Source organism: Crassostrea angulata, chromosome 6 (assembly GCF_025612915.1).
Source record: "Crassostrea angulata isolate pt1a10 chromosome 6, ASM2561291v2, whole genome shotgun sequence".
Classification (NCBI taxonomy): Eukaryota; Metazoa; Mollusca; class Bivalvia; order Ostreida; family Ostreidae; genus Magallana; species Magallana angulata.
The window spans coordinates 60,010,091-60,143,166 of NC_069116.1; the positions used below are offsets into that span (position 1 = coordinate 60,010,091).

At 33.4% G+C, this 133,076-nt stretch overlaps 5 protein-coding genes across 9 annotated transcripts; 3 read left to right on the forward strand and 2 right to left on the reverse strand.

The window, feature by feature from the left end:
- Window positions 1–828: 828 nt before the first annotated feature.
- On the forward strand, window positions 829–20,679 carry LOC128189010 (uncharacterized). Of its 2 annotated transcripts, none has more exons than XM_052860380.1 (8): window positions 829–1,028; window positions 6,280–6,628; window positions 10,721–12,926; window positions 13,511–13,640; window positions 14,957–15,304; window positions 17,878–17,957; window positions 19,868–19,997; window positions 20,434–20,679. In XM_052860380.1, the coding sequence occupies exons 3-8, from the start codon at window positions 12,873–12,875 to the stop codon at window positions 20,583–20,585; spliced, it is 894 nt and encodes a 297-aa protein (XP_052716340.1). In that variant the 5' UTR covers window positions 829–1,028; window positions 6,280–6,628; window positions 10,721–12,872; the 3' UTR covers window positions 20,586–20,679. The 2 variants fall into 2 exon arrangements, with proteins under 2 accessions (XP_052716340.1, XP_052716339.1); XM_052860379.1 differs by having other exon boundaries at window positions 12,847–12,926.
- A 5,128-nt stretch (window positions 20,680–25,807) lies between these two features.
- On the forward strand, window positions 25,808–73,694 carry LOC128189011 (uncharacterized). Of its 2 annotated transcripts, none has more exons than XM_052860382.1 (7): window positions 25,808–25,964; window positions 35,959–36,315; window positions 39,076–39,155; window positions 52,691–52,823; window positions 65,594–65,716; window positions 67,601–67,699; window positions 69,715–73,694. In XM_052860382.1, exons 1-6 carry the CDS (start codon window positions 25,913–25,915, stop codon window positions 67,651–67,653), a joined length of 798 nt encoding a protein of 265 aa, XP_052716342.1. In that variant the 5' UTR covers window positions 25,808–25,912; the 3' UTR covers window positions 67,654–67,699; window positions 69,715–73,694. The 2 variants fall into 2 exon arrangements, with proteins under 2 accessions (XP_052716342.1, XP_052716341.1); XM_052860381.1 differs by having other exon boundaries at window positions 25,809–25,964; window positions 67,601–67,660.
- Window positions 73,695–74,663: 969 nt separating this feature from the next.
- On the reverse strand, window positions 74,664–81,172 carry LOC128189013 (PRKR-interacting protein 1 homolog). The gene is made up of 6 exons (XM_052860385.1): window positions 81,014–81,172; window positions 80,359–80,437; window positions 80,029–80,129; window positions 77,231–77,316; window positions 76,459–76,508; window positions 74,664–75,504 (listed from the first exon to the last, which is right to left on the reverse strand). The coding sequence occupies exons 1-6, from the start codon at window positions 81,122–81,124 to the stop codon at window positions 75,368–75,370; spliced, it is 564 nt and encodes a 187-aa protein (XP_052716345.1). The 5' UTR covers window positions 81,125–81,172; the 3' UTR covers window positions 74,664–75,367.
- A 1,387-nt stretch (window positions 81,173–82,559) lies between these two features.
- Window positions 82,560–95,797, reverse strand: LOC128188962 (uncharacterized). Its single transcript, XM_052860304.1, has 6 exons — window positions 95,586–95,797; window positions 90,317–90,460; window positions 89,482–89,585; window positions 87,674–87,727; window positions 87,000–87,213; window positions 82,560–84,569 (listed from the first exon to the last, which is right to left on the reverse strand). The coding sequence occupies exons 1-6, from the start codon at window positions 95,657–95,659 to the stop codon at window positions 84,407–84,409; spliced, it is 753 nt and encodes a 250-aa protein (XP_052716264.1). The 5' UTR covers window positions 95,660–95,797; the 3' UTR covers window positions 82,560–84,406.
- Window positions 95,798–98,797: 3,000 nt separating this feature from the next.
- Window positions 98,798–114,095, forward strand: LOC128189909 (G-protein coupled receptor 161-like). 3 transcript variants are annotated; one of them, XM_052861710.1, is made up of 2 exons: window positions 98,798–98,983; window positions 111,185–114,095. In XM_052861710.1, exon 2 carries the CDS (start codon window positions 111,545–111,547, stop codon window positions 112,811–112,813), a length of 1,269 nt encoding a protein of 422 aa, XP_052717670.1. In that variant the 5' UTR covers window positions 98,798–98,983; window positions 111,185–111,544; the 3' UTR covers window positions 112,814–114,095. The 3 variants fall into 3 exon arrangements, with proteins under 3 accessions (XP_052717670.1, XP_052717671.1, XP_052717672.1); XM_052861711.1 differs by lacking the exon at window positions 98,798–98,983 and adding an exon at window positions 106,896–107,006; XM_052861712.1 differs by lacking the exon at window positions 98,798–98,983 and adding an exon at window positions 108,701–108,857.
- Window positions 114,096–133,076: the final 18,981 nt, after the last annotated feature.

Here is a 133,076-nt window from a genome sequence, read left to right on the forward strand (position 1 = left end):
AAATATAAGTACTGACTGAACATGGTGCACTTGCCAATGTGACGTCATACTGTAAATTTTGACGCATATTTTGTGTAGAGGGAGGCGGAACAATCATTTTTACATGAAAAAATGCATCTAATAAATGAACAGAAGATAATCTTAAAACAATTATCCAACCATTAAATCCTATCTTTTATGCTGATTTTGATTCGGCATGTTATTATTTTTATGAGCGTGTTTTATTTTTTTTATAGAGACTTTATTTTACAAGTTCGATGTGTTTGACATCGGGAAGCCTATCTAAATCCGCTTTTTACAAAGGCATATTCTAAACAGATCAATATGACGAATGTATGCATTTTGTTTTAACTTAATTGTTCTGGTGATTGATTATTAAATATTTATAATTGTGCTGTAGTACAATAACATCTGTGCTTTTAATCAAATTGCCATTTTTACCAAAAGTATACATTTATTTATGTGTATGTTTATCAACATAGTGCGACAAATCATTTATGAATAAACTCAGAATTCTCATTTAATTTTAACATCGATTTGCACAGTAATAATCAAACGTATCTCAATGTTAATTGCATTTCAGATTAAAATTTATCGTTGTATTAAATATATTGGTTTTGAGTTAATAACTGAGAATAAAACGACCTTTATTTTACCTTGCCCTGTAAACTTGTCGACATTTTTAAAACCCACACCCATGATAGAATTAATGCAAAAGGCAACAGTGGAAAAAAAGTCTTATGGAATATTTTCCCTGTTTACTTCAAAAAAGGAATTGATTGGGGTTTTTTTTCAAACGTTTAACACATTTTCAATGCTTGACTGGGTATTATGTACAGCTATTGCGTTCTAAATTTGAGAGACGGGTACAATTGTAAAACTCTGGAACTACACATTATGATCGGGAGATCCGATTTTCTTGTGTTTCCATTGAAACCGAAACTTCGTTGTTGGTAGCATAATCAGAAATTGAAGCATGCTTCAAAGAGAGATTGACGTTTTTCTATGGCTGTGTTTTGTGACTGCAGGTTTGTATTTTTACAGTACTAAATAATATTCTTAGATTGTAGCTATTCGTAATGCAACATTGTTCGTTACGTTGGACCAAAATCTAAATACATGTAGTATGGCTGCTTCTTTTATTTCTATAGCAAAGCAAAATTTCTCTAAAATATGGGATAATAAATGCAGATTGAAAACCTGTTACTGAGCATAAAATATTCTTAATAAACATTTTCTTTAAAAATTATTTCTAATTTGTTATTCGTCAGAACCCATTTTCTTTATTGACCATGTAAGTAAAGGGAAAAGAATTCTATAATTACGTCAATAGTATTGAGATATAGCATGTCATTGATTAAAGTTACTAGTGGCTGAACAAGGCTTCTGTGGTATTTTCCGGGGGGGGGGGGGGGGATTAAGGCAAATTAAGTTGGATGAAGGATCATGGTAATTTTTAAACAGTGGGAATCTTCGTTTGACACTTACCAAGAACTCTGTTAAAAGATAAAAGAAAATACTCAATTTTATTGTTAAGATGCATTGTATATAGGATTATGTTTACCCTATGTAATTTTCTCCGTGTCTTGAATTTGCCTAGACACATGTACAGTTCTGTTGAAAGAGAAATAATTTGAGCCATAGACATTTGCCTAGTCTTAAATTCGCGTGCTACGAATATGCTTAAAAAGCCATTGTTTCGACCATAGAACTTGCATAAAGTTGATTTTAGTCGAGGTTCTTGATATTCTTGTTCCAAAAACTTGAATTATTCAAGGATATTAATCTTTAACATACTGATTCACGGATTCATATCTTTGAAATATATCAATCACGAATTATGTATCTGTTCTAAATGGAGACTATAAACTTGGATGGAAAAGCAAGCGCCCAATTGACATTTGACAATTTCTGCATAAAAGTAAGGTCATGTAATGTTTTAATTGATAATAAAAGCAATGATCTTTTCTACATTACAATTAAATATTCATTTAATGTAGTGACCATGTTGTTGTTTTTTATCTATTAGTCCAATTCTTTAACTTATGAATGGGAAAAACGACTCGTGTCAATTCATCTCTGATATTATTTTTTACATGTGAGCAGTCATTTGTTTTGTTCCTTTCACTATATAGAAGAAGAACCGGTTAACAATTGATTACCGGGTGTCTTTTCAATGCGTTTCTGTTCGAGCAGCCAAGGAGTTCCAAATGTTCATTCATTCATGGCAGATAGGTGATATAAACACCGAAATAGAAACTTGTGTTTGCAACAAAATTTTAAAAATAATCTTTAAATGGATTAATGTTCTTTGCACTTTGGTATGCAATTTTAGCTTTGTGATTTTAAAACATTCAATACTTTCTTGAGTTTCTGTTTCAGAAAACATAAATTACCGTAATTATATAATGTAAGTTGATGGACTAACAGGTAGATTTATGGTCACTCCCTTTTCATACCATAGCAACCAATATCTTATTCAGGAAATACTTACACATACTTTCAATGATATACCGGTGTCTTGCATCTCAAGGGATTTGTCCCTTTGCCTGACTAATGAACTTTAGAGCAAACAAGAGTAAAATGTTTCCTTGTTTAGTCCCACGGATATGATTATAGTTTTTTTATCGCTGTCTGTCGATCATTTTGTCCCTCTCCGCTGTGAAGACCTTTTTTGTTATAGTTTGTTGAATTGATCGTATAGCTTCATCATGATGAACCACAAATCAATTTTAAGTTTTAAGTAAAATGTTTGATCAACAGATGAAGCTTATTTCAAACGACTCCTTTTTTGAAAATCATTTTCATCGAGTTTATTCCTGTAATTCATATAGCATATTAAACGACTATCCATGAAAGTTTTGGGTATGCAGTACTATCAGAGTGCTTGTCATATTTGTATTTAGTTCTTTTAATGTTTATAAATAATTAGCTCGTTGCCATGTTTCCGAGTGATATAAAGATAAGCACATTCTAGACCACTCAAATATTATTTCATTTTTTTTATTTAAAACTATGGAAACGTATTGCTGTCAGTAAATCAATAGTTAGAGTCGTATGTTCGAGATACTTAGTCGCTTGAACGAGACGATATGTCGTAGGTTCGAGAATAAGTAATATAAACTAGGTCGTCCATACGAGATAATAATAAGTCGTTTTAAGGAGATAATATGCCGTACGTACTAGATAATATATTGCATATGCGACATACTAAGTTGTAATAACGAGATTCTAAATTGTAGTAACGAGATAATATGTCGTAATACAAGATAATACGTAAAAATAACAAAATAAGTCGTAATAACGAAATAAAATGTCGTACGTACAAGATAGTTAGTCTTCATAATAAGATACTAAGTCGTAATAATGGAAACTAAGTCGTTAATATTAGCTAATGTAGTGTATGTACGAGATAACGTATCGTACGTACGAAATACTATTTCGTACATATTAGATATTAATTAGTAAAAAGGGAACGGGATGTATAATATATCGTATTGACGAGATAATATGTCGTATGTACGTATACAAGATATGTCGTTTGTACGATATAATATTTCTTAAGTGCGAGGTGATATGTAGTACGTATGAGATAATATGGCGTGTGTATTTTTATTTGTAAAATAAAACGTACATATTATCTCATACATACGATTCAGTATTTTGTCAGTATTCCGCACATACGACTTATTTAATGTTTTTCTAAATGCACTGTTGCAGCAATACACTTCCGTAAACTTCAATTTTCACCAATCTACTAAATATTTTACAAGGAAAAGGGGCTTATCCCCACGCAAAAACACAAGTCCTTTATCAAGGAACTGCTGACCGAAACCTTAAAGTGGCCCCAGGTGATGAAAATAATGAAGATTTTCAAGATTTACAGAATTTACGTAAGTTTTTTCTATGTTCGACTAATTTATCTCGTTCAGAGGACTTATTTTCTCGTACGTATGACTTACAAGCTCGTATGTTTGACATATCATCTCGCACGTACCAAATATTATCTCTTTATAAGCGTTACGACTTTGTATCTTAGACGGACAACTTAGTATCTTGTACGACTTATTTATAACTGTACCGCTTTGTCTACTCCTCCTTCCAAACTCTTACCTATTACACTAGGTCTAACTGTAACTCTGTCCCTACTTCTCCCTACTTTCTCCTATCTATTACACAAGGTCTAACCGTACCTCTTTAGCTACTCCTCCCTACAATCCCCTGACTATTACAATAGGTCTAACCTACCCTCTGTCTCTATTTCTCCTTACAATCCCCTACCTATTACACTTGGTCTAACCTACCCTCTGTCTCTATTCCTCCCTACAATCCCCTACCTATAACACTAGGTCTAACCATACGTCCGTCTCTATTTCTCCCTACAATCCCCTTTCTATTATATGGACCTCAAAAAAGATAGAGATCAGGTCCCTAGGAGAGGTGAGCATCCTTTGCTGACCGGTCACACCCGCCTCGTGCTCGTTGTCACAATTGGGCATGTTATAATCAAGGTAAAAGTCAAAATCAAGAAAATGTTACAATAGGGAAAAAACGAAACGTTGATAATTTGGTCTGTTTGTGATAGTCAAAAACCTCGAGCATACACGGACCTCCATTACATTGGAGGAAGGATCAGGTGCCTAGGAGGAGTGAGCATCCTCTGCTGACCTGTCACACCCGCCGTGTGCCCTTTGTCGTAATCGGGAAAAAAATCAGAAATGTCCGTAGACAATTAGGTGATTTAATATGGTCTAACAATTAGTATAAAAAACGTCAGTCAGTATGAGACCCAATGGAAGATTGTAAATGCTGACAAGGTCGTAGTATCGACCATAGAACTTTAAAAAAGATGACTTCAAACGAGACTGTGGATAGTCTTGTTTTATCAACGTCTTTGTCAGTACAAGCCTCGCCTTGGAAACTGTTCATATGAACAGCATCGAGTATCGAATTAACTGAGAGACAAAAAACACTATATGCAGGTGATGAAGGTATATTGCTACATAAGTAAGGAAAGTTATCTATAGAAAATTTGAAGTCATTGCGATAATCATAAACTTTTGTTGTTAGGTTACCATCAATGTCCATTTTCCAGTAAGATATCCAAATAGGAAACAGATGACGCAGACTATGTTGTATCTTTTATTGCAAGTTCACTGGGATATATCAAGTCGACGTAAAAATGGAAATAATAATTGTTATTGATAATACGTCGTCGATAAACCTGAATGTTGAGTTGAAGACCACAGCGATTAATTTTTTTTCACGTACAAGTTTTGAATAAATTCTGCTTCATAAGAATACAAAAATCGGTACCCATGGGAATTCCACAGATTATACTAATAAGGATAATAATCAAATTTTGATTAAGTAATTAGGTTTGAATGAAGTTGACAATCAAGGAATTTATCCACGCTATATGTTTGCGTCAATTATAATGGCTGTAAAAGCGCTTTTTTTGTTTGCTCATAAAAGTTACATTTATGATGTAAATAACAATGCTGAAATTGATCGACTACAAAGATGTAAAGTTATCATTAAGGAAAAATGGATCATATCTTGCTAGGAGTGTAATGCTTTCTTTTGAAAATAAATATGTCAAGTGACATCGACGGCTAAGTAAAAAGGGCATGGTCACGATTTTGGTCAAAAATTATTTTTTCAATTTTAATGTTTATAATGCTTCAGTAAGGCATTTTTAATAGGCAACCAAAATTTGAGTGTCATTTGTTGAATTATAAGCGAGTTACAGAGCTGACAATTCCTCGCTTTGTAAACAAAGCTTTTGTTTACATTTTGAATGTTGAAGTGAAAATTCCAGTTTTAGACCTAAAATGAATGTGTTAATAGTTCGGAACTGTTTATTTATGCTTAAAATGAATAAGAATATAGACAAATCACCTGGAAAAAGATTTTAACTGGTATATTGAACCAATGTAAACAAAAACAAAGCACGAGCCTTGTTTACATGACGAAGAATTGTGAGCCCTGTATCTTGCTTAAAACTCATCGACGGGCACCCAAATTTCATTTGATCATTATAAATGCATTCATAAAGCATTGTAAATAATAAAAACAGAAAAATAGAATTTGACCAAAATCGTGACCATGCCCCTTTAAGAGCAATATTCCCACACGAATGAAAGGTAAACACCTTCAAAATTGCTATACTGTATAAAGAGGGAAAGGTACTGCATTTAATAGTGATTGTAATGATTATATTTCAACAACTGTTAAGCATATACACAATTGCCTGTATATCTGTTCAATGTTTTCTAGCATTGGCTCAAAACCAAGGATGCATTGCTGGCAACACAACAATGAAATTTAAACAGGAGATGCTCAAAGGCAAAGAGGTGATAAGCTATATGTAGTCCATTCACAAGGGTATGGACCTGTTTATCAGATATGTTTGAACCCAACGTATCAACGGACCTTATCATATATAATGATGATATCTTCCACCAGAAAGATCGAATATTCCATAGTGCCGACGAGCCTGCGACCCTATACCTTACAAATCTTAGAAAAACCGATGAAGGCCCATATGTCTTACAAGTACAAACATGTATTTCATACGATGGTAGCAAATGCCATTATGATGTGCATGAATATCTAACAATCAAAGGTAGGTGTAAACTGAACAGTTCAATACTATGCCGTCATATGTTGTTGATAGTCATATTTTCCGATAGCTATATGTTGTTGATAGTCATATGTTTCCGAAAGTCATTTGTTGTTGATAGTCATATGTTTCCGAAAGTCATATGTCGCCAAGCGGCAATTGTTGTCGATGGTCTTATGTTGTCGATAGTCATATGTTGTTGATAGTCATATGTTTCCGATAGTCATATGTTGCCGATAGTCATATGTTATATCGATAATCATATGTTATCGATAATCATATGTTGTTGATAGTAACATTGTCACGACAGCCGTCGTGGCTGATCAGTCAAACACAATAATATTCGATTTCTATTTACTATTTTTATATAAAATAAAAATCAATCAAATATACATAATATAAACACATCATGAACCGTAAAATTTTAAGTTCTCTGTTGTCCCGCGTATCCATCACAGGCATGTTGAACATTAAAAGCCATCCTGGGAGGAAACGGACGAGATGAGAAGAAACAAGTTGCTGTCCTTTAAAAAAGGACTACAATACGTGGACCATTTGTATTTGTTTCCAACGAAAAAGTGATTATTAAAAAATTCATATTCATATGATGCATTTTTCTTGAGATTTAAACTTTTATACAGTGACATAATTATTCAATCATACTTAAGGCCAGCATTTTTTGAAATTTCGATTTACAAACCCGCCGACCCTATTTTTTTTTAAATTCAAATAAAAATAAAAGGACCAGAACTAGCTATTAATTTTATTTTTTCCTCCGACCCGAAATTTTCTTTCTGGTAAAAATAAAAATAATGTTGATGCAATCACGTACGTGTAGTCTGAATTATTGTTTTTCATGCATTGATTAAAAAGACCAAGTTCTTTCCGATCAAGTCACAGGCACTAGAAGTCACACAAAAAAAAACACCATTGGGCCTACTCCTGTTTGCTTTCGTCCAACCCTACAATTTACGACCCTATTAAGTTTTGTGATCGGCAACTTAGCCAGAATTTCCTCAAGAAAGAGAAGTTGAAGTCTTTTTCTATCACAATTCCGTAAATTAAAAAAAAAACCTCATTGGCGCAAGAAAATGATAAGTTACTTATTTAAAAAAACTTTTTTTGCAAAATAAATTATAAAATAATCATAATTTAACCGTTTGGAAATAGATCCTCTACATAACGGTCGTAAGTGGGTCATAGGGTTGGACTAATAACCCTAAACAGACTGAACACAGGAGCCTTATGACTGAAGGAAAGAGAATGATTTTATTTGTCATTATGCTAACAAAATAACGAAACATTTCCTTTATTAAAGGTATAATTACATAAATAAAAAAAACTTGTTTGATTTTTTACTGACATTTATGGACATGCTTCTAATCCAATTTATTTTCAGTAACAATATTTTATATTTTGAATTTGTGAATAGCATTGTTAACTTAATCAGATGAATGATTTCTCAAACTTCTTCCTATTTTTCTGCAAGGAAGAAGTGAAAACTCCCTTAATTTTTTTGGTCTTAATGTATAGGTACAGTATGTACTTGTATATATATACATGTAATTATATATATAAAAAAAAAACCTTCGTTTTTATACATGCATATACAATATATTAACACAAATTTTTAGTGCCCATGGATAAAATATGTTATGATAAGAACATCATCAACAACCAAAATTACTTATATATTTAAAAAATGGCAGCTCCTGGACATGTGTTCTTATTTTAAAAATAAAAAAAAATATTGTTGAAAAATTGTTTTATTTTTATTTTTTTTCTCGAGGGACAAATTTTTCAATTTTATTTTTATTTTTTCCCTCCTCCTACCCAAATAATTAGAAAAATATTTCGTAAATCTAAAAATTAAAAAATGCTGGCCTAAATGCTTAAAAAATTTAATCGGGAAGTTCTTTAGCCTCGCCTACTATAAAAGTAAAGTTAGGTTACTTGTGTATTCGGGAAACAACAAAACATTGCAAATTATGCTATTTGATGCATGTTGTAGTTTCGGCATAACATTAACTTATTTCATAAAACTGACAGTACATATCACATGCCGATCATTTTTTAAAAGGAATCCTTTGTTTCCGAACTGTTTACCGACAACTTTACAATTACAGCGCCTTTGAACTTCATTTGTGCATATGGCACGGAATCCCGATCCCGATAAATGTGTGCTTGCCTGGTTCCCTGAGCTACCCATTACGCACAGGAACCAGGCTAGCTCATGCGCAGGCTGAATTTTCCCCATAGCATCCGGTTTAACCTCGCTTATATATTTTCTGCGTGGACCTCAGGGTCCACGCAATGACATGGCGTGAGACGGTGGCGGACAGACATTACCATGGCGATGGACTGCCAGAAATAGGATAAGGACCTTATTAAATAAAACAAATAAACATATTTTGAGTTACATGATTAATATACATTGCATAAACATAAGCTAAGTCACACGGACTTAAATATAACACTATGGTAACAACAGCACGCCATACAACAGCACGAAACCACAGCGAATACGATCACTGCATAACGTTAAGAGTATCATACTACTTAACAAAGAAAAACCACGGCAAAACGATAGACAAAATTTTCCGTACTAAACGAAAAATATACCAGTACACCGTACTACACGGCAAATATACAAGTATATCATGTATTTATATCCCAGTAAAAAGCACACATTCTCGACACGTGACCACACAGGACAACGCGCGAGCAAGCACCTATGTTTAACAGCTCTACTTCGTATTACCAGTATATCAAAAAGTATCAAAAAATAGTTAATATAAACTCCACAGCAATGTAAAAAGACTGAGCCGTAGTTAAATTAAAAAAGTTTAAAATAGTTTAACTTACATCTAGTAGGAAAAAGGGTTACTCAAAACCTTAGCTGCTCATACCTGTCAGGAAGAAATCGTGGCCACTGTCTGCCAGGTCTGCAATACGGCAGTTTAAATGAGGTCATCAAACAATAGAAAAGAACTGACCAATACATACTGTAGCTGACACCGTGTCCAGAGATGTTCACAACTGCTAAGAACACTAGATACACAGGAACGTTTCAGAGGGTCCCTATAGGATACTTATATGTAAAAAAATATATAATACCGGTAGATACTGATTTAAGACAAATGTGTTTCCGATAGTCGTTTGTTGCTGATATATAATCATATGTTTCCGAAAGTCAGATGTTGTTGATAGTCATATGTTTCCAATAGTCATATGTTACTATAATCATATGTTTCCGATAGTCATAAGTTGCCTATAGTCGAATGTTTTCGCTAGTCATATGTTTCCGATAGTCATATGTTGCTGATAATCATATGTTTCCCAGAGTCAATTTCGCCGATTATCATATGTTTCCGATAGTCATATTTTGCCAATAGTAATACATTTCTGATAGTCATGTGTTTCCCAAAGTCATATGTTGATGATAGTCATATGTTGTTGATAGTCATATATTGCTGATATTCATATGTTTTTAATAACTATATGTTGTTGATAGTCATATATTTCCGAGAGTAATATATTGCCGATAGTCATATGTTGCTGATAATCAGGTGTTGTTGATAGTCATATGTTGTTGATAATCATATTTTAGCGATAGTAATATTTTGTCGATAGTAATATGGTGCTGATAGGCATATATTTCTGACAGTCATGTTTCCAATAGTCAAATGTTGTCGTTCTGCAATTTGAACATTAATTCTTTTTTAAATAAAAGCATTTAAAGCCGAGTTTAAGTCATGTAGTATGCTATGCAATGATATGATATGACAATTGAGCTAAATCTATGAAACTGAATGCAATGGAATGAGATTCTAATGCTATGGTATTAGATTCCAATGTTATGCTATGACATTTCAATGCTATGCTATGAGATTCCAATGCTATGGTATGAGATTCCAACGCTAAGCTATAATATTTCAATGCTTTGCTATGCTATGGTGTATGTTGTTAAAGATATATTTGATCTTTATCTGACTGTTCTACAATGTATATAAATATTAACGGATTTAAACGTTTATAAAGCAATGCATCTATTATTACAGAACATTTATGTAACGTTTTTTTTTTCTATTATAGATTGATATTGAAGGAAACAGCACAGTAAATGCCATTTTGTATGATACTTAATGATGCCACTGAATTGACAGTCCAAGATGTGTTTTATAAATTCTCACTAATGAAAGTCATAAACAAATTATAATATCGCAAGAACATACATTTATTTGAATTAAAAAAAAAACGAATTATAATTAAATTCTATATATCTAGTAGTTTCAGAAAAGTGCTGCTGATTTGTATCAAGTTTCTTTTCATTAAAAGAAGATCGAAGAAATGAACTGCATTTGAAATGTATATGACCTTCGCTGAATAGTTTACGTATTTATTATTAATTTTATGGTTTTCATCGAAGCAGCAGTACTTATTATTACGTTAAACACATCCTTAATAAATTCTCAACAGATTTGTCAAGAGTAAACCCTGATAAAATCGAATTTAGACAAGTTTTCCGATATCAAACTTGTACATGAAACACTAGAGAAAAAATAAAGCTTCAAAAAGAAATTAAATGCTGGGTTAAAAACAAAATCTAAATCTAGCAAGTGAAAGTTGCCTACAGGTTTATGATATTCAAGATATAAATTGTTTTCAAATCATAACAACAGATTTATTTAATATGTGTACCACGGCTTAAATTTGTGTTAAACACATCGAAAGTAATGTTTTTCACTCTCGTTTTTTATATTATGGAAATAAGGACTGATAGAATATCTCAAGAATGCCTACAGTCTCTCCAAAAAGGCATTAAAGAAGCTTTGGACCTCCTTTTTGACCTCCTTTTTAAAATGAAGTCAAATTGAATATAAATTTTGGAATTTTTCCATAAATAGACATAGAATGTCACAAAATTTGTTTCATTTTCCATAAAATTCCTTTAAACCGTAAATAACGGGGAAAAATTCATTAAATTAATCATGACGTCATAATAATCCTAGCACTTAAGAGACACTCTAAAATCATTACTAAATCTCTTAGCGTAGAAACACTTTTAAACAAGCATGATTAATGGTTTGTAGATAATGCTCAGATTAATAATGAAATGTACTTTCCCATGTTATAAGATTGAGTAAGCTGCCTCTCTCTACACATATAAATATGCCTCTAAATGTACAGAACATCGACAGATGCATAGCAATCAATCAGTTGTTAGTATACAATGTTGCATTTTGATCTCATTTGAATACAAAATTGCACGCAGAGATAACTTTAAATGTAGTTTAATGTGTTTTACAGATAAAAACCACTTTTTAAGGTCAAATCTGGCATTAAGTTTATTCATAGCAAGAACTGCATAATGATAACAATTAATCTTTGATTAAGTATCGGTGATTTCCGATACTATGTCCGTGGTTAAAAATGATATTGTTTCAAAGTCGATGATTAAAGAGACAATTATTACGGGTAATGTTTAGTGTTAGACTATCAGAAATGCATGACGCCCGGATAATGCAAGAAAATATTCTATTTTGTTAGAGAATCATTTCAAATTCTCAATGCAATAGAACAAAAATAAAAAATAAAATGAAAATTTTATATATATTATAAATTTTTGAATTTAAACAACGCACAGATTTTAAAAACTTAATATGTTGATATATATTACACAATATTGTTACGCAATTTCTATAAAACAGTAATAAGTTTAGATATAAGGATAATTGTAGACAATTGAGAAACCATTGCTTAAGACAGATTATCGCAACAGTTGATTAGTTATTGGATGATAAATATTTTCCTTTGCTGATTTCTTATGTTGTAAAGCTTTTTAAGCTAAATCTAATGCTGAAAACTGAAAATCGAAGGATGCATTGCAGAGATATCGGGGTTTAAAAACTGATTTTTCCGGAAGTTTTGATTCTGTGTTCTTGGTTTAAAAAATTCTCTTTTTCTCTCTATCGTTCACTCTTTTTTCTCTTGTTTATTATATAAAGAAGGCAATCAATTTGTCATACACATATAGTAAATCTGGAAAAAATTGGTCATCTGGTATTTTTGCTTGATTCAAGTTGTTGTACTGTATATGACTTAATCTTTCAATATTATGAGGGTCAAGACATCATTTGTTAAATGAAAACGTTAATGTTCTAAACGGACACCCATTATTAATACTCTCCATTTTTTGGTAATAAACAGATTTATTGTAGATATATGTTTTGACAAAGCAAATGAAATGGGTCCATGTGCATTATCAACATGTTACACAGGGGAAAATGGAATGTTAAAGGTACCTTTTTTCTTTAACTTTATCTGATTTCATAAACTGTATACAATTAGTACCCGTATTAATCTCAATTTAATATTTTTCTTTCAAAATAAGAATAATATTAGTATAATTATGTGAATGACTTTTGACATTTTTAAACTATGACATTAACTTAAATATGAAAAAATGTGTTTGACCGTTTTTTAAACATGTATCCCTGCAAAATGAAAGGCAAGAAGGGTCATCTATGACATAAGTTCACGGCACCTAATCAATAAAGCGTTTGTTATATATGAATAAATAAATTTTGAAAAAAGTTTTAAAAAGTTCAAAAGTTTGTTTTAGAAAGTCTGAAAAGGAAATAAAATTACAAATGTTAAGAAATACAATTTTGAGATTAAAAAATATACCATGTTCACCTTCTATAACTATTTTTCATATTATTGTCTCGACTTTAAGAATTGCATTATGCCCTAATTATTGTTTAACAGCATTTATATTACAAACAATATTCATTTTCAAGTTTAATATACAAGTCGGTGAATTAATTTATTAATAAATATGTACTAATTCAGCACTAACAAATTAGATGGGTTTTTTTCTAGACCCCTGATAATCAAACCAGAACAGTGAATGGTTCTGAACTGGTAAGGGTTTGTAATGAGAGTGCTTCAGGCAACTATTCTTGCTGTAATGCTGAAGGAAAATGTCTAGAACAATTCTTTGAAGCCAAAGGTAAGTGATTGAGAGCTTCTTTACTTTTTTCTGATTCTGGCTGTTTTGATTCCACAGCAATTAAAGTTTCATATCTGTCCAGGCGAAGTAAATCGCGAGGTATGTAATTTTACACTGTTCAACCTATGAATGTTACTTCATATAATAGTATGGAAAAGAAAACATGTTTTTGTATCAATGCTTTATTTCTATTATGTTACTCAATGATGTGTAATGTTCTTTTATTTATCTTCAGACTATCTTGAAACTATTTTTTTCAGTTTGATGCTCACCTTATTTGTACATCTATGTAGTGTTTTTATATAATGGGCATAGATAAAGATTTCTTGCAAACAAGAAATACATGCAAATTTTAAAACAATCACGCTATCATCAAATCATGCTATCTATTCTGGTATGTCCGTAATTTCCTGCCCAAAATGTAATTGCACAAACTCACCTAAACCGGACACTCAAGTGAGCTTTTCTGATCACCTATTGTCTGTCGTCCTTCCGTCTGACTGTTTGTAAACTTTTGACATTTTCTTACTTCTTCTCTAGAACCAATTGACCAACATAAATCAAACTTAGACAAAGAATCTTAATAGAAAGGGAATTATTGAAATAAACGTCGAAACTTTTTTTTTAAGGGAGAAAACTGCAATACAATGAAAAAGATGTGTGTATAAAAGAATCTTTTTCTCAAGAACCACTATATATATAAATTAAAAATTCTAAATTTTAAAACCATGATCCCCGGATTATTCATTAAGTCCAAAGAGAAGCTCAAAGTTTAACATAAAAATACATGTACATGGGGACAATGTTTTAAAATCGTCTTCTTAAGAACTACAATGCCACAATTTGTGAGATCCTTCTGCAAGAATCCTCAAATAGTGAAGATTATTAATTGTTAAAAGTGTGACCACCGGATTAAAACTTGGGCCCCAGGAGGAGTTCAAAATTTCATATAGACAGTTTTTTTTTAATCTTCTCAAGAATGACAATGCTAGGATTTGTAAAATTACTGATATAACCCTTGAATACTGTAGATTCTAAATTGTTAAAACCGTGACCCTTCAAACTAATAGTTGGGTGCCCAAGAAAGGGTTCACTATTAAACATAAAAATATCTATGAAAAACCTAAAGTCAAAGAATGCTACACTTTCTGAGAATATAATATTAGCATATCCAAGAATGTGTTTATTCTAAATGATTAAAATTATGACTCTTAGACTAATATTGGGGCCCCATGCTTCAAAGTTAAATATAATTATGATAAGCTTTCTTATTTAAAAATATATTGTCTTTAATTTTGTGTTTATTTTTTCTTCAGCATTTGCTGAGGATCAAGTTAGTGAATGTGTTGCTGGCAATGTGACTATGGAGTTTAAACCTGACATTTTGAAAGACGAAGAAGTTAAAAGTTACACCTGGATTTGGGACCAGGGACATGAAAGTTTTCACATGTTTGCCAAGTTTGAACCAAACGTGTCAACGGACCTTATCACATATTTTGAAGATTTCCACCGACTTATGGGGCGAATATTCCATAATCCCAAAGAGCCTACCACTATAAACATTACAGATCTAAGAGAAAGCGATGAAGCCAAGTATTACTTAGAAATCCGATACGCAAATTTTGAAAATTATACAGGATATAATATTTACCTTATAGTAAAAGGTAACAAAAACCAGAAAAATTTTTTTTAAAGTGTCTCGGTTTTTTATGTGTCATTCGTACAGCATTTCAAGAAATAATATATGCACTTGTATATTGAATTTATACACTGGTATAATCAATTGATACACAAAAATGAGAGGATGATTTGTAGTGTTATTTTGGTTGTATCTGTATTTGACAACTTAAAAACCATCGTTAGAAAATCAACACCGCACACTTTTACTTGGCGGTTTATAAAGCATAAACGGCCAAAAATTATTTCACATCATATGAAACAAGTAGATATTGAATCCACCCCCTAAATTAATCAACGGGAGATCAAACTACCAGTACACTGGTCTTTCTGAAAATCGGAGGATAAGAGTCACACAATGGATGATTGACTAGTGCATCAGACTGTGTTTTGTTTATAAACATGTAACTAGTATGTTGGAAAAAATCATAATTATCAGTCAGATAGAAATTTAAATTCATTCACCTTAATGTGCAAAAAATACTTTAATAAATTATTATCAGTGGATAAAGTACATCTCGGGTAGACTGATTATGATAATGACATTTTTGAAAATCTGGCTTCGATTTCACCCAAAAAAAAAAATTAAGTAAAATCTCAGAGTCAGAGTTTTTTCTCAAATATTTGAGTTTGGATCCTGCGATCAAAACTCTGTAAGTTTTTTCCTAAAGTATTTTTAAACATCTACACACATAGCTAAACCAAAATTCAAAACTAAATTTTGGGGTCAATTTGCTCTTTTCGGTGCTACAGTGTATTAAATATGACCTTTCTTCACTGAAAGTGCAAATTTCACATAAATCGCTATTCCCTCTATGATTTTTTATCGAAATGAACCATGGTATCAAATACAAATTTACATTGTTTAGAATTAATAAAATTAAAATTATCATAAAGAAAAAGTTGGCATTTTTTCTCAAAACAAATATTTTGACCTCTTTGCACTGAAAAAAACACTATTTCTATTCATAAATAATTCAACATGCAATGAAATTATTTTAAAGTCTCAAACTTTTTATCAAATTATGACAGACTTGTCCAAAGAAACTTACAAATTCAGAAAATAAGACAAAAAGTATGGGTCTATATTGTTAATTTTGAGATGTGGCATGAAATAAGCTAATTTTAGGGGGAAATTGGATTTCATTTTTTCTTGACTTTTATGAAATATCAGTTAGATATCCCAATATATATCAATAGAAATATTGAAATATTGTTGAAATATTGAAATATTGTTAAAATATGTTTTTGAAACAACACGAAGATCTCCCAATGCATAAACTATCTAGAAATTTGGTCTGCACTGAAAATAAGATAGCTAAAATTACAGTACTCTAAAACAACTAAGATATGAAAATGATCATTTTCTTCTTAAAAACCTTCTGCCACAAAATATAGTCCCTTACTAAACTCTGTAAATATGTAATTATTCCTTAACAATTTCATTCAATATAGTTCATTTAGCATTGTAAAAAAATAATTTACAAAAAGAGTTTATATATGACACAAAATTTCCAGACTAGAGGTGACCCAAAATGGCTACCAAAATCAGAGGAAAAAACCTCTTTAAGTCAAATCTCAAATATAAATATGTCATAAACATCATTAAAACAGTATACATTGTCTAATATGTTCATTTCTTATATCTATTCCACTCAATAATCAGCGTATATGCAATATTTCATGCAGGTTTGATAAAAAAAAAAATTCAATAAAAAATAATAATTTTGGCGGAGTTATCTACCTTGAACAAATGGAACTAATTTAATTGTTTGTGTTGAATAGAATAACTGTGCAGATTCTACTTTCTAATGATTTAAAGGTAACCATAATGTAATGAATGTGGTTTTTTGTTTGTTATATATTATATAAGATCATGTCGATATGTAATCTATATTTAGCATAAGAAAGTGTCAATTTCATGTCTGTAACATTTTATGGCACTTGTTGATTTGATTTAATTTTTCCTCTGTTAAAAAATTAAGCATACGATTTGTTTTATTGAGAATGAATTTAAAATAAAAACACATATGGACGTTATAAGGGGCCACTTGTGACAAATTCTTACTCAGCTAAGTAAAAAATTCAGCTCAGCTGAGAATTGAGCAATTTTGTTTTCAAAAATGCAATTTAAGAAAAAATCTCAGCTGAGTAAATTCTCAGGATTTGAGTTTTTAATTAGGTAAAAACTTTAGTTCTTTTCTGAAATCGGAGCCTGATTTTGCAGTACTAGTGAGGGTTTTTTTGTCATATGACATGCATATTATATGTAGAATGCATAACTTAATTGCGAAAACATTAAACTTCACGGGTATTGTCACAAAAAGGGGAGAAATAACAATTAAAATTACCTTATCATTTTTTATTATACATACCATGAATAGTGCATTCCATTGATCAAATTGGTCTTTCATACTTTGATGGTGAAAATCGTGTATTACTTCACATAACTGTATACACACAGACATCATGTTAGAAATACATAACGACATTAGTATGCTAGATATTTTTATTAAAGAATAATCATTGATACATTTACTTTGATTTGTATTTCCTTTAGGTGTTTGTTTCGATGACCCTGTAGAAATAAAGGGGTGCTATGTAACAACATGCTATACAGGAGAAAATGGAATACTAAAGGTAACCTACTTTAATTTTATTCAAATTTCAAAAAAGGGCTTATACTATAAAAATGCAAACATAAAGTTGTACATAATAAATATCATACTGCGTAGTGTAAGAATGAATACAGAATTTTAAATTTTATAGATTCAATGACCAAATATTTTAGCTGGCCTAGTAGATCCTTGGAGTATGTTTGTTACTCATGTGTATCTTGTCATTAATTATTAATAAAGAAGCCATAAAAATTGATAATGAGTTAGTCCTGACTCCGATGTGTTCTTATTGATTTTTAGCAATCAAATCGCCTTTTCTAGGGGCAGAGGTATAATTTACTTATTTTTTCCTAAGAGGTTTAGCCAAGAAGAGAGTTTCATAAAATTTCTTAATCTAATCACTTACTTAATATCACAATGAATGGCTTTGTTGAAATTAGTGAATTAAAATGTTTGATTTGTGTAAACCAAAAAACATACTCAGTCAACAGAAAAAGGCTTACAAATGTTGTGAAGCAAATATTATTGATCCAATTTATTTTTACAAATGACATGTGGTGAAACAAACAGGATTCAAAATCAAAAGTCCAAAGGTAAAATACAAAACAAGAGCACAACAAACAAAGACCTCATAAAAAAATTAGAGGTAGAATCAGGTGCCGTGGAGGAGCAAGCATCCTCTGCTGACCGGTCACATCCCCGTGTGCTCTTTGTCGTAATCGGGGAAAAGGAAAAATCAGTAGACAATTAGAAAAACGTCAGTCAGCATGCGACCCAGTGGAAGATTGTATTTGCTGACAAGGTCGTGGTATCGACCATTGAACTTTAAAAAAAATACTTTAATCGAGACTGTTGGTAGTCGTGTTTTATCAACTTGTTTCAGTAGCTTTCCTCACCTTAGAAATTGTTCATACTTAGAAGCATGTCCTTGCTTAACAAATTAACTGGGAGACAAAAACTCTTTATAAAGGTGATGAAAGTATATTGCTACAAAATTGAAAGCATCGTGTTTGTCATAAACTTTTGTTGTTCGGTTACTATCAATGTGCCTTTCCAGTAAAATATCCAAATATGAAACAGATGACGCAGAAAATGTGGTATCTTTTATTTCAAGTTCACTTTGATATATCGAGTCGATTAATTTTTTCCAAAAATGTACTAGATATTTAAAACAAATATGTGCTGTAGAAAAATACTTGCATTTTTTTTTAAATTGAGAAGAAAAAAATAGGTTTATAACTGCATGTAGTCGATACCATTTCATTTTGACTTAAGATATAGTGCACTATCAGAAATAAGACAAAAAACGCTTCAAGTGCATGATGAATAATGTCATACATATATATTTCTTAAAAATTAGGAAATAATGCCATTATTAGATTTTTCTTTTTTAAAAAGCGACAACAATAATAAAAAACAAAACAAAACAAACGCACATCATCCAAAAACCCCATTACAAATTAAATCTCATTAAATCCATTATTGAAGATTTTATTTACTCTTTGTTTTAATCAATCATTTTTTTCATATTGATTAGACAATAATTATATGCGCCTCTATAAATGGTCTGAGTGCAAACATTCAAATGTGTCCCAAAACTCATATATTTCTTGTACTTAATCCCATTTGATGCGTGTATATATACATTTTACTGTGACCCTTCATTGTCAAATTAGTGGTATCTAATTATTTTCTGTAATAATGGATTAACGCATGGATGCAAAGTATTCTAAATATTAATGGTATTGAATGTAGATTTTAGCGTGCTATTCTGTGTTTTATAATCGTCGTATTTGACTAGATTTGTCTTTTTATAACATGGAATTATTATTCTGATTCTCTCTTGTTTGCATTTTTTTTTAAATTTCTATGAACTCAAATATTTCAAAATCAGTATTCATCTTATAAAAAATATGCATTTTTTCATTCTAGATTCCTAGCAATTTAACCGAAGTAGTAAATGGTTCGAAATTGGTTAAGGTCTGTAATGAAAGTGCTTCAGGAAAATATTCTTGCTGCAATGCTGCAGGAATCTGTCAAGAGCAAGTCTTAAAGGTCATAGGTATATAAAAGCCCGACACAAGCTGTTTTAGATTAAGTCTACAGTCATTTAAAAATTGTGGATTTCCAGCCTGTACAAATAGCTGTACTGATTGTTATCTAATCGTGAATACAATACCGATCAACCGTATCAATGCTCACTGAACACTACGCAAAATTGTTCTATTTCTGTTGTAATATTGCAGAGTTTACTAAAGTATGTACAGGGCACTTACATAAATGGAGTCTCCGAGCTTTTCTTTTGTCTCTGGTGTATTTCTTCGAAAGATAACATGTACATTGTTTTTATCATAATGGATATTTGGATATTCTGTAATATTCCGTTGTTTCTCTTGTTTTGTTATGTCTTGTTTTGTTTCTTGTTTTTTCTTCTTCACATATCTTTCAATAACACTGGATATCCCATGCTCTTGGTGTTTTGTGTTTTACATCTGTAGACGATACCACGCCCCTTGATGATGAACCAGGTTCCACCGTCATCATCACGACCTTCATCATTGTCCTTGTGATAGCTGTAGGGGTAGGGGGGACAACTGGAGTGCTTGTGTTCTTGAGAAGACAACGAGGAATACCTGGAAATAAGCAATGAATCAACTATGTGCGATGATTTGCTATCAACATACCTGTAGTTTAGATTAAATGCTTTCAGTTAAGATTAAAATCAAAGGATGTCAATGCTATGTTTGATTTTCTTATGACAATTGTCAAAAAACAACGATCCAGCTAGACTTGCGATTGAAGATTAAACTTTACTTCCCAAAACATGACTGTATTTTTCATCAGTGTTACCCTAAACACACATTTTTTTTATAGGCCTTACTGGCGTGCGACCAGTTTTCGCCGAGTACCATTTCTCGCCAGTACATTGTGACGTCATTTTTTGTATATGATTTTATGTATTGATAAAATATGACGTCACAATGTACTGGCGAGAAATGGTACTCAGCGAAAACTGGTCGCACGCCAGTAAGGCCTATAAAAAAAATGTGTGTTTAGGGTAACACTGATGAAAAATTAGGTTAGTGAGCCTTATTACATGTACCATCGGCAAACTCCTTGAACTTTTATCAATTTGATGAATTATGATTGCTATTCCATTGGATTTTTCTAAATTTTGTGAAAGAACGCGCGTTATTCAATTTGTATGCACACACCGCTGCAGTTATGAGAGTGTATACTTATATATATACACTACACATGCTATAATGAGCTGTATCTTTTTTTAGAATTTAATTTTGCTGCAAAAACCTGCTAGTTTGATGAGTCTGCATGTAACATAAACTTTTATGATAAATAAGATTTGAATAAATCATTAATTTTTGTCAGTAGAATGATTTTTCTTCTTATGAATATACAGCAGATAAATTATATTTGGAACCAGAAGAAGGGTATTTTAACGATAAAGCATCTATAAATATTATATATTTATAAATGTAAATTTACATATATGTAAATGAATTTATAAATTAATAATTGGATTAACTTGATATGTTATTTGATATATCATTAATAGGTATTTTTTTTTATAAAACAGGTCCTTGCAAGAAGATATGGACGACACCATCCTAGACGAGAAGGCCCGTTCAATTTGAGGTGTTAGAGAAGGGAAGCAGAAGTCATCAAACGTGAAGCGTCAATCGACACAAAGCTGGCTTCAGACCGACAGAGCCATCGAATCTGGATTTTGAGGTAAACTGGTAAACACTGTACTTCTTTTTTATCCTCTACATGAATATGAGTATTTGAGTAAATATAATGAGTAAATATTAATAGCGAGCGCAGAGAAGCGGCGCGAAGCGCCGCTCGCGTAGCGAGCTCCATAGACAACGTGTACGAACGGAGGAAATTCGAGTTGAAATCTGCACATTGTTCAAAGAAAATTTTATGAGGCCACGTGAAAACGTTCTACTATCCCAGTGATCCTTTGCGGTGCATAGCAACTTGGCGGAACAGGAAGCGTTTCTAAGGAAAATTCTTACCTGTAAATCGCATACATCATTTTCATTTAACAATAAAAAATCCTTTTGAAAACATTTAAAGTAAATAACACATATGCTTACGTAAAAACTGCACCTATGACGTCATTTCCTTCCCCGAATTTGTCCGACAATTTACGAAAACTGTCGAGCGCAAAAAGTTAAGTATGACGTCACAGTGATCTCGCGTTTTATATTCCCGCGATACATTTCTAGAGGTGGATCAAGCATCTGTACTGAATGTAACGTGTAGGAAGTACACAGTAGGGAGTCGCCGTTAATACTGATACTGCGCTCACTATTAACGTGGACTCTTTGGCTGATTAGTTTTGTTTTGATGATTTTTTTTGCTCAGTAAATACACATGCAAGTTCCATGCTAAATTTATTGTCACATTGATCCAATCATTGTATACGTTAGGTAGGTGACAAAAAATTATATATAAAAAAAAAAAGTCTAATCATTATTAGATCTACGTGTAGCCACGTCATTTTGTAATGAATAAATAAAAGAAAAAAATTAAACTGTTAAAATATCTACATGTATTTGTTATACACTGTAGTTGCATATGTGGTCAAACCTTTCAATGATATTGGATATCACACACTAAAAAAAGGGGGAGGGCACATGTCTACAACGCTTATATAGCGTACAAAAATAAAAAGATTAAAAACAAAATTGATGTCACAGAGGAAAATTAAAACACCGGTAACAACAAGGAACAAAATGAGAAATAACACAGACACACAATTTATTGATTTTAATGATCATTATTAAAAGGTAAAGAAGAGATAAAAAATAAATAAATAAGTGTATAAACCTAGTAAGGGACCATTGGAATAAAAGTTTGATATCTTCCGGTTCCTTGCGGTGGTAAAAGTTTTCGAGACAAAGCCAAAGTTTTTTGGTTTGGTTAAGTCCACGGGTTGCATTTAACAATGATGACAGATCTATGTGTGACTTCTTCTGCGCTCGCCCCAACGGTCACACCGTAAAACATATTATGAAATACATCATAATTCATCATATAAAAATGTATATGTAACTATATATATAATCCGATGTTAAAATATATATATATATAATTATAGCGAGCGCAGCTCGCCGGCGCGCAGCGCCGGCGAGCGAAGCGAGCTCTAAGAACCAGTGTGCGCGGGAAAAAGAACGAGCTAAACCTACAGTTCATCAAACAAAATTTTTTGTCTACGTCCCATAATGCTCTCTAATGTTTTCACCCGTGGTGCTATGCCAAAAATGGCCGACTTTTAACTCGTAATTTACAGTGACTTAAAGTTTGAAGACACGTTTTGAGTACCGCATATGCTTTGGTGAGACTCAAAAGATTTGTTACATGCTTCCATACCTCCGTAATGAGTCGAGAAACGTAAACAAAGACGAACAAAGTCATGGATGACGTCACAGTGCACTCGCGCTATATTTCCCGCGATAAATTTAGAGGTGGATCAAACATCTGTAATGCGTGTACTAGCTATTTCAGTACAGACTGCGATACCTGCCTCATTGACGTATAATTTGTTTTTAATTTTTTTTAATATAGAGATTTTATGTATATATATTAGCAAGAGCCATACTTTACTGTCATATCGATCCATTTTAAGCTAATTGTGCATGAATGAGTAGGGAGGAAATAAACAATAGGACATTTTGAAATAAATCAAAAAGGAATAAAATAAAAAAAATAAACAGTTAAAAAAATTATGTAGATATGGGATATAGTCAGACCATTAAATTTAAAAGTGGGAAATTACACACCTACAAACAGGTACCGGGCTCTCTCTCTCTCTCTCTCTCTCTCTCTCTCTCTCTCTCTCTCTCTCTCTCTCTCTCTCTCTCTGGGAAGTGGGTTGCGCAGTATGTATCATAACCATTAAAATTAGTACCTTTGGCATACTTATTGTAGAGCAATATTATCTCTCAAAAATTCTTTGACGTTCGTTGATACCTAAATAAAACTATAAGTTGACAATGATGGAAGGTATGTGTATAATTCTTGCTGCGCTCGCCAGAACGGTAGCACCGTAAAACATATTATATTAGAATAATTTAATTAGCCAAAGGTGTTAAAACTTATTTGGAGGCTCCATGTTAATATCAATTTACTGTTAGGCTACCACATAATTAAAAGCCGCAAAACATCTAAATCAAGCAATCATAATTAAGTGTCTCATCAAATTTCTAATTACCCTAAGGTGTTATAACTCATTTGGAGGCTCTCCATGATGATTACAATTTACTGTTACCATATAATTAATAGCGAGCGCAGCTCGCCGGCGCGCAGCGCCGGCGCGAAGGAGCTCTACCGGCAAGGCGTGTGTGAATAGAAAATTCGGACTAGTTGCACATTCATTCAACGGATTTTTTTGGCGTCAGTAAATCGGACCAGTAATGCATCGTTTTAATCGTCCCAGTAGTTCCCTGTAATCATGGCAATTTTTATCACTTCACACTCTCACGAGAATCAGCAAGACAGTAAAAACAATAACGATGTAAGCGACATAAAGTCAATGTTACCTCTAAAGTTCACCTCAGTACACTTTCAATCAAAAATAATCGTGTGACGTCACAAACGTTTACACATTGCTCCGATATATTTTTTCGGAGTCAGTAAATTTTGACCCACAATTCATAGTACCAATGGTTTCCAACCTCACGTTCCAACATCACGTTCTCCCGAGAATCAAAGTAAAACCTTTGAAAAGCTTATAAGATGTGTAATTTTAAGAACATCATGCTTTTTAAGTAAATAAAACAGTATACTTCGCATACTTTTATTTCTCAGGGGAGTTTTAAAGAGTAAGACGACACTTAACCAACGTCAGCTTTGACGTCACAATAAGCACTGATAAGGGGAAATTACTCTAATTGAAGTTATTGTAAATCTGCTGAAATGACCAAAATCCTCTCAAAATCTTGCAAAGGCTAAGATAAAGAACAGCTGACGAATAAGGACATTTCTTCAGATACAGGAAACAGTTGTAAATTGCACTAATTTGGATGAATGCTCACAAATATTTTATTCACTGTAATTACGGTAATTTCCTGAAACGTAACGTTATACGTAGCAGCGCCTTTTTTTTTAAAGGGGGTGGGTGGGTGGATGGCAGCCTCATCCAAAAAATCTTTGCAAGCAAAAAGAAAAATAAATCATGAAAATTCTAATCATTCAGCCCTTTAGCAGTTCAATGGTTTCTTTATTTTCACTTCCATTTATTACATGGGGGGGGGGGGGGGGGGGGGGCAACACCATGTTCTTTTAACATGATAAGCAAATATTTTTAAGCGTAAATTAAAAATAAAATTAAACATTAATTATTTTTTTTTAAGTGGAGGGGCAAATCCATGGTAAGTCGATTTTCTATGTATAAATTGACAAAAATGAAAAAAATTTTAGCATGGGGGGAGCTCTATGATGAGTCAAGTTTTATATTTAAGTATAAGAAAAAATGTCTACTGCAGTGCAATGAATATTTATATATTAAAATCTTAATTACTCAACAACATTGTATCTGAGATTAAACTATTGTTCTACATATAAATAAATAAATTATAACAAATCTTATAAACTATGAATAATGAAAATTTACTGAAAAATAGGTATGTTTTATTTTTTGGCATTCAAATTTCACATTGTTAATTTTATTTTATTAATTTATTATAATTCATTGTTTGATCACATGCTGTGCTCGCCCCAACGGTCGCACCGTAAAACATATTAGGCGCGAAACATCTCGGGGCGAAACGTCTCAGCGCGAAACGTCTTTAGGGGCGAACCGTCCCGAACCGTCCCGCATTCGGTCACATCGACAACCGTCTAGGTGACTTAGATTAAAAGGGATTTTCGATAGGTGGATGCGAAACCGAAACAGGGAATAATTGGTACTCCATCTGCAAAAGAATATTTACAGACATTATTGGCATCATGCTCTTAAGGAATATCTGTGTTTTTCTAATGCCCGTATTTGCAACTTTAGGTTTGTATTTTTAAAGCATTGAACTGTTCAATCAATCAATGATTCATTTAGTTGAAACAAAAGATAATCTATAAAGTTATTTAAGGACATGTTTTCTACTTTCGGTTCCTTAATCGTTTAGCCGCTTAGTACATGTTTTTAATGTGGGCGTAGCAACTTACAATATGGTGACTGACAATGAATGCATATCAACCAGGCCTGCCCCCTCGGGGAAACCCAATGTATTGTTATAGTCTGTCCCAAAATATATATGCAGCACATTTGGACGATTTTTAATAAAAAATACACATACCTGTGAGAGGTGCAATTGAAATAGTTGAAAGCCTTGGGATAATTTCCAAGATACATGTTATTTCATTGACACATCATCTTTCAGAAAAATTCACAGGAACGAAAAAAGATTCCTCACGGAGATTTATAATGGGGAATGTGTACATCTTTTTTTCATTCGGAATAAACTCAGAATACATCGCGCAATTTTAAACATTATCATCCAGGCTTACTGCAATACAAAATCGCCGTAGACATCATATTTTTTAGCATTGTATTGAAACCTGATAAGCTAACGGGCGTTTTAAATGAGAAATCTTTTTCATAATTTTGAATGAACATCGTTTGAACCCTGAGGTATTTATAAATATCCTGCAATTCTGCAAAATGTAAATCCAGGATATCTTGGGACAGAGTATAGAACTTTTTAACTCTAATTTCTTCAACTTCCTGAATTTTTTGGTGAGAGAGAGTGAGTGAGAGAGAAGTGGAGAAAATCCTCAGATCACACCCCCCCCCCCCCCCTTAAAATACTATTTCACAGAGTATAAAATTGTGTCTATGAAAATCAATGAATACCCAGTAATTCCTTCATGTTGAATGTATCAGTGTATGTTGTGATGGTTTTTCCTTGTGATGATTTTGAGTTACTTCCCTTTGACTCGACGGGGCGTGGTATGCGCGTGCCGGGACTGTAGAGCTCGACCGGTCAGGGTGTACTTTGTTATTCTTAAACTTAGATAGATTAGATAAATTAAAGATGTACTCTCAGGGATTGGGGGCTAAATTTCATTTCAACTTTTAATTTTATTAACGATAAACATCACACTTTCTTGATATAAAGTGTACCTCTGAATTTTCACTATATGAGTAATCTATATATTTCGCTGATTCCCTGAAAATCGCCATAAACAGATTATTATTATATTATTATATAAAATTTATAAAGCGGCATATATAATTTATATTAAATTACTCTATAGCACTGGCTGCGCTGTACATATAAAAGTTATTGGCATAAAAAGCTGAGAACATAGAAGATATACCTAAATACACTAAATTTTAAAAACTACATACTTATGTAACACTAAATTTTGTTTACATGCAAAAATCAATGCTGTGCTGTCTATATGCTCAATAAAATAAAGTTTAAAATGTGTAAATACTGAGAATAGTCTGGATAAGCCTTGCTGAAAAGATAAGTTTTCAATAATTTTTTAAAACGAATAAAATTTCCCTCTAATCTAAGATTTTGGGGAAGGTTGTTCCACAGTGTAGAACTGGCCACGTCAAACCACCTGTCACCATACGACCTAGTGTGCGACCTTGTCTGCGCACACGACTGAACAAGGAGCACAGAGATCTCTGAGCGCAGAGACTTATTTGGCTTGTAGACCTGGACAAATGTTCTGTGTAAGGCTTTGAAAGCCTGTAGGATCAGCTTGTATTGAATTCGCTGCTCGATTGGAAGCCACACCTATTTGGAACACTTGTTAATTCTGTTAACAAGGGAAAAATCTAAAATATTCCGAATGAAATCATGAATATTCATAATCATATGAATTAAATTAATAACTAGTTGCAACATCCTTTTTGATTGGCTATACTTATTCATCTTTATTGTATAATATAACTTGCCTACATCACAATACCATGTGCGTACAATTTAATAGTTGTTGGATCCATGAAGAATTATATATATTAACTTGAACTTTTTCTGATTAATTGTATCGGTACGGGTATAATAAAAAAGTTAAAGTATACCACTGAGGGAGTCGGCAAGATTCCAGATCACAAATATTTGTAAGGGACTTAACCCCTAGATGATCCTGTTACAATGTGAGCAATATATAGAGGATATCTATATTGTGTGATTTTATATTAAGTTTGCTTTATCCAACGAGTTGAAATGGTGTATATATTCACCAGGCTTGCCGAGGGAATATAACCATTTCAACGAGTTGGATAGCAAATATAAAATCACACAATTTTAGATGTTCTGTTTATCTCATACAATTTAATTTATATTATGAAGCTTTTGAGACAGTCCCCAATATGACCCGAATTGATTTTTTCAAAGATTAAGGGTGTTGTTTACTCAGGGTTTGAGTTTTCAAATTCGGATCATTATATTAAGATCAATGAAATGAGTAAAATATGTTCTAAACACTAAAAGTATTTATGAAATGAATTATTATTGACAAAACATTCAATATTTTTACTTTATTATGGAATTTAATAGGCTAAAACAAAAATTGACTTTTACCCCAGTCTTCGAAATAACCCGGGAGTCCGATGCCCGGGGCCTGGTAAATTTGCAGGCGGGCATGTAAAAATTGCCAAATTACATGCCCGGACGGTATGTGTAAATTTTCTGTCAACATACAATATGTTTACTTGCCATTTCTTCCATTGTACCAAAGTTATTTGTGCAACTTGCTTTGTGCAGTCTACATTCTCGGTACTACTTTTCAAATAAGCGTCAATCGTAATCATTGAAGTGTTTAGTTGAACCTATTGTATACATGTTTGCTAAATTACGAGACGTACATGTACCGGTAAATATAAGAATTTCGAGTTGGGCATGAAAAAATTTGAATAGGCTGGGTTAAAATGATGGGTTTACATGCCCGAAGGGCATGTGCTGAAAAAAAATTGTTGTGAAGACTGTTACCCAAACAGAGGAAATTTGGACTAAATTTGGCAGATTTTGTATTTTAGTCTATGTAATTTTGCATATTTTCTGTTATTTTACCTCACTTATTTATTAAAATAATATTATGGCACAAATTGCAAAAATATAGAAAAATGCTGAAAAACGATAAAAGACACCATATCTCAAAATTTTGATCATTGACCTCATATAAATTTTATGCCAACAGAATAAGGTCAAAACAAGTAGTTCAATACCATAAATTTTTTTTGTATTATCATCATTCAATTTTTCGTAAAATTGGATCAAAAATATGTAGGGATTTGAAAACTGATAGAGGAAATTCGAACTGAAATATTTTTATGGCGTCGAGCGAAGCTCGAAAGCCATCTAGGGATCGTACGTCCGGAAGTTACATTTTTAGGAGCCAAACAACTCAAATGAGTGCAAAGTTTTCGTATGTGTTTGAAGAAAAAAAGATGACATATACTTCAATTTCGAGCAGAACTGTACGTCAACAAAACAAGTTTGCAGATTCGAAATGGTTGCCGTCTTTAAAAATGTTCACATTTTATTGAAAACAACATGTCTCGGTTTCAGCGGATGAATACATTAGCACCGAGACACATGCGATAGCTGGGCTAACATACTCAATTTGGTTATGAAATGTACTAGCCTGCAAAATAGATTATTTTGTATCCATATTGAAAATTGACAATGCACAAATGTTTGATCTTGTAGGAACAAAACTTCCTAATCGAGCGATAAGTACATCTACAACCAAAAGTTATTTTAAACCAACTAGTGAACTACTTTCACTTTGTAAACAATGTGAATGGGTGCTTTCTTTTATCTACCCCTGATCTTTTCGGACCTTGTCATTTGGACCCTTGTGAATTTTAGATGAAATTGATAATAAGAGACAGAGTGGTTATCAGCAGTATACAATATATAGAATTAAACACAATAATAATTTTAATATTTATTTCCATATAAATAGAGAAAAAAAAATCTAAACGTTTTTTAACTCCTAAGAAATTTCTATATTAAACTTAAATTTTCAATTGAAATTCAAAACTTTTTTAAGAATTAGGTGAGCAAATTTGTAATGAATTGTAATTTTATTAGTTATGTGATAAATAACATTTTTTATTTTTTTTTAAAGTTGACTAATGTATTTTATTTTTATTTTCTATAATTTATGAAAAAAAATACCAGCTTTTGAAATTGGTCATTTTTTGGCAAAATATTGCATATAGGGTACCCTCATTGTACGGATAAGTCCTCCTACAGTTTTCAAAATAGGAAGTTGGTCTTTTGCAGATCAATTATACATATATCAGAGGTATGCATATTGCTAGGATTTTGATTTTCGATAATTTATGAAAAAAATACCAGCTTTTGAACTTGGTCATTTTTTGGCAAAATATTGCATATAGCGTACCCTCATTGTACGGATAAGTCATCTTACAGTTTTCAAGATAAGAAGTTGTTCTTTTGCAGATCAATTATACATATATCAGAGGTGTGCATATTGCTAGGATTTTGATTACTGATAATTTGTGAAAAAAATACCAGCTTTGAAGTTAGTCAATTTTTAGCAAAATATTGCATATAGGGTAACCTCATTGTACGGATAACTTTTCCTACAGTTTTATAGATAAAAAGTTGTTCTTTTGCAGATTAATTGTACATGTATCAGAGGTGTGCATATATCTAGGATTTTTATTTCTGATTATTTATGAAAAAAATACCAGCTTTTGAACTAAGTCTTTTTTTTTAGCAAAATAGGATATGGGTTGACATGGATTATGGATACAGTTCACATATAAAAAGAAAACCCGGTTAGCTGTCACATTGACAGCTTTTCATTTGTTTAAAAAATTATTTAGGTTTTTACTCTTCAAATTAACTTTAACTCGACGCCATTGTGGCCCTTCAGGCCTTTGATTTAAAATTGATGCTGAAATTTTAATGCTTTGTACTTATTTAGTGCCACTACCATTCATAAACTTTATCGTATTTTTCAAAGTGTTTTATTATTTGTAATATTTTTATAATTAAGAAAAATCTCAATGGTAGTGTAAAATATTATGGGATTTTTCCTGATTACTCAAAAAGTAGGTCATTGACCTACTTTTCTGAAAGTGAAAAATAACAATACAAGCAAAGGTTTATGACAAACAATAGATGGTTTGTCATTATCATCAGTGGATTTTTTTTCATTCTTGGTAAACGTCATCCTTAAAAGTGATGATGCAATGTCGTGTTATGCGATTATTGTGACCTTGTGCAATACAATTTAGTGTACGTATGTCATTTCTGAGATAAAATCTAACTGTTTTAATGTAAAGTTTCACTGAAATGAGCCATAATTTTTTAGCTCTAAATAATTTTTCTTAGAGCTTATTCACTTTATTAAATGAAATACTGATCAGCAGACTTAAATAATCAAGTTTGTTGACATACACAAAGATGCGAATGCTCTTTTGTATCAACTGACTCGAACGAGGAACAGTTGTTGAGGTTTTATAAAACAAACACTAGCCTAATGATTCAAAATTGAAAATAGTGAATGGGGATGCATACTGGTGGTGGAACAAAAGTCTTAAGAAACATTATTTCGATAAGAGCTTGTATATTGATTAACACAACCTGTACGCTCTGTTTTCATTGTGTCGTCAAGATGAACTCTTTGATAGTTAACGTGATCTCCAGGGGCTCGTTTCACAAAGATTTCCTAAGATGTTTCCTAAGATATAACTTAAGATATGCCTAAGTTTTAACTTAGGAAGTTCCTGAGATTTGTCATAGCTGTAAGTTTCACAAAACTTTCTTAGCGTAACGCAGTTGACTAAATCTTATCTTAAGATACATTGTAAGCTACTTTTTAAATCATTTCATTAATTCCTTACTTACTTGTATATCGATCATGTAAATTCTTTTCAATATGTCACGGGTGTAAACTTTCTAAGTAAACGTAAAAACTCATTCCCTTATTCACCTAGAAAAACAAATTAGAAAAAAATATTTAAAACGTGTAAATAGAGTGTAAATAGTGTATAGTGCCTATGTCCATGTACTGAAATTATGTATGATACTTTACTTTCACATGCATACATGAGTAGATAAAAATAACATAATTAATATACCCATATATTCTTTGAAAACGGTATTTTGTGAATTTGAGAGATCGCAGTAAACGGTATATTCCAAAATGGAATACAATACTCACATGCAGTGACAAGTAAGATTTAGAATGGAAAGGTGTGGAACTTTTAAACTAAGTTTAATGTAACGCATGTTTTCTTGTAATGCTTGACATATATAAGAATTTATTTTTTTTTTTACAAAAGGAAACATCCCAAATAAATGCATTTTGACTGATAGCTAGAGCAAGCGAGGATAAAAGGCAACACTTTCTTAATGAAACAACAATCCCATGGATGATTTAACATCAACATACCTAAATGATTATTCACTTGCCGGTCACTCCTACCCCTCCCAACAAAAACTGAAATAGAGAACCCCTCAGTCCCCACCACAAAGAAAACACCTCAAATTTCTTTCGTAAAAGAAAAGCTTATTTGGTGGAGGAATAGGACAAATCATCCAGTCATTCTGTAATTGAGTTTTACAAGTATTTATTCCTGTTTTTATCAAACTACTTAAGATATCAGTGATTCTCGGGAACGACTAATTTCATAATCATCAGTGCACTAGATATAACAATACCCGCTACCCATCTGCGCGACCAGATAATCTAAAAAATTGTAAAAATTAAAAGTCTACACGAGAGATGTTAATTGAAGAAATATATGTAATATTTTGATAGTTCTAAAGTTTTCAGTTAAGAAGTAAAGTGAACAAGTCCTAATGATTTGTGTATTCTTGCAATTTTGTTTAACTTTAATGTGCATGTTATTCATTTCAATACAAAATAAACAGTTGCCATGTTAAGTTTGTTCCTAAGACATTGATTTACCTGTCTTAAAGTTAAGACATAACTTAGGAATTTCATAAGATAAGACAAGAATAGTGAAACAAATAAGTAATGAACTTAGGAAAAAGTTCTTCCCTAAGATATAACCTAGTCCTAAGTATGCTTTGTGAAACGGGCCCCCGTTTTATAAACTACACAAAGCAAATTGAAAGCTGGAAGGGGGCTAAACTTATCAAAAATCTTGACAAACAAGAAAAAATGTCTTTGGTTACGGTAATGTATAACTTTGCAAAGATAAAGCCCCCCGGTTCCGATGCCTATACTTCACAGTTTTGTGTTTTCCTTCATATTTGTAATTTAAATCTTTGACAAAATCCATTTTATATCAATTTTTGATAGTGAATATAGTAATATTAAAAGTACTAGCAAAGTACTAGCAAATCTTTGAAAATTAGGTCACTGAATCGAAGGGCTGTGTCAAATATAGTTCGGACCAGAAGTATTTGATAAAGCATCACTCGTTTGATATGCAAAATTTATCACGGGTAATATGCACTACATGTATGAGATAAATAGAGGATATCTATATTGTGTGAATTTATTTTTGCTTTATCCAACAAGTTAAAATGGTGTATACAAATTCGCCAGGCTTGCCGAGCAAATATAACCATTTCAATGAACTGGATAAAACAAATATAAAATCACAATGTGACTTTGTGATTTAGTACGTCATTTCGGAGATAAATCCTAACTTTTTTAGTACATATATTATAATAAAGTTTCACTGAAATAAACCTTGAAATAATTTTTTAGCTCTAAATAATTTTTCTAAGAGCTTGATAACTTGATTACATGGAAATACTGATCAGAAGACCTGAATAATGAAGATTACTGACATACACAAAGTTGCGATTACAAATAAAATTTAAGGGGGGTATATTGGAATCAACCTGTCCGTCTGTCCCCCTATAGAAATTTTACCACTGCATGGAGTAGTCTGACAATCTGTACATATGTTGACCACCATCTGAAGATGGGCACCTGGGATATTTATTAAGATCAGACAAGATTTAAGGATTTTATTACAAATCTTGACTAGCAGTAAAAAGGTCTAATTTGGTTATGGTTATGTATAACTTTGCCCCCCAAAAAGGCCCCCCCCCCCCCCCCCCCCATGGTTTCGACACCTATGCTTCACATTTATTTGTTTCCTTCATATTTGTTTTTTAAATCTTTCAGTTGAAAAAATCCATTTAATATCAATTTTTGGTAGTATAAATAGTTATGTTGAAAAACTAGCAAATCTAAAAAAAAAAAAGGTCGTTGAAGCGAGGGGTTGTGTCAAAAAAGTTTGGAATGGAAGTATTTGATAAAGCTTCACCTGTTTGATAAAGCAAAGGTTTAGGCCACATAACATTAATTTTTAGATTCTAATCCCTGCCCCCCGCCATTCTGAAATTGGCCCGCTTCGATGCATTTTATCTTGTTGTACATGTTGTACATATGTTGACCACCATCTGAAGATGGGCACCTGGGATATTTATTAAGATCAGACAAGATTTAAGGATTTTATTACAAATCTTGACTAGCAGTAAAAAGGTCTAATTTGGTTATGGTTATGTATAACTTTGCCCCCCAAAAAGGGCCCCCCCCCCCCCCCCCCCCTCCGGTTTCAACACCTATGCTTCACATTTATTTGTTTCCTTCATATTTGTTTTTTAAATCTTTCAGTTGAAAAAATCCACATAATATCAATTTTTGGTAGTATAAATAGTTATGTTGAAAAACTTAGATATAGCAAATCTCAAAAAAAAGGTCGTTGAAGCGAGGGGTTGTGTCAAAAAAGTTTGGAATGGAAGTATTTAATAAAGCTTCACCTGTTTGATAAAGCAAAGGTTTAGGCCACATAACTTTAATTTTTAGATTCTAATCCCTGCCCCCCGCCATTCTGAAATTGGCCCGCTTCGATGCATTTTATCTTGTTGTACATGTTGTACATATGTTGACCACCATCTGAAGATGGGCACCTGGGATATTTATTAAGATCAGACAAGATTTAAGGATTTTATTACAAATCGTGACTAGCAGTAAAAAGGTCTAATTTGGTTATGGTTATGTATAACTTTGCCCCCCAAAAAGGGGCCCCCCCCCCTATGGTTTCGACACCTATGCTTCACATTTATTTGTTTCCTTCATATTTGTTTTTTAAATCTTTCAGTTGAAAAAATCCATTTAATATCAATTTTTGGTAGTATAAATAGTTATGTTGAAAAACTAGCAAATCTAAAAAAAAAAAGGTCGTTGAAGCGAGGGGTTGTGTCAAAAAAGTTTGGAATGGAAGTATTTGATAAAGCTTCACCTGTTTGATAAAGCAAAGGTTTAGGCCACATAACATTAATTTTTAGATTCTAATCCCTGCCCGCCATTCTGAAACTGGCCCGCTTCGATGCATTTTATCTTGTTTTGAAATAAAAAACATGTGGAAAAAAATTTTCAGGAAAAAAGTCTGGCTTGGTACTCAAAAAATTCAAAACATTTTAATGGCTGCCTAAGCGTGGACTACCTTGCCATTCCAGTCATGTTTGTTATCATAATGATACAAATGTCTTCATGCATTAACAGTATTATAAAGTCAAAATAAAATGGAATTAAAAGATTACTACTGTATAACCTGGGTTGGGGCAATTTATGCTTTATAATCTGCAAAGCGGATTATAAAGCATAAATTGCCCCAACCCAGGTTATAAGAGTAGATTTTGAGTTCATTCCTTATAATTTTATTTTCTGTAATTTGCTGTACAAATTGAGTCCGTTTTACTTTTAAAAATGATATTAATCTGTTTATTATGCAAACGAAACATCAAGCAGATTATATATATATGTAGATAAATAAAGCCTTGGTACAGCAAAAAATACTTAAATAAATAAAATAGAATGCGACAGTCCGAATTAAATATTAAATTGTTTACTGTTAGCGCTTTTAGCCATGTTGACTCGTTTACTGTTAGCGCTTTCAGCTATGTCGGCTCTTCAGACAGTTATAACTGTCTGAAGAGCCGACATAGCTGAAAGCGGTAACAGTTAACAAATTTTCTGTTTTATTTATTTAAATATATCTTTTTTTCCAGTATTTGCTAATAATAGGGAAACTGTCATAGGATGTATAGCTGGCAATGTTACCATGAAGTTTAAACCTGCATTGTTAGCTGGCAAAGAGGTGAAGACCTACGTATGGAACAAGGTCCGGGGCGTACAAAAAGATCCAAGCTTTGCCAAGTTTGAACCTAGCGTTTCATCAGAGCTTGAGACATATTATAAAGAAGAGCATCAGATTCAGAATCGATTAATCCATTATCCCAAAGAGCCTGCTACCTTATACCTCACAGATTTAAGAAAGAGTGATCAACAACAATACACCCTAGTTATCAGCTATGTTAGTTATGTTGGAACGCCCACAGAATGGATCATAGACCTAGTAGTTAAAGGTATGTTGATTACGTTAGAACACCCAAAAAATGGATCATAGACCTAGGAATACAAGGTATATGAACTATGTTGAAACACCCACAGAATGGATCATAGACGTACATGTACAAGGTATGTTGATTACATTGGAACACCCACTAAATGGATCATAGACGTAGAAGTACAAGGTAATTTAAACTGTTCAATATATATATGTTACTTAATATTTTTATGGTGCAATCAGATTAAAATCAGATCCTCAGTCCCCTCCTTGTTTTTCTATTGTTGCTACACGAGGATCTCAAGAAACCCTGCTTGAGGTCACCTCCTGGGTTGCACCAAAGCATGAGGGATACTTAAAATGTGTCTTCAGACCTCAAGGAACTGTAAATTATGAGTTAAATGTCAGCCATTTTTGGCATAGCACTATGGGAGCTATACTCTTTTAAAAAGCATTAGAGAATGCCGCCATAACTTTTTCTTGATGAATCTGTAGGTTTAGCTCATTCTCTTCCTGTTCACTGGTTCTTAGAGTTCGCTTTGCTGTCAATTTCCCGAGAAAACCATTGTCAACTGATGCAAAGTGGAGTTTGACAATAGGTTATGAGGGTTGTCAATTTCAACTATTACCATCCCAAACATGCACTATTTATTTGATTATACTGAATGTTGTAATTTTAAAGAATATTTTACTGCAATTATTTAAGAAATAAACAGCAATTTAAAAAGTTCATCGGGATATGAAGTAGGTTGGTCACATGATCAAATCCTGTGACTTGTAGATTTGATCACGTACCATGTACCAACCATCTTTATAACATGGTGCACTTTTTAACATTGCTGTTTATTACTTATATTTACATTTGAAAAAAATTGTCCCGAAGTGTAAAAATTACTTAAATTTTAAGTTTGCAATAAACCAAGCGATATGCGAGTGCTGTGATCATTGTGATGTCATGAAAAAGTTTATACAGAATGGAACGTTTTTGCTATTCTATAGGTTTATATAAGGAAACATATTTGCAAATGTAAATAATTATATAGAAACCTGAGAAAGTCAACCGATGTGAAGCGTGTGTAGGGGTGTCAGTTTCAACTGCAGTTACCCTCCAAAACGGGCACTATTTATTTAATTATACTGAATGTCCTATTTTTAAAGAAAATTTTACTGCTTTTATATAGAAATGAAGTGAATTCTACGGCGAAGTGTAGGCACATAATTTACGCACATGTAACAATTTGTTGTGTTACCCGTTGCCAAGTGTGTTTTTAACGCTGAGGGTAATAGTATATAAATAGTGCCTGTTTGGGAGGGTAACAGTTGAAATTGACACCCCGAGAAAACCATTGTCAACCGACGTGAAGTGGAGGTTGACAATGGTTTTCGAGGGGTGTCAATTTCAACTGTTATCCTCCCAAACAGGCACTATTTATTTTGTTATACTGAATGTCTTAATTTTTGTCCCTCGCCGCAACGCGGAGCGGGGACATAGAAATGCCGGGCGTGCGTCCGTGTGTCTGTGCGTCCGTGTGTCCGTCCATCACACAATTTGTAGGCATGAGAGCGCTTACAAAAAAGTGTGATGGACGGACACACGGACGCACAGACACACGGACGCACGCCCGGCATTTCTATGTCCCCGCTCCGCGTTGCGGCGAGGGACAAAAATTAAGACATTCAGTATAACAAAATAAATAGTGCCTGTTTGGGAGGATAACAGTTGAAATTGACACCCCTCGAAAACCATTGTCAACTTCCACTTCACGTCGGTTGACAATGGTTTTCTCGGGGTGTCAATTTCAACTGTTACCCTCCCAAACAGGCACTATTTATATATTGTTATACTTTCATGTTAAATACTGAAATCTGATTGGTTAAGACGCAGTTAATAATATTTTCTATTACCCTCAGCGTTAGCAACGCACTTAGCAACGGGTAACATTAAAAAATGTTACATGCGCGAAAATTATGCGCGTACGGTTCGCTGTAGAATTCACGTTATTCCTATATAAAAGCAGTAAAATTTTCTTAAAAATTAAGACATTCAGTATAACAAAATAAATAGTGCCTGTTTGGGAGGATAACAGCACCCCTCGAAAACCATTGTCAACCTCTGCTTCGCATCGGTTGACAGTGGTTTTCTCGGGGTGTCAATTTCAACTGTTACCCTCCCAAACAGGCACTATTTATATAATGTTACCCGTTGCTAAGTGGGTTGCTAACGCTGAGGGTAATAGAACAGATTATGAACTGCGTCTTAACCAATCAGATTTCAGTATTTAACATGAAAGTATAATAATTATATAATGGCATATTTATGAGTGGTGTTCAGCTTTTATTCTTCAAAATATATACTGGGCCTTAGATCTGCTCTTGATTAATATATAGAAATACAGTTGAACTTCAATATCATGAGCACTCATATCTCGAATACAATGGATATGTCAAAGTGATTTGTAAGTCCCATATATTTTAGTAATTTACCCTCGATATCTCGAATACTCTGATATCTCGAAGTTTTTAATCAGTCCCATCTAGTTCGAGATGACGAAGTTTGACTGTATGTAATATACTGTTTACATATGACCAGGTTTTCTTTTTTTGATTTCTTGCTGCTTTAAAATTAAGAATTTTTTATGTTGAAGTTTTATGTATTTTTGCTATTTTCATGCAGATATATTTATAGACATCACTGAACTTTACATTTATTATAAATTAGTTGACAATGTTATATATACTGTATGTTGTATGCATATCATTTTTATCATGTTTATTGTAGATGTTTGTTTTGAAAAACCCAAAGAAGTGGGAAAGTGTGCAGTTACAACATGTTATACAGGAGACAAGGGGATACTGAAGGTAAATTGTTCTCACTTCATCCTTGTGATAGTTAGGTGAACCTAAAAGTATGTGTTGCTTAAACATGTTAAATCTTTTTAAAGATAACAATGAGAAGTTATTGATATAGAAAGTATACTTACTTAAGCTTTAATCTCTCTTGCCATTTTAAACACTGGTCAATATCATAATTTTACAATTTTCTGTAATATCATTTACCGGTAGTATGGATTGTTGATTAATTAGGGTCCCGCAAGGATTTGCGTGTGCCCTATAGTAATCACTCTGTCCGTCCGTCCTTTTGTCTATCTGTCTGTCACTCTTCCGTCCACGAATTTTTTGTTTTTTTCTAATAACTTTTTTTATGGTTGCCCAATCAAGTTCAAATTTGGTATGGTAGTTCAGTAGGCAGAAATACATATTTTGATGCTAAGTTTGGTTCTCTGTGTCTTCTGGTTTGGAGCTGGGGTGGTGGGGTAGATTCCTTAACTATGCATAAGAATGAATGGGCAAATTTAAGAGAGATAACTGCTGAGAATGTTACCATTGTGTACTTGGAAGGCTGTGCAATATTTGTCCTTTGGGATTAATTAACCTTCCACAGGAAGAAAATCCTAAGCTTTATCTTTATCTGTCACATTGAGATTAATTACTGCACTGCCTGTGTCTGCAAATGAACTTTGTTTTGAAGTTAAGGTCAATTTTGAATGATGTGTAGTATTGTGTACATTCTTTGAAATATGGATTTAAAATATAATATTCATATTTTATTTTGGTTAAAATATACCGTACACAATGATTTATGATAATTTTATTGAATTCTAAAATCAAGATATATATTAAGATATCCTTTTTCACTATTTTATTTTTTAATTATTTATTTTATTTTTTTCTGCCTTAATGCTGTTAATTTTAACAGGTGATCAGATAATAAACCCATTCAGTCATTTCTGAAAAAAAAATCTTATTGTAAATTTAGAAGAAAAGGATATGAGAGAGCAGAACAATTAATCCCCTGGGATTAATTATCTTTCCTGCTGCAGAAAATTTAGAGGCTTATCTCTATCTGTCATATGAAGATTAATGAACACCTTTGTCTGCAACTGATGTTTGTTTTGAAGTTGAGGTCAACCCTGGTTGATACAATATATTTGCATTCACTGAAGGCTTGCATTTTATAAAACACCTGTTTAAATCTTTTTTAAATACACATTTAATTTAGTTTTTAGCTCACCTGAGCTGAAAGCTCAAGTGAGCTATTCTGATCACATTTTGTCCGTCGTCCGTCTGTCCGTCCGTCTGTCTGTCCGTCTGTCCGTCTGTAAACTTTTTACATTTTGAACTTCTTCTCTAAAACCGCTTATCCAATTTCAACCAAATTTGGCACAAAGCATCCTTATGGGAGGGCGAATATAAATTGCAGAAATAAAAGTCCGATCTGTATTCAAAGCGGAGAAAACCTTGAAACTGTAGAAAAAGGGGGGTGCATTTTTAAAAATCTTCTTCTCAAGAACTACCGAGTTAATCTTAACGTAATTTAGCATAAATCATCCTTAGGGAAAGGAAAATATAAATTGCAAAAATTATAGGCGATTTCTGTTCCAAATTTGAGATAATTGCGAAAATACTTATAAAGAATGGCTCGTTATTCCATATATCGTAGACTGGCAATTCATTGCGATAGACTGGTCTTATGACAGGCATCGCCAGTCTACCGCATCTCGAAAACGAGGTTCTTTGTTTGAAGCTGGCAGTTTGTTGTGCAACAGTTCACGTGCGAATATAATCTATGAAACATGGAAATAACCTTGGTGCTGATTATTGTGAAGTAAATTGAGGTTAAATATTTCAACGCGTTGTCATTTTCACTTGTGATGTTGGTTTTAGTTTGTTTTCATTTTTAGCTCACCGAGACGAAGTCAGGGGGAGCTTATGCTATACCCTCGGCGTCGGCGTCGGTGTCGGCGTCCGGACCTGGTTAAAGTTTTTGTTGCAGGTCCTGTATCTAAGCTATTTCTTGTCCTATCTTCACCAAACTTGCATGGATGATGCATCTGGACCTACTTATGGACTTGAAAGACTTGGATGCTGAATCTGAGTCCTAAATTACAGATGCTGGAGGAGGTTAAGATTGTTGGACCAGGTTAAAGTTTTTGTTGTAGGTGCACTTTGATAGCAATTTCTAAGTTACTGCAGGTCTGTACTTCACCAAACTTGCATGGATGGTGTGTCTTATGATACTGATGCACCAGACAGGCTTGAGTGCTGAATCTGAGCCATAGGTATCGGATGCTGGAGGAGGTTAAGGTTTTTTGGAGCTGGTTAAAGTTTTTGTTGCAGGTGCCCTTTGATAGCAATATCTAAGTTTCTGCTGGTCCGTACTTCACCAAACTTGCATGGATGGTGTGTCTTATGATACTGATGCACCAGGCAGGCTTGAATGCTGAATCTGAGCTATAGGTTTCGGATGCTGGACGAGGTTAAGGTTTTTAGAGCTGGTTAAAGTTTTTGTTGCAGGTGCCCTCTGATGATTATATCTTAGTTACTACTTGTCCTAACTTCACCAGACTTGCATGGATGGTGCGTCTTATGATACTGATGCTCCAGACAGGCTTAAATGCTGAATCTGAGCCATAGGTTTCGGATGCTGAAGGAGGTTAAGGTTTTTAGAGCTGGTTTAAGTTTTTTAAACAGGTGCCCTCTCATGATTATATTTTAGTTATTACTTGTCCTAACTTCACCAGACTTGCATGGATGGTGTGTCTTATGATACTGATGCACTTGACAGGTTTGAATGCTGAGTCTGAGCCATAGGTTTCAGATGCTGGATATGGTTAAGTTTTTGGAACAGGTCAGATGTTTAATAGATAATAGTACTTTTTCAAACTTGCATAGTTGATTAAACTGTAGTATGAATGAATCACAGAGGAAGGTTCAGATGCAGAGCTTGATCTCCATCATCAAGGATGCTAAAAAATATATCTTAGTTATTACAGGTCCTAACTTCACCAAACTTGAATGGATGGTGTGTCTTATGATACAGATACACCTGACAGGCATGGATGTTGAATCTGAGCCAAAGGTTGCGGATGCTGGAGCAGGTTAAGGTTTTAATTGCTAGTGCCCTCTGATGATGATATCTTAGTTATTACTGGTCTGAACTTCACCAAACTTGCATGGAGATGCGTCTTATGTATACTGATGCACCTGACAGTCTTGAATGCTGAATCTGAGCCATAGGTTTCGGATGCTGGATGAGGTTTAGTTTTTTTGGAACATGTCACATGTTTTATAGATGATAGCTTGCATAGTTGATTTAACTATATTATAAATGAAACGCAGAGGTTGCTTCAGATGCAGAGCCTGATCTCCATTATCAAGGATGCTAAAGAAATCTCCTACTGTCCTCACTCAAACCTGCCCGATAGATAGATGTGTTTGTTGATAAATGATATAACATGATTCCTATGATATAGTATTGTATGGTATGAAACAATATTGTTTACTATGATACAATATAATATCATATGTAATATTATAAAAAGTTATATGATACGATATGATATTGTATAAATTTTTTTGATATATTATGTTATGATATTGTATCATGATATTGTTATGTATAGTATTGTATATTATGATACAATATTGTATAATATTATATTGTATTATTAATTTATTATTTAATCACATGATACTATTACATAAGATATTGCAAAATATAATATTGTATCCTATTATACTATATTGTATTTTCTATAATATTGTATCATACGTTTTTTTTATAATATGATATTAGTTTCTGTAATATAGAATTATATCACATGAAATTGTATAATATGATACTGTAATATTATATAATATCGTATCATACGATATTGTATAATATGATATTGGTTTATAATATGATTTATTATCACATCTGATTCACATGAAATTGTATTGTATGATATTGTAAAATATATGATTGTATTGTATGATACAATATGTATAATATAATATTGTATTATATAATATTTTACTTTATCACATAATATTGTATCATTTGATATGATACAATGTTGTATCAAATAACATTGTAAAATATGATACAATATCATATTATGTAACAAAAATGATACAGTATCATACAATATCATACTATATTATACAATATAATATCATATGTTTCAATGTTATGACGTATTATGTAAAATGATATAATTGTAATATAATACTATATTGTTTATTATATTATGATATTGTATTATTTGATCAAATACAATAACGTATAACACAATACAATGTCATATCATACATTAACAATATCATATCTCATCATTGTTTATTATGGTATTTTATTGTATTATATGATATATGTTGTAAATATGATAGGATGCAATATTTAATTTTAAATTATTGTATTGATTAACATATGAACATATGATTATCATACAATTTTTTAACAGATGATATACGATATTGTGTCAAAACAGAATCCATGAATATCCAAGATTATAAAGTATGATTTTCATTTAATATGATAAAGGTGGTCTCATAAAGGTATAAGAGTGATGTCTCGTCTCGGTGAGCTTTGTAATCTGTGATTACCTATGTTTTCGTTTCATTTTGCTTTTTAACTTGGGAAACAATCGCCTTGTATTTGGAACATAGACTTCGGTAAATGTTTACCTGCGAAAATGATTAAATCTGATGCATTAACAACGTACTAAAGTGCATTTCCCTCTGTTTTTATTGTTTATTGATTAATTTTCTAATTGTTCCAACAAGGATCAAACAAGTGTGTTGGTGTTAGCTTGTTCGGATTTTCGTTTCGTTTTCATTATTTACGCTTTTAAACCTGGAAACTATCGTCTACAGGTATTTCGTGATTTTTAGGTATCAATTCAAACAGATACTTCGGTAAATCAAACAGTTAACTGTTTACCTGCGCAAATTAAGCAAAATCTGATGTAGGGGTACTGAAATACAATTCCTTCTATCGGTAATTCGGCATTTTCTTTTGATATCGCTGACGGAAATATGTAGGTATATACATGTATATATATATGATTCATTTCGAAAAAATAAATTGTGTTCTTTATTTGTTATAGTGCATGTTTCTTGTGTTTAATTGTTTACAATTTCTATTTACTATCCATATTTGAGTGTTAAGCTTCGAATTATAAGCAAGATACAAAGATTTGCTCACAATTCTATGTTTGTACACAGATCTTAAAAACTAAAGATTAAAAAAGTAAAAAAATTGTCAATATTTATTAAGAAAATGTTCAAAGTCTGTTCTTCCAGAAACCAACTTTAACAACTTATTGTATTGTAAACTTAATCTTTTTAGCTCACCTGAGGGTGGGGCCACAATGGGTGGGGGGTGGAAGTTTTACATAGGAATATATACAGTATATCTTTAAAAATCTTCTTCTCAGAAACTAATCAGCCAGGAAAGCTGACACTTGTGTGGATGCATCCTCAGGTAGTGTAGATTCATAGTTATGAAAATCATGACCCCCTGGGGTAGGGTGGGGCCACAATGGGGGATCGAAGTTTTACATAGGAATATATACAGTATATCTTTAAAAATCTGCTTCTCAGAAACAAATCAGCCAGAAAAGCTGACACTTGTGTGGATGCATCCTCAGGTAGTGTAAATTCAAAGTTGTGAAAATCATTACCCCCGGGGGTAGGGTGGAGCCACAATGGGGGATCGAAGTTTAACATATGAATATATAGAGTAAATCTTTAAAAATCTTCTTCTCAGAAACTAATCAGCAGGCAAAGCTGAAACTTGTGTGGAAGCATCCTCAGGTAGTTGTGAAAATAATAACCCCTGGGGGTAGGTTGGGGCCACAATGGGGGATCGAAGTTTAACATATGATTATATAGAGTAAATCTTTAAAAATCTTCTTCTTAGAAACTAATTAGCCAGGAAAGCTGGCACTTGTGTGGAAGCATCCTCAAGTAGTGTAGATTCAAATTTGTGAAAATCATGACCCCTGGGGATAGGTTTGGGCCACAATGGGAGGTCGATATTTTACATAGGAATAAACAGAGTAAATATTTAAAAATCTTCTTCTCAAAAACTAATCAGCCAGGAAAGCTGAAACTTGTGTGAAAGCATCCTCAGGTTGTGTAGATTCAAGGTTGTGAAAATCATGATCCTCAGGGGTAGGGTGGGGCCACAATGGGGGGTCAAAGTTTAACAAAGGAATATATAGGGTAAATCTTTAAAAATCTTCTCAGAAACTAATCAGCCAGATGATTCTTTATAATTATTAAGACTTTGGCCCCAGGACAATTCTTTGGCCTCACGAGAAGGTTCAGAGTTTGATGTACGTTTATATCCGATGTATAAACTATTGTTAAGGATCTTTTTGAGAACTGCAATACTCAACATATGACATGACTATAAAATCATCCTGTCAGAAAGGGGACTAATGATTATAAACATAAGAATATCCAGGGGAAAATGGATTTTATTTATACAGGATCTACATGTATTATTGTACATTGTCCAGATAGTTTGTATTATGACTCCATTAAGCTGATTTTATCATACCGCTTGTTCCTCAGGTGAGCGATGTGGCCCATGGGCCTCTTGTTTTTATAAGAAATGAGGTTATCCCTGTTTTATGCAGATACAAGGTTACTATTTAGAGTTTTTGGACATTCAGGAATTATCTTGAAATTTTATAGAAGATTCAATGTTAATATAAAGAGGATGGAATTCAAAGTTTTTTTCTCTTCTCTATATTAAGTGTCAAAGCGGGGCCCTTCCTGACTGGTCAGTTTTCTAGTTCTTTTTAAAACATTATTTAAATTTTTTTGAGCTCACCTGGGCTGAAAGCTCAAATGTGTATTTCTGATCACATTTTGTCTGTCATCCGTCAGTCCGCCTGTTAGTAAACTTTTCACATTTTCAACTTCTCCGGAACCACAGGGCCAATTTCAACAAAACTTGGCATAAAGTTCTTAACAAAATATAATGTCTCTTTTGTTTTTGATAAAAGAAGCATACTTTTTGGTAAATACAACAATAAAAAATTATACAGAGTTCAGAACTTATTGAAAAGTAAACAATACATTTTTTCCTGTAAGTTCAAACCTATCCAAAAACTTGACTTTTTTAGTTTAAGTATCATAATTGCCGACAGATTCCTTATTCTGAAATTTATGTTATTAAAAAACTGCAAATATTTAGAATATGAAAGAGAATGGAAAGCAATTTGTGATTTGCTGTAGGTAGCATATATATTAGATATTTAATACATAGAATTTATGAATTATAAACCCAAAATCTACTATAGTTATTACTAGAAGTAAAATATACATAGCTGATTTATGTTTGATGTACATGATGTGATTGCCTGTCTGTCATTTTTTTTTCTCTCTCTTTTTACTTTCTCTATCATATATAACTCTTTTGCATAATATTATGCTATATATTAATTTTTCTTGTACCATGTATGTAAAATTGTAAAAGAGTTTCAATAAAATGTTTCAAAAAACAAAACAAAAAAAAACTTGGCACAAAGCGTCCTTAGGCAAAGGGGATTCAAAGTAGTGAAAATTAAGGACCAGGACAATTAGTCTAAGGAATTATTGAAATTTTTTGATGATTTTTAAGATGCTTCTTCTCAAAACCAGTCGGCAAGAAAAAGTGTACCTTGTGTGGAAGCATGGTGACTAAATTCTGGTTGTCATATCAAAATTTCTGGTTGCCATCAAGAAATATTCCTCCACTCACCATGGTCAAAGCATTTTGTTAATGACAAGGGTTATTATGAAATAAGGAATGAACTTTTGTATTCCTTCTGTATTGATATCATTATTATTAACAAGGACTATTTATTAGAAATTGTCTCACACAAAAACATGTCTTTACTTTTACTTAGTACATACCATGCATTATGACACTCACACTCGTGAGAAGTACATCAAGTTGTAGCAAAATCCCACATGTTTGCCAAAAATGCATGATGTGGATAAGATTAAAACCTCACAACGTTCTATTCCAGGTTGAAAATTTCGAAGTTATAGGTCAAGGTCAAAGCAAAATTCTCTGAAATTCTTCTCTACATATTGTCCACTATGTAAATGGGGCCCTTTGAGATAATCACCATCTCAATGTTGTCTAGTTCTGTTCTACACCTAGGTAAACTATAATTTTCTATATGCAGAATTATTTCTCTTAGTATTAGGAATAATCTAAGATAAATATTCAGGGACACACTTATTGTGGATCTTGTACATACAGTGGCCTTCAGTTATAACGAGATGGTGAGGACATTATAGTTTTATTTCTCGTTATAACCGATACTCGTTATATCCGAGGTTTGCATTTCCCATGGTGATACAAGATCGTTGTTTTTTACATTTCAAATAACGTTTATAAACAAGTGATAATTAAATAAATACGTATAATTTATTAACACTTTTTTGAAAAGTAACATTATTACAGCGTATTCATGTAAATGACCATGAAACAATTACGTGTTCAATTTTAAACACGTTACTTTCACTTCTTGAGAGACAAAAACTGTGATTGTCAGTTGTTGTATTTTTTAATATAAATGCTTTGGTTATTTTCAATAACCGTTACGTCAATCAGTTTTAATTTTGGAAAACACTTAATGTGGAATCTTCGATGTCTGTTCTCTGCATGAAAAAGGGTTGAAAATCGTTACCACATGAAATGCATTTTTGGTAGAAAATTCTCGAGTTTTTGCCGACACATCAATATCATCACCACCTTTTTCGGTGTTTGTCTCGTCATCCTCTTAATTTACTCTGAATTTTACTAACTTAGTATCTCTGTCGAAATTTAATACCGTTACTAGTGAATCAACACTTACATGTATAATATGGGAAGGCCCAATGCAGATATCGCTATTTTTAGAGTCACACACTTTTCTCAATAAGTCCGCTAACTCTTCCAAGCTTTCTAAATCTTGTTTTTTTTTTAATTGTACTATTAAAATGTACTCGAAGTTAATCCATAGGATAGGCCTTTGCAATTTCACTTTTAATTTTTCATTCATTGTTAACTATTTCTAACGAAATTACTTTCCTTTGTCGTGAATACTTGTTATATCCGATAGCGTTTACTACTAATGGGCACAAATTATATCTAAATAAGTCCTATTGTTTCTAGTGAAATTGTTTTCCTTTTCCTTTACTTCGAAGCCATGACTGTGAACATTGCAATAAAAACAACTCATCATTATTTCTGAATACTTTTAATCTATTGTCCTGTGTATACATACCTGTGAAAATTACATGGCCATACGGTTAGTTACCTGGAACCAGCTTGTGTGATCAAGCGTGCAGAGAGTACCTCGTTATATCCGATAGCGCTTACAACTAACAGGCACAAATTTTTACCTCGTAATATATGGAGTCTCGTTATAAACGATCTCGTTGTATCTGGCATTTTTTAAAGGGAAATAATAAAGAAATAATTTGGGACCACACAATCATCTCGTTGTAAGCGGTACCTCGTTATATCCAACTTGTTATACCCGTAGGCCACAGTAGTGGTAAGTTAAGACATCATTCTTCTGTCAGTAAGAGTTTCCCAGCCTGTTTCAAAATATAAGGATGTTTTTGAAGCAATAATTGGTAACCCTGTAACAATGCAGGCAGCATATAACTGAACTTTCTTTAATTTGTCAATGTCATATTGGCTACATTTGTCTCAAACAACTGAGGGCCGCATTATTCAAAAATTGGCCCTACAAAGGTAATGTATTTTGGAAAGGCTGGGTTTTTTTCAAGACTTAAGTAATTTTAATTTTTTCAAGAGAACAAATTTTTCCAGTGTTTTGTTAACTATAGTACTAATGTGCTCCGACCATTTGAGATCGCTTGCTATATGTAAACCTAAGTGTTTTTGTGTTGACTCAGAGATATATTCTAACGTATAATGCTGAAAAATATTAAGGTAATTTGTTGCTTGATTTTGTGGTAAAAAAGACAGCCTTAGTTTTGTTTGGATTGAATTTAACGAGGCCGAGAACAGAACGAGTACGCACGCTTTCGCGCAGCTTTTCGTTTGTATTGTGACGTCATCTTTTTGCTTTGTTGACGCCATGGCATGATAGTTTCTACTGCAGATATTCAGCGAAACTTGTTGAAAATATATAGCTCGTTTGATGCGTAAAATTGATGATATATTGTGGAATAAACATAAATGTCTTGAAGTATAAACTATATTTGGGCTCTGGTCGAAAACGTGAAGATGGTTCAGCAAGCCTAGCCCTCTGTCACGTTTTCTTAACCCGCCTAAATATAGCTCAATTCATATATTTCAAGACAGTTACCATGCATTTTAAATTAATGACCCTTAATATGTGATGTTATATATTTATTTATTACTTAAATATTTCTGAATGTTTTAATAATGCTATTAAGATCACAATTTCCGTCTTTGTCAAATAAAACATAGCCATTATCTTACAAGCTGGGATATTGGGCATACAAAAAACAACTTTGATAATACCACTGGAACAAACCAGGAGGTAAAAGGATTTTTTTATTTGACCATTTGATGCCTTTTAGCAATAACTTTAATATGTAGAACAGAAAAAGAAATCCCTAGGGCAGAAGTTTGAAAAAAATATTAAAAAATGTGCAAAATTGATACATTTCAAGCAAAATCCCATAGGGTCCTATGTTAAAAATTAACAAACTTTGAGATGACCCCTTAAACAAACGGTGTGGTAAATGCCTTATTTTTTTTGTCTTAAAATAATAACTATATCCGTAGAAATTCATGCAAAAAATTTCATTCAAAAGTCTAGGGCAGAACAAATTAGACCCGGCCTCGTTAAGTAGTTTTTAGCTCACCGAGACAAAGTCAGGGGGAGCTTATGCTATACCGTCGGCGTCGGCGTCCGGACCTGGTTAAAGTTTTTGTTACAGGTCCTGTATCTAAGCTATTACTTGTCCTATCTTCACCAAACTTGCATGGATGATGCATCTGGACCTACTTATGGACTTGAAAGACTCGGATGCTGAATCTGAGTCCTATATTTCAGATGCTGGAGGAGGTTAAGGTTGTTGGACCAGGTTAAAGTTTTTGTTGCAGGTGCCCTTTGATAGCAATATCTAAGTTACTGCTGGTCCGTACTTCACCAAACTTGCATGGATGGTGTGTCTAATAATGCTGATGCACCAGGCAGGCTTGGGTGCTGAATCTGAGCTATAGGTTACAGATGCTGAAGGAGGTTAAGGTTTTTAGAGCTGGTAAAAGTTTTTGAAACAGGTGCCCTCTGATGATTATATCTTAGTTATTACTTGTCCTAACTTCACCAGACTTCCATGGATGGTGCGTCTTATGATACTGATGTACCCGACAGGCTTGAATACTGAGTCTGAGCCATAGGTTTCAGATGCTGGATATGGTTAAGTTTTTTGGAACAGGTCACATGTTTAATATATAATAGTACCATTTCAAACTTGCATAGTTGATTAAACTGTAATATGAATGAATCACAGAGGAAGCTTCAGTTGCAGAGCTTGATCTCCATTATCAAGGATGCTAAAAAATATATCTTAGTTATTACAGGACCTAACTTCACCAAACTTGAATGGATGGTGTGTCTTATGATACAGATGCACCTGACAGGCATGGATGTTGAATCTGAGCCATAGGTTGCGGATGCTGGAGCAGGTTAAGGTTTTAATTGCTAGTGCCCTCTGATGATGATATCTTAGTTATAACTGGTCTGAACTTCACCAAACTTGCATGGAGATGCGTCTTATGTAAACTGATGCACCTGATAGGCTTGAATGCTGAATCTGAGCCATAGGTTTCAGATGCTGGATGAGGTTTAGTTTTTTTGGAACAGGTCACATGTTTTATAGATGATAGCTTGCATAGTTTTTTTAATTATATTATAAATGAAACGCAGAGGTTGCTTCAGATGCAGAGCCTGATCTCCATTATCAAGGATGCTAAAGAAATCTCCTACCTCACTCAAACCTGCTCGATAGATAGATGTGTTTGTTGATAAATGATATAACATGATTCCTATGATATAGTATTGTATGGTATGACACAATATTGTTTAATATGATACAATATAATATCATATGTAATATTATATAAAGTTATATGATACGATGTCATATTATATCAATTTTTTTGATATTTTATGTTATGATATTGTATCATGATATTGTAATGTATAGTATTGTATATTATGATACAATATTGTATAATATTATATTGTATTATTAATTTACTATTTTATCACATGATACTATTACATAAGATATTGCAAAAAATAATATTGTATCCTATGATACAATATTGTATATTCTATAATATTGTATCATACGATATTGTATAATATGATATTAGTTTCTGTAATATAGAATTATATCACAAGAAATTGTATAATATGATACTGATATATTTTATAATATCGTATCATACGATATTGTATAATATGATATTGGTTTATAATATGATATATTATCACATCACATGAAATTGTATTGTATGATATTGTAAAATGTATTATTGTATCATATGATACAATATGTATAATATGATATTGTATTATATAATATGTTACTTTATCACATAATATTGTTTCATTTGATATGATACAATGTTGTATCAAATTATATTGTATCATATGATACAATATCATATTATGTATCAAAAATGATACAGTATGATAATCATACAATATCATACTATATTATGCAATATAATATCATATGTTTTAATGTTATGATGTATTATGTAATATTATATTGTAATATAATACTATATTGTATTATATATTATGATATTGTATTATGTGATCAAATACAATAACGTATAACACAATACAATGTCATATCATACGTTACAATATCATATCTCATCATTGTTTTTTATGGTTTTTTATTGTATTATATGATATATGTTGTAAATATGATAGGATGCAATATTTAATTTTATATTATTGTATTGATTAACATATGAACATATGATTATCATACAATTTTTTAACAGATGATATACGATATTGTGTCAAAACAGAATCCATGGATATCCAAGATCATAAAGTATGATTTTCATTTAATAATGATAAAGGTGGTCTCATAAAGGTGAAGTCTCATAAGGGTGATGTCTCGTCTCGGTGAGCTTTGTAATCTGTGATTACCTATGTTTCTATATTGTAACAATTAGCGTCTTCTCTGGAATACATTTGCTGATAAGTGTTCCTGATTTTGATGAAAAGTTTATAAATAGTTTCAGAATCAATATCTTCAGCTTTGCATTTTACACTACCCCAATCAGCATTCGTAATTTGTGTCAGCTTTAGACCTTTCTTATGGAGAAATAATGGAAGCTCCTACTTCACATAAAAATTGCTATTGACCTTAGGATGTGTCGTGAACCCAGGGTCGGTTGTGCATGCTCAAGGTCATTGTTTAAAAAAACGGGAGTCTCATTTGTGAATTTGCTCACAGTACCTTTAGTATTATTGTATTCAATTTTTATATAAAGAAGAAATGAACTATGTGTATAATTATCTGTGCGTTTTTATGTTCTCTCTTAGATCCCTGGTAGCGATGATCAGGCTGTGAATAAATCCAAACTGGTGAAGGCCTGTGATGACAAGACTTCAGGCAACTATTCATGCTGTAATGCTGCAGGAGAATGTCTTGTTCAACTCTTACAAAAATCCATGGGTAATTATGTTCTCTGTAAAGTTTTTAAAGCGCTAAGCATAGCTCAGCGCTTTATTGTCGTTAGACTTCTATTTCCGGTGCAAGGAATAACTGCCCTCTATGAGCAGAAATATACATCATTTAAACTGGTAAGAGGTATAGGGAACCAGTTATCTGGGTGACGGAAATGGCCGAGTAGATACGATTGGTTTGCGGGGCTTACGTACATCAGCACGGGATGCTACGCAGTGATGAAAAAATATAGTGCGTATTCAGAAGCTAAAATATAGAAAAATAAAATCGATTCTTTGCAAGAAAATGTCAAAAACTGTGATAAATTACTGTTCAAAAGGTATAATTCGTGATTTTAACATATCTTTTTTCAGGCAAGTATCCATATACAAATCGTGTTCAGCTTTAATTCACATCATCTTAAGAAAGTAACATATATTTAAAGAAATCTGGCCTTCGATACTTTAAATTGATATTCATTAAACATAAACCAAAATTTCAATAAAGCTCATTTCCGTCTACGCTTGCACACAGTAAATTTTCTTAGAACTAAGCTAGGTTAGAGCTTTTCAGTACTTTCAGTACTTTGATTCTAAATACCAGTAGTAGGGAAAGTAAAGTTACCTTTTATACCTGTTCACATCCAAGTCTTAAAGAATACAGAGTAATGTGGCAGTCAACCATGTTAATGGATGGTAGAATTATGACGAACTAAACCTAGTTTTAACGTTAATGAGCCCTCTGGAGTTGCCTCCCCCTCCCCCCCCCCCCCCCACCACCACCACCATCCACTTTTTTTTTGAAGATGTGAAAAGGAATTTAAGTGATAGGTATATGCCTCCTCACCCCACCCACCTTCCACCAAGTCTATTGTTATTCAATCTTGTTGGAAATGATGAATATCTCAATGGATGCCTATTTTTCTGTGTGGGATAATATCAGTACTCTAGTGGATAAATAAAGCAGTATCACCATTAATAAAGACAGGGGAAGGTAGAAGAAGGCATTCAAAATCAGTAATATTTCATAGAAAAGAAAAGTTATCCCCAAGGAAAAAAGGCTCAATGGTTGCAGACATTAATATTATTTTTTAACCTTCAGAAAAATTTCTTTTATATATGGTCCAGAGAGAAATCAATCGATAATCAAAATGTAAATTGCCCTTAGTGATTAGTCAGGTACTTAATTAAGTTTGAAATGATGGATACGTACATCAATCTAACTAACAGTGCCTCCTTGAAACGATTGTGTTAAATTAGAAGCTGTATTTGTTAGTTTATTGGTGCATTATAGCTATCTATGGATGAATGTGGTTGGGGAAACGGATTAAAAAATATAAGTTGTCTCCTTTATGCTTAGTGAGCATATATACATATAACTACCTTTTTGGATTTCTGGAAATACCTAGTATGCATTTTCTGTGTCTGTTAAAACACACTTGCAATGAGAAAGCCATGATGTATTCACATTTCTTCTGTTAACTTTGATACTTTCACTTTTTTAAAAACTAAGATTTACTCCAGATTAACTGATGTGTTATCATCCCAATAAGTGGGGACTTCCGGAACACACAGTTTATCATTTGAAACTTCCTGTGGGAAATCACATGCAGAAGAAGATGCTTTTTCCATTGATATCAGGTTTCAAAAGAAAGAAAGGATCTTTTATAAATTTAAAACAGTTTTTTACAAAGACAAAGAATGATGACAATTTAAAGCGAATTAATGCAGAGGTGTTTAAGAAATTCAAGTTTACCTCGAATAGATTGAGTTTAAAGAAAAACACACCCAGTGTAGAGCCGTAGACACACAGATGGAAAAAAGTATTCTACAATATATTATCACATCTTTCATCAAGTGCTTACAGTGTTCAGCAATTCAGATATCATAAAAAGATGAAATGCACTGCACACTTAAGATCATTTTTTATGTTAAAAGTTCATTTTTTTTCCCGTTTGATTAAAAAATGAAGTTACGTAAAACAAGAAGGCTTGTTACCAGAAAGCACTGTCATTAAGTGTCAAAATCTATTTAAGTACTTAAATACCCCCCCACACTCTCCCCACCCCCACCCTTACATTTCATCGAACAATATCAATCTGCTGTCCTTTTCCTGGCCTGATCATCAATAACATAATGATTGTGTTTAACTTGCTAAAAATATTGACCAGAAAACACTGACATTATTAAGGTCTTCCGTTGGAAACGGAAGACCTCATAGTGATTGTAATGTTTCTTTTTATTATTATTATTTTTTTTTTTCCCCCGATTTTCTCAGAGATGACTGGATATTTTTTCTTGAAATTTTCAGGAATAATAGGGAATGATAAAATCTAGGGACTTATTTTTCATATTTTCAAAATTTATTTCCGGTCGTCCGTTTCCTGTCCCGCAACGAAAAAGCTTGTCACCTCGAGATCTCAAAAATGGTAAAGACTTGAACAACCAATCTTTGTACGATGATAGACCTGTGTATGTAGATGTGTTTAAACACTTTTGTTTATTTCGTCGTAACTTCCGGTCGTCACCGGAAGCACTTCAAAAATAGTTATTTTACGCATTTAATTCGTTTTCCATAATTTAAATATATTAGTTTAAATCTATACATAAGTTATCAATGCGAGGTTTCATCAACAAAAAAATTCTACTTCCGGTGAGATATCTCAATCATCTCAGGAAGCTTTTTTAAAACACATTTTGTACCCATGAGATCTCAGAAACTATAAGTGATCAAGACACGAAACTTTCGTGGATGATAGACATTTGATTGAAGATGTGTTTAACCGGTTTCATTTTGTCTTCCGTCACTTCCGGTCCACACCGGAAGAGTTCAAACAAATCGAGCTATTTATCAGTTTAACTGTTTTTCTTTGATATGTTTAGTTAGATAAATGAAAAATAATGTACAAAAAAGCAAGTATACAAGAAATATTTAATACAATTTACATTGAACACTTCCGTTTGGCCGTTTCCTGTCCAGAGACCAAAAACCTGATTTCGACGAGATCTCAAAAACGGTAACAACTTGAACAACCAAACTTTGTGGGATGATAGACCTATGTATGTACATGTGTTAACACTATTTTGTTTTTTTTTCAGCGTAACTTCCGGTCGTCACAGGAAGTACACCAGATTTTGATTTTTTAAAAATATTTTGGTGTTTTAGCATTGAAGTAACATTTTAGCTATAGAAATACAAAATGGTCATCTATACACATGGTAAAAAAAGTTCTACTTCCGGTGAGACATCTCAAATATCTCAGGTAGCCTTTTTTTTTTAAAAACAAAGTACCCACAAGATCTCAGAGACTGTGATAGATCAAGACACAAAACTTATATAGATAATGGACATTGATTGAACATGTGTTTTACGGGTTTTATTTGGTCCTACGTCACTTCCGATTATTACTAGAAACGTTCAAGCAATAGAACTTTTTTTTTTAATTTTAACTTTTTTTTAACATTTTGCTCAATGTGATGAACAGTAATGTACCGTAGGTAAATATACTAATATATATACTTTCCATTTTTTAAATCACTTCCGTTTGTTCGTTTCCGGTCCCGAGACAAAAATTTTTTTTTCAACGAGATATCATAACTAACAAAAACTTGAACATCCAAACTTTGAGGAAAGACAAAATGTACATGTATCCATTTTTCTGTTTACAAGATAACTGGATTTTTTGTGCAGATTAATACATGAGGAACTGAAGACCTTTTTGTTGCTATAGCAACAAGTGTCTAGTTCTGTATCTTCCTGCTGGGCCATTCATACTAGTACATGTACACTTACTTATAACACATTGTATTTTATTGCTCATTAAATCCTCTAAACACTGCAATTTAAAAACTGATGCATATCTCACTTACAACTGAATTACTCAGCTTCCTCGGTCGGACAAGCATGGTGACAGTTTGTATAGGCACATTACTGAGAGAAACAAACAGCTGTCATTGGTCATCACTTCAATTAAGTCTTGACCTGCTTAAAGTTTTGTTTTTTTTACAATTTTCATTAGGGACTTTAATATAAATACCTGTCTTTTATGATCATTGATTCCTCCTCAACGAAGATATATTTTACACCGCATTTTTGCACTTTAACCATGTTAACTTTCATTTCATATACTGTAAACGTATTATATTTAGCGTGTACGATATATTTGGCGGAAATTAGTTTTTGAACAAGTTGGTGTGGATTTGAATTAGCGTATTCCTGAATGCGACTATTCTTGTACTTTGCATGGCATTTTGCGAGCTAATTGTTTTAGCATAAGCTGCATTCCGCCAAAGGTGCTAAATAGAATACAAAGCCAAATGTAATACAGTTACAGTAGTTTTTCCATGATAGAGATTTTGGAATTAAACCACGTGGAACAATGCAACAGACTTTTTCAAATATAAATAGAGCCATACAATTGGTTGCATGATCATGATGATGGAATGAGTTTAAAAACTGAAAATAGGACAAACTTTAAGAAAAGCTTATAGCACTCATTGAATTAAATTATTGGATTTTCTTTTGAACAGATTGAAAAACAGACACAAATTAAAAAGTACAAAAAAATAACAGATATTTTTTTTTTTTGAGAAAGTGTAGACTTTAGATATGAAAGTGTTTTTGTTTTTTTTAAATGGTTTAGGTTAAAACTCCATATAGCTTTTATAGTAGCTGTTTATTATCTAAAGCTGCACATCATGAACATGAATTTTGCAAGGTTATAAATATTCACTATTTCATATGCATTAGAATTTAGAAGAAAAAAGTAATTGTGATTAAAACTTTCTGGAAATTTAATTGTCTTGAATTCGAACTTTCTAACATTGCAGTAAAAACATGCTTAATAACGAAGAGTCAGGAAGGGGTGATTTTGCTTCGTTATAAGCGTAATTTGTTATGTCTGTCAAGTTTACAACTTGTAAAAAAGTCACAAGGAATGAAAATAGCTTCCCTATTAGCATCAATTCATTATAAGCCCATTCACTATACCTGTGTTTTACTGTATTTAATAAGTGAATATGTTTTGGAAAGAAACATTGTTTTGTGTTACCTGTTACAGATGTCTCTACCGTGTCTACAGGTAGTTCTTTATTTTTTTGGTTTAGCTCTGCCTGTTTATTCCTTCAATGCCTGTTTTATCCAATTCTAAAGTAATAAAAAGGACTAAGCTATGTCAATTTTATCTTGAATATGCACACCTTTTCTCAGTGCTTAAGACTAAAAGTCGAATTGCCATCAAGAATTTATTGGAATGTACAGTATGCCTTGTTAGACTTTAAAACTGACTCATTTTATTGTTTCAGTGACTGTTCATTATAAAATCTTTAATCTTTTCCCTCACAGTTTTGTTTCAGGAACCTTTTTTCAGTTAACATGCAATCATGCATGCATGCACATTTGGAAGTCATTTTACAAGTTTAATTTAAAAAGGCCTTGCTATGCGGGCACCCTTTTGGTATCACACAGTCTGTCCATCTGTCTGTGCTTCCCTCCATTTGTCCATCCAATATCTCTTGTCTGGAGCATAATTATCCCCTCTCCCCTTGACCCAAAATGGCTCATACTTCACCCACTGTTAGAGCCTTTGGGTAAAGGGTGTGCAGTGATATTGAACCATGTTTCTAGGTCCAAGGTTACATGTACTGTTTATCAGAGATTTTGGTTAGCCAATTAATATTTTATTATTAATGAGTCTATTTATTTATATAAAGACTTCAGAAACTGTTTTTGTTTCAATAAAAAAAATACTTGCATAGTCTTTTTGATCATACCTTCAGGCCTTCACCCACAAGGTGCCTTTGATAAAAGGGTATGTAGTGACCTTGTTTGATGTTTGTAGGTCAAGTGTCAATGTCATTATCAGATCATACAAAAATTCGTTTTTAAGGGCATATATACTCTTCACTTAGCCCTACTTGGCTCATACTTTGAACCAAGTTAATGTGAAGGTCTAATAGCAGATTTATTAGACCATAGATTATTTCCTATTTGCTAAATCTTGCTCAGATTGAACAAAAATGCCTGTATTTGAGGGTTAATGAGATTGAAATAAAAGTTCTAAATAAATATTTTTGTAGGAAATTTCCAAGTTATATAGGTCAAGGTCAAAGCAAAATTCTCTGAAATGCTTCTCATCCTATTGTTCATTAATAAGGGGGTTCCTAAATGAGATGATCACCATCTTAACATTGTCTGCAGTTATTTTTAGGTCACCTGAGTCACTCAGGTGACCTAATGCAATTGGTCTTCATCCATTGCCGTGCGTTATGCATTAACATTTTTAACTTCTTAAAAACTAAAAGGCCAGTTGTTACCATTTTTTATGTGAAGCATCTTTATGGTAAGAAGAATATCAATTGTGAAATTCATGTCTCTACCACCCCTAGGTTGCCACAGGCGGGGCCAAATATGCCAAAAAAAGGCCAAATTAAAAAATCTTCTTCTCTACTCCCACACATGTGAGGAAAAAACTGAATGCCTGGTTAATGATGTCAATGAAGCCCTCTACCAAAATTATGAAATTCGTGGCCCCTGGGTGAGGGGTTCATGATCTAGGGTTGGGCCAATATGGCCATATAGTAAAAATGTATTAGATCTTAGAAAATCTTCTCTACTCCCATATATATTTGTTAAAAACTAAATGCATGATTATGATGTCCATGAAGTCTCCTTCCTAAATTGTGGAATTCATTACCCCTGGGTCAGGGGTTTAGGCCCTAGGGCGGGGTCAGTGTAGCCATGTAGTGAAAATGTATTAAATCTTAGAAAATCTTCTTCATTACTCCCACACGTGTGGGAAAAAAACTGAATGCATGGTTATGATGTCCACAAACTACTCTACCCAAATTGTGAAATTCATGGCCCCTGGGTCAGGGGTTCAGGGGGGGGAGGCAATAGGCAATATGGCTATACAGTGTTATAATAATTGAATATAATGTTTTAAAAATCTTCTTCTCAACTCTCACACATCTATAAGTTAGACTGATTTCATAATTAAGTTAACTATAGGAAGTCCTCTATTAAAATTGTAAATTATATGTCCTCTAGACAATGGGTGTTTCAGACTCTAGGGCGGGGCCAAAATGGATGTATAGTGTTAATGCATATGATGTTTAAAATTATCTTCTCTTCTCCCACACACCTCTAGGGAAAACTGAATTCATAATTTTGTAGACCAGGATTAGTCCTTTACCAAAATTTTTAATTTCATGTCCCCTGAGGTAGGGGTTCTGAATCTAGGGCGGGGCCAAGACACTCATATAGTGTATAATATATAGTGAAAGTTAATTGAGTTATCTTCCCTTGCTTCTTCATAATGGAGTTATCTTCCCTTGCTTCTAAATGGAGTTATTACTCATTAAATATACTGTAATTAAGAAGTTGTATGATAAAAAAAACTATGCAAGTATTTTTTTATTGAAACAAAAACAGTTTTTGAAATCTTTATATAAATAATTATTATGCTTTCTGTCAGTTTGTCACTATATATTCAATACTCATTTATTTTCACATAGTATCAAAGGATTTATATAGCGTAAGCATACTATGCCGAAATAGAGCACGGCAAATAATTTCAACGAAAACCTTTCAAGCGCCGACAGCGGGGTTCGAACTCACGACGCTAAAATCATTCCAGCTTGAAGCCCAACACGTTACCGCTACGCTAAATTACACGTTATTATCACCAATGGTATTTATAAATATAAAACGTAGACATATACGACTTACATCAAGCAATTAAAATTATTCATTTTTCCAAAAACACTTCATTATTGACGGTAATTTTAAAGTTAAAGTTTTCTATAAACTTTTGAACAAATTGATTGAACATTTTTCAAAGAAATTCTACATGAGAACCACAAAAACGCTTTTTTAAATGCCGCTTGATAAAGAATGTTCAAGAAAAAAAATTCAATGAGATTTCGTCTGCTAAACATTTCGAGTTTTCTCGGTAAGGTCAAAGGGCTCTCATTTCTTGAAAAGAGCATAAACCTTTGTTGACTTTTTATTGTACAACAACTTGTTGATTAAATAAACAATCAAATCAATTGATTAATTTGAAGAAGAAAAAAAAGCTTGCTTTTCCGGTGATTATTTTAAGGGACTTGTCAACACTCGAATGTCACAGCTACTTATAGCAAAGCACGTCAGTATATTCAACAGTCGGCATAATAATAATATCCGGCTCGTGCACTATGTATCAAACCCTGACTACTATTTAGGCATAGTATATGCACAACACAACACTATTATATAAATAGACTCATTAATAGTAAAATATTAATTGGCTAACCAAAATCACTGATAAACAGTACATGTAAAATTATTTTGGTATAAACACCAGATGATGTAATATTTATATATATTGGATGAATATCCAGAATTTGAAACAGAAGTGAAGAAAAATTTTAAGCTTTAACATTACACAGCTGTTCTCTTTTATGTTTTTTTTGGTTCAAATGTCCACAGGGAGAGATTCTGTCTGCCCCTGGGGATGGGTAGTGGGAGGTTGTTTTAATAAAACATGTCTATAAGCTACCTTGTTTAGGTTAATCTATGAAAATATATACACATAAAACCTATCTGGAAAGTTAACAAATATGGGAAAATTATTTTCATCTATTTTCTTGTACCTTATCATTATCAGGTCATGCACTCTATTATGATCTTTATAAGTTTTTTGCTAAAGTTATAGGCTTCATAGTCCTTTTTGAAAGATTTCAGGCAGAAAGATGGTCGTCATTACAATATTGTAATTTTTTTTTACTACAGAATGAAACTTTATTAAATGCATATATGAGACTCCTCGACTAGTTTGTGTATGGGCTTTGGTACTCAGGTGACCATGCACATTAAGGCCTCTTGGCCTCTTGTTAAATTTAAACGCTATTTTTTTTTATTTGATTCATTTAATAAATATCAATATCATAATGATAAACAAGATTTCATGATCTAAAGCAATTGATAGCAGGTGAAATATTATTGCAAAAAGATTTGTCTTAAGTTTAAGGTTACTGGTAAATTCTTTTTCATGGAGTTTTAAATAACTACTCTCAATACTTCGCAATGTTTTTTTTTTTTTACATATCTTGCTAATTTTACATTTTATGTCCCATGTTGTAGATGTCGTTTCAAAAGCCAGATTCAGGTATTGGTTGTTTTCTTTGTATTTACTTAAACTATTTATTCCCTTTTTCTGTCATTGCCGTTATCCAAATAAAAGTGCCGATGAACAAAGAGACATTAAGGTTATTGTTTGATGCTTATAATTGTTATAACTGTCTGATATTTATATTTTCAAGACAAGTACAACTTAAAATTACTTGTTTGTTCCCTTTACCATCATTGCCATTATCAAATTTTAAATACAAAGAAAGATAATTGCAAAGAATCCTAAAAGCTTTCATGTTTATACACAATTCATAGATATGTTGAAATTCTTTGTATAATTTATATGTTTCAGCTGTTTAATCTTTGCATAATGAGTTATTTATAGAGACTATCATAAGTCAAACCCATTTCTTTTTATCAATTTTATCTTGAATTATTTCTGAAGAGCAATATCCAATAATATAATTTTTCTAGTATTTCTCTGGTCAAAGAAATGCCCCAGCCATTAATTATTCTCCTGGCCAATATAATTATAGTTCATGTACCAGTACATCAGAAACTGTCATATCAACATCTAAACTTGTGAGTAATTGACTTCTGAGAAAACAAATATTATTGAAACCATTTCTATTTTACATTTGATTTTCAATTGAGTACAACAATGTGTGTGTTGCCTTAAATTTCGATTTCTAAGAGTATTATGCTGCTGTTCCAAGAACCTCTTTATCAATTATCATATGACATTTTACTGCATGTTCTTACAAAAAAATAATAATTCATAAAGTATAATATTTATGATATGTGTTTTTTATCTTAAGAATTTTAAAAAAATATGACACAAACATTTGTTTTTGAAAATTAGATGAGGTATATTATTGATAACATGGATGAAAATTCTGTTGTCTGTATTCCATTCCGAGCAGTAGTCTGCAATGTATGTAATGTGTAAACTTATTGCTAACAAACCTTTGGGGTTACACAGAACAGCCGTCCAAATGACCTAGTTCATTTCTCTCAACAGGGAAAAGGATCGGTAGAAACTCTAGCTGTTCTGTTTGTAGAATAGAAATTAAGTCCTAATTGTTATTGCGGGTGGACACCTCACATTTGTTTTCCAAAACATATTCCTCGACCTCAGAGGTTTAGTTCTTGTTATCATGAATGTTCTGAATAATTATCATATTTTATGTTTAATTAACAACAAACAGAACACAATTATACACAAAAGAAATAACTTGACATGAATTGTTGAGTGCATGCCGTGGTGCTTTTGTCTTTATTTTGTTACATTACCGTCATATTGTAATGTGTTTATAATTAGGGTCTTCCGTCTTCAGTGGAAGACCCTACTATTATTCTATTGTTTTTTTTTTTCACTTTTCTTCTTCTTATTTTTATTCTTTTTTAGTCTTATAAATTTTGTGCAGGCGTTTCTCGGAGATTGCTCTTTTGGTTTTCTTCAAATTTTCAGGGTTTAAGTGTCGGCATCTGAAATTTGTACGGCTGTTTCGATTTGTCAATTGTCACTTCCGGTCGGAAGTTATTGTCCCTTTACGATTTTTAAAAGTCAATTTTGTCGGCTAGAGATCTAAAAGACGAGTAAAGATAGAGGGCTGAAATTATCAGTGATTGTAGACATCCCTTTTTCGTTTTTTTATAATTTTTCTGTAGGGTTGATAGCGACCCTTTTACCGATTCAGTATATGTAATTTGTTTTAAAATCAATCAAAGCATTCTTGAGATATCAAGAATCAAAGTCCTGAAGCGAGAGTTCGAGTAGCTCAGTCTTTATAGAGTCGTGGACATTTGCCCAGGCGACTCATGTTCATTTGAGGAAGGCCAAAAATATTTTTCACTCATTTTTTGCTTATTATTTACATTTAAATGATGGGTTTTATCTAATATATTATAAAATCGGACGGAAGACCCATTCGTTGCTGGCAACGATAACGATCTAGTTATTATTTCTTTTTTGCATACAATATATTAATTGTACATTTTGTGATCAAATGTGTTGCAGATGTTTCTTCAAATGCAGGTACATAGTTTAAATTTTTTTAATTTATATCATTTCAAGCACATATAAACTTGATTGTTTATCCTTGTTATATTATTCCCTTATGTATATTCAAAGTACAGAATAATTACAAATTTACAAAAAAAACCTTTAAGTTATAATTGATGTTTATTCTGTTCATTTCTTCTCTCTCTCTCTCTCTCTCTCTCTCTCTCTCTCTCTCTCTCTCTCTCTCTCTCTCTCTCTCTCAGAATTCACTTATTTATTTCAAGTGTGACTTGTTAGGGTTCGTTAGCCATTATATTAAAGTTTCCATCAGCCTAAAATTATTAATAGTTTCCATCAATATGCCATTATCCAAATACAATGTAAAAGTACCAGGGGTACTGATGTTCAAAAAATGCTTTAAAATACCGTAAGCTTTATTATTTAAATTGTACTGTTCATTATATTATTTCTTTGAATTCTGGTATTTATTTTATTGCAAATGTTGCTTGTTCAGTTCCCTTTTTCCAATGTTGCCAATGAAAATACCAGTACCTGATGTGCAGGGAAGGACTATTTTTAGCTTTCTTACTTTCTTCTTTCTTGTTATAAAAGACTGTTCATAAATGTATATAATAATTATTTGCCATGTACACTTCAGTTGTCTCCTCAGGTAGTATGTTTTATGAATTATGAGTGTTTTAATTTTATCCACAATCTTAATAAAAGTTCAACAATTAGGTGATTGATTAATGTGTTGTTGCATGAATCAAATTCAAATTGGAGTTGTTGTGATTAGAAGTGCATGTACGCAGTATGTGCATGGATGCCAGGGTCACAGATTTTTCTGACTTTTGTGGTGTAGGTAAAGATTATAAGAGCTCTTTTTAGCACTAATTGAATTATTAAAGTTTGGATATTACTTAGTACTAAATGGCTGTCATAGGTCAAACTTTACTTTCCTTCAATTTTATCATATTAATAGATTGAATTATTTCTTGAGATTTCCAGTGTACTGAGTTTATGTACGAGTTAACAGTTAAAGAACATGACTGTACAGTTAACTAATGGGTTAATTTGATTTAAACACGTTCAAGTAACAATATCTGTTTTGAGGGCGGAATATGTTCTGCTTGGCGATGGATTTGTTTGTGTTCTGTTCAATCCTTAACATGTTGTTTGTCAAATCTCTAAATACTTAATATAAAAATATAAAAATAATAATAAAAAAAAAAAAAAATCGAGAACTCTTCTTAAATTTGTCAAAAGGGGGCAATGTTCTAGTTCTTTAAACAACTGAATTAGATTCGAGCAATGAAGAAAAATAGTTTTAACACATTGTGTCTGTGTTCTGATGGGAATGCTAAGATTGAATAGTACGGGGAATTCTGTGGAATCAACGCAACTTGTGGAGGCCATGTAATGGTTCCCCGTCCACACAAACTGACGTCCTCAAGGATTGATTATAAAAAACAGTACATGATTCATTAATGGTGCATAAAATTTGTAATGTTATTACGGTATGTCCCAATGTACCTGGTGTTTAACCACTGGTGAATGATGATCCATGAAAAAAAGGCCCTACGAAATTGAATGATTCCACAGTGAGACTGTACTTGGGTCAATGGAGGATGGATGATATTTATGTGTTTCTGTTGTTTTACAGGGGATAACATGCCGTCTGATGGTCCATCAGGTAACACTGGTGCGATAGTGGGAGGCGTGGTAGGTGCGTTAGCAGTGATTGCAGCAGTGGTAGCAGTGGTATTCATCAAAAATCGGAGAGAAGGTAAGCATTCAAATCTAGCAAATATAATACTACCAGCATCTTCAGCAGCTACATGTAGGCAACATACACTTTATCGAGAGTCTGAGAATATCGAGAGATATTGAGCTCTCTGGTAGAGCACAGGGGCATCTTATATCTCTGACATATATAATTATGAATTTATATATATGTTGGAGAGCAGAGCTGTAAGATGCTCCTGTGGTAGAAGGTTGAGAGCTACCTACTGTTATGTCAATGTACCAGTAAGAAAATAACATGAATAATATATATAACATATTTAACAGTATAACATGGGTGTAGTGAAATCACAGATACAGCAAAGATTTTGAAAATTTTAATTAAAAAATTTCTTCAATTTTAAAAAGATTTTAACGTCAAATGTATTGTACAATGAACTCAGACTGTAAAGAATACAGCAAATTGATAAGAAGTGCTGTAGAGGGGAGAGATGTATTTGTAGTCATAAAAGCTTTCATTTTTTTTATGACTTTATTTTTTTTAACTTGTAAGGGTTCGAGATTTAATATTATATTTAAATACCCAATAATTTAGGCTTCCATTACGCGGGCATGTTAAGGCTTCCCGATGGATTTTACAGCGATATGTAGAAAGTCACTTGTCAGTACTTCATACGATATGACGTCATAATTAACTTTGACGTCACGATCTGCATTCCTGTCGATGGTTCTCAGGGAATGTATCTTAACGTTTAAAGTGAATTATATCAAACCAGTATAATACCGCACATTTCCTTTACATAGATGCTGTTGTTAATGCTAGATGTACAGAATTCATTCATATTAAAAACCAGTATCAAATAATCGGCAGTTTTAAAGCTTTGTTTTAAGTAAAAGACTATTTATAAACAAGTGGTTTGGAGACTCTCCCTGTTACGTGTAAACAAACGAAAGAAGAAATTTTAATGCATGTAAAACAAGCTTGGCGCAGGTGAAAGATCAACACAATTTTAGAATATTTTACGTAAAATTGGTAGAGAATATAAGTACCAATGTGAATCGTGCTTGGGAAACCTACGCATTTACCCCAAATTTTTGTAAATCGCTTTTGATTGGTAAAAATGTGCATTATTTTGATGATTTTGTGGAATGTTTCAACAATATCTTCCATAAAGGAAATATCTGTTTCTTTCCCAAGCAAGAACTTCAAAGTATATGACTCAACAAAGGATTTTTCCTAAAATTATGTATGATTTAATGTCATTAATCACCTGCGCCGATGCGATTTAAATAGATCATTTGCAATATTAGGATTCGCCCGTCACGTGATTACAAAGTACATATGACGTCACAAAAACGCATCAAATATAATGTTTAACATCGGTGTCCATAAATGTCCACAGATATTAAGAAATACCCCCGGTCAAAGTAGTTTTGCGATGATTCAAATAATATTGTTTTCAAGCCGTATTTTAGCATCGGGACGCCTTAACATTGCTGCGTAAGTAGATTTTTTTTCAGGGCTTAAATTAAAAAAAAAATTTAACTATTCCTCATTGCAAATTCATTATATATATATGGATATTTAGTAATAATACATGTATTACAAATTAATTTGGTCCCTAGGATTTTATTTTGTGAAATTTAAATTCTACTGCAAAGTGATTAATGAACAGATTTGACAAAACAATGAGCACATGGCTTTCTCAGATGATTATTTTGAATCTAATTGGATAATTTCAAGATGCTGCAATTATATATCTCTATGTTTACTGTTCAGTATAATTATACATGCCCCCGAGTTTTTGACAATGAATTTTAAATTGAAGAAAATGAAATTGAAAATGTAAAATGTTAGAACTAATCTTACTAATAGTCAAATGAATACATTTGTAGAATTATTCCATGCTTTGTTTGTTTTTTCCAGGACATCAAGTTCCCGGTGGTGAAAATCAGGATGAGCAAAAGGTTCCTCTCTAATGATTGGGTCGGTATCTTAGCCCATCTAGGGCCCATTGTCACAGTGGTATATATATATTTTCTAGTATACAAATATTATAAACTCTGAAAGTTTAAGGAATGCATCTTTTGTTTATTTCATATGTTAAAGGTTAGTGATACATGTATTGATATCAACCACGTTTTAGAAGGTGCGTTTCTTAACTTCCATAGATTTATATCTTCTTCTATAGAATTATATTATTTAATAATTACTTTCATTTTCATCTTATTTCAAATATAAAACCAAGAAAACAACCAAATTAGAACCACTAACCATGTACATGTACTATAAAGTTTTACAATAAAAATATTGATAATTGTTAATTAGTTAGAATTAATGTCATGATAATAAAACGGGTTTCCGTTACGTATTTTCATTTCATTTGGAATCCATCAATAAATTTTTATTTTATTTAATTTTATTAATTTTGTTTTAAATTGCATTTTTAAATTGATTTTCATTATGAAAGTTATAATACTTGTCACCTGTTTAGATCATCAATCCTAGCTCTTTCCAATTATCAGATAGTTTTCATACGGCCAAAAATATAAAGATTAAAATTCCAAGACCCTGCTGCATGAATTATGATCAAATGCTGTAGCATTATTTAAACTTATGTTCCATATTATTTTTATTTATTTAAACAATATTTTATTCAATATAACATATTGAATTGATTGGGCAGCAGGCACAGACTATTTCAGGCCTCTCCCTACATCAAGGTGATGAGCCATATTAAAAGGAGAATATAAAGTCCATTTACAGTTAAAAATAGTTATTCCTCCTTTGCAACTCTTACTGTCGAATTATATTCTCTAAGTTCCATAGAATCTAGAGTTCGTATGTTTTGGCCTAAGAACTTTATATGATATTAGTCAAATTTGGCCCCCAGAATTCGCCATTTTTTAAAGTGTTTCAGGTACATTAAATTTTGTAGTATTTTTTAGAATAGTTGATAAAGAATATATTTTTCACCTATTTATTTGATTTAATTGCACTCACTGGAGTATATGACGTCAGAAGTAATGCTATTTTATGTATTTAAATCAAATTCAGTCATTAATTGATGTTTTTCACATCTTTTTGTGAATAGGAAATAAAGAGCAAGGTTTGAAAAAGAAAGAACTTTTTGTCATTATAAGTATTGGATGGATACATCTTTGGTGAAAATATTTTGTTTGTTCAAGCAATCGCTTAATTTTTCTTATAGAAAAGCTGTTTGAAAACAAGCCATTTTGTGCTCAAAATGCAAAAATGGTGGGAAAAGATAAACTTCATGATGTCATATTTTTAAATTGTGAACATATAAATCAAAATGAAAATTATGAAAAAATTGCAAATGTATATCTGTACAAAGAAATCAAAGAATTACAGTAAAATGACGATGTTCATTTAATTAACTTAAGGTGGAATAACACATCATCACAAAATGGCTGACCTCTGATCAAAAGGACATTTCGTTTTATTAAAGGGATTTTATCGACGATAACATGTCACTTACTCCATAGCCGAGTGGATAAAGTGTCGGGCTTGTGATCCGTACATCCCGGGATCAAATCCCGAAGGGGATTTTGTTGTTACTTACTGAATTGATTTTTTTAGATACTCATTTTTTTATCCCCAAACTGGAAATTTTTTGCTTATTTGACATTTGTACAGTTTATTTATGATTAAATCTTTCATAATCAAATAATTTAATGTCTATTTGATTGACTTTTTCCAGGTGTGTTATTCCACCTTATGGGGGCCATTTTTGGCTCAAACCATAGATAGTCCTTTAAATGTTAAAAATTGTCCCACACAGAACTGAATTGTCTTAGAAATATGCACAGTTTTGGCATATACCTTGTAAAGCAATATAAATTGTTATTGAATATATTATGACAGAGTCATAACACAATGTCATGTACACTCATTTATCATCTGGGTAAGAGTTATATATATCTTGTTTAATAGTCACTCCATTCACAAATTAATTGTTGAGTGTTTTTAATGGTCTTTAAAAGTTTATAAAAGCTGTCTATATATTCCTATTGCAGATAAAACTTGCTGAAGACCATTACAACTGCAATAGAAATTTCGATGCTGAAAAATGTAACTTTAGGATGTTGTAGACTGAGACGACTTCCTGGTTACAACTACTTCTACATAAGTGCCATCAAGTCCACTTGTATGTATCTGAGGACTCTTATGAATAAGTGTTTGGAATTGTATTTTTTGTTGAAACTTCCTATTAATAATTAGGACACTTATGTAAAATATAGAAGGATGCAGTTGGGTTTTTTTTGGCGAAGAGGAAGGAGTATAAAATGTATTTTATTATCAATAAATAGGCATTTAGATAGGAAGTTGTCCAAACAATACATGTATCATAAACTTTCAGAAAGGGGATGTTTAAAATGAGACATTTAAGTCAAGCGAAACTAAAACATTACAGGCTCATCCACTGGAAATATTTTAACGTTGACAATTTATCCACAAAAATTCGCACCTTCAAATTTAATGATTCCACAGATACCATAATGATTGTGCGGCTCTCAAAGCTGCATGCTTTTTTTTTTAAAGAGATTTTACAGTACATGGTTAACACAAATGTTCTTGATTTGATGTAGAATCTAATTTTTATGATACAAATATCTGTTATGTACCTCTGTGAGAGATTTATGTGCTTGCCATTCATACCGTATAATGGGTATTTTCTGCGACTCGAAATTTTTGTGGTTTAGACCCTAAAAGATATCAAATTATATTCTGTGTTTGCAATTTCTGCGATAACATTAGACAGCAAAACATAAATTTTATCATAGTTGATTTTATACATTGTATCAAATTTTGAATCCGTCTTTCATGCGCTTTACGGAACTCCACTTGGAGTATTACCATCATTACCGAGTGTAATAAAGGTGTTAATTTCCCATTACGTAAACAGCCACCTGTTGGCTCTAGCTGCAGTAATTGTCACATGGTCAACGCTTATCTAACGATATCCGGTAAAGCACATATTTGTCTCATCATTGTGCACAAAAATTTTACAAAATTATTTATCAATATCTATAAATTATCCTATAATTATGCTATAATTGTCTAGGAAGACTGTTGTTAATCATGGGTAATAACCGAATACAGACTGTTAAGTAACATATTAACCACGTTAACGGTAGCAACCGGTAGAGACAGCAATCATTGCATTATAACAAGTGTACATAATTTAAGAATATTTGCAATTTTAATTTCTGCAGATTTGTAATATTCGCAAAATACCACAGAAAATAAACAGCCACAAAAAATACCCATGATACAGTATATAGTCTGTGCACTCTCAGTGCCTTGCACCATTATTTTATAATTTTGGGGAAGAATTTTATTTGTTAATTAAGTGACTGCTTCATTAATAGTTGGAGCATTAATGCTAATTTAGTGTACAGAATACTAATAAAGTATATAAGTCCAACATTAAAATTTTATTAATGGATGAAGATTTGCCAATTTTAAAGGTTTTAGAAGAATAGTTTTATGTCAAAAAGAAACAAGCAGAGATGTAAAAACTTAGATCAAAGTCTGGACTATTTGTATTTGTTTTTTTACCGTAATACTAGTATTAAGCAGATGCCGGATTTTTTAATACCTGTCTTATTTTTACATAAGTATGTTGAATGTACTGAGCAAGCAAGTGTAAACGTAATATGCTTCTAGTATTTTTTATGCTATGAGTTTATTTTACATGTTTGGTATGTTTAATATATACACATTTACATTATGTATTGTAATAGACTGTAGAGTATCTTCCAATAAATTGTCCTGTAAATTCTGATAATGTAGCATAATAACAAGGAAGACTTTGTAACTTCTCTTCATGCAATATAGCCAAGGCTATGTCAACACTGGATCTCTTTTTGAACTTCAATCTATTTGCAATTCAGCAAAATCACCCTATTTTGATAGAGTATCTTAAACCTATAACAACAAAACAGCATTCAAATGCTCAGAACTTTTATTGAACTGATTTTTTATTGAAGAAACATCACACTGTCATGTTCGATTGAATACTTTTAGTGCCTCCCTCTCCAATCCTAAATAGCTAATTCAAGTGGCCACATTAAGACAAATCATTCGATCTTTGTGCTGATCTGATGAACAGTAATATGCTGGTTCATGTAATTCATGGCCATTGGATAAAAGGTTAAGGAGGACAATGTCGTAACAGGTCACAAGGTCATTGTGTCACACAGTAAGTCATTGATCAACTAATTAGGATGGCTTATTGGTGGTTTTGCATGCATGTCTTTTTTTTTTTTTTAATTTAGGTTAAAATGCAAAACTATTATATTTGATGTATTTTTTGTTATAGGATGTATTTTTCTGTTCCAGTTTTACACTGTGTGTGCACGATAGTGTTGTTTGCATAATCTTTTGTTTATTGCATTTTTAATGAATTTATACATGTCACACATACATGTACCTAGTGCAAGAGAAATTTTATTCAACCATTTTTCATTACCAGTATATTTAGTATTATATGTCATAATTTGAATGTTTGATCAGGAATAGAACTTGCTTTCATGAATGTTGTTCCATCTTCGTTTGTAAAACGTTCGCATAATTATGTAAAATGAAAAGGCTGTTAACTAAAGACTACGGTAACCTTCACTGGATAGTCATGCAGACTTCCAAAATACTAATAATTGAAATTGAAGAAGAGCAATAACTGAATTAAACCATCAGCTGCTATCTTAATGCATTTTTGGAAAAATTAAAACTTTAATTACCGTAACATGAAATAGTATAATCGGGGCAGTTTGTCAATGTATTTCATATTTGAAAAATTTTCTTCAGCAATCTATGTTTTTTTAAAAGTAAGGTTGGTAGATATATTCAGATATCGATCATCTGTCCTCTTTTGTGTTGACAACAAAATCATTCAACACTATAACTCGATTTTCTTCTAATGATTTTTGTAGAGATTAGTCTGTATAAATTGTTCTTCGTTGTGACTTGTATGCATACATTATTAATATGTATTATTATGTATTTTACTTTTCATTAATTATAATTACAGTTTGTGCATTTTAGTAAACGGTTTATCCCTTCTTCTGGACTCCTGGACAAATGAAAAGGTCATACATATGTCATAATTTCATTTGTTCAAGCAATTTTTGTATCACTTGACAAAAATAAAATGTTATTATGCTTCATTCAAAGGTTTTAAATAGCTTATATCCAAAATATGACCAGAAGAGACTAAAATGTCATCAGCAATTGATAATTCTTGATATCACTTACCGGTAATATTTTGAAAATTACAATTTGTATTTTAACTAAATTTTTGACACTGGATGTTGCAGCTCAAAAATGCTTTGATTTTCATTTCAATTATTAGAACATTATCAAGTCAATCATAAAATGAGCTCCGTTTCACTGAACAAATGCTGAAGAAAGGATTAAAGCTGAACACCACTTGTAAAAGGCAATGTCCACCATATTTTTCATCCATTGCCACTATCTCTACAACCTCTATATAACCTGAAGACCTCTTAGCAGTTCAAAGAATTTCGCTGTAAAGGTCTCATCTGTGTGGACGTATATTTTGTCTGGCCGTCTTACTCTGTCGTGATGAAATTGTCAAATTTTTCAACGCAAGAGTATACTACCTGCAACATCATTCAAATAATCAGATTATTCAATGCATTTTTTACAAACATAATATGCACATAATGCAATGAACAAGTGTACAAATTCTCAGACCACAAATGGAATGTCGGCCTTGAGTTTTAGGAGTGTAACCAAATCAAAGGGTTTTTATACCTATATTATATAAGTGTGGTGTTCAGTTTTAATCTGGGGTCCAGAAAAAGATGCACAACTTATTCAAATTATTAACAGTATTTTTATTTTCTTTTTAGCAGCATTATACCATTATGTCAGTGCTGACATTTTAATGGCAGCAATGTGTTATGTTCTTTGCTGAGTATCAAGTGTGCCTAATGTTCTGAGTTATCATCAATAAAAAAATTTAGTTACATACGGCTGTTGGTTTCTTTGCATATTGAATGCGAAATCCATACCAAGTAAATGTATTTATTAAATGAATGATTAATTTCTAGCTCTCTGATTGGTTAATATCCAACTATCTAGAATATATAGAACATTATATTCACCTGCAAATGACCAAGGAGGTCAATATAACATTGATTTTCTCTGCATTGCACCAAAAATAGATCGTTTAATGAAATATTGTTTTTATCAATTTATTTGGCTATGGCTTCAAACTAAAATCTTAGCTTAAAAACACTCAGTTTGATATTTTTGTATTAATTCGTGGCTGAATTGTATAAAAAAAAAAAATTATTGCTGTTTTTCAATCAATACGATAACTTAGCTACCCTCGAAGTACAATATTCACCTCACCTCCGGCTTGGTAAATACGCCTATTGTACTTCTCGGGTAGCTAAATAATCATGTTGACCTCAAAATAGGCAATAGTTGTATATCATTGTAAATAATGTATTTTAAAGTGGCTTATTATAAGCACTATAAATAAGTCTCCATATCACCTTAACAGTAGGAGTGGGTAATAATAACTACAGGTGTATACTCTTATTCATCCATAGACTTGAAAAAATAATCCTGCAGTTACATGTCTTTCACTGACATCTTGCACAATTTTTTTCCCTTGAAAAATCATTTTTTTTTGGTCAGACTGATCAGTTTGAAGGCATTATTACAGGAAATTTAGGCCAGGGTAATGTAGTGTATGGCATTATTACATACATTTAATCATATTACATGTAGTTTATGGCATTATTACATACATTTAATCACACTACATGTAGTTTATGGCAGTTTTACATGTAGTGTATGGCTTTATTACATTACAAAATTTAAGACCACATCCACATGCCTACATTATGAGGCTGGATGTAAACTTTCTGCAAAACTAGTACAAGTTTCGACTGTGGATAAAACAACTTAAACAATTTTGAGAGGAAAATATCACGCATATAACTATTTTATTGATATGTACATGTACATTTAGAAACATAATGAGAAAGCATAAATCCATTGGAATTTGTCAACAAACATGCACACCTGAGACTGATGCGATATGCTGTTCTTTCTCACTTAAGTTTTCCAATCCCCTTACCAATTGCAAATATAGAATTCATATAACTCTGAAATCTAAATTATGCGTTTATATATATCACTTCACAAATCGTAGGATATCCTTTAGATGCAAACTTCATTTTAATAAAATACAGTACTGTACATGAAATATGTTTTGACAAAAATCATATCTGACAAGTTTTTCATGTTTTAGTACAAAAACTACTTTGTCCTCACACTAAAACTGGTACCAGCAATGATGTGCTGAATATGACCAAAAATATAACATGCATGTAGAAGCAAGGATGTGATCAAAATGATTTGAAAATTGAAATGATCCAAGCAACTGTGGGTGAAACATGGGGCAGTACAGTACAGCAAGGATGTGTTGATGCAATGAAATCAACCCCTGACCAATTTTCTTTACACAGTCACATTAGAACCACATTGCAGACCGTCCGTCTAACATTCTCCTTATGTCTGGTTACTGTCCGTCTCTCACCGTCTCCGTGTCTGGGGAGCCACTCCCTCGTCTTGTCACCGAATGTCTCTCTCCTCGTCGCTCCCTTCGCCTGTCTGCTCCGTGGGTCGTTAATCAGACGCCTGCCCATTCCTCTCCTCATCCTCTGTGGGTCGTTTATCGGAAGCCTGCCCACTCCTCTCCTCATCCTCTTCATCAGAATCTTCTTCCTCTTCACTGTCATCGTTTTCTTCCTTTTTGGTTGTTTCTACAACAATGAATTGATATTTGTGAGCAGTCTGATATAATAAAATGTGCTTAACATATTGGATGTAGGTACAAGTATTATGAAATCTATATATACTATATTAAAGATTTAGGTATTATAAAATTTGTATATAAATATTGGTATTATCAGGGACGAATTTACTAATGGAATAGGCAACTATTGCAAGTTTCGCTGAAATATCAATTTTAACTTCATTTATCTATTATGTTACTAGATATATTGATATGAAACATTTAAAAGAAATATCTAAAAATTATTTTACAATTGTTATTTGTACTTAATGTCTGTGATCTGATCATAATTATGACAGAGTTTTTAAAACCCATAGACCAATTTTTGCCTCATTTCCAAGATTGCATAAAAATTGATGTTTATTTTCTTTTTATATAAATTTTATATAAATTATTTTTCAACATATGGTTAAAAATTTATGAAAAAACAATCCCTTTTAAAAAAATGATATAAATAATCTTTAATAATCTCTCATAAAATTTGTCAAGGCTTGCATTATATTTTGGGAAGTAAACATGGCAAATGAAGAAGTTGCCATTCCTGTTAGTACATGTGTATACACATGTATGTCCCTGATATTATAAAATCTGTACATAAGATAACGGTACATTAATTATACAATCTGTATATATGAGATATAGGTGTTATAAAGTCTGTACATAAAATAATGGTACATTAATCATACAATCTGTATATATGAGATATAGGTATTATAAAGTCTGTACATAAAATAATGGTACATTAATTATACAATCTGTATAAATGAGATATAGGTACATGTATTATGAAATCTGTGAGTAAGATGGGTGTTGTTTAATCCTTATATTTAATAATGATATTGTAAATTGAGCTGTTTCATTCATAAATTTATCATTCCAACACCCCAAAAAAAAGGAAATTATTACTGTAAACGTTTCTTACCTTCAGATGGCTTGCTCTTTTTAGCTTTAAGTTTCTGCTTTTTTTTATTTCTGAAAATTTCAAAAAGGAGCATTGCATTAACCACACCAATTAAAGTGGCAAGACTTGACTTAATACCAATATCTCAGTTTTCACATGTAACAAACAAACTCTGGCAGGAATACATTGATAAAACCCTCTTTCATTGTCCTTAGGTACCGGGTAGTTTACCAGTGACACATTACTTCAACATTTGTAAAACTTGTTAAAGTTTCTAAGCGTATTCACCTCCACTTTTCTTTGACTCTTACAGTAGGGTGGTGGAGGTGTAAAATCAATGATAATTCTCTGCAACAAGCTCAATGAGCTCTACCACTCCAAGCAGGAGTGCAGTGTTAGCAGGGATTAGTGTGACTTCTTGGCATTTGGTAATCTAAAATCCACCAACCTATTGCCCCTTTTCTTAGTCTTTCTCCCTACCCACCTTTGGCCCCATTTCTTAGCCTTTCTCCCTACCCACCTTTGGCCCCATTTCTTGACCTTCCTCTACTCTACCCACCTTTGGCCCCATTTCTTGACCTTCCTCCACTCCACCCACCTTTGGCCCCATTTCTTGACCTTCCTCTACTCTACCCACCTTTGGCCCCATTTCTTGACCTTCCTCCACTCCACCCACCTTTGGCCCCATTTCTTGACCTTCCTCCACTCCACCCACCTTTGGCCCCATTTCTTGACCTTCCTCTACTCTACCCACCTTTGGCCCCATTTCTTGACCTTCCTCTACTCTACCCACCTTTTGGCTCTTTTCTTGGCTGTTCTCTCATCGGCTGCCTTTTGATTCTGCTCTATCTTTTTCTGATATTCTTGATCCTTTGCAGTCTACAAAAGGTACATGATTTGAAGTATTATAAATACTGTATATATATATTTGTATAAAAAATAAGAGGCCAATAGGTCTTAACGGTCACCTGAGTACCATAGCCCATACACAAATTTGTCGAGGAGTCTCATAAATGCATTTAATCCAGTTTCATTATGGAGTAGAAGATTATAATATTGTACTGCCATCCACCATGAATTTCACAGTTTAGGTAGAGGAGTCCGTTGACGTTATAACCATGCACTCAGTTTTATTCAAATATATATGGGAGAAGAAAAGAAGATTTTCTAAGATTTGATACATTTTCACTATATGGCCAAAGTGGCCCCACCCTATAGCCTGAACCCCTGACCCAGGGGCCATGAATTTCACAATTTTAGTAGAGGGCTTCATGGACATCATAACCAGGCATTCAGTTTTTTCCTCACTTGTGTGGGAGTAGAGAAGAAGATTGTTGAAATTTTGGCTTTTTTTTTTGCATATTTGGCCCCACCCCTGGCACCACAGGGCTGGTAGAGCCATGAATTTCACAATGTACATTCTTCTTAACATAGAAATGCTTCATACAAATCAAAGGCCTGAAGGGCCATAATGGCTTACGGGTTTGATATGACTATATTTACATACATGGATCGAGTATGATTCCCTCTATTTCTAACGGAAACTTTAGTTTATTTATAGCTCTATAGAAAGTAACTAGCTACATGTAATTCATAGATCTATAAAAAACTAACAGGACCAATATCAACATGCCCCATTTGTTGATTGCATGGTCGAACCTTAGTGTCCGAAACAGACAGGATTGAAAAATCTAGACGCCTCTTTTATCAATTGATTGAAACCACCATTGCTTTTAGGAAAATCATAGACTGCATAAAATAATAATGATGATGTCAGATTCAAACTCCAATATGAGACAATTTGTTTCTTTCTTTTATCCAACGACTGAAGTATATTAACTGTAAATTCATTCAACTATATAGGACACAAAAACACTTAAAACCAACATGCTCTCAAATAGCAGTATTATGACCTTGTATTCCTACACACTATGAACTTGCGCGAGAGTTGGTGCACGGTGCGACGTAACAGCGCCACAGGCTGCACCAACTCACTGCGCGTAAAAATAATATAACCAATTGATGAAATGTACTGCATGTTATGTACTATAATTAGTGAATTCTCATTAAATCTACACCAACAAGTATTATTCCATTTTAGTTGTATCTTATAAATGTATATTTATTCATATTTTTCTGGGTTTTTTTAAGAGGCTGACCTTCACAAGCTTTTATAAGAAATATATATTCACAAGGCAGTTCTAACACCTTCTGTTTTATTTCCCCCCCCCCCCCCCTTTGTACAGAGATAAACTCTTTGGGGGGGGGGGGGGGGGCAAGAAACAGGCAGAACTATGAAATTACAGCAAAGTTGTTTTGACACCAAATTTAATTAAAATTAATTACTGCACTATAACTTTGCAGTCAGTCTCTCTTCACATGACATGTGCACACAGTCATTTTCAGAGGCATACTATACGATGTCTCTATGTTATAATAATGTGACATCGCTTCCGTATATGACTTGCAATCAAGCTTAACTGCATATTGTTTTCTTATTTGAGGTCATTTGGTCTCAAGTTTCCAATATTTTTACGACAAATTAACAGTTCAATCATAGCACAACCAAGGTAAGTCCATCGAGCGAACATTGTGCTATTTTTAGATCTTGGAAAATCCCCAACATTCGATAATGGCGGAGGTGTCGAAGAAGGCACATTATATTAAAACAAGTAGTAATTGCCCCTCTATTTATGCATTTATTACCGATTTATAATCCCAGTTTCAAAATATCTCAATCATAAGTTCAGTCCTTTAACCGTTAAACACTTTCCCCCTTGCTGAGTTCGATGTCGATCGAAGTTAGCGACGCTGTCTGCGGGTGCAAACGTTTTTATGAAGATTGAACGAAATAACGACAACTTTACATTAACTTATCACTGTTAGGATCTGAAATAATTGGGAAAAGATTTTTTGCTTATAATACATGTAAGTATGCATAGCGGAAAGCATGGCGGTACTGTGTGATGTATGGCGGGGGCCTATACCTCTATGCAAAAACGGCCTAGGGAAAACACTGCAGCTGATATTCATTCGCGTTAGATTTCGAGTTTGTTTAAATAAAGTCAATTCATATTGGTTACAATAACATAAGTGATAATAACATATGAAAAAATATAATCTTGCTTAAAGATATTTATTATGAACAACAAACAGTTAACTTTGCAACATTCGAATAGAACTATTTTTTGTCGCGCATGTTCAGATAACTGAACTCTTTGCCGTAAAGATTATCCGGCAACTAGATGGCCGTAAGCCATAAAAATGGTAACAATTGGCCCAGTAGTTTTTAAGAAGAAATTAAAAATGTAAAATTGTTAACACATGACACACGACGATGGACGAAGACCGATTGCATTAGGTCACCCGAGTGACTCAGGTGACCTAAAAATGGATTAATAAATGAACCGGTATACATTCTATGACTATGTCATGATTTATGTTTAATCATAAATACGCATATATACTTAAAATAAAGTTCATGTATTTTAATGAAAAGGTATTTCTTTACAATCTTGGATATAAATGAGATGAATACAAAAATGGACATGCACACACTATGGTAGATTAAAATCAATGTCAGATGCTTACTTTTTCAGCCTTTTCATCAATGAACTTTTGTCTTGCATATTCCCTGCGCCGGACCCCTCTATACACATGAAAATCCCCACTTCCAGCCCCAGCACTTGAACCTGTCATGAAAATGTTACACCTAGTATCATCAATCTCTCTCTCTCTCTCTCTCTCTCTCTCTCTCTCTCTCTCTCTCTCTGCCAATCTATATCCAGTAAGATAATTATATTCTTTTGAGAGGTGTTAACTGATTACAGGTAGTCAAATATTTTCATTTGAACACTTTGAATTTCTCTATTCTCAAATCACAAACAAATGGAGATTAACTTCAGCAGCATCTTATTTTACCCCAGACATTCCTGATAAATTCATGAGGCGCCCTTGGTTCCTTTTCTTTCGATTTTTCTGGTATGAATGCTTCTTTGTTCTGAAAATAAAATGTGCAGTTCATCTGTTTATTTGAATTTTCACTCAAAGATTATACAAGTTGGACTGGTCAAACAACTGCAACTTTGACTTTGATTATCTTGATAGACAATCAGGTCCAGTAAAATCACTAGATTCAGCTATGTACCTTGAATTGCCTACATGTACAGAGCTTTAAATACCTACCTGAAGTAGCCTCAAGTAGGTCTGTTTAGCTTATTTTATGCAGTTTTGCTTTTTATCTAAAGAAGAACTGTCAAAATATTTGTACTGTGTAGGTGCATGTATAAGAAAACAACCCAGAGCAAAAATTTCATAAAACATCATTGCTTTTGAGCAATTTTAAGCAAAACACGAATTTCTATTATTTGAGTACTATATGCCACCGTGTGTGATGAAGCATGGATAAGACTACACAAATATATCAAAGACATAAATAAAAGGGTGATTGATGCTGATAGGCATTAAAACAAACAGCTAGAGAGAGAGATTGATGATCACAAAATGAAATTGGCTATAAAAATCAGATTTAACGCTAACATGGACTCAATCCCAAAAACGGCAGGAAAATAAATACCGGATTTCTCATCAATTTTTCCAGCTTAAGCCTTTGGATATCTGTTGGTCCTTTTAAAACAACAACTGGTTTGCTATCTGCATCTTCTGACTTTTTCGTTTTCGACTCCATTTTGTTTTCTTAGTTAACTCGTTCGCGATGAATTTCGACCGGTTACCCAGAAACTCGTACCTGACTATTTTGAGACAGTTACTCTTTGATTCTAAGCTGAATTTCTGTATTTAAACAATATACATTGGTATTTTGATAGGTACAAACCTAGTTTAAATGTTTAGCAATATTTCACAGGTTCTTGAGAACAAGACAGGTGATGTTGACCCCTTGTGTAACCCCCTCCCTTTTTTTCTAAACCATATTTTTTCGGCAATTTTTTCTCTATCAAACTAATACTTTTACGCATTAAAATTCATTCCATCTATAAATGATTTAAAAAGTCTAAATTAGAAGGTATGGTTTGGCCAAAAAGGTGTTATTTTACTACTGAAGTAAGTTCAACGTTTGTCATTTCAGTTTTATGTCATTATTAAAATTCGGTGGCCACGCATAAACACAGATTTTCCTGTATCATATTTTGATATGCTTTGTCAATGATTTAAGACAAACTAATGCTGTTGCTATGGGAACCACTAGTAGTCATGGTAACAGAAGCTAGATAATGAATTTTTTTTGTAAATATAAACTATTTAAATGAAAAAAATATTTAGAAAATTTTTAAAAATCCTGTTTTAAAAATAACCACTGGTTTTCTTGGTAACATTCTTGAGATTTTGATATGTGCCCTCTGATATTTTTTGTTTAAATATACGATATACTAGTATATCATATACATTAAATTATGCAATATTATTTTATATATTTAATAGCTTGTAAAAGCCACAACTACTATCTAATTTTACCCCAAGGAGAGAAATACATTTTAAAAGGATTGTTTAGAAGAAAAAATTAAAATCTAGTTTTCAAGATGGCAGGGTGGGTGGGGTTGGTTGAATGTCAGCACTTACATTGACATGACTTGGCAGACAGTGTCTTGACGATGTGCCCTATACTATAGCTGAAATACCTTTGACTCGAAACTTATCACTTAATCTTAATAGTTTCCAGTTAACCTGTCACTGCACACACTTCTCGATCCTTGCATGACTTTTTCATAGCAATGAAGAAATCTGTACCAAGTCTAGCAATTACATCGTCTACAATTAGTTGTCTGGTAGATGGCCAGATGGACTGGATACAGAATTCATGTAAAGAGCCTTTGCAAGAAATTGCATTTCCAATACATATGTCTGGGCAAACGTTTTCCTGGGAGAGTGCATGGTACAAACATTTATATGCAGTAATCAGCCCACGATTCAATACAGAATCCAAATCATGCTACGCTGCGACGCATGATCCTCTTTTAAAGATAACAGTTTCATCATATCAATATACTTGTACATGTTTGATAAGGTGATTTCAAAACAAGCTAGGGTAATTAAAAAGTCAATGTAATGGCATTATTAGATAAGCCTTTCTTAACATAATTTAAAAAAATAATCTGCAAACAATATACCATATCAAATCTTTATTAACTCAACATTGATACAGATATAAGGGCAAGACTCTGTACAAAAGAAATACAAATAAGTTGGAGTTTAAACATAACTATTATAACAAATTACAGTAATACATGTCTCCTCAGAGATCATAACAATAACTTAGTAATAAGTAAATATCTTGTATTGATCTAAATTGTTCTTATCATTGCAAGCCACAGATTTTGTGTTCATTCCACAAAGAATGACACAAAACACAACACCTTATGATGCAATGCACTGTCCCTTAATCATCAGATCCAAAAACTAAGCAATGAATTGTCCCACATTGTGAAGAATTCGGCAAGCCTGAGGGATTGTACTGTCGGAGTTCTAGTCCATTCATATACAGCCCCACTGATCTAAAAATTCTAATTTCCCTGAGATTTATTCTCTCTCTCTCTCTCTCTCTCTCTCTCTCTCTCTCCTCTCTCTCTCCTCTCTCTCTCTCTCTCTCTCCTCTCTCTCTCTCTCTCTCATCATATACACACAGTGTATATAATTTTACACATAAATATATGTACCCCAGTAATTTTAAATAGAAGTCCCCTTGCAGACTCAACTAGTATGCATCTACTAGTTTTTCTATAATCTCAATTCATTATGAAAAATCTTGTCAATATCTACAGAAGAAACAACAATTTTTCTTAATGACAAAAACTGCATTCCACAGATTGTAAGGCATTACACTTTCATGTACTAGTACATACATGAATATGCAGTTCTGAAAACAATTGTTTGAAATGTGAAAATGTTTATGTAGCCCAAATATCAACAAATATAACACGTCAGCATGATTAAATATGATATCATATAACATTGATTAAAGAATGAAGAGTTAGTAAAAATAAAATTAAAAAAAAAACACACACAAAAACACTATGGATATCTATCCACAAAGACTTTAATATGTGGGTTGTAAGACTGAGTGTGCTAAGTATTTTGTAACCAGAAATCTTTACTTTGTGGGAGAATTTTAAATCCCCCATTGTATTGTGAAACCCAGTGCACTTGAATCTTGTTTCCAAGGATAATACGATATTGACTTTTAAGTGCAATAAAACACAACGACAGTAATATAATAAATAAATCAGACTATTTACATAATTGTTTTGTCAATCTCAATAATGGTAAACTCTTGATTAATTTGAAAAGATCAAAGGAGCTATAATGAACTGAACGTTACAATTATTTTTTTTTTAGAATCAATAAATGCATTTGATATTAAAAAAGAAGAAAAAAAACCACAAAGTGAAACAGTATCTACCAGCGAATATAGAAAAAAATGTACATGATGAATGTAGGTTTTCCTATTATTAATAAATTATAAAATCATTGTTTCATCTCAGAAATACTGGTACTCAACTGTCCATATATATATCTAAATTCTTTCCACATTCTATATCACTAAAATAAATCACATGAAACATGTATCGTAAGCTTTTTTCAAATCTGTTTTGTTAGAACAAAGAATGTTTAATTTTATCATGTTCTTACATAGTCACAAAATAGTTTCTGCAATCAATAGAAAAACATTCATTTGGTGTTTAAAGAAACAGCTTTCTGTGCGAATTGTGCATTCCATTCGCGAAAACTTTCTTGAGCAAAATCCTAGCATATACACAATAGAAAAATATAATGGAATTTTCGACACTGCTGTTAGTGGTTATTTACCAAACATACCAGTACTACGGATATGAACTGGTTGGACAATTTTAATATCAAAATCACCGTAAATGGAATGATGGATCACTAAACAGCTTCACTGAAAGACTTGACCATAATTTAACACTTCAGTCCTGAGATATTCCTGTGTCAGTGATCAGGTTTCCTCTGCAGCAAGCTGGACCCGCTCAGTCTCCTCAGTGTGGGACAACTTGCTCCCTTTCTTGGTTTTTTCAATGGGAGAGGTGTGGAAAGCTACCCTCTCTCCTATCTCGCTATCTCTCATATTAATGCTCTTCCTTCCTTTTTGATTCCTTACCCTGAAAAAATTAAGTTCACACTTGCACGATGATCTAAAGTTATACAAAAGGCCCAGGGGCCATATCGCTCACCTGAGCAACAATTGCCTTAATTCTGATCAAGTTAGCATAACAGTATCAAAATATCTTGACAACTAAGTACAGTAGATCTTACTAGAAAAAAATTGAAAATCTGCCAATTTTTATCCACCTTTTTTGGGGGGTAAATACCAAGCCCCTTTTGTTGTTGTACCTGTAAGAAGATTTTTCTCTATTCCTATATAACCCCCCCCCCCCCCATTTCGTGGCCCCACTTTTCGTTATGGAATCATGGTTTCATCAAACTTAAATCTGCATAACCTGTGCTTTCACACTAAGTACTGAGTTTAGGACCGAAAACTTTCACAGAATATTTTTAAAGATTTTCTCTATATATTCCTATGTAAAAATTCAAACCGCCATCACGGCCCCGCCCTACCACTAAGGACTGTGATTTTGCAAACTTGAATTTACACTACCCAAGGATGCCTCTACACAAGTTTTAGCTGCAATAATGTAGCACTCTCCGATTTTTTAAATCTGATGTTTACTGGAGAGGGCTACTATTTCACAGGATCTCCGTAATGGTGCAAAATTAATTTTTCAATGCGGCTGACTTTGGTCTGAAAAGATCGATTTTATATTTGACTTCCTTTAGATAAAATGATTTTTTTAATTCAGGTTGAACAAATTAACCGTATATAAATCAAAACCATATAAAACACATCAGCATGTTTACAATCGTCTTTTTCAGCAGCCACGACAGTTCTCGCGTGATTTTATGGGATGTACGCTTGGAGTTTTGATGGGCTTGATAACGTGAATGTCAGTGTAAGTAACCGATCTTACCTGGTTATTTCACTAAAACATCATTTAAGGAAATGGTATATAATGGAAAATTCATATTTACCGCGTTAATTATGTTTAAGATAGGGGAATTCCTATATTCAGTTCAAGATCCGCTCCTGAATTCTCATTGGCTGTCCAAAAATAAAACCGGTCAAGGTCAGTAAACATGGCAGACAAATTCAACTTTCGTTGTTGACATACACGAAAAATAACCGATATATGGACTATACTTGATATTTTTGGATTAATTTATGCCATAGACATCTACAACGTTTGAGTTCAGGTAAGAAATGCAAATGTTATTGTCATTTATAAACGATTTGAGACGAAATCGTTGCGGGAGTGAATCACTCCCACACTTGCACCATTACGGAGATCCTATGGAGGTGTAGCCCTCTCCCAAAAAAACACAAAAAAATCGGGAGAGGGCTACATTATTGCAGCTAAACAAGTTTAAGCTTTTCTTGCCAAATAGTCTTTAAAAAGAAGATTTTTAAAGATTTTCTCTATATATTCCTATGTAAAAATTCATCCCCCATTGTGGCCTCACCCTACCCCTGGACTGTTATTTAAACAAACTTGAATCTATACGATCTGGGGGTGCTTCCACTCAAATTTGGGCTTTCCTGGCCTAATAGTTTTGAGAAAAAGATTTTTAAAGATTTTCTCTTTATACAAAAATTTATCCCCCATTGTAGCCCCGCCCTACCCCCAGGGACCATGATTTGAACAAAATTAAATCTACACTACCTGAGGATGCTTCCATTTTAATTTGGGCTTTCCTGGCCTAATAGTTTTTGAGAAAAAGATTTTTAAAGATTTTCTCTATATATTCCTATGTACAACTTGATCTTCCAATTGTGGCCCCACCCTACCCCCAGGGACCATGATTTGAACAAACTTGAATCTACACTACCGGAGGATGCTTCCATTTTAATTTGAGCTTTTCTGGCCTGATAGTTTTTGAGAAGAAGTTTTTAAAAGATTTTCTCTATATATTCCTATGTAAAACTTGATCCCCCTCTTGTGGCCCCTCCCTACCCCCGGGGACCATGATTTGAACAAACTTGAATCTACACTACCTGAAGATGCCTCCACACAAGTTTAAGCTTTTCAGGCCTAATACTTTTTGAGAAGAAGATTTTTGTAAAAAATACCAACAAATTTTCAATAATTCTCAATTATCTCCCCTTTAAAGAGAGTGTGGCCCTTCATTTGAACAAACTTGAATCCCCTTCACCTAGTGGTGCTTTGTGCCAAATTTGGTTGAAATCTGCCCAGTGGTTCTTGAGAAGAAGATGAAAATGTGAAAAGTTTACAACGACGACGCTCACTTTAGCCTTTGGCTCAGGTGAGCTAAAAATTCAGCTACATCAAAAAGTAGAAATAAGACTCTGATAACAGTCACCCATAATCCGGTGTAGCTTGGAAAAAATGAGTGCTCTAAGAAGAAAGGTTGAAAATATTTGGACATGCATACATGGAAGTTTCACTATTGAGTTATAGTTATTTTCAGTAGACATGTTTATTTCTTATTGCATACATCTATAATAGAAAGATTACCTCTTTTTCCTAACTGCAATTCCAATAAAGACAGCTATTACAACAAGAAATAGAACAGCACAAGCTATTCCAGCATATGCCCCCTGAGACAAGTTGATGCTGGATTCACTGTTTACTTGTTTACGAATGGGCGATGGTTCATGGAGAAATGGAGCCTCTTCATATGAAACAATGTTTCTAGGGTCCACTATAAAGTCCTCATGTTTGTTATCAACTGAAAAAGAGAACATTACATTAATATATTATAATACATGTAATGAACTATATGAAAAAATGCAAGGTACATTCAACTGCTTGTTACTATATGTTAACTCTGGGAAATCATGTGACAGGACTGAAAGTTAATCATTTCATTGTTTCCATGGTGACAGTCAGCTCTATTGATATTTTGTAGTTGGCCATCATTTACGGTAGTTTGCAAAATGACAGTTAATACACTAAAATACTTAATTCAATAATATCCCTGGATGCTGCATGCATACTTTACGGATTACTCAGTGACAATTCACAGTAGTATACTTGACAGATTCACAGTAGTATACTTGACAGATTCACAGTAGTATACCTGACAGATTCACAGTAGTATACCTGACAGATTCACAGTAGTGTACCTGACAGATTCACAGTAGTATACCTGACAGATAGGTGTATACTGTATATATCCATTGCCTTACCTGCTGTGGTATTCTCTATTATTCTTCTAAGTTGAGGATCAAGAGCAGTTTCATCTGGAAAAAAAAACAAGTAAATCAAATGAAACAACAAGCTAGTTTTTAAACAGCTACTAAGATACTGTAAACTTTGGAGAATATGTGTTTTCTTCACTATTGACTTCAGCTGAAAGATCAGAAATGTATACCTGACACAAAGTTGTTGAACATTACTAACAAAAGTACTTACTGACACAAGTGTTGTTGTGGTTTACTTACTGACACAAGTGTTGTTGGGTGTTACTTATTGACACAAGTGTTGTTGTGCATTACTTATTGACACAAGTTTTGTTGAGTGTTACTTACTGACACAAGTGTTGTTGGGTGTTACTTATCAACACAAGTGTTGTTGTGCATTACTTATTGACACAAGTGTTGTTGGGTGTTACTTACTGACAAAAGTGTTGTTGAGTGTTACTTACTGACACAAGTGTTGTTGTGTGTTACCTATTGACTTTAGTATTGTTGTGTGTTACTTATTGACACTAGTGTTGTTGGGTGTTACCTATGACACAAGTGTTGTTGTGTGTTACCTATGACACAAGTGTTGTTGTGTGTTACCTATTGACACTAGTGTTGTTGGGTTTTACCTATTGACACTAGTGTTGTTGGGTGTTACTTACTGACACAAGTGTTGTTGGGTGTTACCTATTGACACAAGTGTTGTCGTGTGTTACCTATTGACACAAGTGTTGTTGTGGTTTACTTACTGACACAAGTGTTGTTGATGTTACTTATTGACACAAGTGTTGTTGTGTGTTACTTACTGACACAAGTGTTGTTCTTTGTAACTTACTGACACAAATGTTGCTGTGTGTTACCTAATGACACAAGTGTTGTTGGGTGTTACTTATTGACATAAGTGTTTTTTGGTGTTACTTATTGACACAAGTGTTTTTCTGTGTATTACTGACACAAGTGTTGTTGAGTGTTACCTATTGACACTATTGTATTGTTGATGTTAGTACTTATTGACACAAGTGTTGTTGGGTGTTACCTTTTGACACAAGTGTTGCTGTGTGTAACCTATTGACACAAGTGCTGTTTTGTGTATAACTGACACACGTGTTGTTGGGTGTTACCTTTTGACACTAGTGTTGTTGTGTGTTACTTATTGACACAAGTGTTGTTGGGTGTTACTTACTGACACAAGTGTTGTTGGGTGTTACTTATTGACACAAGTGTTGTTGGGTGTTACTTACTGACACAAGTGTTGTTGTGTGTAACCTATTGACACAAGTGCTGTTCTGTGTATAACTGACACAAGTGTTGTTGTGGTTTACTTACTGACACAAGTGTTGTTGGGTGTTACTTATTGACACAAGTGTTGTTGGGTGTTACTTACTGACAAAAGTGTAATTGTGTGTGACACAAGTGCTGTTCAGTGTATAACGGACACAAGTGTTGTTGTGTGTTACCTACTGACACAATTGTTGTTGTGTGTTACCTACTGACACAAGTGTTGTTCTGTGTTACTTACTGACACAACTGTTGTTGGGTGTTACCTATTGAAACAAGTGTTGTTGTGTGTTACCTATTGACACAAGTGTTGTTGTGGTTTACTTACTGACACAAGAGTTGTTGGGTGTTACTTATTGACACAAGTGTTGTGTGTTACTTACTGACACAAGTGTTGTTCTGTGCATTACTGACACAAGTGTTGTCGGGTGTTTCCTATTGACACAAGTGTTGTTGGGTGTTTCCTAATGACACTAGTGTTGTTTGGTGAAACTTACTGATTTTATTTACTAATTTTATTGTTTGTTACTTACTGACACAAGTATTGTTGGGTGTTTTCACAAAGCCTTCACAGCAGTCTGTTGTTTTGTAGTAAAATATTTTTGTTGTGTTTAATTCCTTTTTACAGTATGTTTTTCTGTAAAAACAAAAGTCAAAGTAATATTCAGTATACATGGTGTAGCAGCAAGACGTGTACCAAGAGCAAAAAAAAACCTCATCTGAATTTGATTAAATCAAAATGAACACTTTGATATTTATTTTTAAACTGACATTTGGTGATTTGAAAATTTCGTGATTGAGTTTAAAATGCTTGATCATTTTTATTTCTCCAAAGCCGTCTTTACTCTATCAAGGCTATCAATTCCTATCTTTGATAATTGTTTACTTGTAAAACACAGCATGCAATCAAGGTCTATTGACCAGTGACAGGCTGTTTGATTAGACTCCTCCAATCAACCCCTAAATACCTGAATTTAATATAATAATTGTGATATAAAGTGTTCTATAACCATGTTTGGGCTCTGATCCTATAAAGCAACAATGCTATGGTTATAACAATGGGCATGGATAATGAAAGACTGAGGTATACTGATTTTAAACTGACTGGGGTCTGGAGAAGATCATTGATTTGCTGTATACAGGACTATATGACAGAATGATTGGTGGTGCTGTATTAACACTGTGTAATCTGATTCACATCCTCTGAAGTCAAAGTTTTAGATGTACAAAATATCATTTTCCACTATCATACTAAAATATCAGATAATTATCTTACTGAAACAGGAACTTCTGAACATTACAAGTCGGGAGTTTATTGAAGGACAGTCGTGTGTTTATATCAACATGAACCCCGGTCAATGCACTAACCTGTACATGGTACAGTAGGATATACTGAACCAGCCACAGCTGGTTTTGATTTTCTCTGTACATGGAACGGTCACAATGTCAATCCCACGTCGACCCTTCACGTACACACACCAATTCTCACCTTCACTTTTCTTTTCCTCATCACTAAAATAGAAATCATTTGGTTAGAGATTATACAAGGATTTTTTCAAGATCAAAGTCAAAATGCTTATTTCTACACCTTTTATTTTTCAACTATTGTACAATTTAAGTTTTTGAGCATGCTGAGGCTTTCCTGTATTTTCATTGTCGCTAACCTCACTAGTGCATAAACAGTGTACATCTTTTGACACTTAATCTTATCACTTATCTTTTTTTTATGAAGTGGGGACAACATTACCAAGATGTGCAAGCAATAAAACTATGCCACTGAACACTTGAACTGGCCTATTTTAGACCATATTATTATTGCAAAATATTGTTTTACTGAACAATAAACAAATTTTGAGTTTTAGTCATTGACAACAATATTGAAAATTTTACAAGTAATTACATGTATCATCACCAAACAAGTTTTTGCTGTAAAATTTTCTTTTGTTAAATAATGCAGCTGGGAAATCAAACTTTAAAAATACTAAAAAGATTATCATTTGAGCTTGTCAATGCTGACATATGGAGATCGCAAATTCAACAAAAATTAAGGTAGGAATGATGAAGGAACTTAGTGTCTTAAAAGATCATTTATATCAAAAGAGAAAGTAAGATTGAAAAATATTTCAGATGATTCAACTTTTCTTTATAAAATAAACTTGCATTTTTGCTTTTTATTGCCATGTCTTGTGCAACAAAGGGTTTTAAAATATTTCAATTAAATGTAACTTGTTTGGAGGTTAAGTCTTTACAGAATTCAAACATTTTACAAACAGATGATTTTCTTTAAAATGAGTTTGTTTTAAAAAAGGACTGACATACAAAAGATAAGACCATGCAAAATACAAAATATTTAACCCATATTCTGGTACTATTAGAAAATAGATTCAGCTTCACGTAATGAAGTTAATGTTATGTTTGTAAACGGGATGTTTAGTATGCCTTACAGGATTGTTAAGCTCTACATTCCTACGGCATCCTGTGTCATTGAGCTTTGATCCGATGAGGTAACATCTCTTATACAGTAAATCACCTAAGTTCAGCCTCCATCTCCTGCTTATTTATGACAAAGCCGTCACATTGTATATGGGTTTTTTTTAATTATTTAAAGAAAAAAAATTATAATATGATTTCATATTTAAACACATACTAGTACATCATATCTTTTAAAATTAACACACTACATGCGGAAACTCTATCAACACGTGTTGTCCTATGAGAAAATACCTATAGGCCTATAGCACTATATTGAAAATTACTGTCGTAACAAACTTGTACAATCACAATATATTGCAGCCGTTATAATATCCCACTTTCCACCGATGAAAAGAAATGTCACGTCGCACTTAACACACCGACAGATAAAAAAGTCAGAACAAGACTTTTGTTCTTACATTAGCTATTCATGAATATGTGAATTCTTCTTCTTCTTCTTCTTCCAGTAATGTGCCTGGCACCAAGGTTGGGCATTATCGCACATGATTAAAAGGTTAAAATCATGCTGAGGAAGGCCTCGTTAAAATCTGGTTAAAATCTTCAATTATTACAATGGGTAGGATCTTGGGCTGATTCGGGCTTTGAAGGCCTCGAGTGAATCAGCTGTCACTATGGCTGGTGAAAGTGAGTTCCAGATTACTACTCCGGCTGGAAAGAAGGAGTCCTGATAACATTTTAAGTGGCAAAATGGTTGTAGGAACCTCATAGTATGTCCTCTAGTATTACAGCTGTTTACAGGATGTAAATGACTAGATGGTATGTCGATGTATCCATTCACAATCCTGTACATCATGGTGGCTCGTGATGTTATCCGCCTGGACTGCAGGGTATCAATATGGAGATGATTGAGCATGGATGTTACGCTGCTCTCCCTGCTATAGTCGCCCATGATGTATCGTGCAGCTCTTCGTTGTACCGCCTCTATCTTATTGATGTGGGTCTTGTTGGTATGATCCCATACTGTAGAGGCATATTCCACCTGAGGTCTCACTAGGGTCTTATAGCTGGTTGCCTTGATGGACCGTGGGCAACCAGATCGGTTGCGACTCAGGAAAGCAGTGGTGTTGTTGGCTTTCCTGGTAATGTTGTTAATATGTGGTCCCCAGTTGAGCTTGTTGTCGATGGTAACACCCAGGTACTTTGCTTTGGTGGTGAACTGCAAAGTTTGGCCATGGATGGAATAATTGGCATCAATTATACGCCTTTTGTTGGTGATGCGTATTACTTCACATTTCTCTGGGTTGAAGCTCATCAGCCACTCAGACTCCCATACTTGTAGTTGGTTTAAGTCTTCTTGAAGAGTGATTGTGTCCTCCTCATTAACTATCCTGCGGTACAGCAAGCAGTCATCAGCTAAGAGCCTTGCTGTTGATTTGACTCGGGATGGTAGGTCATTGATGTATACCAGGAACAGTAGTGGACCAAGCACTGTGCCCTGGGGTACTCCAGATGTTACAGGAGCAGCTGATGACATCTCTCCATCAACAACCACTTGTTGGCTTCTGTCAGATAAGAAGCTACTGATCCACTCCAGGGTCTGTCCTCTCACACCATAGTGCTCCAGTTTGAGGGCTAGTCGATGGTGGGGGACTTTATCAAAGGCTTTGCTGAAGTCAAGTAAGACTGCATCTACCTGTTGGCGTTGGTCGAGGCTACTTGCTAGATCATGGATAGTTGTTATCAGTTGACTTTCACATGATCGTCTCTTCCTAAAACCATGTTGCTGGTCTGAGAGGATGTTATTTCTCTCCAGGTGATTGATGACATGGCTATGGACAATATGCTCTAAGGTCTTACAGCATATATAATTCTACAAACAGGAGTGTTATTTCAACAATTAAAAACAATATGCGGGTCATTATCAAAATATGCAGACTTTTAAAATATGTAAAACATGAGAAAATTATTGGTGAAAAAATTACTTTGATTGCAAAAAACACATTTAACAAACAATGAAGTATAACATCTAAAAATTTGCAAACATTGGATTCTACCATTTGGTTGATAATTAGACTAAAATTAAATGAACTGTGAAAATTTTGTCAGTGGTGTAACAGGCATATAGTATAGGAAAAAATTCTTAAATAAAATAAAATATTTCTTTTAAAATGATGGACATAAAGTTTATATCAACAAACTTCTTTTAAAGTTATTAGAATTAGATAACAGAAAATATTTGACACATTTACATACTGACCAACATAACATTTGAGACAAAGTCTTGATGTTACTCAACACATTTTTAATTTGAGCATTAAAAAGAACACAACTGGATTTTTCTTTTAATGGAGCATAAAAAAGACATTATTGTAAATGCACTGGTGTTTTCAAATATACATGAATCATTGTCAGTTAATTTTATTTGGAGAAAAATGTACATGTTACACCACTGATTATTATGTTTTACCACTGACTAAAAGTTACACCACTGACCTAGCGATAATAGATAAGAGATAAGCGTGTTAAATTTTGTAAAATAAACTAATTTCTTTTTTTGATTGCATTTAAAACATGATAAATTTGATCTTAAATAAAAGTTTTCGTGCCTCCTTCTTTCATAATCTGAAGATAGACACACTGTTACACCACTTATAATCAGTGTTACACCACTGACACAAAAATGGCATGTAGATGTTTTTTACATGAATTCACTCATTCTTTGATGTTATATTTTTTACTATTGGCATCCACACACTTTTATCCACCTTGTACCGAGTTCGAACTTTCTTCGGCTCATCAATCTCACAAACAACATCTTCAATACTATACCAGCTCATATCAATCATACACTTTGGATAAAAAAATTGAAATTTCTCCAATTTTCTCCAAAATCTATGAATACAATGCATATACACTTTCTCTTTGTCTATATATGTTTTTTGAAGCTCAGCTAGCAATTGTTACTTTTAAGTATTTGAAAGATTTAGTATAACATAATAGGGAATGTGAAATGTCAGTGGAATAACATATATTATTGTACACTATAAGTCATTAAAAAATTTGATTTTTTAATAAAAATATGATGTGGATAATTTCATTTCTTTATTAGAATAAATTTGTTTTTACTTTTATCTTTTAATCAAGTATTTAAATGGGTAAAACATAATTAGAGCATACAAAATGTCAATGGTGTTTCAAATAATGTCAATGGTGTAAAAGGTCTCATTTTCCAGATTAAGAAAACACAATTGCAATTAAATAGTCAAGCTTTCTTTATTGTGACAGTGTCTAACTTGTAAAATTGATAAATAACAATTGTTCAAAATGCTCAAAATATAAATGAAATGGAAGAAAAAGTAAAATAATTAAATAATGTCATGTGGTGTAACAGTTTTTTCAGTGGTGTAACAACAATTTTTGGTTACACCACTGACCGTTATACCACTGATGTATCCATAGTAAATGTAGCAGTATGACCCAAGAGAACAGATACTACACGAAGCTACATAGCCTATGTTATAATGTGATAAACATTCATCATTTATGTGAAAAACTTTTTTGTTCTTTCATAACAGAAAACCTTAAATAGCACGTTATCCCACTGACACAGTTTACATTGTATTTTTCGGAGCATACTAACATTTTCTGCCATATTTTCTATCACAATGATGTCATCACTGATACATTTATCTTTTTAGTAGCAGGGAATGATGTCACTATGATCTGGGGGATTCCAACTGTAGTACAATATTATTTACTTGATGTATTTTAAGATATTTTTATATAATTTGCCTTGTAACACCAATGACAAAAATTTTTTGTACAAGCATATATCTCATCAAATTCATTGTTTTTAAAAGAGAACTTGTTAAGGAGCATAGCAGAAATTAAAATATGAATGTTGTTTTGAAAATTAACGGCGATTTTTGGAATAAAACATCAATATTATTGAAGATATTGTAGGTTAAAGACGTTGGAAAAATTTAATGACAACATAAATTCACTGAAATCTCATAACAAATAATATTTTTTTTATACTTTAAGCAGTAAAATTGTCGATTTATTTGTTCAACAATATGGGTTTAAGTTTCTAAAATCCAATGGTACTGTATATATTCCCCAGAACATTATTTTTCCCCCTTTAAATTGACACTGACACAAAAGGCTGCATATTTTGATAATGACCCATGCCCGTCATTCTTACCATAAAACAGTAGATGTACACAATAAAGTTAGTGAGACGTAGAAGATTAGTTCAGTGTATGATGTCCGCTTCATTTTCTTTCTCAATCTTCAATTAGAAAAGTTTCCGTAGACTTTGGACCTATGATGTCCGATCACTTTCGATCCTTAGTGTTTACATTCTGCGTTGAAATCATGTGACCTTTAAGGAAGAATCATGCAAACGTTTTATTTACAACATACTTCATTGGAAAGAGTGCTCAAACGCTAGAGTGATCCAGACTGCTATACTATTAAAGGAAAAATACCGTAACACATCCCGAAAAAAGCTTTTTCGTCCATCACTCATTCAAAATACTTTATGTTGTTGTTTTTTTATTTACATAATTAATCTTGTTGCCCACTGATAGCCCGGCCCATAATTGGCCAATGAATTAATAAAATCAAATACACAAATAGTTACACAGTGTTTGATTTCTCAGTTTTTAACGTCTGAAAATCTTCATGCATGGTGATTTGATTTTTTGTGAAAATTTATTTTTGCAATATTGCAGCATTTTTTTTAATCATTTTTTTTTTGTGGAGAAGCCCAACAATTTTTAATATGAGATAGGTATCGTTTTAGTTAATATATTACAGACATCTTGTTAACTTATTCTCTTGAGAGAAGTTCATTCAATGAAATATCATTTATCACAAAGTTTGTCTGGTGTTTATATCGACTGGAACCAAGACTCTGTTGAAATGGCATGACTGAATTTAATAATTACTTTTCTTACATATAATTCACAAATCCAATTGACTTTATAAAATCCCAATCAGCAAAAATTATGGGGAAGTCATATAAAAAAATATATTGATCATTTGATTTAATTTGTTGTAAAATCACCTCATGGAAATCAAAATATACCGTGGTTTTTTTTTAAAAGATATTCTATAAAAATATGGTCATCCAGATCCTGCATGATATGGCATTTTTAAGACTGATCGCATCCTACATAACATTAGCCTGAGGTCACTCCAATTATCAGTTTATCGGCTTATAAAACATTTACGTGATGCAATATAAAAAAGCCAAAATTGATTAATCTAGATATCCTTTGGCCGAAATTGTCAGGCTCGCAGTCTTTGTAATATCCTAAGTTTGAAAACCCTAGCCTCTCTGAAATATTTAGATAAATTTATTTTCATGAATATATACTTGTACATGCATGCATACCCTTTAACAATTAATGTTATATATATATATATATATATATATATATATATATATATATATATATATATATATATATATATATATATATGGTATGAAATAAAAATAAAAATACCCTGGTTAAAATCTTAAGTATACAATATTTAGACCAATTTAAGCAATCACAGCGAAGCGAGGTACAAAATTCTTTAAACTTTAAAGGTTTAAATTATAGTATTTTTAAAAAAACACTGGATTTTGAAAATATTTATTGATTTTGCCAACAACACTCTGTAAGAAATATTGTGATTTTAGAACAGGTAATGCTAAACTACCAATTGGACAGGTAAGAATTGGTTTAACATTCAAACAGAAGTCAGGACTTGTAAAAGGTGGCTGCTATGAAATTGGGGAAGAATTTTACTATCTTTTCAAAATGTACTGATGAATATATATCCAATTCAAGGGTTATATGTTTGCCAATATATTTCACAACAAATCCAAATGTTGTAAAATTTTAAACAGTGATTTGAACATATTTTATTATGCAAATATACTTTTACATAAATGGATTATATGCAGCAGGCAATGCCTATGTAAGCCTTCTCCATAAGGTGCGAGATAATACATATAAAGAATTGTATGATGAAGCATAAAGATATAGGCTATGCATAAAAATATATATTCAGATGGACAAAACAAGTGTTGGCAAAAACCGGTTTGCGGAAAGTTAAAGAGAAAAAAAAAATCAAAAACTGAAATAGTACAATATTACAGCATAAGTATACTACTTTTATGTACACGAGATATATATATATATATATATATATATATATATATATATATATATATATATATATATATATATATATATATATATATATATATATATATATATATATATATATAAAATATATATATATATATATATATATATATATATATATATATATATATATATATATATATATATATATATATATATATATATATATATATATATATATATATATATAAACACACACACACACACACACACACACACAGTTCTGGCTTGAGGAATGGCAAAAGTAAGACCAACATGATTTCTCAAGGGATAAGTGGTTTCAGGTGGGATACAGGGTTCTAAAAGTTTAAGTAAGTAATCTAAACAGTGTTCGATGTCACAAACATACACCAACCTATCAGTATTCGTAAACTATTTGAGAGAGTTAGCTCTCTTGTTTAACTTGAATCAGTTATTATCTGCTATCCGTCCTCATGCCTGTGCCAATGATTTTCCTCTATCACATTGTAGTTTGTACATACTGTGCATAAGTATTCTCTCTACACTGTAATTTCAATTATAAGAATAAAGTTCATTGTCATTATATATTAAATAATTGATTACGAAATATGAACCCCGTGAGCTTAATTAAGAATTTGAGATTTGTCAAGGAACCTGTTTTTCCTATTTCCGTTTCATTTTATATGGATTTATTTTATTATTTATCCTTTATCTGTTTTTCAATTTGTTTTTGTTCGTTATCATATTTTAAGTCTTCCCTCTCCGCAAAAAATGCAAAAAAAAAAAAAAAAAAAATCACAAGTCGATCAGGCTAAGTTCGCGTTATTTTAAATCATTTAAACACTGTCTTCATGGCAACCATATCTGTCTGCCTGTCTGCCTCTCTCTCTCTCTCTCTCTCTCTCTCTCTCTCTCTCTCTCTCTCTCTCTCTCTCTCTCTCTCTCTGTAGAAATATGCACAAATCGTACTTAAATAGTGACTGATATTTTGTGTGCAATTCCAAATCCTGAAAAAGAAAACAAACTGCATGACGACTGTACATGCGTTGATTTTTTTGTGAATCCATTGCAGATTGGTATCAGATGTTATCGGGGGAAACGTACACGCCTGATGTTGATTAAGCTTAGACAAAACATCAGGGGGCAAAATCAATATTCCCAATCAATGATTTCAACATGCGTGTGTTGTATATTGAATATCTATATGATTATATAACAACCCCTATCTCAATGTGCTGCACTGTTTTTTTTATAGTTACATGGATCTTTAAATCGAGAGAACATACACCCATTTTTCTATGAAAAATCTGCGCCTTCTTAATTTAGCAACAGGATGAGTCAATTTAGGAATCCGTTGCCATGAATAGACGGGAAAGACTAAAAATAGAACAGAGGAACAATGGCTATACACTGATCGAGGCGACTTCATGATAAACAAGTAAGTTCTTTTTCACATCATAACTCCCGAGGTTTAATATTTTATGTGATCTATACTGCCTAGGCTTTGATACTAGAACACAATTTTCACCTTTATTGATTTTTCAAAGAGATAATGTTAAATGAAATTTTGTTGTATGCCCCTCCTGTTGATGTCTGAATGGCGGTCGGTGTGGTCAACTTACGGAGTAAAATATGCACCCGACAACGACCGCGATGGTAGCTGAATTTTAGAGTATACTTCATGCACCTGTCTTTATGATCAGGCACGTAGCATCGGGGGAGAGGGGGGGGGGTGGCCTCCCCCTTCTTTTACTTGCAGCAAACATTTTTTTAAATTCACATATGAAAAAGTAAATTAACATGGAGTTGCCCCCTCCCCACCATTTTGGAAGCATATAATGAATGAAGTTATAGGGAAGTTATGCCCCCCACCCCCACTCCCACCCCCACACCCCTACTCCCACCCCTACACTGCATGGATTAGGATTTCGTCATGTTTTGAGAAGTTGCCTTTTTTTCTTTTTTTTTCTTGCCAAGATTTATTGGATGAGCCCCCCCCCCCCCCCCCCCACCTCCCCAAACTTTCAAAAACGATGATACAAATGAAAGAATTGTAAATTTAAACTCATATACATGTAAGATAGATTATAGTTGAATATGACACTGTTTAAAAATATGAAAGCTACGTATGCACGCTTATATAGGATTTGAGTTTAGATGTAAAAGCAGAGTGAAAAATAAGCTACATTTATTTTACGTCTATTGTTCCCTATGATGATGTAATAGATAATAGGAAACCAAGTGAAGATCATTAGATTTCATAAGGCAGGAAAAGTTAAATAATCCACTTATAAATAGCTGAAATAAATTAAAAATACACACATCAGGTCCTCCCATAGGAAGTGTAATTGTGTGCTGTTTAATTTATTTTAAGGGTTTGAATTAACGATGTGCGCTTCTCGACAAGGTTTGATAACTCTCTAGATTAAATCATAGAATTCGGCTATTGAGTGAGACAATGTGGGTCAATCATAAAAGTCGTCATATTATCCATTATTTTGAGCTCAATGGTAAAATAAAGAATATCAGTCTCCGTTTTTAATTCACGAAAACAAACCAAAAGTCTTTTCACTCATATTTTTTAAATCTATGGATAATGTCTTCAAAATTTCGAGTCAGATCCCGATTTCAAAACAAACTGATTCGAATCTAAGTTGTCGAAAAAGCAAAATTATACATTTTCCCATTTGCAGCCGAAAAATCTGTTGAATTTAATTAATTCAAACTAAATTACAACCAAGCATTATATTTTTTAAGATTGTATTATATAAAATTAAAGTTGTATATCATCTGATTCGGGATAAGTTTAGTTGTGGTCGGATGTAGTTTGATTTAACAAAATCAGCATTATTTTCTAAATTTCTTGATTTTCAATTTCTTTTTTTAAGATTAAAATAATGATACCTGAGTTGGTTATAACTTTCAAGTTTTACAAGGATTTGTTAAGAATTTTGCCGGCGACTCCACCCACTTCACTATTAATTCGTGAGTTTGCTTTATTAGCTTTTGTACTGAACAAGTTTCACTGTAAATCTATCTAAAAAAAACTATTCAAACAAGACTGATTTCATCCTTAAGTCATGTGACTTTGTTATACAAAATATTGTCACCACACAGAGTTATAGGATAACATCTATCTCTGCCGGGAGTAAGAGTCATTTGAATGGTGATATAAGAAGCTATTAATATTGAGATCTATAAAAGTGCATTATCATTATACGAATAAACTATCAACTGTGTATTATAAATATGCACAGTATGATTGAGATCGCGGGCTATTGGTGCACGACATGCAGGATTGATTTTAATCAGACCCTGTACATAATATTGATGTGACATCGCATGCTTTGATGTTTCTGTATGGTAGATTTTGTAACATTAATGATATGGATATAGACATTTAGATAACAGTTACATAAACAGGCAAGAAATAAGCATAAAAATGCTTTCAGCAAAAGTATTGTTTTTTTTTATGATTTGAATATTTTGATATTTACATGTAATTATATTGAGAATTTTATTATTACTTTCCTCTTTTACTGTCACAGGAATAGAGCTGATATTTAGAAAGTTTCTTTTATTTACATTTTACCAATGAAAATACAATAATTTAACCGGCATATGGTAAAATAGTTCCCATCAAACTTACTCACGCAGCCTTAATTCCCAATCCTCTAGTTAATAAATGGAATCAAATAATTCGAAAAAGTAAAATTATCTGACAAATTTTATTTTTTTGATACTTCATAACTCTATGAATCATGTTTTGAGCAACATGTTTAGTAGCATAATCATAAAATTGTCAAATCGACATTTTGTGAATCGTTAGCAATGTTGCATTAATTTTGCTAAGGTGATCGTTACCGCCCTATGACCCCTTGATTAAACTCAAGCCATTAAGCGATGCCTTTCGGTGGTGCTTATAACCTTAAGCTTTTTGTGTAAATGTACATATGATATCTGTGTTTATATTATTGTAATTTTATTTCAAAATTTGGACCCAGAGGGCATACAAGATTACAATTATTAGAAAGAAATTCCGAAATGAGAGATTACACCTACAAAATAGTCCACACACAAACATGAACAAGTAGCAGCAAGTCAAATGTACACCAGTATGCCGTAACATATTAACAATATACATACACGTATCTATGAAGTCAGAAAAGTAGCTTATACAAATACGAAGATGATTTCATGATCTGTACAAGTATTTCACTTAGATCTCAAAGTACTCCGTCTTTTTTTTTGAAAGCATTAATTAAAAATGCATTTAACTTTGTAATTATTGTTCTCTCTTCATTGGACATTAACCAGATATATTTGTTTTTCTTTGTGAATAAAATGAAAGTTTTGTTTAGTATTGAGATAAATTGGAAAAATGAATTTCCTTCTTCTTCATGTAATGGACAATCAGTAAGAAAGTGATTATCATCTTTTTCACAATTTTGGTAAAATGATAAAAATGTCATAGAAGAAATTTATTCACATCTCTCTGCATGATTATAAGGGCTCAAAACAATGTCAAGATAGAAAATGTTCGTGCATACAAACACCGACCTCTTCCTTGTATATTTCACACAGATTCTTGGATATTTGTAAAGATAAAGTTGATGACAGAAAAAAGTTGCCGGGACATAGTCCGCTTTCGGGCCAAGTTTTATATAACGTTTTCCGGCCTTCATTAGCGATCGAACACTTCCTCAAAGTCGTTGAGTAGAAAGAATTTTGATATTTAGGTTAAACGCGTATTGAGGCGATTTGACTAATTAGTTTACACCTATTAAACAGAAGTCATCAGTGGTTGGTGCGGTTTGTTCCCGTTTTGCACACATTTCAAAATTAGGTATCGAAAAAATGTGTGCGAAACGGGAATTTGACCAGGTGAGATAATTGCTTAATTGCTATAGTCTATATCCCAATACCTGCAAGGGCAATTGACAATAAAATAAATAAAACATATCTACTCGCAATTTATATTTACATTTATTTTATGTTACAATATAACTTGCATAAAAGCACATTTACATAATAATTACCATCCATATTCATGAATTTGATTTCAAACATCAATTTGGTCATGAACAATTTCATTATTTTTTTTAAATAAGAAAGATTATTGCAAACATGTTGAATATGTAGCACCTTTGTTTAACTGACTGCCTATAGGAGGTACATGTACACGCTAAAAGTTTGAAGAGAAAATATCATACGTTAATATTTAATTATTGCTTTTGCTGACATAAATGGAGGAGATGTGTCTAGTGAAAACGCTGTTTAATATTTTTCATTTATGTTGTGGCTTGAATAATCGGAGAAATAGACAAACTGTATGATGATAAATCGGCAATTTTATATGCTTCAAAACTGTAAAGATTATTTCACAAAACATATCGACATAATTCATGCATTTTCAACCTTTTTCAGTTTGAGTTATATCGCACCAATATTAAAATATTATTTTTGTCAGATTTTTGATGTATTTAACCTCTAATTTGAAAAACTAGAAAGTGACCAGCCATATACTAAAGCGGTGATGTCATAAGAACTACTGTCAAGGTCGCTACTTCAAAGATTGAAATATTTTGTGATAAAGACCTGTTTTCTTTCATAATATTCTTTCTGTTGATACCAAACAATCAATTATAAACATGCGTTTTACATAATTTGCAAATCGATTGAAAAAAAGAGACACGAGTACCCATAAGACTGTCCATGTAGTTTTCCCCATTATCATATAATTATCCATTGAATCAGCTTCCAATTGGCTTTGGACCAGCAATTTTTCCTGATTCATTTTGTTTTATATTTAAGGTAAATGGACAAAAATTTGAAAGTCAAATCATCTAATCATTATTTTTTTTATCAGTGTGCGGAAATTGAAGACTTTTTAAATATATCATTATCTTTATTTTATCAAACGAAAAAAATGGTGATAGTTATCATACCTAAAACACAACAAAATATCTATTACTTCTTGTTTTATCGTTAAGGTGCTGATAAAACACAAGTAAACACCCAGGTAAAATGTTTGACCGAAAGCAGACTATAATTGCTATCACAACATAAATCACACCTATTGTTATATACCCAATTATCAAATGTGTGCAAAACGGGAACACACCGTTGGTGCTATTGAATTGGGTAGATCGAATTGAGAGGCAGTGAGTGATGGTGACAATTGATGAGACAGTCTTTGACTCCACTGGGGAACCCTCGCCCGGCCCAGGGGCTTTGTCAAACAATAGACAATGATGAGGAAATGGGTTAAAATCATTACTTTTTTGCAGTCACTAATGCTAATACCGTATAGCAGCGGTACGGTTTTCTCATATATCAGAAAAAAAAACTAAGAGAAGAAAATCATCTAAGATCAAATTTATTTTTATCGAACATTTTCTAGATACATAATCCGGCCCTTGTTAGAGTAGCTAGCTAGTGATTATAAGTGGAAGGACTTGATGAATTATAGCAGATTTAAAAGACCGAGGTGGTAGAATAAATCATTAAGTAAAATTAAGGGCGTGAGCTAAATCAGCAAGTGTTAATCCTTTGTAATCCACACACGCTGCATTTGACAGCAACATTGATTTTGATTGTCTTATATTAATTCTTTATAGCTGGTAATAGCACTTGACATAAAGATTAAAAGGAGAAACTAATTAGGTCGCAGTTTATTTAGTTTTGGACATTATTCATGTTGAATGAATTGTGCGTGTTTTCATTAGCGGCTCATGTTCAGCTCGTGTTAAAAGTAATTGACCAAAAACCAATCAATATTGAAACTCTTTTTATTTTATTTTCAAACAAATTTACAAAAAGATATTAACCAATTTGGGTCATATATCAAAATAATCTGTATGGAAGATTCAAAGTCATTTAAAATGATGTCTGTAGTCTCCTCATTTAGGAGGTTTATTAACTTCGTACAAGGTTTAATAATTTTTTTTTAATTTTCTTTTTGAAGAAAAAAAATTAATAATACTGTTTCTTTCTAAACTGTTCAAGCTCAAGTTCATTTATTTTCACTCAAAACATATAATGTTACATGAGGTGCAGAAGAATAATATAAAAAAAAAAGTATAAGAAAAGCAGGATTTACAAAACGGAAATAGAAAAAATGTAAACAATGAATTTGTCATAGTTGTTACGTAGGATGAACGACCAAATCAAACATTTTTCTAATTAAAGTACACATTTTCATGAACTTGAACTTGAGGACAGGTCACTATGATGCAAATGGTGCATTCATTACCTTGAGTTAATATATTATCTCAGTGGAGGGTTGTGAGCTTGCCCACAGTACCCCTATTCTCAACAACAGAATAAGGTATTAATTTTAGCGTAGCGCAGTGGGTAAGAGGGTTCACTACGGATCTGCAAGTCATTAGTTCGAATCCCTCTGGGAATTTTAAAGAATTTACCGTTTCAAAAAATTCAAGACGTATTTTTGGGGAAATATTGTGCTGTTTGAAAATTCTAAACCGTTGAAAGTATTTCAATTATAATGTACTTTAATCCACATTAGTATCGACAGATGCCCCATACCACCTTAAAAGTAAATGTTTGTCTTCCTCTTAATAAGTGTTTTTGTTTTTTTATTCGGCCTTTGGAGTTATGTGTCATGTTGTAAATTTTGTATTTACTGCCACCCGGTAACTACAAAATTTACATCATCACATATGGGCGTTTTCTCTTCATTTAAAAGATACCACCGTTCATCTTAATATTGTCTCTGCACGTTCCTTTCCTTTGATGTATAGTACACAACGATTTCTTGGCGATTCTTATGCAAGAATATTACAAAAAAAAGAAGAAAAATGTCAATAGGCTAACGGTTTTATAAATAAGTCTGAAAAAAAAATCACGGTCATACTTTTGTACGAATTACGCAGTTCTGAATATACGTCGTGTGTTCATGTGTTAACAACAAAATCAAAGCACTTCTATTAAACAAGAGAGAGAGAGAGAGAGAGAGAGAGAGAGAGAGAGAGAGAGAGAGAGAGAGATGTTCTTCCTCTATCGGTAAAAACTCTGAAAATCTAAAGGTGGCTGAAAACAATTCCTTCGGATCTGAGGGACCTTAGTACATAGTATATCATTATATTCTTTCGGACATTTTTGCTGATTCTGCAATTTTTGTCCACTTAAAGCATTGATGCACTCGTCGTAGACTTTCTTAATGGGGTCATCTTGTTTCTGAATCATAAATATACCAAACATTTATTACGAGAATTTAGATCATCGCTACGTTTCCCATCCTTTACCAAATTACAATTTACCCCCAAGGAATTGGGGTGTTCGATTTGAGAGCCGAGTGGTGGGCATCCGTCACCAGGCGCCGCGGTACCGCTGTTTGACAGCTTAATTGAATGGTTCGGCGTAAGGGGAGAGAAGAACAACGACAGAGACTGTACCAGTGCGCAGAATCCACGACCTCTGACTTCCTGGCCGCCACTCTTGATTTTCTGTCTGTCAGAAAAACATCGCACTTAGTAAAAAAGCGAAAAAAATGAATATCAATGAACCCAATTTAAAAAAAAATCGTGAAAGTCTCATTTATGGAACACAATTCCGCGTGTCAAGGTTGTATCCCTTTGTTTAATCCACAGTATCCGCGCGTGTTTCCTTCTCTCTTTTTACTTGAAATATGTCCGTATCATTCAGACAAATCATCACGTGCGTGCTCGAAATGTCATGTTACTGTCATTTAAAATTATAAAAGTTAAAATCGATTATCAATTTATTGAAAAAGGATAGACTTGAAATAGAATCAGAAAACAAGGATTATGAAATTCCTCGTAGAATTACAATACGTGCATCTTTTCAGTATTTACCAGTAGATAGAAATAAGATGGCATTGCATGATCCGGAAAGAAAGGAATATATAATAATATTATAAGTTTTTAAAAAGAATTTTGTTTCCTTAATAAGATGTTGACATAAACGGAATCATATCCCTTTAATAATCACACATATTGCCTCAGAGAATTTATTTGACAGACTATACGACTGCTTCTATATCGTACCTCACGATTTTTAAACCTGACATGGTAGGCCGGCATGAGAGCCGACGCCTACCGGTCGGTAACAAAACAAAGGGGTTGTAACCGATCTCCCAACTGCCTGAGATCTTGACCTGCTGACATCTGATCTCTGAGAGGGCGATACTCTTTTGTTACACGTGTTGCAGTCAGTGTATTAGAATCTATTTTTATATTCTATTTATAAACGTTTCAAATAGTCATTTTTTTGTATCTTCAAAAAGGAAATACACATGTTTTCCGGGTAGTATAAATGGAATCACACTTTTAAAAGGAAAAACAAATGTTTCCGTCAGTATAAATAAATCGAAGCTTTAAGTTTTCATTTTGTATCACCTGCTATGTATAATACGGGTCTCTACTGGAATTTTATATTTATTATATCTTTGTTTTGAAAGGCATGGATGTTTCGGCAAGGTATATATGAAACTTTATATGTCTAAGAGTACATGTATACATTTATATCTGGTGCTTTGTATCCATTTTAAGGGGTATACCACGATGGGATATGCATTTATAATGATGTTCTTATACATAATTCTTTATTTTTATTTTGTCGCTCTATATCTAAGTGGATCAGATCATCGGATTTTAATCAGATTGTCCACCTAACTGCTTAACCATGAATTTCAAAAACCTCAGATTTAAAATAAGTGGCTTAGCTAGTTTTAATGTTTGTCAATGTCAAGGTCACTATCTTTATCAACCTGAAGGTGGACAAAAGATTTCCACACACTCCGAATTAGACCATAGATTTGTCGTGTATTTACTCTGTTAATCAATGATCTTTGTTTCAAAGTTTTGAAAACAATGTTTTCTTGAATTTTTTTCTTTATATTCATTTTACTTGAACACTGGAGTGGGTCTGTTAATATCCATGTGCATCATTTTTGGTATTTTTATCCTTATACCAATGAACTATTATCAAATGATTTTTTGCAAATGTTTTTCTTCATAACATTTATTGTTATACTTTCATGTTAAATACTGAAATCTGATTGGTTAAGACGCAGTTAATAATATTTACTATTACCCTCAGCGTTAGCAACGCACTTGGCAACGGGTAACATTAAAAAATGTTACATGCGCGAAAATTATGCGCGTACGGTTCGCTGTAGAATTCACGTTATTCCTATATAAAAGCAGTAAAATTTTCTTAAAAATTTTAAAAAAGACATTCAGTATAACAAAATAAATAGTGCCTGTTTGGGAGGATAACAGTTGAAATTGACACCCCGAGAAAACCATTGTCAACCTCCGCTTCGCGTCGGTTGACAATGGTTTTCTCGGGGTGTCAATTTCAACTGTTACCCTCCCAAATAGGCACTATTTATATATTGTAAACTTTAATATTATGTCTTGCGGACGAATTCTTACAAATTGTACTGTAATATGACAACTGAGAGTTACGGCAATTGGATTGGGCGGAGGAATTGTCCGCTCGGTGATTGACGTTATGCAGGTTCACTATCACGTGACCTGGTTGCAATGTTGCTGAGTCGGCTTAAAGTTTTAGATAATTCGTACTAATGAAGCATTCGTAGTCTTCTGCAGGCATCGATCAGTTTGAAGTGTTAGATTTGACAGCACTGCATATGCTCGGGGAATGCTAAACACTTGGCCCAAAGACCGTACAAGAATGAATGTGGTGTTATAGGTCCAGTGCTTCAGTTTTGCATACATATACACACTTTTACAAAATGTAGACTGCAAGTTGATATTTTTTAAACCGCTATTTTGAAAAAAAAATAGTATGACGAGTCTTCATCAAAGTTTATATTTAATTTGTTATAAGATGGAGACAGTCTTTTTTGTTTAAGCCCAAGACTCCATTTGAAACACTTTTTTTTTTTTTAGAATAAAATGACCTTTGTTGGTATTTTTGGAAAGAATTATAAAGATGTGATTTTAACTTTCTGATCTCAACACTACTTAAATATTGTTAGAGATTTTAAACTTGTTCTGAGTGGAATTACCATTTAACAGTTACCACATTTTGTCCACCCTCTGCCCGAGGTTTATCGGATAATCAGGTAATTGACATATAAGCACTATTGACCACTAACACTTATTAATTCTGATCTGCAAGAAACACAAAGCAACATTGTATACTGGGATCATGTTAGGATGTGTAAGTGTTTCTGTACTATATATACCCCCTACACTTCTGGTGGTCTACCGGTATGCTGAGCACTAGTTGAATATACATGTACTTGGCTTCCAGTTCACTTTCACTTTGTTGTGCTTTGATTTGAACCATCTTGAACGGTAAGCTAGTCTTTCTTTGTGTGTAACTGTTTTTGATATGAACTTTATTTATGTAGTTATATTGTAGTTATATTGTAAGCACTGTTTAACTTCTGTTGGTCTGCCGGTTGGCTTAGCGCTAGTTGAATATTTCTGGTCTCTTTGTTTATTTGGTATTTGTTGTGCTTTGATTTCAACCATCTTTAATGGAAACGTGGCCTTTAAGTACAATCTACAGATCCACTTGTAAAGAATACTAGTATCAATCCCCATATCCCCACCACAAAAACCAGATGCAACATTGTTTCGAAAAAAAAATTGTGACAGTATTTTATACGGTAAACAGATCACACATTTGGTAACCTCTGTTTTAGAAAACCCAAGGCTGCAATTTGCACACTTTCTTGTCTGAGGCAAAACAAAAGCTTCTTTCTTCACAGCCCTCGATTCCCAGATGCCGTGAGCACGTTAAGAGTTTGGAGACAATGCGTGATACCACGTGATACCACGACTCCCAGACCCAGAATACTTTGCAGATACCGCTCTTACTGTGCTCGTGCTTAAAAAAGGGGGAAAAAACCGGAAGATAATCTGCGGCTTTATGTAGTTATAAAAGCTAACAGAACCGGAAAGAAAGACCGAAGCAAGACCGCTATGCTTTGCTTCTACTGGTACATAAACTGGTCAATCACTTGAACCTAGTTTTCCTGGTTTTTTTTACATGAAATATACCTCAAGTGCTGGAGGGGTCCCAGACGCCAGTGAAATAGACCCATTTGTATTCACGTGGTATAAGTGACCCTCATCAACATTCACCATTTCCATTGGAACCAGCCGTGTAAGAGTGTACACTGGCCTGCAATCCTAGAATATCTGGGCCGTTGTTGGTACTTGCTTGAACTATTGGTGCATGTCCGTCCAGTAGACAAGAAATAATAAATATAGAAATGTTCTCACTTGATCCTCAGTTACAAAAGTTACTGCTTAATATAACGATAATTAAAGTTACAAGAACTAGTGATCCTTATCAGAGTTATCAATAACAATTATTTATGTCTCTGTTCTCATTAACAGAAATACAATTGACTGACTCTTATTTCTACACGCCCCAGTTACCTATTGCCGAAGACTTCATATGATCATTATGCCGTAGCTAGCATTAATAAATATCATGACCGATAATCATTATTCGTAGCATGCATGAATAATTTAAATAACATGACCAAAATTGCAAAAAAAATGATTTTCATTTTGCAAACAGATTGTGAATAAAAAATTTTGTTTATGAGTAAAACATGCAGTCGTTCTATCAATATTAGATTACACATTGGAGAAGATTTATGGGAACATATACATCGTATTGTATCAAAATTATATGGATCGCATTCTTTCATTTCGATATTTTTTTATATACATAAAAAATGTCTACACCATAATATATCAGTTTCATTATCTCAAGATGATTTTGGGCAGTTTCGGTCAATAAGCATGGATGAATAATTGATAAAAGAAATATTGATAAGATGTAAAGGTAAAAGGCCTCTAACTATAACACACCCCCCCCCCCCCCATTCCGTAATGATTCCATCGGTCGTCAATATTTGGGTATCGAAAGTACGGAAAAAGTGAGACAAACGATTTTTTTTGACTACCCGTTTTTACTTAATCCTATATATAAACCAATTGGTACACACGGACGGTATCATATATTTATAGCACTAGTGAAACCCATTGAACATTTATACATTATGAAATATACACGATTCTGGGTATAAAGGTTAAGCCAAAGCCTAATGTACTAACCTATTGATCAATGAAATAGGGATTATCAGATGTCATCAAAAATAAACGACAGCTTAGGATCGTCTCATGGCGATGGCCAACTTCACTTTACCACACATGCTCACTGTTTCATCGAGATGATGTAGTGCAAACACAGATATATTTAAAGCGAGATGTAAGTTTTCTCAAAAATTAAATTGAGATGATAATTTTGTGAGATGACGAGGCTTCGCAAGATTCTGCCTCTATAAGGTCACACGGATGAGCTGACGGCGCCATTTGATGCCGAAATCAATAAACTTTTAGGTGCTTTGTCATCCAAGTATTCAGCCTTTAACAAAACAGGATAAACCAGATACTATTGTTTTTCTTGTTACAATGTAGATGAATACAATGAATATTAGCTTTAAATTAGATTGGCTGGTTTTGAGTCCTTTTATTTCAATTCTCTTAATTTCATTTTCTTGATGTTTATATATATCCGCTCTTCATTTAATCTGATTTTTTTTTTATAGAGGTTACATTTTAAAAAATATCTGTTTAATGATTTTTTTTTGTTTCGATAGGAGATTTCGGGAAGAGGAAGTGTTTAAGACTATTCTATTCCGAGAGGACAGAACAGAGAATGAAACAAAAACGGAGAAAAATTGAATTATTTAACCATCGTTCGCTCTGTAATACTTAGTAATCAAAACGAACAGTTAGAAATGAAAGACAATGGCGAGTTTGATTAGCCAAGGTGTCGGGTGAGACAGAAGGGGGAAGGGACGGAGAGCTGTTCGGAATACCGGGACCCAATGATCCAAACGAAGCATTCCCAGGCGATCCGTGATCGGTAGATTTATTGGAAAACTAATCCGCAGTAGAAAGAGCCGTGCTAGGTTCGTCGGCAGCAGTCAAACGGCGGACGACGGGGAGAGCGAACGATGTCAGTGGAAGCCAATTCCTCGCTCACCAAACAGGAAAATGATTCCAAGTTATCCAGGGATCCCACGGACATTTTTAAAATTGCTTCCACAACGACGTTTTTGTTTTTCATTTTCATTGCCAGCATTGCGGGAAATTTGCTAGTGTTCATAGTCTTTTCCAAAAGGCCGGCTTTATTAACGATATCAAATCGATTCATTTTGAATTTATCCGTTTGTAGTTCATTGAACACTTTACTTGTCATGCCGTTTATGTTCGGTTCCTTGATCGCCGAGGACTGGATTTTCGGAGGCATTTGGTGTCAAGTGACAGGGTTTCTGATGAACGCCATTTTCGCCGCCAGTACATTGACCCTGGTCGCGATATCTTTAGACAGGTACTGTGCTGTAGTTACCCCGCTACATTATCAGATGAGGATCACAAAGCGGAGATCTGCTCTGATGATAGCAGCCGTGTGGCTCCTGGCAGTCTTAGTTTCACTGCCCCCACTGTTTGGCTGGAATCGCTTCCGCTACCAGAAGGACAAGGGTACCTGCACGGTGCTCTGGTCCAGCCGAATTAAAGATGAAAGGTACTACACGTATTCGCTAGTCATTCTGACTTTCTTTTTACCGCTGTGTGTTATTTTGTGGGCATATCGTGTCATCTTCAAAGCGGCACAAAACAATAGCGAGAGAACAAGAAGAAACAGTGTGATTCCTAATAACCAGATTGACGACAACTGTTCCACTCAAACCCCGCTTAGGTTTGAGCGGAGACGGAGCAGCACCGCCCCGATCCTCCACCGCCGCTTGAGCACCACGAGCAGTCGAGCGGGTCCACTGCTGTGGCACAGGGACGAGTGGAAAACGGCCATTGCTAGTCTTTTAGTGGTGTCTACTTTCATTATTTGTTGGCTGCCATATTTCATCATCATTATTTTAGAGACAGTTTTAGAAAATTCTCAAGACATTCCACCTGTGCTGGAAACGGTGTCCATTTTGTTGGCCATGATGAGCTGCGCTTGTAATCCATTGGTATACGTGTTCAGGAGCAAGCTTACGCGGCAGGAACTCAAAATATTGATGAAGATACAGAGTCGAGAAAGCATCAACATGTCCTTGTCAAGAAGAGGGAGTGAGTCTGTATTTTCTAGAGAAGGTATTGTGCATCAGAGTAGCACTGAATCGGACACAGTACCATTCGAGAAACCTCTGCATTCATCATCGACTTCAACCACCTTGACCTCACTGGTGTACAATCCGAACGCCGTGACCCAGAGGTCCTGACAAAGGCGCCCCCTGGTGTCTCAATCCTCAGTTTAAATAGGGCGGAGATTCGATGTGTTTTGTGAAGCATTCCATGCCACTCTTCCAAATTGATATTGTTATCAAAATATTATTGTAATATTTGACTGGTTTGTTTAAATATTATTGACGTAATATTTGATTGTTTTGTTTTCCCAGTTTTGATGTCGTATTTCATGTCTTATAATTTCAAAGCATTTTATTGTTATTGACTGTTTGGAATCAAGCGACACCTTGCGACAAGAATTAACCAAGACATCGATGCATTTGGAAGTGGGTTCAACTAAATACCTCATACGTCCTGTATGCTGGCCGACCAGGGTACGGGGCATCTCTAAAATCCCATTTTGTCATTGTAATCAACAACTCATTGTTTTCTTCATAATTGTCTGGCGCACCTAAGCTACTGAACCCTCAGCAAGGAACTTACACAGTTTGTCCTTTGTATTTTTCTTTTCAAATATTTATAAAGTTTACAATAAGTCTACTAGGTAAACTTTGGGATTTAGTTTTTGTCAGATGTTTTCAGTATTAAAATCAAAATAATATATATTTATTCGTTTACAAATATTTTTATTTGAAACAAAAAACAAGTTGGTGTCTTTTTTTATTTCGAATATTTTTTGTTGTTGAAATTTTGTAATGTTGTTGAACGTATTGGATTCGTTATATAGAGATGCAATATTGCACATTATATAATAAGTTTATCGTGGTTATGTGTTGTTACACGTTTGTGTTATGTTGATTTATGTATGTATATATTTATCTGTTTATGTATATTTTAAAATTAATTCAGCATATCACAGCCATAAAATGGTTCTTTTTTCATGCGGTATCGTATGTATTTAATTATATGAAAAATCCTTTTTAAAGATGAAATATGGTTATATTTTATTAATTGATATTATGTGTTTAATCATTTGACGATGCCATTTGCTCTGTGTTTATTTCCCGCGTCAATCTGTTGTTGTTTGTTTTTGTTGTTTATTCTGTTTGTTGTTAGATGTCCCGGTTAATATTGTTAATAATTATAAATCAGTCTTTACTGGTATTAGCTTGTTGAATTGTCGGCTGGATATTGCCGTCTTTTCCTGTAGTTATATTCACCTATATGTGATGCTGAATAGCTCTTTGGAACATACTTGTTACGCATATGGTCTTGCGTGCCTACAGTAAAACTTACACACAGAAATGTAGCGCATTTTGGTATCACAAATCGATAGGTATCGATTTTTGGTCATTAATTACGTTTGGTATGTAATTTAGAGATTAGGCGCTGTAATCGGTTTCGTAATTAGATTATGGAGATTAAGAAATTGCAATGAAGGGGTGCGACAGTGGGGTGTTTCCTCAATACTGCTAGTATTTTTACTGTTATAGTTCTTGAAAAAGATTTTATTAATATAATTGAACATGCTATTATAAGCATCGCAAGACTTTAAAAAAAACTATGGTGAAAAGATGAAAGTGAACTTTGAAGAAGCGGTCTATTGTATGATCCTGTTGAATTATTGTTTGTACGGTACGTTTTGTATCCTTTTAAATATTTGACACAGAATAAATGAATCGATGAACGAGATCCTTGGTTGTTTATTATTCAGCAAAAAAAAAAAAAAAAAAGGAAAACTGTTTTTAGCAGTGAAAAGCTGTCTCTAAAAATAAAAACATAAAATGATTTAAATGTGTCATGCAAGAGATGTTGTGTGAAGACTGTTTAAGAATGCATGCTTTTACTCCACTGGAGGAAAACCAAGATTTACATTGAGATAATAAAATTGGAGAAAAAACCTCTGATTCTGGTAACAGCTCTATCGCCTTCGGTGCCCACAAGAGAAAGATTTAAAGCAAGGCAAAAGAAGACTTTGATGGTGTCATTACCCTGTGTGTAATTTAAGGAAACTGAGTCGGATCAATATCTGTCGCTATATTTAGCTCTGAAAAATAATTAATCATCATTTACGGGGCAAATCGATTCTAATAGCACCAATAAGTAAAAGTTAAACGCTACTTCCGTCCGATTTGTTTGATAAATCGCCGAATATGTGTCAAACACATTACAGGGGTGTGTGCACTTTGTGCTGTTCTTTACGAGTATCTATCAATTGTCACAGCCTTGCACATTCCTGGATTTTTACTAAAAGTACTATGTGAAGGCTTTGTACAGTATACTTCACTTTAAATAAATAAACACTGGACAAATTCAGACTTAATAACGAGCGACATATTGGCGTCTGAAAACAAAAGAAGTGTTCGATTTTTTTTTATTAACGATACACTGTAAAATATGATATACATAAATGGCACATATTGTTTCTCAGACTTCAGATAAAACCATTCTTTTTATTTTTCTTAATATAAAACATTGATTCTATCTAGATTCAACCGGGCATTCGGAGACTAGTGAACGTATACCTATGAAATTCTACGTTCGTGGGTTTTCTAATAAAACCTTTATATGTAGGGGGAATGTGGGCATTTGTTGGAACTACGACCTAAAAATAGAGGAAAAAACCAATTCATTTAATTCATCAAAGAAAGTGGTTTGTGAGAGGTTGCGTGACCCTTTACATATATACCCCCAAAACGTGAGAGCTCTGCAGAGACTGTAGACACGGTCTGGCGCTGTACCCTCTGTTTCATCACAGACCCGCTTGTTCTAGTTCACCCTCTGTACCAGTTTTCTCCAGTGTAACTTCTCGAGTTCTCGCAACGAGTGCTTGCAGCATTTCCAATAGAATGGCGATTGCCATCAGCTAATTACAATGAATGATGATAAACCATATCTGGTTCTGTTTTTATACACCTTTCCATTCATATCTATTGATGCATTATTACACCTGATACTGAACATGTCCATATGTGAAACATAAAAGCTAGACAGATATTTAAATTTGATATTAGTGAAATCAGCTGAAACATGTAGAGCTCTACGATAAGAGGAAGAATTGGCACTATTTTCTTCTGATTACCCCGATCATTGATTCAACACCCAACAATACGCTCAAATTATGCACAAAACAAAGTGTCAGAACAATTGAATTTGCAGGGAAAACTCATTTTCATTCGATCAATGCTTCAATCCTTTTATAACAATGCGCGTTATATTTCAATGAGAATCTTTGTCACTCAGCGATCGTTTTCTGATTTTCGTGTAGATATTAGTATATTAACAGGCAACAAATAGGGCGTAATCGGACATAAAAGAAAATGGTTGTTATAGTTCCTAATTCAACTTTGAATCTGCACGTGATCTTGTATCACGTTTGGCGCATTGTATAAAGCTACAACGACTCTCTGAAAACTATTGGAAAGAAGAAGAAAATGGTACATGGTGGAATATCATCAGGAATTCGGGATGCGTGTTTAAATGAATCGCTTCTTTTCACATTTTGATAAGATAATCTCCCCTTCACCCGGCCCAAATGCATGTATTGTATTCCACAAAATATTGCACACGTCTACCTTAGCGAGGCCAACAGAAAGGCAAACTAATAGGTGAGTTTTTTGGGAGAGACATGGCCGATTTCATCACACATTACCAATCTTTAGCTTAATGGCACCATTTACAAGCTTTAAGGTTCGAAGATTTTCATTTTGAAAATTGATCCAGACTCCTCCCTGGCGCCTATTTATGGGACACCTCGCAACATTGCATGTCCTTTCTGGCTTCGTTTTCTCTGACAAAATGACTGCGTAACTACAGGAGAGATACTCTAAAAGGACCATTGTGAATCTGAGAAGTAGAAATGACCTAATGCACACAGTCTGTCGGAGCTGTATTGATTCTCGGTCTTAATGGCTATTCTCTGTAGTGTCGGACATCAGGGTTAATTGTTTTGTGAACACTGACAACAGGCGATATATTCAAATTGATTCCATAAATAGCGCTGGCCTCAATTGACTAGAAATTTGAACTATGTCAGTGTACTATATATCAAATGTAAAAAAAAAGACTCGACCGTTTCTGGAATGTAACTAGCTTCCTGGCAGTGCAGGATTTCTAAATTAAGTGATGTCCACAAGGTTTATTATGAAGTTTGTTATGCATATAGCGGTTTATCTGTTTTGAGGGTATGCCAGCCTTCCACCAGCGATTTGTTTCACATGATCTTTTGCAATTTGAATATATCATAATCTTTACCTTGGAGGTCCAGAGAAAAAGCAATATTGGCAGAAGCGTGGGATCTAATGAGTAAACCATCATTGAGAGACGGCACGGAAGACGCGCCTTGATGCGATGAGAGAGCGTGTATATAAGAAAAACAAGAGGGTTATATAGTAGGCCAATCGATGATGTAGGGAAGATATACCCGTATCAGAGAACGGAGCTTTATTTTACATACAGCTATTATGATGAATCGAAATCACCTGAATTTAACAGCAAATGTATATTACAGTTAAGGTACATTACAGTAAATGTACAATTCTTTACTGATGCATTGTGTATTTCTTTTGGTTTTTTTTTTGTAAACATGATTACCCAATCCCCCCCCCCCCCCCCCCCAAAAAAAAAATGAATAAAATAAAACTTTGTTTTTAAGGCGTCGAGCTAATGCCCGGCAGCCTTCTAGCGATCGTCTGGATTGGCAATCGTCCAAAAATTCATGCTCTGCACCGCCTTTTAAATACGCATAAGAAATAAGTTCCTTTAAGTATTAAACATATTACAAGATTTTTATTCCATTTATTCAACTGCATTGTGCACAAAAAACCAACTTTGCCTCCCTGGATATTGACAACTCATTGCATATGTATAAATTTGCTTAATCAAGAAATGGCAGATGAATACAATAAGGTGTAAACATTTACTAAATATTAATTGTGATTTTGTTACAATAAGAAAACACGATAATGCAGGTGGTTTGGTTGAGCATTTTAGATAGCACGTGTTGTGGATTTGTTTGTAAACAATCATACCATAGGTAATCTTGTTTCAAACGGGAATTGATATAAATAAAAGTATGTTTTATTATTATAATTAGGGACACACTGTTAATGTATTCAAATTATGAACCTGTGAAAATTGTTCTCAGACTGTTTAAAGCAGAAAGAAAATATTTTTTTTTGAACTTTGAAATTTCTTCGATTTTTGTAACCATGATTAGTTATTGTATTATAAACGAAAACATAATTCATTTACTTTTTTATTCTAGTATTATTTGATATACGACTATTATATTTAGTAGAGAACTGGAGAAATTCAAATTATTGATATCATTCTATATAAAAGAAAATGTCAGCTCGACGCCTTTGTGGCCGTTCCGGCCTTTGATTTCTACCATGTAATGAATTTGGGTGTTAGTTTGTATATTCCTACGCTGTGCGGAAAAAGTACGTTAAATGATTGCCCCCACGAATTGTGATTATATACTCATATATTTATTGTACATCATAGACCAAATATCCAGCTCTTTCGTTTCTTTCACAAATTCTGGTATTTTCATGCCTATACGAATGCACTTTGAAATAGTTTATTCGTTCGAGAAATTTTATTCCGCTTTATGAATGACTCTGAAAAAATATGAATTATTTACAAGATAAACAACTTGACGACGACAGACCAGGGAATTTGAAATGGTTTATTTAATCACTTTTTCTCACTGCACAGGATAATAGAAATCCTGAAAATAGTACTTAATGAAAACGTGGTGAACGTGGGTGGTTAAATCTACTCTTGGAATCTGCCGTGTATCCAGTCTATACTTATGTAATGCTTACTCCAGCTGATCTGCCGTAATGATATAACTCGACGGATATAAGCGCATCTTTAATTCAGATTATCATCAACTGATAGATTTTCATTGATTCATATAGTTTTGCATCTTTAAACTTAAGAAAAATTACCAAGCATGCAACCATTTTCTTGAAGCAATGAACGCTAGACGAAGGAGACGCCCATATATACGTACGCGTTTTGCAAATTGGGTTCAAACCCGTGACCCTGTATCAGCTTTTATTGATATTGTAATAGTATACAAACTCGACCGCTGAAAAAAAGAAGAGAAACAAGAAGCATTTATCTGTCGTACAATGATCATTTTGGACTTGCATCTATATTGAAATAAACAATGATCGTGAAGGTTTTACCTGTATCGGCATTGCCGTTTTCTGATCTCTGAAGGCCAAAGTTTAACGGCCTTAATTAAAAGTCATTGATCTTTTCTTCATTAATTTCAGGGGGTGTATTCCCCCATATAAGGTGATTTATGCTGTGTCTATCGATGTTTACGGCTACCTACATGTTACCTGTATTTTTACCTGTAATCATCGTCTCAAACCACGGTCAGAAGTTCGAATAGATCTACACATTGGCCGTGGTTTGCGACAATACCTGCTATCTACATGTATTTCTTTACTCAACTCTATCACACAAACGTGAGTCGACCGAAGGAAGAATTTTTCCGAAACAAAATGACACAGCTCATGCGTACTGTCTAAAAGCTTGATTTAAAAATAGTTAAATTTTTCAGTGTCTTTTGTCTGTCATAACACTACAAATTGATTTTGTAATGTATTGTCCAATACATTTCATCAATGACTATTTTTATCATATTTAATCGTTCAATTGCTGAAAAGTGTATGAATATAAGTAATAAGGAATCATTCTTAGAATATTTTGAGGTAAACCAAACACGATCGGGATCTATATATCATAAAGCCTTTTAGGCGCTAAATATTGAATTGCCCGACCGTGTTTTATCACCTCATAATACTCAAAGAATGATTCCTTCTACCTTAAATGGAAGAATCCATGTCATTTGTGTTGTCTTTTAGTTTATAGAAGGATACTTTAATAGTAAACTGATACCGGTATATGATTGATGTATTTATTACAATAATTCATTTACAATCGTACATGTACATGAAAAATATTGCAAAATAGTTTGTCTTTTATCTTTTCAAATTCTTTATAATACCGCATCCTTTAAAAAATCTTCAACAAAAATATTATCAATACTTATGCGGAGGCGTTATCCCTTTGTTGTAAAATGTTGAAAATAAATGATATTTTCTTTACTTTCAATTTGCATATTTCAGCCAATAAGAGATTCAATGTTGTACAATGTCTCCACCCATGCGTGAACAGTCAAGCCTTTCTGTTCTATTCTGATCTGTGTTGTTGTTGTCGGTTTCTTATCAATGTTTCACGAGATACCATCACGTTTTTTTAAATTAGTATCTATTTCTGAAGAAACCCATCGATTGCCGTCGCACAATTTGACCTTTCCTGTTCATCAACTGTTTTATAGTTGTGTTCATGGATTTAACTGAAACTAGTGCTGAAGTACATCTGCATGAAGTTTACTTACACCCATTTTAACAATTAAAACCTTGGACTTTCGTTAACGTTTGGACGTAACTATCTATTTCTTGCGTCAAAACAAGTTAAAAATGACGCGGTTTCATGTGAAATATGCACTGATTGCGTAGTATTAGCTCAAAAAAACCAGACACATATGCATCTTGTCGATTTCAAAGAGCCAGGGCTGAGAGGCCAGCAATAAAATAGACAGGCCAACGTCACATTGCTGTTTGACACAACTACCAAAAGTCTAATTTCTAGTTAAATGGTTCTGTTCCTTTCAAGTCCGTGGCGTAACACGATGCTTGTTCCTATCTATACTACTATATTAAAATAATAGACTCGATTTTTTGGGCTTTAATACCGAGAAATCGGAAAAGTACTGTCTTTTGTTTTATATATTTTTAACATCATTGGTACTTGGAGATTACCAATTTGTTTTTATTTTTTCTCAATCAGGCTTCGCTAATTAATAATCAACAAAAATTCCTTTAAAAAATCCGGAAATCGTCTGAATTTTTCGGATTTTACAATCTTGCGCATGCGCATTAGATTCACGCTAAATCACGGGATGCTCTTTAGTTTATGTTTCCACAATATCACATGTGCATGGATAAACTAAAAAAAACGATAATACAAATACGTGTAAATTTTCATTAAAAATTTGCTATATATTCTGTTCATGTAAGAACATACGGGATATAACTCTAAGTGCGTTTTAAATGAACAATTCCGAGAGTTCTGAATGTCAACATGGTGTGCAAATTTGATGCATCTATTCTAAAAATGCCCGACATAATATCCAATGTCAACCCGTGCACGCACGGGTCAAAGTCTAGTTATAACTATAATTAAAACCTTTTATCAATAAAAAATATTTACAACTAAAGATATTTTTTTTTATCAAACATACATGTATATATTTTCACTTGGCAAAGCTTTTATTAAGAAAAACCCTAATTGAGTCACATTGCAGTAAAATCTTCCATATCACCGATAATTCATTTTACATAAAGTATACAAGGTTGTTTTTAGCCCCCCCCCCCCCCCCCCTTTTACGACTGCAAACGGTTTTGCACCGTCTTGAATTCGTCCTGACACAGTTGAGTTAGATCTTTAAAAAGATCGTATTTGAGACATTTGAATTCGCCGAATCTTAAATTTTACCGCCGACAACAAGGGTGAGGGGAGCGAAAATTAAACAGGGGTCAATATTGTGGTCAAGTACTTCGGGGAGTCAGTACTTTAAAACTTCTTTACCATAAAACAAACCCAGCGTGTCGACAAGACACCAAACACTACAATCTGCTAGATACGTAGGATGGTGGTTTCTTTCAAGTTTGTCCTGGTGCGGTGCAGACTGATTCTAAATTCTGAGTATTGCGAGCATTAATTAAACTTTCTCTTGTCCAGGTGACGAGGAATGTGTGATCACAGGAACGAAACTGGGCCGATGGAACTCCGAACCCTCTTATCACTCACACCTACAGAGACCGCAAACTAGGATGCAGTTTGCATCAAGGGATCGATTTAGCTACTTTATTTTTATCATCCTCTGTTTTTTTGTGGCGCTATTAATTATTGAGGCCTCAGGAAAGGAATAAGAGTACTGTTGTGTTTTGACAGGATAATTTATTCGACCATATTTTTTGTATCACATTCCTTTCTGTCTGTCATAGAGAAATGGTACAAGATCATGTATCTGCCTAGTTCAATTATATTTGCTTTTTATTTAACAAAATCATTATCAGCAGCAGTCGCAGGAAAAAGTGTTTTTAACAAAAACATTTTCCATAAACAACAACATAATGATATTTCAAGAAACAACTAACAGTTTTAATATCTGGATATCATTGTTGGTCACTAACCCATTGCTCTTTGAAATCAACAAGATTAACCTGGCTTTTGAGCAAAAGACTACGCAATCTATGCATAATTCACTCGAAACCAGCATCATTTTTTTTAACTTGTTTTGAAGCAATGAATAGATAGTTACGTCCTACCGAAAGTCCAAGGTCTTGCTAAAATGTTCTTATACTTTTAATAAACAACAATAAGACATTTAACAACAATATAATTGTTCGACTTCACAAATAAAACGAAAATCTAAACAACAACCACTGTCGCTTCAACATCATATCTTAACAGTAGTTGTAACAGCGATGACAACAACAGCTGCACGATGTTCTACAGTTCATCACTACGGTCGGTTCCTGGAAGGGGATTTTCGCCGAACATCAGGTGGCATCATCGTTATCGAGTATCGAATTAAGTTACTCAGGTGACCGTTTAACATTAAACAGAGAATTTGAAGCGTAGAAGAAAATCACAAGCCCATCTTCTTCCCTCTAAATGCTTGTCGATCTATATAGTACTTTGGTGAAACAGACGTAGGAAGCGTAGAGTTTATAAATATGAAAGTAGTGCATTACCCAGACCATTTTATGATCGTAAACATGCTAATGTGCTAATGGACAGCTACGATGAAAGATAGGCAATATGTAATCAGAGGTGCGACTCAGTCGCCATTTTTTCAGTCGATCAGTCCATCACTGTCTGTCCATCAGTATTCCACTCTTAGATGGTTCGCTTCTCTGGCCACGGAGCCATAAGTCAAGCACAAGTAGTCGCCGATTCGTGCGATGATGCTTTCCAAAATAGATTCTAATTGGCATTATCGTTCGTTCAAGTATCACTCCGCATCTATCTAGCGGGACGGTTCTCTCGCTATATTTCGTTTAACTGACATCCAATATATGTCCCTCCACCTCCGATTCGCATTTAGAAAATTGATTTCACACTAGCTCTAATCCTATTTCTGGTTTGATTCCTAGGATCCGGTTTGGGTCCAGTCTAATTAGAAACAACTGAAATTCTTTTTATTTTTCCCGCTTTACTTCGTCTCCTGAAGATTAAGTTCCCACATTGACACCGATGTAGAATATTGTCTAGAGTGGTGTCCATAGAACTGGTTTACATGTACTATAAAAAAAACTACGACTTGTATAGTAAACAATGTATCAGAATATGGGCCATCCGGGTATCTTAACAAACCTGACTGTTGAAGTATTGGTATATATATAACAGTAGAAAAGTCTGTATCGTGAGTGTCAAGAGAAGGTAGGCAATAATCAAATACTAATTCTATTACTATAAATACCATTGTAACAAGAATATCAACAAATTACACTCAAAAGTGTCGATATCCGCACTTCACAAATTTTGGAATATAGAAAATACTTTTTTATATTCATGACGAATTAAGGAAATCTGCCGGTTCATTTAACAGATACTAGTACATTTGTTTGTTTTCAGGATCTGATTGGTCAATACAGCCATATTCAAACTTACTTCATGAAATTATTTTTCTAATCACATCAACACATTGAAAATATATAGTAAGTAGACATCGCCATCAATCTGTTACCATTCTATATAAACTTACGCCATGTACATGGACAAGAAATATTCTTTTACCGTAAGTAAAAAAAATATTGAACACTTTTTCCAAAATTTGTTTTCGTTAATTGTGGAAAGCTTGTGTTTCACGTACGAAGGGGTTCAGTAAGCCTATGTAAAGTCAGAGAAGTAAGATCCATTGTGGCCAATTATCAACAGGAACCCAAAAGTAAAACACAATTTCGTTTTCATTGGGATAGAATTCCGTTGTAAAATTACAATACAATTTTGGTTCGCTGTAAGTTTGGAAATGACACTTCTTTCTTGCAACCTAATGGACGTTAATCCCTGCCCGGTAATGACGTGACAGAAATAGTTCCAAGTGATACAAAATATAATTGGTAGTGACAAGCTGGTCTCACTTCTGTTTAAAGACCATGGAATATGATAGATCAGACGCTGGAGTATATTATTTCAAATAATTGCATTTTCATTCTAATAAAGCAAAAAGCTAATGCATTTTTTCATTCTGCAAAGTGCAACGAGGTCTTTCTAAAATGATTCAGGCTTGCAGACAATGCGAAACTTCAGAAGGCAGAGTAGCACAGTAACCTATAAGAGAAGGCAATCAACCCCTGGGCATCATACTAAACATGTAATATCTGGAGTATAAAACATAACGATGAAATCAGAATTATAAACAGAAACAAAAAACCTAATGCCGATGTCTCACTACAAAAATCCATGAATTGTTAATCGGATAACTGCCAACAGAGTAGATGCTGGGCAGAATGGAATATTTTTCTGTTTCCGTCTGTTATATTTTGTGGAGCAGCCGACAGACGTTGGTTCTATGTCCGCTGTGAGGAGATCCGGGCCTTTGTATGGGGCTGATTCAGCGAGCCTGTCGTCTCGAGAACATTACCATTCTATCCGTGCTGTCAAGATGATCGCGGTCTAAGCACACTTCTCTCTCAGGATTCACTTTTTTATCGAATTGAGATGAGTCAATTACGTATTGTATGTTAGGATGTCAATCTGTTTGCACTTTTTAAGGTGTTATTCTGCATTTCTTTTTTTTATTTCTATTGAAGCTTTTTTCACCACGCCTAATCTGCAAGGCTTCGCAACGGTCGCTTGCGATCAATGTTGCACGAGAAATAATATGACATTTTTTTGGTCACTATATATTTAACTTCTTATGCATATTCATTTCTAGGAGGTACTTAAGATTGAGAGATTAAATTATTCCGTTTTTGTAAGTGATAACATATAATGCCTTTTAATTTAGTCAGTGTGTTATCCTGTTATGGTATTGAAACATAACCATGTATTGATTCTGTTACGATAAAACCACCTGTTTTTAACACCTGCAATATGATTTTTAAATATTTGAAAATGTCTTTTTAAATTCACATACTGTAGAATCAATAGATGGCTCGATTTTCGTGGTATTCATGGGTAGCCCTCACCCACGAATTTACATCCTCAACGAAAATAATATGGAAAGAATATTCTTTCTTGCTGAAACTGAAAACTGACACTCCCACGAAATTACATCCCCACGAATAAGCCAAAAAAAACCAACAATCCCCGAAAATTGGCCCTCACGAATTTCAATGATTTAACAGTATTGCATGAAATTTTGTTTTTACACGTGTGTGTATTTCTCCTCCCCAATTACAGATAGATTTTTGTCAATTTTCTATGGAAATGTAGACATTTAATAATTAAAAAACGCAATCTTAACTTAAGTATAAAGTATATAAAATAAATTATGTTGTGTAGAACAGAGAGAGAGAGAGAGAGAGAGAGAGAGAGAGAGAGAGAGAGAGAGAGAGAGAGAGAGAGAGAGAGAGAGAGAGAGAGAGAGTTTAGCCTGGGATTGGCGAGTTTTACAGACTGGGGGAACGTCCCCGCTTTTCTCACCATCGATAAATTTCTTTGGCACATTTCTTTGAAATAGGTTGGGCCAATATCCTGGTCTTTCCGCTTTATCTATGGAATTGATGAATGCAGTCATTTTTAGGAAGTACGAATTACTGGTGAAAGGTGATGGGAAAGCGCTGGGGATTTGTAATACAATCAATAATCATTCAGAGACCAACGAAACAGCTTTAACTCCTCATTGCACACTAGTGTGTTAGAGTGCTATAGAGCGGAGAATAAAATAATATTCGAAAACTCCATCTTTATTCTCGAATATGACAGCTTAAGTTTAATCATTTGAAACTTTACATGAATGGGTACAATGGGTATCCGAGAACCTTGGTGCAGCACGATAAAAATTCTAACTAACGCTCGAACAGTTGATTAGACAAATGCTACGGCGTGCAACTGGTTTGTAATGTTTAATTCCACACAGTTATTTACCATCAGGTAATTTCCAAGTACAGATACATCAAATCTCGGAATGTTCCGTGAATATGAACGAGACTTCCGGTGGTTGTTGCATGAAGTGGGTCATTTGTATAATTACAGCTTGTATAAGGAAATGTTTCCTTCTCTCGTTTAACATTGACCCATTTATATTTTATTTTGTCTGAGAAATCCAGAAAAAAACAGACAACAATTAATCCTTATCCTCTATGTCGCGTGATTTCAAAGCGTTGTTTGAATTTGTAAAACGAATACCCTTGTTATTATTGCTCCAGTCAGGAGAGGACAGGCTCGGTAATTCTTTCTTTTTACAAAAGGACCTAATACAAATGCAATACGATTCTCTTTGTTATTATTTCCTGTTCTTCATAAAACTTGAAGGTTATTACAAAATAAAATTGTTACATCGGGTAACAAAATGTTTGATGATCAGCATCCCTAGGTAATTCCCAAAATACCTGTACTCTGGCGGTCTTTTCATAGTTTGAACTAACATGACGAGCTAATAAATGATTAATTGTTATATCTGAAGAGCAAATGGTTCCATTGTACATTTTGTCGAGAAATCTAGACGGAAGAGGACTTGATAGAACAATGTATTTTATATGAAGATAAAATGCCTGATTTTTAATCGTTTTAAATACGGTTAAACTAAATACATCCGGTTAATATCAAGTTCTCCGACCTATCATTTTATTGTCTAGTATTTGTATCTATCTATGATAATTTGAAGTTTAGAATTAACTTTTGAAAAATATCATGATAAGCAATAGAAGTACAAGATTATCTTTTGAAAAAAGAAGGTAGGAACCTACTTTTTTTCAGGGTTTTCGGCTCGCTCTACTTCTCATAAAACTGTTTATTAATAAATGGGGAGCAGAGTGATAGAAAACCTTTCGCTTACGAGGATGAAGAGACTAGCGTAGTTGGCTAAAAATAATGAAAAATGTTAAAGAAGATTTATTTTATTTCCGTTCCCCCCCCCCCCTGGTCTCTTAACGAAATGATGACAATACATGTATATGTCACTAAAAAGTAAAGTTAAAGGTATGTTTTTACCCAAATCATGTTTTAAACTATGAGAAAGCCTTATCAAAAAAGTATTCTACATCTATGACTAGTTGTCAAAGTACATATGAGGGGAGGCGGAATCAAGTTTACAATTTCCGCCGAAAACCTAACTTTACGTCTGTATATATATGTAGGACTACAAAATGTTATGGAATCATAACCATTGTCGATAACAAAAGTGTGCAGATAACTTTGAGTGCAGTTGTTCAAGACCAAAAGATCGACACGCCAAAGACAACAGAATTGACACGTCCAATGGTGTGATATGCCAAAGTCCAATGGTGAGACGCGCCAACGTCCAAAGGTGAGACACGCCAAAGTCCAAAGGTGTGTCACGCCAAAATCCAAATGTGTGTCACGCCAAAGTCTAATGGTGTTACATGCCAAAGTCTAATGATGTGACACGCCAAAGTCCAATGGTATGACACGCCAAAGTCCAATTGTGTTACATGCCAAAGTCTAATGGATTGACACACCAAAGTCCAAAGGTGTGACACGCCAAAGTCCAATGGTGTTACATGCCAAAATCCAATGGTGTGACACGCCAAATTCAAAAGGTGTGACACGCCAAAATCCAATGGTGTGACACGCCAATGTCCAATTGTGTGACACGCCAAAACCAATGGTGTGACACGCCAAAGTCAAAAGGTGTGACACGCCAAATTCCAATGGTGTGACACGCCAAAGTCCAATGGTGTGTCACGCCAAAATCCAAAGGTTTGACACGCCAAAGCCCAATGGTGTTACATGCCAAAATCCAATGGTGTGACACGCCAAAGTCCAAAGGTGTGACACGCCAAAATCCAATGGTGTGACACGCCAAAGTCCAATGGTGTGACACGCCAATGTCCAATGGTGTGACACGCCAAAGTCCAATGGTGTGACATGCCAAAGTCAAAAGGTGTGACACGCCAAAGTCCAATGGTGTGTCACGCCAAAATCCAAAGGTTTGACACGCCAAAGCCCAATGGTGTGACACGCCAAAGTCAAAAGTTGTGACACGCCAAATTCCAATGGTGATACACGCCAAAGTCCAATGGTGTGACACGCCAAGGTCCAATGGTGTTACACGCCAAAATCCAATCGTGCGACACGCCGAAGTCCAATGGTGTGACACGCCGAAGTCCAAAGGTGTGACACGCCAAAGTCCAATGGTGTTACACGCCAAAATCCAATGGTGTGACACGCCAAAGTCAAAAGGTGTGACACGCCAAAATCCAATGGTGTGACACGCCAAAGCCCAATGGTGTGACACGGCGAAGTACAAAGTTTACTATATATATTCCTATGTTAAATTTTGACCCCCCCATTGTGGCCCCATCCTACCCCCTGGGGTCATGATTTTCACAATTTTGAATTTACACTACCTGAAGATGCTTCCACACAAGTTTCAGCTTCCCTGGCTGATTAGTTTCTAAGAAGAAGATTTTTAAAGATTTACTCTATATATTCCTATGTAAAACTTCGACCCCCATTGTGGCCCCACCCTACCCCCGGGGGTCATGATTTTCACAACTTTGAATTTACACTACCTGAAGATGCTTCCACACAAGTTTCAGCTTTCCTGGCTTAATGGTTCTTGAGAAGAAGATTTTTTTTAAAATTCTCAAAATTTTTCATTAATTTCTAATTATCTCCCCTTGAAAAAGGGTGTGACCCTTAATTTTCATAACTTTGAACTCCCTATGTCTAAGGATGATTTGTGCTAAGTTTGGTTGAAATTGGCCCAGTAGTTCTTGAGAAGATGTTGAAAAATGTGAAAAGTTTACGGACGGACAGACAGACGGACGGACTGGCGGACGGACGGACGGACGGACAGACGGACGACAGACAAAATGTGATCAGAAAAGCTCACTTGAGCTTTCAGCTCAGGTGAGCTAAAAACAAAACAAAAAACAAAGAAGATGCTAGAGCCTGAGGGCCTTTGTAAAAAAAAAAACCCAATAAGTCATTGCTCCCATTTCCTATGTGAAGTAACGAAAATAATTACTTTAATTTTAAGTTCCTGTTCTATTTCAATGTGGATTTTTCTGTGTATTAATGCAAATAAAAAAAATAGCGAGGTTTTAAAATCTGCAAGGGTGCTTCTTGCGATTATACGCAGATATTAGGAATCTACAGAATATAGATTCTTGCCATTTGATGGACTTGAGCAGAATTATCCATCTCTCCACATGGGTTGGTACGTAAGTAACGCTTAACTAGTATAGTAACAAGAGTAAGTTCATAATTAATTTACAAAAGGTTGGTTGGTTGATTCAATTTCAATTTCAATGTTCAATTTTCTTGTTGTGTACATGTATTAGACAATGGATACCAATATTGACAAATCACACTGCTTTTCAAACATCGACAAAATTCGTTATTGTAGGCTGATTGCAATATTTTTTCTAAGAAGAAAATGATTTGTTTTTCTCAATAAAAGATATAGAAATAGTCAACTATTTTGATTAAAAAAAACCGGGAGATACTTATCGGACCATACAAAATATCTTTACAAATGCACAATTCTAATGCAAGATTGTTCCTTATTTAGAAAAGATGCTGCATGTCCTTTCATACATTTAAAAAAATCAAATCTATTTAACTACACAATAATTGAAAAAAAATATAGTACGCAGTAAACATACGTAGTTCATCGATTGATAATAAGTATTAAACCATATTATATTATATTATATTCACACGACACTATATATACAGATCTATAGTTGCAAATTAAGCTACAAAATATATATTTTAAATCATTATCGTTTTCAGTCTATAAATAATTTCGTGTTCGATGAAAAAAAAAGTTGTCTCCGTTTCCTTCATTTGTAAGGTTTACTTCCGGTTCCAGAATAGAAGCTTCCGGATCCAAAATAGACCCCATCGCCGGTTTTGGCTCTGGCACTGATGTACCATCACTAGCGGTAAATCCCAGGCTAGCTCTCTGTCTGTCCAATCATTGTACTTTTAACCTGATTCTGACAGGTTTACTACAACGACTCTTGTGCTCATCACCCAGAATGGTAAAAATAATCAAAAATATCTTGTTTATATCCTTCAGAATGGTAAAAATCATCAAAAATAGAACAAAACCAATTACTAGTCTAGCTGTTCACTAGAGAGAAGACTTGTAAATGACAAGTACTTGCCATCTCAACGTGAGGAAAAGTAGAAGAGAAGTTACAAATGAAATTCACGGAATCGTATGAAAGATAGTGATGCCTCCCCTCGTTATTTGGGTAACATTTATATCACCCTCTCTGTTTTTTCCTTCTTATCTAAATCTTATATATGTGTTTTTACAGGAGAGATATAAGGTGACAGTTTTGTACATATAAGGGAATTACTTCAGAGAAAAGTTACACCAACCGATAAGTTTCTACGGACAAGAGGTAACTTTAACTTTATTTATAGGAGAAATAGAGTCACCAATAAAATAAAATGGGTTAAATTTTTACGTGGAAGGTATTGTAAACTATAGATATCAAATGTTATTGAAAACTCTCAGAGCATGCGATTATAATAAAAAAAATCCAAGGCCTGATGGAATACGGAAAAGTTTTAAGCTATAAAAATAGAACATATGATAAATAGTATGCTTAACTTATAATCAGGAAATGTTGAAATACGGAACATAAACTGTCATGGTAACAAGGAAGTCTAAAAATTGTTAATATACCTGCAAATAGACACACTTTTAACGCCTACATTGTGTGTAAGATTAATAAGAGACAGGTGGAATCAAAGATCAATTAGAGACGGCTAAAATCAAAGAGTTCAGAATGTCTCTGTGTTTCCTTTCCACGAGATCACACAGCTGTACATACCGAGTATTGAGAGGAAGGACACCGTTGGTTGATTTGAACTTTAAATTTTGGCTAAGATAATAAGCACCAGCCTCCGTGATTGGTCATTGTTAGTACCCTAATTAAGCTGTAGATGCGAACAATGAACCTATATACATGTATCTACAAGTCTCTCCTCATCAATTAGCCGATGTAGTAGACTTCATGCCCTTCCTATCCACTGGGCTTGATCAATACACTCAATGTTCCTTATTTGATACGGCGATTCCTGTTTTATTCACCACAAACATGTCAAGTCAGCTTATTACAAATATTTGTTAATCAGCATACTTGTAAGTAAAAGTTTTCTAAATGGTCTTATTTAGCGGTCCAACATTTCAGAAAAAAAAGCAGCAGAACTGTAGCTCCACGGGAAATTCGGAATGACGCTCCGTCAACCCAAATTTTCCGTGGAGCTACTGTTCTGCAGCTAAAACTCGAACAAAACACTTTTTACCTCCCCGGGAAGTCATAGACAAAGGGAGAGCGAAGAAGACAGACAGACATAGGGGAAAAGAAGATAGACAGACAGTTCAGAGACAATATGGTTCCAATGGTCTACGTATAAAACGAATTATGATCCCCTCATATTTGTACTTTCAAAACTCTATTTACATCTCTATCATGTGCGGGTCCAAAAATTTCCCGGGGATGGGGAGGGGTTCCAAAGAATAATTATTTTACAGGGGGAGGGGGTCCAAGAATTTAAAAAATTAGAACTGAATATTTTGGAGGGAGGGCTGGTTATGGAGATCCCCTCCTAGATCTGCGCATGTCAATCCTCAGTAAGTACTGCTTTGTAATTCGTCACAGTTTCTCGAGTCCTGGATAGACACCCAAGCGTCACTTCATCACTGACATCAAATGGGCTCTCGATCTGTTTACGACACTTGGTTTCTTCTCCATTTTTTCCCCATCTAAATCATATTCTAGACGGCAAGTCGCGAGAAAGTACAACGGGCGGAAATTGACAGGCGCTGTGGTAACAACAGTATCCACGCATTTAGGCAATGTGGACATTTATTTTTTGTTGTTTCTTTTTTTCTTAGGAATTTCAAATCAAGTCGTCCATGTGTCACATCGCTCACTTGGACCACAAAAAACTGGCGCACTGAGTAAAACCCTGAAAAAAAAAGATAATACAAACATTGTGTAAATGAAACTATACAACATTATATTTACATTCCAATTATTTTTTTGCGAATTATACCTCAAAATTACTGTACTATCCTATGGGTAAGCGGATTATAAAAAAAGCGTAAATTGCTCCAACCCAGGTTATACTCGTATAACTTGGGTAGATATTGAGTTCATTCCTTATAATTTAATTTTCTGTAATTTGCTGTACAAATTGAGTCCGTTTACTTTTAGAAATGATATTTTAAATCTGTTCAAAATTCAAACGTAACGTCAAGCGGATTAGTACGTTTTTGACGTTAGTGCATTGTGACGTGTCTTGTGACGTGCAAACCAGGTTATACAAATTTAACTTAATTTTTCTATCCAATCAAATGCCGCGTTACAACCAGAATTAAATTATAGTCTCATAACTGCAACGGTGTGTGCAAACAAATTTTCATAACGCGCTAACGCGCGTTATTCAATTTGTATGCACACACCGTTGCAGTTATGAGACTATATCTTTCAAAAAATAAGGATTCAATACTTAAGTAACACACACAGGGTACTCAAAGGTTAGAATGACTAGTTTTATCATGACGTCACAAACGTTGAACGCTGTAAAATGCAACATCACAAGCGAGAATCAAAGTTCACGTTTGTGGCTGTTACAGTGGCTCTTCCATTAATTTGAACTTACCCTTAGGATAAAACAGAAATTTTGACCTATAAATCACATTTGCAGACAAGGCAAGAAGCTAAAAAAATGTAAATATAAGCATTCAATCATTATTTTTTGAAAGATATACGGTCTCATTACTGCAGCGGTGTGTGCATACAAATTGAGTAACGCGCGCCATGAAACTTTATCTTTCAAAAAATAATGATTCAATGCTTAAGTGTAAATATAAAATAAAGCTTTATTTTCACAGCCACAAACGTTAGCTTTCTTTGCATTTTTAAAGAGGTTCGTTCCTGTGTTTTTTGGTAGCCATTTTGGGTCACCTCTTTTCTAGAAAATATGCATCATATATTGAATCTACTCATAAATTCAAAGAAGACGGGGGAATAAGATGGCGCAAATGCCCATTCGGTTTAGTCGTGAAATACAATTTTGAATTTATTTTTTCCCAATCAAATC

Bases quoted from the DNA above. Each gene is read 5' to 3' on its own strand.
- LOC128189010 (XM_052860379.1), top strand. From the start codon at position 6,409: ATGTTTGAACCCAACGTATCAACGGACCTTATCATATATAATGATGAT. The intron at 6,629-12,846 runs GTAGGTGTAAAC...GATTTATTGTAG, and splicing joins TGAATATCTAACAATCAAAG to ATATATGTTTTGACAAAGCA. The intron at 12,927-13,510 runs GTACCTTTTTTC...GTTTTTTTCTAG, and splicing joins GGGAAAATGGAATGTTAAAG to ACCCCTGATAATCAAACCAG.
- LOC128189011 (XM_052860382.1), top strand. From the start codon at position 25,913: ATGCTCTTAAGGAATATCTGTGTTTTTCTAATGCCCGTATTTGCAACT. The intron at 36,316-39,075 runs GTATGTTGATTA...TGTTTATTGTAG, and splicing joins CATAGACCTAGTAGTTAAAG to ATGTTTGTTTTGAAAAACCC. The intron at 52,824-65,593 runs GTAATTATGTTC...GTTGTTTTACAG, and splicing joins ACTCTTACAAAAATCCATGG to GGGATAACATGCCGTCTGAT.
- LOC128189013 (XM_052860385.1), bottom strand. From the start codon at position 81,124: ATGGAGTCGAAAACGAAAAAGTCAGAAGATGCAGATAGCAAACCAGTT. The intron at 76,509-77,230 runs GTGGGTAGAGTA...TGAAATTTTCAG, and splicing joins GCCAAGAAAAGAGCCAAAAG to AAATAAAAAAAAGCAGAAAC. The intron at 75,505-76,458 runs GTAAGAAACGTT...TCATTGTTGTAG, and splicing joins AAAGAGCAAGCCATCTGAAG to AAACAACCAAAAAGGAAGAA.
- LOC128188962 (XM_052860304.1), bottom strand. From the start codon at position 95,659: ATGAAGCGGACATCATACACTGAACTAATCTTCTACGTCTCACTAACT. The intron at 89,586-90,316 runs GTTAGTGCATTG...TTGTTTTTACAG, and splicing joins TCCTACTGTACCATGTACAG to AAAAACATACTGTAAAAAGG. The intron at 87,214-87,673 runs GTAAGGCAATGG...TCTCTTTTTCAG, and splicing joins AATAGAGAATACCACAGCAG to TTGATAACAAACATGAGGAC.
- LOC128189909 (XM_052861710.1), top strand. From the start codon at position 111,545: ATGTCAGTGGAAGCCAATTCCTCGCTCACCAAACAGGAAAATGATTCC.